Source organism: Esox lucius, chromosome 18 (assembly GCF_011004845.1).
Source record: "Esox lucius isolate fEsoLuc1 chromosome 18, fEsoLuc1.pri, whole genome shotgun sequence".
Taxonomy (NCBI): Eukaryota; Metazoa; Chordata; class Actinopteri; order Esociformes; family Esocidae; genus Esox; species Esox lucius.
The window spans coordinates 5,105,671-5,207,088 of NC_047586.1; the positions used below are offsets into that span (position 1 = coordinate 5,105,671).

General features: G+C 46.8%; 1 protein-coding gene and 2 long non-coding RNA genes across 5 annotated transcripts; 2 read left to right on the top strand and 1 right to left on the bottom strand.

Moving 5' to 3' along the window:
- The first annotated feature begins 1,859 nt into the window (after positions 1–1,859).
- On the top strand, positions 1,860–76,959 carry LOC105023115 (leucine-rich repeat-containing G-protein coupled receptor 5). 3 transcript variants are annotated; one of them, XM_029114483.2, is made up of 18 exons: positions 1,860–2,442; positions 29,974–30,045; positions 37,238–37,309; positions 40,305–40,376; positions 47,262–47,477; positions 50,691–50,762; positions 55,877–55,945; positions 56,821–56,892; positions 58,931–59,002; positions 59,281–59,349; positions 59,913–59,984; positions 61,117–61,182; positions 61,303–61,374; positions 69,096–69,167; positions 70,019–70,144; positions 71,054–71,190; positions 71,463–71,543; positions 72,507–76,959. In XM_029114483.2, the coding sequence occupies exons 1-18, from the start codon at positions 2,243–2,245 to the stop codon at positions 73,598–73,600; spliced, it is 2,706 nt and encodes a 901-aa protein (XP_028970316.1). In that variant the 5' UTR covers positions 1,860–2,242; the 3' UTR covers positions 73,601–76,959. The 3 variants fall into 3 exon arrangements, with proteins under 3 accessions (XP_028970316.1, XP_028970317.1, XP_028970315.1); XM_029114482.2 differs by having other exon boundaries at positions 1,861–2,442; positions 71,460–71,543; XM_029114484.2 differs by lacking the exon at positions 56,821–56,892 and having other exon boundaries at positions 71,460–71,543.
- A 158-nt stretch (positions 76,960–77,117) lies between these two features.
- On the bottom strand, positions 77,118–80,097 carry LOC109616883. The gene is made up of 3 exons (XR_002198171.1): positions 79,557–80,097; positions 77,418–77,575; positions 77,118–77,305 (listed from the first exon to the last, which is right to left on the bottom strand). It is a non-coding gene; the product is annotated as an uncharacterized LOC109616883 (long non-coding RNA).
- On the top strand, positions 80,089–88,075 carry LOC105023116. Its single transcript, XR_828957.2, has 3 exons — positions 80,089–80,214; positions 87,607–87,709; positions 87,828–88,075. It is a non-coding gene; the product is annotated as an uncharacterized LOC105023116 (long non-coding RNA).
- Positions 88,076–101,418: the final 13,343 nt, after the last annotated feature.

A 101,418-nucleotide genomic window follows, 5' to 3' on the forward strand; every position in this document is an offset into this window, starting at 1 on the left:
TCTATCGGTCTCTTGCATTGTAACTGTCTATCGGTCTCTTGCATTGTAACTGTCTATCGGTCTCTTACATTGTAACTGTCTATCGGTCTCTTACGATGCCTGGGACGACGTTTTGCCCACTCGTCATCTGTGTCATGTCGGGTGGGCTTTCTTGCATGCACGGCCCGCTTCAAGAGCCCCTACAGCATTTTGATCATAGGACACACAAAACGCATTGGCTTGTAGGAAGAGTGAGTGTGTGAGAGTGAGTGTGAGAGTGTGTGAGAGAGAGACAGAGAAAGTGCACGCAAGCGTGTGCACGTCCATCTACACACACAAAACGTCAAAGTTCCAATGTACAGTAACGAACAGGGAGGTAGGCCGGAGGGCATTCTGGGTAATTTGTCTTCAAGCACATTGTGTTTGTGTTGGGAGGTAGCAAGGACTTAAGTAGACCCAGGGTTGTGCTGTGTGCATGGGTAGTACAGTACTATAAATTCTATTTTTGTTGCATGCAATATAGAATAGCAATTTTATTATTATTTTTATAGTCAGACTGTATCTTTGGCCTCATCTAGGAAGTGGCTTTATATAGTTGGAGCTGTATAAAATGCAAATTGTGTTTTTCCTCTCTCCCTTCCTCCCTCTCTTCCCCCTTTTCTCTCGCTACCTCTCTACCCAAGAGCCAACGTGTGTGCTGTGTAACAAATGACACCCATTCCTCACAGTCCCGGTTAAAAAAGAAGTGCACTAGATAGGGGGAGGTCTGCCATTTGGGACGCACCGGAGCCTTCCCTAGGTGCGTGACACTAGAGAGTGAACACAAATTAAAACAGGGAGGTATGAAATGCCCAGAGAAGAGTGCGCGTGCGTTTGTGTGTGTGTGTAAATGTGTGTGTGTGTGTTTTACGCGCGTGCGCATGACTGCTCTTTTATGCATGGATGCGTGCGTCTAGTGTGACATTTTCACAGTGAAAATATTTTCTTTTCCGTGATCTCACTTGAATTTTCTATGACAACACGTTTAACCACTCGTGTTTATTTAGATTTCTCAATAAAAAAAGTAGGCAACACAAAACAAATCCCAATGTGTCAAGTAGTTTCTTATTCAGTGACTACTTATTTTCCCTCCAAGGCGAGGTGTTCTCCAATGACACACCGATATATCATGTCAGGTCAGCTGAGTTAATGCTCCCTCCAGAACATTTTGTCATTGACAGGACATACACACGTACATTCCGAACGGCACATACGTAGGGTATAACCTCTGACCGAAGCCCGTTGGGAATGATCGGGTACCATTCGGGAAACGCACTTGTCATCAAAATGTATCATTGCGTCAAAGACGTTACTGAGATGACCAGTGACACACAAAGACATCGGTCCTATCCCCTACAGGATCTCAACACAATCATCTCAACCGAATGTAAGACAAAAGTCTGTCTTCGGGCTATGCCTTGAGGCCGGATGATTGCCACATAACCTGGTCCCAGGTAGAGTTGCGTTATTCTCCGCTGTCCCTGATGAAATACTTCTCATCTCACATTACTCGAAGTGATTTCACTTTACAGTGTAGATACAGCTGCTTCACTAACATGTGGTGTAATCAATTTCAACATTGTTCACAGATATGTGTCAGGCTTCTCCATTAGGTTCAGTGGGCTAGTAATCCGAATACACAAATATTGTGCAGTATTTGCATAATTAATATTTACTCTTTCTTTATCTCAGAACTTTAGATTTTTTGTGGAATGAATAAAGCATTTAATGTGTCTGATATTTTCAATGTGGCAAAGGGGGAAGCAAGTCAATGATTTGCAAGCTATACCACATTTGCTTAAGAGGAGCGATAACCCGGGTGCGTAGTCTGCTACATATTCCATAGCTACGGTGCACCTTCCCCCGTCCAGAGATCGTACACGCTCTCCCTCTCCCCGCGCTCGGCACACTCTCGACAACACTCTCCCAGACTGGTTTTGAATGGCATTGGCTGACGTCACGAAACGGGGTGCACTAGCGAGACTTTTTAAAGCTGTGAGGCTTTTCAGGATGGATCTCAGAAAATAGGAACCGGGGGACACACGGTCCGAATACTCTATGCGCGCGAACCAGAAGTTTTGATACACGCCATAAACAGCGGTAGCAGACTTGGACGAACTTCGTGAAACGTGATCCGCTCGGCCCGCAAACTCTTTTTTTTTCCAGTTTTAAGAAGCTTTTCGGCACTGGTGATTCTGTTTTCACTTCTCCAAAAACGGCGGAGATGTTGCATCCCCGTAAACTTTTTACTACCTTACTGTTGGTGGTCGCGGAATGCGGAGCGATATCGCAGATGGGGGCTTCGGTTGGCGACTGCCCGTCCCGCTGTCACTGCGAAGAGGACGGCATGCTTCAGCGTGTCGACTGCTCGGACCTCGGGCTCACGGAACTTCCTGCCAACCTAAGCGTCTTTACTTCTTATCTGTAAGTTAAATGTTTTCTATTTTTCCCTTAAGTGGTAAGAACCGGGCACCTGTGCCTCTGGGCATGGGTTTATGAAACCTACAAACTACGAAGGAGCACTTGTTTTCATGCGTGCCAGTTGGTTAGCCAGCTTACAGTTATGGGGCAACTTTGACAGATAAGAAGCCAGCCTCATAGATTAGTCTCTTCTAGCACAGTACAATCTGTTTTCCAAATGTTAACCTTCACGTGGTCTTATCAGGAAAATACACTCCCTTTACTTGTCCTACATTAGGTTTATCTGAATGGTTGGCTATACGATTTTAGATTGTCGAATGTTAGGAAAAATGTTGTGCTGTTCTCTTTAGGCTATGTGTTTAATGTGAATGGTTTGCAGATAACGTTTAACAAAACTTGATTTCAATTTCTTTAATCATGGTTTTTACTATTCCAGAATCTGTTCCCAATTTTTTTTTTATGTTATATTACTTTTTATAGTACAGTAAAATGCGTACATACTAGGTCTTATTCATTTTACGTACCTTCAGTCTAAATCCCATGTGGAGTTCCTTTCTCCTCTAACATGCAGAAACAAAACTTCAAAGCATATTAACCTGTTAGTAATGCAATACATATTTAATGTTGTTGTGATTATAGCCCTCTGTGCATTTTACAAAACACAACCCAAAATATTGAATCTATGTTTAGTTTAGTTACCCTGATCTTGAATCGGCTGCTTGAAAAACAGATTTCAAAAGGTGATTCCCGGGCATGCAGGTTCTCTCTGCATTCCTGTCTCGTCTGTGGACAATTCTACAAGACAGATATTTCACAGCTCCCCTGGAATGGCAGGACCCACTGCCTTTCACGGACAGCTATACTTGGCTGTCTAGCTGTACACCGCCCTGGTCCTCCGGGCATACGTACGAAACACAGTGGTTTTTGCCAACAACCTTCTCTAAGTATGGATCAGCCAGGGCTGCTTGACCCAGACTGGTGAAATGTTTCTATGGGCCTGTGAGGGATGCAGGAGGAAAGTGCCAAAGGACCGCTTGCTCACGCTTCCTTTCTCTCTATCTTTCTCTCAGTTTTCTCTAACGCTTTCCTCCACTTCTTCTCCCCAACTGTTCTCTCTCTTTCCAGGGCAGAGTTGATAGATTCCTTCTGAGATGCTGAGAGTTTGCTTGTCAGCTTCCTACTGCATTTTGTTGCACTTGTGGCGTGGCTGGTCATGGCAGGGAGAAGCACACCTTTCTCTGTAGCAGGGTAGTATTGGGCTGTGTACAGAGACCCACTACCAGGCGGAAACACAGTGGACGCCCAGCTTCACGGTCCAGTGTATCTGGAGTTCGTCTGTCTGAGGTGATAAGGTGTTGTGTGTATTCCATGGTCAAATAGCGTGGGGGTGAATTTTTTAATGCATTGGATAGAGATATTGTGTGGATAGGAGAAGAGGAGTTTCATGCAAAAAGAGCAATGGGCCAGATTATTGCCCTCATGCTACAGTGGTATATGTGCACAAAGGCAGAGACTTAGACTGAATGTCTGGTTAGACCACTGAATGTCTGGTTGGACCGTGGCATGTCTGGTTAGACCACTGCGTGTCTGGTTAGACCCCTGAATGTCTGGTTAGACCGTGGTATGTCTGATTAGACCGTGGTATTTCTGGTTGGACCGTGGTATTTCTGGTTTGACCGTGGTATTTCTGGTTGGACCGTGGCATGTCTGGTTAGACCACTGCATGTCTGGTTAGACCACTGCATGTCCGGTTAGACCACTGCATGTCTGGTTAGACCACTGCATGTCTGGTTAGGCCGTGGTATTTCTGGTTAGACCGTGGTATTTCTGGTTAGACCGTGGTATGTCATTCCTAATGCATGGTGCTGAGCCTGGCATATAAGGGTCAAAAGGTTGATGAGACAGACATTTACTGCAGACATTTCCTTCTTTCCTTCCTTACTTCCTTCCCTCCCACCATCCACCCTGCAGCCTGGAACCCTAATAATATTCCACAGCTGGCAAATAGCCCTCCAGTGCCACATGCACACACACACACACACACACACACACACACACACACACAGACGTTAAATGCAGTTAAATATAGTAACTTTAGCGTTGCTCGTAAAGCACCTGAACACTGGCCAAAACTGGGGGGAGATAATTTCAGATCAACACCTCATGGTGGCTACCTTGGCAAAGTGAAAAGTGGAACGGCATGAGAGTTTGTGGTGGTGTTCGAGGGCCGGGAGGGCTGGGGGACGGGGGGGGGGGACGGGGGGGGCATGAAAAGCTTGAAAACGGCACATTTCTACCCAGCTGAGTATCAAGAGCAGGAGAGAAGTCATGCATGTCATAACTTATATGGCACACAGAGCCAAGAGCCTGGGGCAGGTGTAAGATTATAGACATGAAGAGTCTATTATAAGCGTCACGCTGAAGGTGTGATTGCCAGGGGTGGGGTGTCGTGGGCGCCACCGATTCAGCTGTTCAGAGTCACATAGGACTTCAATAAAACCCAGTCCTGTATTCCCTTCAGCCTGTCTGTCCTTGATCATTGTTAGATTGCGCCGCTTCTCACGTGAGAAATGTGTTTTCTTTCTGCTTGCAAGTCGGAGTGTGTTTGTGTTGCAAAGGCCGAGCGGACCCACGGCTTCGTGTTTATGCAGCTGTCGAACAATTGCATCTTACCACTGTTCTTTGAATGCAGTACATGCAACGAGAACAAGTGAGAACTGTGTTTCTGTTCTTCTGTGTCTCTATGTTTTTCTGTCTCTCCCTGCGTCTGTCTCTCAGTTCATCTGTCTCTCACTTTCTTGCCTTCTAGTTGTTTTATATCAGAGACAGATATGTAGAGCTTCTGGCTGGGACATGAATTGATGTAAATTGTTGGAGAGAGAGAAAGAAGGAGAGATAGATGGGGTGTGGTGGAGTTGACTTAGACTTGTCCCAAATGGCACACTTTTCTGTTTTGTAGTGCACTATCATCCAGGGCCCAGGGGGGAAAAAATTGCTCTCATTTGGGACGCCGCCTTTGTGTTGTAATGACGGAGGTGAGCTCACAGGGCTTTGTCTGTCTTCTCTCAACAGTGGTTGAATCCTTCAGTCACTGATGTTGCCCTAACACACACACACGCGCGCGCACACACACACACACACACACTAGATCCCTTCACTCAGTATCTGTCTGGTCTTATCAACCCACTTGTCAGCGGAGTAAAGTCTGTCTGATGTTCAGTCATCATCCTAACACCTCATCTTCCATTAGTTTGATGAATGCATCAGACAACATCATATCCTTTTCATTGTCAGGGCCCACTGGAATTACTGACATCAGTTTTCACGTGAACAGAGTAGGGTTCGGCCGACGGATCTCGCCCGTGCGCCCGCGGAGTTTAAGTTTACCGAACTTTGACTGTTGACTTCAAGGCTACGGATCACTAGAATGTGCAAAAAGCATTTACAGTTTTAAGATTTATTTTACAAATGGTCCTTAAAAAGGCTGTGAAACCTCCTTCAAAGTGATCAAATGTAATGTGTCATTGTTAAAAATCCCATAATGCATCACTAGTGTTGGACGCTTAGCCATTCAATTCAAACGTAGCAGTTCGGTTTTTGGATTGAATAGCCCACTTTGCAGAGTGTCCTTGCAGGATTTCCCTGGTCCCACTATCGCAGGGTGGCCCTGCACGCCTATGTCTTCCTGACACCCCATTCCGTTATCGGCCTCCGGAAAACTCGTGCACAACAGGAAGTAGTGTTCCAATTGCGATTCGTCAGTATTTTTTTCAGGCACTATTAGGCACTAATTTAGATAAACTATCTCGACAGATTAACGTCCAGGGACTTCTGGTAGATTGTGCCAGTACAGGTGAATTAACCAGGCGTAGCTGTTCAGGCATTAACCCCCCCCCCCCCCCCCCCCCCCCCCCCCCGCTGCTGAGCCCATTGATAATATTTGGGTAATGGTCACGGTGGGTTTTGGGCCTGAACGGAGCACAAGGAGGTTTATTTTACACTGTTGGATCGCACACACCAGCACGAGCACACCCACACACACACCCACACATTCCGTCTCTCAGCAGGTTGGCTCAGAAGTTTGTTGGATTAATTAGTACAGAGCAACACTCTACAGAGCCTCTCCTTCCGCCATCTTCTTGGCACTGACTGCAGGACCAGGCATGACGCGGAGCCAACAAGGGGGGCTGGGGGGGGGTGGGGTTGGTGTGAGGGAAAGTAGAGAAAGACAGTAAAGGAGGCAGCAAGAGAAAGAAGAGGAGGTGAGGGGTGAGAGAGAGCGAGAGAGAGAAGGAAAGCAAGATGAGCTGTATAAGATGCATGTTGTTTGTCTCTGCAGCAGCCTGCTCTGGATTTCTATCCGCTGGTGTTTTTGTCACTTCACTGCTGACCCCTCTGACTCCCTCTTCCCTGCCTCCCCCCTCTTCCCCCGCCTCCCTCCCCCCCTCTTCCCCTCCAGTGTGTGGTGGTAGGAGCTGTGACCAGCCAATATTTCAGGATGGGGGGGCGGGGGGGTTAGAAGGAGAGGGAGAATAAATGTTTTGTGAACTTGACAAACCTGCCCTCTCTCTCTCTCTGTCTCTCTGTCTCTCTCATCCTCTTTCCGTCACTCTTTCCATTCTCGTATTGAATAGCACAATAAAGCTGCTTTCAGTTTCAAATCCTCAGACATACCCAACCCCAACTATTTTTGTTTGTTGGTCACACCAGGATTTTCAGAAGGTTGATAATAAACCCAAGGATCTGGGAACATAATGCAAAGACTTTGTTTGATTGTCTTGCCTGTCTGCCGAACTGCCTATGAAGCACGCTCTACGGAAACTGCTTTCAATAACTGCTATTTCTCTCTCTGACTCTCTGTCACTCTCTCTCTGTTTTTGTTTCTGTATCTCGCTGCCTGCCTCCGCTCCACCTCCTCCATCCCTGGAACTAGATCAAAAGTGTTGGTCCATCCCTCCTTAGTGTGTTCTGTGAAGACACCACCACTTAATCAGCCGTCAATCCAAATGGAATGGAAGAAAATCACTGTCATTTAGGGATCAAGCTTTCTTTCAAATGCCCCAAGAGGCTCTTTCATGATTTATTTCTCTTCCCCTCTCTTTCTCTCTCTCCAGGTCAACTTTTCCCCTTCTGTTTTTAGTCTGAAGGCCTTCCTATGTGTGGTAAATAGAGTTTAGAAATGGAATGCCTTGTGTGTTCAGGTGCCCAACTGACTGTTTGGGTTTGTGTTAGAAGGGGGCATTTTAAGTTGCGACTGTTTGTGAGACTGTTCCACTCTGTTCATGTTCTTATCGCTTGCCTCCTGTCTCCACCTGTCGCCTTGACTACTCCAGAATGTTGTTTCATTGTTTCCTACACCACCTGTTGATTAATGGCTAGCAGAGCAGTACAGTGTGTGTGTGTGTGTGTGTGTGTGTGTGTGTATGATGTACACAACAGTGCAACAACAAGTAGCAAGCCTTGGATTGCGTGACTTGTAAAATGTCCCATAGGGCCGTTCTGTCAGTCACAGGAAGTGCAGGGCTTGGTGTGATTGTGGTCCTGATAAAATCAGAGGGGGTCACTGTAGTGTGTGTGTGTGTGTGTGTGTTTAGTGACAGACAGACAGACCGACTGAGTCCGAGGTCTTCTGTATCAGCTATAGTTAATTTCCTCTGCTGATCGTATCACATAGTTATTTCAATGGCACAACCATAGATACCAAGCAGGGTTTCACTGTATATCTCCTGGCCTAACATTCACTACAGCACAGCATGGTTTCCAGTCTGCCACCCAGAACCCCATTGTTAAACCTTTCTTTTGTGACTGATAGTCTTATAATCTTCATATGAAACATTCCAGATTGTGTCTTTATAGTCTAATCTATTTCCACGTTGCTCTTTTCTATATAATTTAATAACAAATTAATAAACACAGTGTATAGAACATTTTGAAATTATGTGATAATACGATAAATACACGTGATAATACAGTAAATACACGTGATAATATGATAAATACACATGTACGTCATACACATGTTATAATACGACAAATACACATGTACATTATACACATGTGATAATACAATAAATACACATGTACATTATGCATGTGCATCATACATGTGATAATACAATAAATACACGTGATAATATGATAAATACACATGTACACATGTTATAATATGATAAATACACATGTACATTATACACATCTGATATGATAAATACACAGGTATATAATGCACATGTACGTCATACACGTGATAATACGATAAATACACAGGTACATAACACACGTGATAATACGATAAATACACAGGTACATTATACACACGTGATAATACGATAAATACACAGGTACATTATACACACGTGATAATACGATAAATACACAGGTACATAACACACGTGATAATACGATAAATACACAGGTACATTATACACGTGATAATACGATAAATACACAGGTACATTATACACACGTGATAATACAATAAATACACAGGTACATAACACACGTGATAATACGATAAATACACAGGTACATTATACACACGTGATAATACGATAAATACACAGGTACATTATACACGTGATAATACGATAAATACACAGGTACATTATACACACGTGATAATACGATAAATACACAGGTACATTATACACACGTGATAATACGATAAATACACAGGTACATTATACAGCTCCTGGGTATAAATATAGTAAATGAGGTATTAGATTTTGTCAACAAAACTGCCGAAGAGAATAAATGGCAACAATAAAACAATAGGACACATGATTGAAACAATAAATATAATAACATAAATCATTTAAATTACTGGAGCGATTTGGACACCTATACGGACATGGTCACAATCAGTGGGGGAAAAAATTTGCCGTTTTAAAGCGATTGGCCGGAACCGATTTCTGGCCAATGAATCGGCTCATCCATAGTGGTGCGCAGTATTTGGTCTCAAATGCCATTTGGGACGCGGACCTTTGTCTGTCGGCAGTGTAGCGGCTGAAACCTCTGCCTCGGCCGTGGGAAATACCTTGTCGTTTTGACACGGGCTCTGTTCCCCCCGCGGTAAGAAAGAAAAGACAGCGCTGTGCAGAAAGTATGGCGGTGCTGAGACCATTTCAGATTGGGCCTTGAATAGGCTCATCCACTGCCTAATTCACTTTGATCTCGGACAAATTTGACTACGGCCAAGGCTACAGTAATTAGCATCCACAGTCTTTTATGTCGTTGGAAAGGGAGGGAGGCGCAGAGGGGGTGGGGTGGGGTGGGGGGTGGGGGGGGCAGGGGTAGAGGGAAGGGGCGAAAAAGAGACAATGAGACCGAGAGAGAGAACTTGTTTTGATGGCCTACTGTCCGAGCGCCCAAACCAAGTGTTTCTCCTGGATTCAGGGGAAGCCTTGATTCAATCTGTGCTCTTCTTAAAGTGGTGCCACAAAGCCGCGGTTCACACCAGGTGGTGGAGTGTTCCCAGTGCGTACATTAGCTGCACAATGCCCAGTGTTTGCTTAAGCATAAATTAGCCGTCCGCTGCACAGCGTTGAGACGCCAGATCGTCAATCTCTCGTGTGTGTGTGTGTTTGTGTGTGTGTGTGTGTGTGTGTGTGTGGTTGCCACAAGGATTCACAGGCCTGAATCACTAATGTCTCTGACATCTCGGTAGCACCGTGATTCCCATTCAATGTGTTTACGGTGTTCACTCACACGGTTGCTTTTTTGTTCCATTTCGCTTTTGTTCTGCAGTCTGAATAAGGATTTGTTCAAGATTGAGAGGTAGCATACTGATTTTCAAAAATGCCAAACAGAGACAGTGGATGGCTTTGGGTTTTTCAAAGGGTCACTTTGTTTTCTCCAGCTCTGTATTTATGGTGTCCAGGTTGACGCGAACGATCCTTGTCACGTTTTCGGTTGTGCACAGTTAAGCCATTTGGAATAAAAAGCCTTGTGTCTGGGTACATGAAATAAAGGGAACCTTTTATATGTCTACAGCAATACATCCTTACCGAAATGGTCCAGCGTGGACCGATTTCCCAGCATTCCTATTTTAGCTTCTTCAGGTCACATGGGCGTCTGCGGTGATGCCGACAGAACTTCACCCCCTTTGAGGTACACCGGGTGTGTTCGCACCAAAACCACAGCCGACCAATAAGAACACTTTTTTTTTTTATTGACTAAGCATATTTTTATTTATTTATCATCCCCCCACCCCCTGTTTTCTCTCTTTTCCCCTCCCTTTCTCGCTCGCTCTCAAAAACAGCGCGTGCAGCTGGCGGTTTGTCAGCGGTTTGTGCTAAGACCACACATGGTTTATTTAAACCCAGGCTGAATTAGTCCGGGCCCTGCGGTAACCGTAAGTCGGGGATTTTACTGCTAAAAACACAAACCAACACACCTACAAAGAGCCTTGGAAAAGGGTAGTGGGAATGCACCCACTGCCGTTCCCATGTCGCATTGCTTCATAGAGATGGATAGAGGGGAGACTTCCTATGGGACATGGATGGATCACATCATTCCCATGTCGCATTGCTTCATAGAGATGGATAGAGGGGAGACTTCCTATGGGACATGGATGGATCACATCATTCCCATGTCGCATTGCTTCATAGAGATGGATAGAAGGGAGACTTCCTATGGGACATGGATGGATCACATCATTCCCATGTCGCATTGCTTTATAGAGATGGATAGAGGGGAGACTTCCTATGGGCTATGGATGGATCACATCCTTCCCATCTTCCATTGCCACATCCATATCTGGATTCCATCCAGATTATCGGGGAGACTCAGCCAGGGATTTATGAGAAAATATTCACTGGTGGCATTCAATTGCCCACCTTTGGCTTGATACCTGTTCAAACAACACACTCTGGGTCAGGTGGGCAGTAGTAACCCTGTCTGTTTCTTTAACAAGTCACAGAAGTAGTAGAAGAAGAAAATTAAATGCCAGTACTTCAAAATGACGATTATCACAATGGCATACAGACAACCTATTGGGGCACAAAAATTCTCTCTCTACCTCCCTCTCTCTTTCCCTCTCCCTCATTCTCTCTCTCTCACACACACACACACACACACACACCCACCATTGACTGTCATTGCTATCCGTTATTAGCCCTGTACGCCGTAAACCGGCTAAACGTTTTGTTGGTCCACGTTGGTTGGTGCCCCTTTCTCAAACGCTTTTCCTGAATCAGACAGCGGCTGAAAGGCTTCGTTCGGGGAAGAGGGTTGCCTATTTGTTGTTTGAACGCGTACCGTAATTCTACTGACGCGTTGCGCTGTTCAGATAATGAATAATCAGCCGTCTGGCGAAAGCTAATTTGCGGAATTAGCTTGTGGGTTTTTGCCTGCGAGACCCTTTTCTCCTCCCCTCCTGCCCTCCTCCCCTCCTGCCGTCCTCCCCTCCTGCCCTCCTCCTTTCAAAGCATTCCTTATTTCCATCTTACTGAATGGGAACCAGTTCCTGGAGGCAGGATCAACTGAATGGAGACCAAATGAGCCGTTGTTTTTCTCTGCTTTTTACATGATCAAATCAGTGCGGAGACATTTCTTCTAATTTTTTGATTGAGTTTCCTAGCCAAGCTACATTGAGCTCTTTATCTCATCCAGAAGCAGAAAGTATGTCTTTGCTTCCCTGCTCTTCCCTGATATTCTCTCTCTCTCTTCCTCCCTCAATCGTTCTCTTGAAATGTTCCTTTCTTTGTAAATGCATCCTTGGTCTGGAACGATGCTGAGAAGGAGAGTGCTCGGTTTCACCTGAGAGGTTAGAGGAGCTAACAGAGAATGTGAAGGATGTGAGTGTAAGGAGAGCACACATGTTGGATGATAGAAGGATGAAGAGAAAACACATGGAGGAGAGAGAGTGAGAGAGATCAATGACAGGTGCTCTTTATATTTTTGATCTACTATACAGGTGGGGATCGATCACCAAATGTCCTCAAGATATTTTTTAGAACATGGTGCTTTGCCTTCACAAACTAACATGGCATTATTCTACAAGCATACTATACGTGTGTGTGTGTGTGTGTGCTTGCCTCATTTAATCAGTCGTGCCTTATTTTCTGTGGGTGAAGTTGTGGCTTCTATCTGAATATTTCCCCCTAGTAAAATTGATTAGAAAAAGATTCCTGTGGCTGTATTGAAGTTGATCATTGCTCTGAAACAGACTGTGAAAGCAGATCATTGTTGCTCTGGATTCCAAAATCTTGTTGTTGGAAGAGTCACTCGCTTCACGCTCATTCTGGCTCCCTGCTCAAACCGCTCTGATGACGTCAACATCATGCCTGGCCGAATACCACAGCAAAACCAATTATGTATAGTAGCTATTTTTATAACTAAGTTGATTGTGCAGAAAAGTAAACTAACAAACTCTGTAATTTAAAAGCATAATCAATCAATAAAAATTTGAAATTAAGAGATTTCTTTATTTATTTTTTTTACCTCCCAATTTCACTTGAAATGTATCCTGACTGTGCTGGCTCTATTATACATCAGATAAAAGATCAGGAGTTTGTCATCTGAACAAGTACTAGTTAACATACTGTATATTTTAACCATCAAACTGATTTCTTTCCAGATCACAGCTGAGGTATGAATCATCTGTTTAGCAGGAATCTGGTTCACTTCTTAAATGGCCACATTTTCCCTCTAAAGTGCACCACTTTTCACCAGAGCCCCATGGGGACTCAACACTGAACGCAGCTTCCACACTGAGACCGTGTGACGGAGGGTTGATTAGATGCGTTTGTGCCACAACACAGTGATCTGAACTGGTACATAATGCGCTCACCATGAGTAGGGACATGTTCTGGCCAACAAGACCTCTCCAATCTATATATATCAGCCTCAGGGTGACAGCAGGGGAAACTGCTCCCCTCAGGCCAATTTGAAGAGTTCTCACGCGGCCTGTGCTGTAGTCTAATGGAAGGCAATTATGTAAGCCGTCAATTCTGATCAAGACGATTATTACCGTTTCCCTGTGTTTCGCTCCAAATGACAAAACAACACATTGGGTTTTTAATCAACTCATTCTCACTGTGCCAAAACTCAGAGTTATGAGAATCATTTTATGAGGACTTGTTGTCTTTACAACCCTCCAGCCCCTATACTCTCATTAGTACTGTAAAGGGTTTACAATTAGTTATGGAGGGTGGGGGGGAGGGGTCAACCAAGGGCTAAACCGGTTATCCCTTGCTGCAGTGAAACCCCTACGACTCAAGTAGGAGAACCTGCCGGGCCTTAACTTTCACTTTGGTGTGCTCGCTGTTAGCGGTCGTTGCCGTGGGTGTTGTTGTTCGTTACCGCGGCAACAGAACTTGGGAAGACTTCGGCCTGAGGCTCTGACAGAGGTTCCGCTACGGGTGTAGGGTTTGTTAAATGTTAACCTTGGGACGTCCCCACGGCTAATGTGTGGCCAGGGTTAACCGGGAGAGGTTGTTAAAACCTTCCCCCGCAAGCTGCAGGAAATGGGGGTCGTCTTTGTGGCTGTTGTGCTGGTTGTTTTTGTCCCGCCTCCTGAATTTCTCAGGCGATTTTTGTTGCGCTCGGGCTGTGGTTTGCCTTCGTGTCATTTGAGGGCACCGCATCGTGAGCAAAGTCACCTGTGTCTTTTTACTTCACCTGTGAGAATTTGCAGGTTAACCGGAAGGTAGAAATAGCAGAAATGTTGCAATCCTGTCCCTGACTGAGCCAACGCGGTCCTGGTGCAACGGAGACAACTGACGCTAAATGCTCTTTGAAGTCGTTCTGGGCAAAAGCGTCTGCTTAATGATGTACATGTTGCAATGTACTCCACGTAAATCATTGTAATAAATGAACTATGCAATCTATATAAATAGTTCAAACAAACCCTTTTATTTACATAGTTTGTTTTATTGTAAAGTTTGTCACACATAATAAATCATTTTTTATTAGATATAAGAAGACATGGAGGTCATATGCACTACCTGAATGAATACGTTTCAAGGTGTGGCATGGTTCAAAATCACCACTGGTGTAACATAAGTGTAACAGCAGTACTGAAAACAGGAGAGCAGACACAGCTTTTATAGACTGACGAAACAAAAACACACAGTCAAAACAGACTTTCACAAAGTCAGGCAGTCAAAGAGTCAGCCAATCAGACAGACAGACAGTCAAACAGACAGACAGTGAGAGGTGTTCCAGCAGACTATAAGTGAACATGTAATTTCCATCTGCTGCCCTCAGACAGGTGGACAAATACATCATCATAACAATATACACAGACAAAACTCATTCGTCATGGAAAAAAAATTGGTTGTAAATTCTTGCTCTCATGGCTGACGGGCCTGATAATATTAGGGTTGTTGTAATCACCACTCCCGGATTTGAGGCAGACAGCCAGACTGAAGCGAGACAGGCAGGCAGGCAGACAGACAGGCTGACTGAAGCGGGCAGACAGACAGGCGTCTTGTGTTTAAATAGAAGCCTTCAATCTGGTCTGCACGGCATAGGGTGCAGAGGGATACATATGTCATTGTTTGTCAGTTTCGGTATCTCGGGCAGCCGTTCCCCACCCTCAGATCGGCTGCCAGGGACCCTTAATTGGCACCGAAGTGGGGGGCGGGGCGGGGGCGACCCTTTGTGTTCTCACCCCTTCCCTCGCTACCACAACCCCCCACCCGTGGTTGGGGACGGTCAGAGTTCAGCTTCAGCGGCCTCCTCCTGAACAGTGCCGTGTTCACCTATGTGGTTCACTACAATTGACCAGAGGCTGTGGTCAGAAGTAGAGCGCCGCGGAATACGGCACCAATTAGATGGCCGCCGGGAGTCGCGCCAGAGTCGCGCCGGAGAATGTCTGTGTTTAGGGCTTTTGTTGCAACTTGTCTCGGTGCACTTATTGGTGCTGGCGAGGTGGCTGTGTACACAAGGTGCATGCTCAAGGCGCTCCTCCCTTCTGAAGGAGAGCGGGTGGGCGAGGAGGAGGTGTCCATCTGTGGTCATTTCTACTGGTAATGAACCATGCGGAGGACCTCAAGCTAAAAGTGCCCCCAAAGCGCACATTCTCGAATCCTTTTTTTTTTTGGTAGCCCCCCCCCCCCCACACACACACACGTTTGACGAATGTCATTTAATTATTCAAATGCTTGGCGTTTCCTTGAAAGGGAGTTCTGTGTCCAGAATCCTCTACAGTGGCCCCTAATTTTATTTTTCATCTCTTTTTCTTCCCTCTCTCTTCTCTCCGGCTTTGGTTGTTTTGGGCACCCCCCCTGGGGAGTGTACTGTGAAGCGTGTGTCTATAGAAAGGTCCTGGGCTGGGCCCCCTTTATTGACGGCGACTGAATGCAACAGACTCTCCCCATCGGCTTTTGTTCCACAACTGTTTCAAGAATTACTTCAGCATGCCCTAGAATAACTCATCTGCGAACACTCACAAACTCGGTCTTAGCCTAATGTGCATGCCACTTGGATTCTGGCATCTTTTCAGTATCAGCCATAACTTCAATACAGCGAATTGACGTTCAGGACTGTTTCTTGTCACCATCAAACTGTTTCAACCGAAGCGCCTCAGTGAGAAATATAAGGATTTGCATGGCAAAGCAAAGCAATCCAGAGTTTAATTACGAAATACCAAAAGGAAGTGATAATTAAAATGTGTTTTTACAGCTGCTGCAAAATTGTCAGCAGCTTTTTTTCTGGTTGGAGAGAAAGCAAAGGCATTGGAGGAATGAAGGATGAAGGAGACGAACGGAGGGGGAGGTGGAGGGGGGGCTGTGATCTGAGTCAGTAGCCTGACCCCTCCTGTTGCTCTCTCAAGCGAGGGGAGAGGGAGGGGGAGAGAGAGAGAGAAAGAGACGGGAGCTACTCCAAACAATCAGTGGGCCTCATTCATTAAGGGCCCTTCAGGTAGCAACCACTTAGGTGATGGACGCTTGACAGCCCTTGAATGGGGCCCCTGGGCCATGGCATCTGCTGGAGCCTCTGACGACATGTTCTCGGTGAACCCTGCCAGAGCCAAGTGTCCACACCCTCTCCAAACATCCTGAGAGGGGAGCAGGTAGACGGCACAGCTCAGGGGACACATCGGTGAAATCTGTGTCCCAAATGGTACACAATGGGCTTGTCTACATTACGCTACTTTTTCCAAGATGTATCGAAGAAGACTTAAGATACTACATTATTTTAAACTTCCAGATGTCGATAGCTTGAGATGCCGCCTTTTTCAATAGAGCCCCCTCAGAGTTTGGCAAGTGAAGACAATTGTGTCGCAACTGTCTCAAATTTCTGGATTTTCTTGCGATTGATGGCCACAATCCTGTGTAGTACGTCTCAAACATGCCGTGGTAAATTTCAACACTATGACAATTCGTTTTCACATTGTATGTATCATGGTGTATGTACCACATTGTATGTAACATGGTGTATGTACCACATTGTATGTAGCATGGTGTATGTACCACATTGTTTGTAGCATGGTGTATGTACCACATTGTATGTAGCATGGTGTATGTACCACATTGTATGTAGCATGGTGTATGTACAACATTGTATGTAGCATGGTGTATGTACAACGTTGTGATTACAACATAATTATTTCTACAACAGCTCAAGAGAAACAGTGAAACTGTATGTTCTTTTTTTTGAGACACCCCATGAAGACAGGCGTGTTTTTGTGTTGCTGAACTTATTGTGTGGCCCCGTGTTGTCTTGGCTTCCCTAACCCACATCAACCCTTATTTGCCCTCCATTGTACAACGCCATGATAACCAGGACTCTGTTTGCACAGCCACATTTATGTTCATGAATCATGAATTGTTGCTAGATTGTTGCTAGATATTTTATCGCTACCTCTAGTTGAGACTAAGCAGCTCTATTTGCCGTCCATTTGTACTGGGTGCATTGCACTTTGTCCTCACATGATAAAATCACATTCCAAACAAATAATAGCCTGGTATAAAGTTGTTGAAAGCACCACCAGCATATGACTAAACGTTTTGAGACAAGCCCAAAGGAAAGAAAGAAAAGGAAAATGTTTTTTCTACAGGACTGTGGTCATGAATCCCCCCATATTACGTCCACAATCAAATCTTTTACTCTATTCACTGACTTCTATCTTCAGGGAATGTACTGCGTCTGAAGTGGCACCCTACAGCCCAGGTAGTACACTTTACAGGTAATAGCGTGCTATTTCACATGGTGTTTTAAAGACAGTATTCAGCAACCTCCCTGAGAGTCACCCACAATACGAGTCCTCCTTCTCACATAATCATAATACTCTTTTCAAGACCATCTTATCTGTGAAACGCAACGTATCAAAACACAAAGGGGAAAAAAGTGTATCTTTTTTTTTCTGTCTCGTAGGAGGAATGCGGTGCCTCGATTTTAAAAATAGAATTATAGCCACGGCATGTAGGAGCGTCAGAATCAAGGCTACAACAAGAGCAGAGGCTTTATGTTAATGCCTCAGCATTGGCACTGAGTGCATGCTGCCCCTCGGGGTTCAGATGCTGTAGGCTTTGTCAGTGTTCTGCTGAGTGTTCTGTACAGAGAGATGGGCACAGTGCAATTTTGATCCGTCATTCACTTTTGCTTATTTTTTTATCTTTTGACATGTCCAGAATTAAATGACATGAAAGACAGATCGGCAACACCTGAAAAGAAAAGGAAAGAATGCACCGTTGATCAAAGTCTGTCAACTCATACACATCCAGCCTCGCCTTCACTGTCAACTGGTTTTCCTCCATCAATTGATTTTCCTATCCCACACGCCGTAAGACTCTGGTTACAAAAACAGCGGCAGATATTTCATAAATTACGTTTTCGCCAAGAGACTTGGCAGGTTAGGATGGCTATCATTGTACCAAATACATTATAAATCAACAGGCTCTTTAGGTTTCTTCCTCTGAGTTGTCCCTGGGCACTGTGCCCATCTGAATATCTTGCTCTTTGGGGTTTCAGGGTGTCCCTGTAATTACTTTGCGAAAACGGGTGGTTTAAATAGGGCTTTATAAAATACACTTGATTGATTACTCAGCCTTCTCGGGTCCTTTCCAACACAGGCAGACCAAAACATGCACAAGAAAGGTGCGGGACTGATGGCTTTGAGAAGAGAGAAGATCGTAATTATCCACAAGAGATGATCAGTGCAGGATAATTGCCCTGACTGCTGATGAAGAAAATGGGAAATGCTGAGCAGATAATGCTTATTGCTCATTGCTGGGGTAACACAGGCAGGTAAAAAAAATGTAACCTCAACTTCCTGAACATCAGCGAGTTGACTCAAAAAGTGGCATTATATATACAATAAAGCTAAAACATTGCCTGGCTGGGAGACAAGTTTGGCAAACAATCCAAACCACTGCTAAATTCCACCTGCTCCGCTCCTCACCACTCCTGCTCCACTCCACTCACGTACTCTGGTTGATAATACACTTTTGAACAGAAGAATGTCATATCAACCATGAAGCATATAGGCGTTGGCATTATGGGTTGGGGCTGCTTTGCTGTGCGGTCAACTTGCCATCAACTTGCCATCATAGACTCAACCCCTGCATTTAGATTGCATCTAAATCCCATTACGTGGTGCCCTATGTTGTTGATTTTGCACTTAACTAACTTTTAATTGATAACCAAACCTAAACGTAACTAACTTGTAAAAACATTGTCCTTTTAAACAAAGCATGCAAGTAGTTTTGGACCACGGGTAGTAAAGATGGTGGTCTATTACCAAAGTCCTTAAGGTGTAAGGACTTTGGTAACATGAAACTCCTATTAATTTGGTCTATGTTGTATTTGTAGTTAAAATATTTGCTTTCATGATTATTTAACTTCTAAGTGGTCTGCCTGTGAAATGGGGAAGCTGGACATCTCTGCTTCAGTGTTGCTGTCTCCCATACATTCCCGCTTCACTGGGCTTTTGGGTGGATTTTGAGTGGTCATTGTTCAAGAACTTTCAGCGGAACCTGGCAACTCTGCCCTGCTTTCAGACTCAAGTTTCACATTTCCACAGCCACCACATTTGAGTCAGAAAAAATCGGCAACAAGATCAGCAAGCAATTTTTAACTCCTAAATAAATAGTATACTTAGGCAATTTACCAACTATACAACTAATTCACATGCTGACTACGTTATTTCTGAGTATACTGTACATTTGCTAGCTATCTAGCCACTGAGATAAACACTTTACCTGGCAAGCCAGCCTGATCAACATGAGTCTCAACTGATCTCTTCAGGAAATTTCACGTTGTCTGCTAACTTATTATAACTATGGAATGCAGAAAACATTTGAAAACATAATCTGTTGGTTATCCATTTGCGTAATACACCAATGTGTAGAACTGGAATGTGTGGTTTAGGGTGGTTTACCACCTGATAAGCACAAATACAGGAGTCTTTGGCCCCTCACAGGTCGGGGATGACACAATTTGGATACGCTACCCAGTGGGACAGGCTTCAGTGCATCTTTATAACACTGCGTATCTCAGTTAAACAGTCAGGGTGCAGTTACACCCTAAACCAAGTCATGATCTTTAGTTAAACCATTTCTGACTGAAATCTCGCTAATCGTGTCTGTTAAAGAACAGGCTCACTTTAATTACTTTCCAGAAGGAACTTCATCAGATGCGTGTGCTCAGATAGGATAAAGATAAGTTAATTGTAAACATTAACACAAACGCACACACAAAATACACAAATGCTTACAAGGTAATGCGAGTCACAAAAATACATCTGTGTAATATAAGGGAAACCTTACATTTCTCTTGGTTTTCAAAGGTAAAAACTAGAGTCTGCATTCTGATGGAAGTACTTCATATTGGATTAGTTCATGTAAGATATCTAAAAGTATTTATTTTACTCACTTTGCAAATGTTCTCTTTGGAAATGTCTCAGAAAGCCTTCTGCTTTCTACAATAACCTTTCGACTGCCTAGCAGACCTCTGCTAAGCCCCTATAGAGGAGCCCAGACCAGACGGGTTTGACAGACCCAATAAAGTATCTGTAAAGGAGTGCATTTCAGAGGAATTTTAAGTGTACATAAGAAGTACAGTCCGGATGGACAATCTGATAAGTTCAGTGTATTATCAACCAGAGTACGTGTGTGGAGTGAAGCAGGAGTGGTGAGGATTGGAGCAGGTGGAATTTGGCAGTGTTTTGCAGTGGTCTCTTTATTTTAACCCTTCTGTTCCCCACTACATTTTTTCCTGAAATGTATATTATAAACCCAGATACATGACATATATATCCCTTAGAAGTGACCCAAAAGTGATTTATTAACTGACTGATGTTGACTGGTTAATTTTCCCCCAGTTCCAAAATCTTTCCATGTTCTTAAAAAAGTAAACTTAAGTTAGCCAGTATGCACCTGTCAACACTCTTGGAAGAATGTTTTATGGACAGGTGAGTCAGAAGTCGACATTTTGGTACAAGGTGGGTCCAGTTTAGTAGGACACCAAACACATTCTACCAAAGACATCACAATTGGAGGCATCCACCATTTTAACAGAGTCAACATGGTTGCCAACGTCATTGGCTGATCACTGCTGCCCATCAGGAGGGATCAGCCAATTAATTATACAGAAAATGACTTGTGTGTAATGTTACATGGAGATGAAACAGAAGCTGTAATGTAAAGCTATAATCTCCATGCTCTTCCTCTCTTTCTCTCTGTCTCTCTTACAATCTCTTAATCTCTCTCTCTCCACCCCATCTCTCTCTCTCTCTCTTTCTCTCTCTCTCATTTTCAAAAAATATTGTGCCTGGAATTGCAACCACCTTTGATTGATCTGTCCAGAGCACATTGTTTCAGAGGTTTTTGTTTAACTACGTGTTGTCTGGCAAATGTTAGTCATGCCTTGATATATATATATATTTTTTTAGAGTGCAGAGACTTATTCTTTGCTGACATTCCACGAAGGCCTTGTTTGGGCAGTCTCTTTCTCATAATTGGCTCATGCACTTTGACATTATTGTGGTAAGAGTAGTGTGTTGATCCCGTGATGTTAGCCTGAGTGTCTTCTATGTGCATCTTTCGGTCAGCTCTTGGGCTGAATTTGGTGTGGGTCACCTGTCTGATGTAGATTGCCAGTGGTCTGGACTATTCTCCATTTGTTGATGGTCCGTCGGACAGTGGAGGGATGTACTTTGAATTGCATGTAAATGGGTTAGTTACCCCTCCCAGACACATGGGCATCAATAGTCTTTTTTCTGAGGGCTAGGATAGGACCTTTGATCTTAGTGTGATGTGGTACCACATGCCAATATGGTTCACGCCAAACCAGACCAAGTGTCTAATCTATGGAACAAGGCCGGACCCTACCAAGTAGCTATTTAGGTGCACCTGATTTAAATTTTAGCCGTTTTATGTGCTTGCTAAAGTAAGGGTGTGCTAACCCTTTCCGTAGGAAATTGCACCTCTGTTTATTTAAATTGCATAAACAGTTATAAAGTAAAACCTTTTCTTGTGTGAATTATTAAATCATCAATGATTGTGGTCGGAATTTATGTCAGATATCAATGTGTCCAAGTATGTAAACAGCAAACAGTTGTCACTTTCCAGGCCAGGCCACAATTTTGAGAGCGACTGTATATTTGTTACATTACATAGTTGGACAGTTGGTAGCAGAAGGGAGAGTATGGGACTGTGGAAACAGGGTTGGTCTACGGTGGGCAGGTGTGTAAATAACTGAAGCCGCGAGCGTTACCTCTGGCTAGACCTGGGCACAGAGTTACACATTTGCTAGGGGGCATGTGAATCGGGTTCCACGAGAGACACTTCATCTCTCTGGGGCACTTCTCTTCCGGGCCAGCAGAGGATGGGGGTTGGCTTGACGCTGAACGTGGGTGAATCCTCCCCTGGAGAAGCAGCTGTGCTGAGAAGGGAAGGGCCTGCTTCGTGGTGTGGGGTACAAAGCCCTGGGGCTTATCCCAGTGGAGGAGGCTTTCAATCTGCTCCCGGGGGAACCTCTTCCCAGGGGCTTTGATGTCTTTATTCAGCAGGGCTGTAAGTGTTTGCTTTCACTCACTCTCCTAGACACCCACACACAAGATTGTTGAACGTCTAAAGGAGATCTCGTAAACACGCAGGTTGCGGACCAGGGCCAAAAGGGTTCTTTTATGTCCTGCCGAACTTACGTAGTCACACAGTACCCCCCCCGTCTCACACCCCCATGTCACACGGGCCACCTCCAGAAGCCCACCCTAATCCCTATGGGGCAGCACTCCGGGCATTCCCGGGCCCTGGTCAACACGAGGGCACCGCGCAGGGAATAGGGGGCGATTTGGGGCGCATCCACTGCCCAGGTTTTTCTTTTTGGCGACTCCTTGGCAGGCCCCGGGGGGGGGGGGGGGCGGGGTTGCTGGGAATTCAGTAGATTTGCCGAACGGACAGAAATGGCTCCTGATTAAAAATGCACACGTGTGCTGGGACGTGATGGCTTCCTGTCTCGCATCCCAGTTACGTCCACTGTGCTGCGCTGCCATGCACATCGGCAGACGGAAAACACCCGCTGAGTGTGACGTGTCCCAAACAGCGGACACAGTGACAAGCAGAGTACAAACAGAGGATCACAATTTGGACGAGGCGAATGCAGTAGAAGGAGGCCACGTCGGAGCTCACAGTTGGCGGACATATGACGTCTCCGAGGCCTGTGCATTACGCCCGCGTCGGCCCCCGTCACCTCATCAACGGATAACGGAGTGACCGGTGTCCAGCTCCAACCCCACCCCCACCCCCCGCCACGTCTTTCACAGAGGCCTGGAGGCCCTCTCCATAGCAGCTGTGGAGGTTGGGCCCCTGGTTCACGGTGCCCCTGCGGGTCATGGCAGGGAAGAATGTTTGTACCAAAAGGCACCCGTGCTGTCAACGTAGCACACTGCCTTTGCCCACGGGTTCCCCTTCGAAAGCGGGGGAACCTTTGAGTGGGAGCACAGGTGACGTTTGGTACGAACGTTCTTTAAGCCGACGCGGGCGTAATCCACAGGCCTCGGAGACGTCGTATGTACGCATACCGTGAGCTGTGACGTGGCCTCCTTCTACTGCATTCGCCTCGTCCAAATCTGTTTGTACTCTGCTTGTCAGTGTTTCACCTCTGGCTGGGCTCTGATGGAGAACTCACCGTAGGCTCCCCGGGCGAATTAGTCTGCGTGCGTGCGCACGTGTGTGTGTGTATGTGCGGGTGTGGTGATGATGATCTCTCACCATAGGTTCCCCAGGCGTGTGTGTGTGTGTGTGTGTGTCTGTGCGTTGATGATGGATCTCTCACCGTAATTTCCTCAGGCACTGAGGTGTGTGTGTGTGCGTGCGTGTGTGTGTTTGTGCATGGTGATGACGGATCTCACACCATAGGTTCCTCAGGCACTGAGGTGTGTGTATGTGTGCGTGCGTGTGTTTGTGCATGGTGATGATGGATCTCTCACCATAGGTTCCTCAGGCACTGAGGTGTGTGTGTGTGTGTGTGTGTGTGCGCGTGGTGACGATGGATCTCTCACCATAGGGCCCAGTACTGATAGAGAGGTGATTAAAGTGCAAGAGGATACAGAGAACTGGCGGAAAGGATTAACACTGGAGACAACCGTGTCCTAAATGGCCCTCTGTTCCCCATACAGGGCAATGTTTTGGAACAAGGCTAGGGCATGATGTAGGGTACTGTTTGAGATATGACATGTTTTCGTCTCCAGCCTCTACAAAACACCGTTTGTATAAGTCCCTGACACATAATTGGTGGTACGAGACACCATGGAAGCATATTGTGTGTGAAATTAGTTTGAGAAGCTGATTTCACCATCTGATTCATCAACCGCTGCGTCCTGTATTTTGTTATTTATCTAGAAAGAGAACAGTGGTTTTGGGGAGGGGGGGGGGGCATGCGTTGTTTGTTGAGCTCTCCCAGCATGTGTGCGCCGCTCCAGTGGCTCTCTTTACCTTCCATGAAAGAGAACTGGCGCTCAGCAAGTCCAAGCGTCGCGCCGGAGAAAGAATTTAATTAATCTTAGAAGAGGTCTCCAACACGTCTGAACTGCGACCTGTGCAGGTGGATAAATAAACTCCGAAGTCCTAAGGTGCCGGTTGTAATTGGCACTTCAGTAAAAAACAAACCTGTGACAGACAGAGCTTTAGAGAGAGACTAGCTGGGCTCAGAGCCTCGGGACTGGACTGGTACTGAAATATGTTCTAGAGTCTCATGTATCTTCCCTGTAGAGTACACCACAGTTGACCCGGTCCCTACGGCCACCCTATGGGCTCTGGTGGAAAGTAGGGCACTAAACAGGGAGGAGGGTAGCATTTGGGACACGCCTGTCATGACACGTCACCCAGCATGGATTGATACGGTCAGAAGTAGTGAGTGTGGAGACCCATTAAACACACGCGATGTTTATGTGGTGAGAAGCGGTTGGAGATTTGTCTAGACCAATTTTGGGCTCAACTAGAGCCCCATTCACCCACCCGTTGCTGACAAAGTCGGGGGTGATTACGTTTTACTAGCCCAAACAAGAAATTAGTGTGAACGCACACCCACTAACACAGGCCTCGTGTACCTCTAGCAGGCCATCTGTCAAACCCCGACCGGCCGGAGTGACTGCCAGCTTTGTTTGTTTCCATTTTTAGATGTCGTTTATACAGAGCAATACTAAGTATTGATTCATTGCTCTTAACAGGGGAATATGCTTGTCCGTGGTAAAGGGTCTTTGCTCCTTTTGCGAGCGGTCAGAAGACCGTGTTCAGACCACGCGGGGTCTGGTTCTCCTCAATGTGTCCGTTGTAAAGCGGAGCTTTATTGAGGTGGAACATTCTGCTCACCTCGTAAATCTGTTAACCTATGGTGAACGGTAATTGACTGTGCATGTTGCACAAGTCACCGTGTGACTTCAATAAAGCTCCATGCGTCTGGCGACCGCGAGCTGCGCCACATTAGCGCCCGATGGTCTCACCGCTGTCTACCGGGTCGGTCCATTGGGTGTTTCTGTACATTTCAGGATACAGTGTGTGTGTGTGTGTGTCTGTATATGTGTGGTTTGTTTGTTTCACTGTTTTTGTGTGTGTGTGTGTGTGTGTGTGTGTCTGTATATGTGTGGATGTTAGTTTCACTGTGGGCGCTTGTCTGTATGGGTGTGTGCGTGTGTGTGCGCGTGTGTGTGTGTGTGTACGTCTGTGTGTTGTGTGTGTGTGTGTGTGTGTGTGCGAGTCTGTGTGTGTGTGTGTGTACACCCGAGCCTTGTAACTGGACCCTGAGCCGGCGCTGGGTGAAGCCCCTTCTGCCAGAACCGGAGCTGGTCCGATGTACCAGCACACCAGCCGCTGCCCCTCGCAGGGCAAAGTGACCCAGGGGGCTCACATGGGGGCCGTGTCCCAAACGCCACCCTGCTCCCCAAGTAGGGGAACTCCTGTCCACTAGGCAGTCCCCTATAGGCCTGGACTATGAGACGCACTCTAGGTAGGGAATAGTGCACACTAGGTAGGGAATAGTGCACACTAGGTAGGGAATAGTGCACACTAGGTAGGGAATAGTGTGCTACTTGATACACGGCCGGGGCTGCCGTGTCCCTCCCCTGTCACCCTAACCCTGCTCGTTGGGGGGGGGGGGTGAAAGTGCCAGATGTTACACGTTTCTACGGCGACGCGTCTGCTGCCCAGACGGGGCAATCTGCTGTTGTCATCCGTAAGAAACCCGATGAGTCCAAACCCAGCGTTTTTATTGTTCTGCAGCGTGGTGTAACAGAAAACCCAGCAGTTGGTTTTGGCGGCCGATCGGAAACCTCCGTTAAGCTGAGGAGTGCTCGAATACCTACCGCTATGTTATGACTGGGCAGCGTCGGCGAGATTTAGTTTGGGTAATTTTTATAAATAACTGGATAAGGTTTTGTGACGCAGCGAATAGTTTTTGTCTTTTTTAGGCTTTGCCCAAAAGCCTTCAGTCTGCGCTGGGTGGCTCTGTGCTTGTGAGTGGGTCTGTCCTACCGGCTGGTGCACACAACCATCCTGAGTCAAGCAGGGACATAATGCCCTTAATTGCATTGACTACGTCAAACAAATTAAGGCCTATCTGTTTCCCCTCCACTTGTCCATTGTGCACCTTGCAGACACGATGACTCCGTCTATCGGTTTGGCTATTCACTGGAGCCAAAAGAAGCTAGACAATATTGATAAGTATCACCCAACCCAGTCCAGACTGTAAGTAACCTGGATACAAGCCAGTCATTGTTTTGGTGACTTCTCTCTTTCTCTCTCTCCCTCTCTCTCTCTCCCTATCCCTCTCTCTCTCCCTCTCTGTCCTTCTCTGCATTTGTAAAGAGGGAGTAAGACAAAAAGGAGAGTGAGGAAACCACAGAGGAAAGTGTGGGATAGAAAAGGGAGAGCGGGACAGAGGCCACTGGTCCTTTAGAGAGGAGGGCCTTACTGACTTGTGTCAGCTGCATGCAATTCACCACCCCCTCCTCAGAGAGAATCAGCATGGATACTTTAGACCCTTGGGAAAGACACTGAGGAGTCGTGAAATTGGCCGCTCCCTGCCCCCCTTCTGTCCCCTCAACAACACTCCTTGCTACACACACACACACACACACACACACACACTCGAGTGCGAGCGAAGATCACCTCTCAGCCCCCGCTTCTCTCCTCAGCATGTCCTAATCACCTCAGCTCTGGGTTCTGCTGTAGCGTTTGATTGGAGCGAGGCCCGGATGGGATGCTCGTTTCCTGTGTGAGGAAGCCCAGCGACGGACTGAGAGGAGAGGAGGGAGCCCGCGTCCGCCCACTCAGTGTGTGTGTGTGTGTGTGTGTGTGTGTTGCAGGCGTCTTCCTCCTCCGTCTTACCCCATCGTCCCTGAGGCTAGGCTGGGCCGGCTGGTCAGATCTCATTACACACTCCAGTTAAGGCCCATTTGTCATATTTAATGTAATTCAGAGATCCCTGTTGGTGGGACCTGGCAACGGACCCAATGACAACGGGCCCAATGACAGCGGGGCCCAATGAGCAAAGCAAGCAGCAGGACCCTGTTCCTCTTCCTGTCGCCATGGGTCTGATTTAAACACACCCCTGACGTGCCAAATGGCAACCCCCTTCCCCTCATAGTACCCTACTTTTAACAGGAGCCATGCAGAACCGGTGGAAAGTGGCCCAGTATGTAATGAATTCACGACACCCAGGAAGTCCTGCGTATGAAGCACCCTGCTCCCACTCCCACCCCCGCTGCCTCTGCTCCGAGGCTGGCTCGGTCACGGGCAGTCCCTTGGCGGGAGACCAGATGCTGCTGGAAGGGGTGTTGGAGGGACAGTAGGGGGCGCTCTTCCCTCCGGTCGAAGTGTTGAATCCCACTGCTTCAGGCCGGTGATGGGGACGTTCCATCGGGGTCCTGTGAGTTGGCCCGGGACATGAAACTGGTGTCTCCGCGGTCACTAAAGATCCCACATCACTTATCATGGGAGCGGTGATATTGATCCCAGTTTTCTGACTAAAATTACGCAAGTCATGAATTCTCACCATGTGACCACCAGATCTTCCTCTGGCTTCCACATTCAGTCTTCCTCTGGCTTCCTCATTCAGTCTCGCTTTTGGCCATGTAAGAAAGAAAAAAGACAGCTCTGAAATTAAACACTTTTTTTTTTTTTTTTTTAAGGCCTACCTTCTGCCAGTTGAGGTTTTGTCAAAACAACAATATTGCCAGTGTTGAGAAAGCAGACTGGCTGTGTGCAACGACCGTGTAGGTGAAAATTGGATTCGCAATTACATGCCCTTTCCACACCACACACACACACACACACTAACACGCACACACACGAGCACACACACACACACACACACACACACCAATATTTCTTGTTTTAATGTGAGTTCCACGTGCCCATGCATTCGTGTGGCCTACTGTAATACAGCAGACCTTGACTGCCTTCCAACACAAACAAGCGGTGGAGCTCTAAATAAGACTGAGTCCTGCTGGGGGAGGCCGGCCCCACCCCGAGGACGTTCAGACTCACCCACAATGCTGCGTTTCAGCTTCTCGTAAAACAACATCCGGGGGTGGATACACGGAAAAGCGACCGTTGACGACACAAAGATAATTGGCCAGTTTGACTGGGTCACCGTTTGCCTCTTGCTCACGATGGGGACCCCTGACTTGTCGGGGACAGGCAGTTGTGGGTGTTGGCGGTTTGCTGTTGTGGTCGTGTGAATGGCAGGCCCTGTCGTTCTGGCGTGAGGAGGGCCGAAGCAATGCGTGTGTGTGCATTTGCCCTCACCTTGGCGCTACTGAAGCTGGAATTTCTTAACGATTGTTTGATCGATGTCTCATTGTGGGGCTCGTTTTCTAGTATTTTCTTTAGAAAATGTATTTTATATGCCGAGCTGAGACATGCCGTCCACCCGTGGCTCTAACTAATATCTTTGGGAGACATTTTAGTGTCCCGAAATGGCCCCCCGCTCCTGTAGCGCTCACTGGTGCACTCCTGACCATTTGGATTTGGTCAAAACTAGTGGAGTACATGGGGAATAAGGAGCCACTGGGCATACCCACAAGACAACGGTTTACAGTCTGTTTGGATCCCACGGCCATGGCTGTAGTGTAGTTAACACACACACACACACAGCTGGTCTGAGAGCTGCTTTATATATTTGACTGAGCTTTATGTTAAGACCCCTTGTTGGTGTCACGTGGTTAAACTATGCCATTTCGTTGGGTCCGTTGTGAGGGTCAAATGGCTCACTATTCACTATATGGTGGGATACCTAGCAGGCTGTAGAATGTATTAAATATTGTGCAGCACTATCATGCCACTAGTTCTGCAAATATAGGATGGACATGTATTTGGTATTACAATGCAATTTGTACACAGTCCTCCTTTAACGTTTGCTTTCACCTGTTTTTTCCTCCCCTCCTTTTCTCAATGTCCCTTTTCACGATTGTGGCCTCGCCTTTTGCGTCATCAGCCGGCCTGGTGTTGACTCTGCCCGGTCCCCACCGTGTCGCCACAACGGGGGAATGCGGTCGCCTCGGTTTCGGCTCGGTTTCACCTCGGTTTCGCCTCGGGTTCACCTTTTCATGTGCATGTGTCTCATTAAACTGTTGTGTTGACTCCGTCTCTTTGCGTTCCTCTCGCCACTCCCAGACAATCCCTTTGATGTAACCTGTGAAGTCAAAAGGGATGGGGCCGTACAATTGGATTTTGTTCCAGGGGCTTCCGGACAACCAAACCACAGAAGGCACCTGGCTCTGTTGAAATGGCTGATAAGGGGGAGATTTGAGAGATAGCAGACAATGAGAGAGGAAGACATTTGAGATATTGTTTAACCGTGTTGTAACCTACTACTAGGTTACTGTCATATCTGGGGGCTGTTGAAGTGTGTGTCTCTACGAGAAATATAAAACACACACGCATTAAGTTACAACTGACTTCAGGAAATGTGCAGAAATTCGGAGAGGGGGGAGATGAATTATCAAGTGATTGTGTTAAAACTGTTCTACTGAACCTTCTGATCTTAGGCACGTGATGTTTAAACAGAACCGGCGGGAAAGTGTTGTGACGTCTTGTTAATCTCTTCTTTCTCTCTTCTTTTTCTCTCTCTTTCCCCCTTCCACAGCGATCTGAGTATGAACAACCTGACCCTGTTGCCCTCCAGCGCCCTGTCCAACCTACACTTCCTTGAGGAGCTGTGAGTATGACAACCACTTCCTTAACAGATTGGATACACAATGGGGTCCTATTTCGGCCTCATAGCCAATGGGAAACTTGTCTGTCTCTGCCCCTCGTCGTGGCCCGGGTCTCATTCCTGTGGTGTTCGCGTCAAACAATTACGATAAATCTCATAATCTTCGTAACGCAAGCAATTGTTATCCAGACCATGCATGACAGCTCTGCGTTGAGGTCGGAGGGAGCTGTACGTATATTTATTGCACACTGTCTTACGCAACTGTTAGGCATGAATGGCTGGAAGGGGAGGGGAGGGTGTTGGAGAGTCCTGTAGCAGCTGGTCTGGATGTCCTTTGAGACATACTGAGACAACTGACAGGAACTACCCAACTACTATCCTCTACTCCAACAAGCTGAGGAGCAGAGGAGGCGTGCTCCCTCCACCACCATCAACACAGGCAGCCTGACGGCCCACATCCAGAAAAACACACGAGCGCACACACACACACACTCAAAATGGGACATTCAAATCCCCCTTGCTTTTATTTTCTGAAGTGTGTTCAAGCAACTGCTCTGACTTGTTGTGGGAGTTGTTAAATTGAAAAACTCCGGAAATTCCGTTGAGATTTTTCTTGGTTGGGTTCTGCTTCAAAGACAATGAGCGGTTCCCTAATGAGAACCTGACGGAACTCTAGAACCCATTCTAGAGCTACGGCATCAGGCTACGAGCCATTGTCCCAAATGACTCTCTATTGCCTTTCCCTGTACTAATTTGACCATTATGTCTCTGCAGGAATGTTTCTGCAGAGCAATAAATACATAGTTGCAAGTTTATTATAAAAAATGGATGAACTCTTTCAGAACGGGTCCATTAGTTCCATTACATGTAACACCTGCCGTGTTCCTTGACTGCGGGACCCTTCTCCTGTTGTGAGAAACTGGCTCAGGATAACATACGGCATCTGTAGTCTACTTCTCAGTTAAATGTTTCTGCAGATTATCCTGGATTTTTACGTAATTGCCTGGAATTTAGATGACGTCTGGCAGCTCTCCAGGTCTCTGCAGTCCATCTATAATGCAGTGCAGAGGATCCGTTTGGCCCGCGATGATTCACTCAGTCCTCATCTGTTTGACCTGAGGAAAATGTGACTGTCACCACTGGACAGCCATTACTGCTCTCGCTTAATTATTAGCTTTGCATTGGGAATGTGGTCTCGCTGTGATGTGGTGACTATGTGGTCCATATGTACTTGCAGGTTTTTTAGCCAGTTCCCACTAAGGGTAAATACAACTTCCTGCTCAAGGGTTAGGTTTAGGGAAAACCTAAACTATTGACATAGTGTTACAATTGGGGTTAGTTCCAGGTTTAGACAGGTTTAGACAACCAGTTATGGTTACGTATCAAGTCTAGGTTAGGTTTAGGTATAAATGTTAGGTGATTGATTTTTAGGTTAGGGTGATGGGACTAGGGAACATGGATGTCTGGGTAACGTCTTGGGTCCCAACAAGAATGGAAAAACAAACCGGTGTGTGCGACTCTCCTGTTGGCGACTCCTCAGTCCTCTGCCATGACCATTCAGTGAGGAATGCTGGGCATTCAGGGCAGTTGAGCTGTCCTGGCCCGTTAAAAGCGGTAATACCATCTCCCCCTAATGCAATAATGAACGGCAGTGATGACATCGGGCCGTTTCCCCGGCAGATCTTCACAGAACTGGAACCAGGAAGTTGTTGCTAAAACAGACCTGTTTATGGGGGTGCCCCTACAGCAGATTCAGCAGGCATGGAAACAATGTCCATCTCCCAGCAGCTCTGGTACACGGGTCCGCTGGTAGGACATGGTGCCAGTGTGGTATGGGGTCACATGACATGGTCTCAGGGTGTAATGAAACACTGTCTCAGGGTAAAGTGAAACAATGTCTCAGGGTAAAGTGAAACACTGTCTCAGGGTGTAGTGAAACACTGTCTCAGGGTGTAGTGAAACAATGTCTCAGGGTAAAGTGAAACACTGTCTCAGGGTGTAGTGAAACAATGTCTCAGGGTGTAGTGAAACACTGTCTCAGGGTGTAGTGAAACACTGTCTCAGGGTGTAGTGAAACACTGTCTCAGGGTGTAGTGAAACACTGTCTCAGGGTGTAGTGAAACACTGTCTCAGGGTGTAGTGAAACACTGTCTCTGGGTGTAATGAAACATTGTCTCAGGGTAAAGTGAAACTCTATCTCAGGGTGTAGTGAAACACTGTCTCGGGGTGTAGTGAAACACTGTCTCAGGGTGTAGTGAAACACTGTCTCAGGGTGTAGTGAAAGAGTAGTAGTGGTTGTAGGTACAGTGCCAGGAATAGAGTAAGTATTTAGTAATTTGAGCTCAGTCTCTCTAACTATCTCGCACTCTCTCTCTCCATCTCTCCCGCCCTTTCTCTCTATCTCTAACTTTCCCTCTCCCTGCCTCTGCCTCTCCTTTTTCCATTTCTCTCTCCATGCCTCTCTTTGCCCTCTCTCTTTTCAGTTTACTATGAATAGTAAGTTCATCAACATAATTAGGTTAACTGTACAGTACAGAGCCACTCCAACACACCGCTTTATATTGTAAAGAAAATAAGACTTTTAGAAAGTTAATGACTTCCCAATATTTGAAGTTCAATGCCACCTTCCCAAGCATACATGTTGGCTCAGATGTAACTTTGAACATGGTGGCTATTTGACACATGTGGTCATTTATTGTAATCAAGGTTGGAACCCAAATATTTTGCATCTGAATAGAACCAAGGCAGTAATTGTTCACTTCCAAAGTTCTGAACTGGTTAGGGCTGTAACGGTACATGAATTGCTAAGTATACCGCATGGTAGGATTGGCTCTTTACGGTTCGCAAATGAGCCCAAATAAATGCATTTGATTAACAAATATATATAAATAGCTAGCTACACTTTGTTAAATGGCTCTTGAAAAAAACTGAGCTCAGTAGGTAATTCTGCTTAAACGGGAGCCTTGCACACTTTATAATAATAAAAATAATAATAATCTGTACTTGCAGCTTTTCCAACTTCAGTTTTATGAGCCGAACTCCAGAAAGAACAGCTGCAGTGGCGAGTGGGGGTCGGCTATTGTTAAACCAACATTGTAGAATCCTCAAGCTTCATTTAAATCTCCAGTTTAGCAGCGTTTTGACATTCCAGTAACTACAACGTTGATGCATCTTTTGCCAAATAAACTAAAACGTGATTTCACATCCCTAGTTCCAGGGGTTAGGTTTAGGGTTGGACTGACAGACCGGTGTAAGGCGTGAACTGCCATTTTGGTTTGGGAGAGAATGAGGGGCTGAGCGTATGAAGGTGGCTTGGATTCCAGTTCTTACACCAGAACGAAGAGGTTTCTGAGTGGCATAATAAGCTTTGTATAGCTGCTTTGTTAGATTTAGTCTGTGGGAACAATAAATGCATTATTGGACAATAACATAACCGTATATTACCAGTTGCCATGCTTTCACAATATTTATGAAACTTGATGATGTAAGTAATCGTGTGTGTTTGTGTGGGTGTTTGTGTAGGTGTAGTGGCTCAAGCCACGCCCACCTGAATATACACCTCTGGTTTGTGGCGTTTCCGCTATAATAGAGCCTTCGGTAATGAACTGTGTCCGGTAAGAAGGCTTGTTGAGTCAAGCCTCTGGTTAGTGCGTGCGTGTGTGCGTGCCTGCGTGCTTGTGTGTTTGGTGTTAGTGTATAGCGAGGCTCAAGCCATGCACACCTGAAAACAAGTCTCTCTTTGCCTCCATTTCAGTGTTTTTGAGAAGTTTGTCATCTACTTGTCTCTACTGAATTGACACTTTAATGATGGCTTTCAAAACAGAAACATTCGAACGATTATCAACGCACAAGTATTTTCTCTCATACTTTACCATTGAGCAAGTTTAGCTCAAAGTATTTCCACCTTTTTTTTAAATGTATATTCTAGACAACATCAACCATTGACAACGTTGCAGCTCTTCGGAACAAGCCATGTCGAATGCCGACTGGAGCTTGCCAAGCGACAGTTACAAATTGAGGTCTTTGAGGTGATACCTTAGGAGGACGTTGTTGGATGGAGAGGAATTCCATACGTTATTGTTATAAATATGGCTCCGCGACATTTCAAAGGAGCAACATTCAACTGAACACCTGCAGTCAGACCAAAATGTCTGGATTCCATTGGCTTTCTGTCTGTCATTATGGTTTAGCATATGGGCTACGATACAGACAATATTTGATGGATTTTTTAAATTTCCAAACAGTTGAGTATCTTAGTACAATATACAGCCGTTACATTTATCAGAACTGTGGTAGTCTGTTTGTGTGTGTGTGTGTGTGTGTGTGTATGTACCGTGTATGTGTTTATGTTTCGTGTGTGTTGTGTATATGGGTGTGTGTTTCTGTATGGTGTGTGTGTGTGTGTGTGTGTGTGTGTACCCAACCCCACGTCAGGATCCTCATGTGTGTGAAGTGTTTGTTTTGCCAGTCTGCTCTCTGACCGCTCGTTGAAAGGTCGGCTTGTCCTCACGCGACGCTGACCACATGGAATTGACGGTGAAACTTAGTTTGGTCCCCTTTTGTTTTTGCTGTTATCAAATGCTGAGCAGCTCTCGGCACTCGGATGCATGTGCTTTATGCTGTAACCTTCAACAATAAATATCCACATTTGGTGGAATTTGGTGTTTTTCACATGGGCTGGATTTGGAGTGTGGCCAGTGGTCTTCTAGTGGCCTAGTCCACATCTACGACTGCAGCAGGGGTTTGAACTCGGATCAGTTCTCTTTCCTAAAGAAAACTCCCTCTGTCTTTCACCACATTCCTGTCCAACAAAGCATCAGAATGCCTGTAAACACCAATAAACAGAAATTTGCAAGTACAGTTCTGGCACGTTTGACCCGTTAGTTTAGCTGGTTCGATGTCAACAGCCTGTCCACCCTCGGAAAGGTCAACGCACATCTCACATGGTTTGCTCAAAAAGGGTGGTGACCGTTTTGATATGATTCATAACGCGGGTCCAATGAACCAGAGGTGTGCCGTCCTACTGTTTGTTTGACCGTAACGGGTTGATGACATGAACACAGTACCATTTGTTGATGTTTTGTGTGGTCATTTGATGAGTGGCCACACATTTTGGATCCAATGTGATATACTCAATGTTCCTATTTCTTGGTGTTGGAAGACCAAAGATAAATGCATAGTTTGGGGCAGTCAAGCTGCGCTTATAGATGATCCTTGATGGAAGTAACATGAAAAACTGTAAACCAATAAGCAAAACCAATGACCTGCATGACCTTATTGTTTTGTTCATGCCTTTAAGTTCGTCTGACATTTGTCTATATGAATCCAACTGGACGAAATGACTTTCAAATATGACGTAACAAATAACCAGGGTCTGAATCCAGCTGTGGATCAGAACTTATGTGTGAAACCATCATGAACAACTGAAGTTATATTTTCACCACTGCGTCATTTCTAATTGAAGGATAATAAAAGGAGCTTCTGTCAAGTAATTGCAATGAAATCATGAGGTTGTGAAAGAGTTGAGATCCATTTTCACCTGAGAGAGGTCTGAATCTGAATTCAAACCAACAGTAAAAGTCTCAAACCACTACACCACAAAGTCACACACACCAGGACAGGGTCATATTCAACAGGGACAGAGTCAGACACACCAGGACAGAGTCAGACAGACCAGGACAGAGTCAGACACACCAGGACAGAGTCAGACTCACCAGGACAGAGTCAGATTCACCAGGACAGAGTCAGACTCACCAGGACAGAGTCAGACTCACCATGACAGAGTCAGACACACCATGACAGAGTCAGACACACCATGACAGAGTCAGACTCACCATGACAGAGTCAGACTCACCATGACAGAGTCAGACTCAACAGGACAGAGTCAGACTAACCGGGCCTCCAGACTCCCTGCCCTCCGGTTGACCAGTGCTCATAGGCGTCCCACGAGGGTGCTGCCTGGGACTGGGCCAGTAGAGCAGGAGCCAGGGGGAGCAGCTGTGTCAGGTGAGAGGTGGATGTTGGATGAGGCGTTGGAAGAGGAGGAGGAGGCAGGGAGGTGAGGAGGAGGAGGAGGAGGCAGCAGGAACATTTGGGGTGGCGGGGGGTATGAACTGCTTTCCAGCCTCAAGAACTGGACTGAGTCTGACCCCGGGTCTGAAGCCCAGAACATGATGCTAGAAAACGCATTCACACACACACACACACACACACACACGCGCGCGCACACACACACACACACAGAGTAGACTAAAGATCGGAGTGGTCAAATTTCCAGAGCTGTGGTCAGGGCAGTGTTTCCCAGCGAAGGCGATATTCCGCACCACCTTGTCAGAAACAGCACCACTGTGGCAGAACACAGAAAAGTGCACCCTGGGTATTTACGGATCCCTGACCTCCCGCTCGACCTGACTCCATCAGGCTTGAGGAATGTTGGGGCAGATGGCGCTGGTACCGGCCCGCACTCTAAGACAGAACATCGCCGTGTACCCGAGACCTCATTGCACTGAAGAAGGCGCCGGACGGAGCGAAACGGACTGAAACCAGCAGAGACTTCCGGAACTCTCCTCCGCTGTTTTCCACTGGAGAAGTCTGCGGTGTAAAGTACTGAACGGGGCCGATGGTGAAAGCAGAGTTCTAATTCCAGGAACCAGATTGCTAAAAGCTGTTTGGTGGATACTTGTACCATACCAGTCAAAAGCTTTAAAGGGCAAGTGTGTCAATCAATCGATCAATCAAATGTATTTATAAAGCCCTTTTTACATCAGCAGTTGTCACAAAGTGCTTTTACAAAACACCCAGCCTGAAACCCCAAGGAGCAAGCAACAACAGTGTTGAATTTCAGTGGCTAGGAAAAACTCCCTAAGAAGGCCGAAATTTAGGAAGAAACCTAGAGAGTAAACATTGATTAAATACGGTAATATGGGGGCATACTTTGATGGCAAGACATGTCAAATTATGTGCTAGTCCAAAGTAATGCACTAAAAAGCCATTTGGGAAGCAAACTGCTGTTATCTGATTAACGATGTTGATGTGAAGAAGAAGAGTAAGAAAAACAGAGGATCAATCTCATTGGCACCAAGTAGTATCTATCTAGTATCCATCTTCTCTTCATTTCAGTGAAATTAGCTCCACATGGCAAAACATAGGCCTGCTTATTATTCAATCATCTTTTTTGTGTCTCTTCTTCTCACAGACGTCTTGCAGGCAACGATCTGACGCACATTCCCAAAGGAGCGTTCTCCGGCCTCTTCAATCTGAAAGTGCTGTAAGTAACCCTCTCCCTCTCCATCTCATACCATGCTCTTGCCTCTGCCTCTCCTTTTCCCTTCCTCTCTCCTCCAGCTCTCTTTCACTACTGTGCCTCGGTCTCTCTCTCCGTCTCCCTCCCTCTGTCTCCCCCCCTCTGTCTCCCCCTCTCCCCCACTCCTACGTGTCGGTCTCTCTCGCCCCCCAAAAATCGGAGACGATTAGCTCTGTTTTCTCAGCAGAAGGGATTTTACAGTGCAGTGACCCAGAGGTCATTCCTCCTCCCTCTACCTCTCTGTCTCTACAGAAAGAACCTTGGGCAAGGATCAGATGATTTGCAGGGAGATTTAATTGGGAAAATGTGTGGGTAATTCATAGTAATTGGTGTTAAAAGAGGTTATTGAAAAGCAATTTTGCCACTTGACTGAAATTGCCTGAGAAGTGCTTTGTGGATTGATCGACCCATATTTCCCAGGTCGCGTCCCAAAATTGTACTGTCTGCGAAGGGCACTTCTTTTTGCCACAACCGCAATATAGGTCTGGGCAAAATCTGGGCCCTAACTAGTGATATAGTTCCATTTGGGAGCCTAGTTTTACCTACAGCAGATAAAGTCGTTTCAGTGTCTTGTGGTGTGTTGAGAGCTCAAGGCGTCCTAAGGAAGACATTTGTGAGAGAGACTTTGGAAAGAGTAAGGAAAGGAATGATATTTGGGAAGAAGGGAGGAACCAGGACGATCAACATCTATCGGTATGTTTCTGCAAACCAGTTGCCCCTTTCTAGTTTGCTGTTTCTCTCGCTCCCAAATCCTTGATGTATCAACCCAACTTCTGTTAACACATTTTATATTTGAAACTACATTTCAAACTACAAGTCCCTAACAATTTCTGTACAATCATTTTTCACTTACTGACTGGATTTCAACATATTTTTTTTACTGGTGGTGAGATGGAGTTGTCATTTAACCCGTCTAACAGAGCAAAGACGTTAAAGCTGAACTCTTTGGTGGTGCCGCACGTTCTTTGTAAAATAAGACATCTTTGATGTGAGTACTTGACATAATCAGTTGCAGTCCCTAAAATTGTAGAGTAGTATATCTAAATACACATGTTAAGTCTCAGGCATTGTTTTAATTTATTACCCTGGATCCAGAAACATCTAACCCCCCAGTGTGGCCCTCGTAAAAGTAAATACAATTATTTTTGAGATATGTTGAGCAAATATTGCAAGCAAATGTGCTTTGTAGAAGTAAATTTCCTGCAAAACTGTCATTTTTTAAATTGAACCACATTTCTGAACCATGTAATTTGTCACGTTGAGAGAAGCTGGCCTGTATTCTCTATGTTGCTCCCGCTATACAACCTCCTCGCCTTTTCCCTTTTCACATTTTCAAGGAGATGTGTTACAAGAGTGGGCCCAAAACAGAATTCTTATTTTTCCACCTCGTGAGTTAGATGTACATTAACCTACACATTGTTTCCCAATTTGATAAAAAAAAGCTTTTTGGAAAGATGTTGTGTCATCGTCTCTCCTGAGGTTCAGGGTTGGGGTTGGAGCACATATGTGAGAATGCTGTTCGTCGACTACAGCTCGGCTTTAGATGCCACAGAGCTCCTTCAAAGCTTGTCATGAAGCAGGGGCTGGAAAACTCCTGCGTGATCATCGAGCATGCTGCGAACATGACAGCGGTCGGGCCCAAACTCGATAAACACGCTGTCGCCCTGATGTTGCCGCGGCATATTGGCGATAGGGGTGTGTAGCCTGGGTGTTTCTGCGCCGCATTACAGAGTTAAACAGAGTGCCTCTGGCCACCGGCCTACACAGCAGCACCACATACAAACGCTCACGCGCAACGTGTCAATGGTTTTATCACGTCTATGCTTGTGCCAATCAACGTCATTTTGAAAATGCCGGCTCTCAAAAGCAAGAGACATCGTTCACCCATCAAGTTTTGTCACAATGTGCTACTTTATTGAATCACATTTAATCGCTTAGTGGCACAGCATAATTTTTTGAAACGTAATTGCCTTCGATCGTAAATGAGAATTCTCCATTGAAGCCTATTAATCATTTAGTCTCAATCAGATTAATGGGCAAATGCATTAAGGTCTTCTTGAGTTATACAGAGTTGTTTTTTTCATAAAAATGAGTTGCCAACAGCAGGGCCACGACCAGTCTGCAAACTCACAACCTTTGGATGAAGAGGCATCACCACGCATTCAGTCTACACTCTGAACACCAGTGCTGAACACTAGTCCCTACCAACGTTGAAGGTTTGTGGACAGCTGTCGGAATGTGACACATTTCCGCAGCCAATCAGATGAGCTCATTAAATTATTTCTTTGTTTACATTCATCTCCTGCTCATTCAAACCCGAACAGACGGGCAGAGAGAGCTGGAGACGGGCGTGTGAGCGAACGAGAGAGCGAGTGAAAGAAGGAGAAGTACACATCTGCCTCTAAGCCTAAATTCCGACATGTTTGGGCAGCATCCACATCCGATGTTCCTTCTCTCTGTGATCCTGTACGTGGTGCTTCAGCTGTGGCTGGACACATTACGCAACTCGTGACTATTTGACTATTGGATTGTTTTATGGACAGGGACAGTTGGAAGGAATGGGGGAGGGGAGGGGAGGTCGCATAAAAAATGGAGACCGTTTACAGGCTGAGGTGTGACCTTGTCGCCAGCGGCAGCAGCTGGTCCAGGGCAGGACCGGGTAGGTCCAGGACAGGACCGGGCAGGTCCAGGACAGTATAATCCGTGTGATCTTTCTTGCATTCAGACGTTCGGTTTTGGTGTGTTTTCTTTTTTGAACAACGTGCATGACCTATGTCCACACATGCATACACGTATGCTTTTACGCTAGCGCAGACCATGAATTCTGTACGGAGGATTAAACAAATCTAAAAAGAGCCTGTTTTGTCTGTGAGTGTCTTGAGTCTTAGAGACCCTTTCAGCTGTGCCACCATAACACCCACCCACCCTAACACCCTCTCATGTCCTGTCTCCTACCCAGGATGCTTCAGAACAACCAGCTACGGCAGGTTCCGGGTGACGCCCTTCAAAACCTGAGGAACCTCCAGTCTCTGTGAGTCTAGATCCACTTCCTCCTCGCCCTGTCAAAACAATGCGCCCTTTTCAGCTTGCCTCACAATAGGATGGAGCCGGCTGGAAGACAGCCACTCTCCCCTACTGCTCTATTTCCCCCCCTCCATTCTACAGTATGTGTCCTTTCTGTCTCATTCACTGTCTCATTGTCTTCTCCCAAACCCCTGTCTATGGTCCGCTTCTGTTTAAGTCATCTCCAAGCAACTAGATACCATCTCAAGGTTTCAGTTCCAGCAAGAATTACAGCGTGGTCTATCAAGCCAGGGTCAGCCTCTCTGAATAAGTCACCCTGGCTGTCAATTACCATGCGATACGGGAATGGGGGGTAGTTCTTGGTCTGACAGGCTAGGAAGGATTTAGTGTGTGTGCGTTTTGTATGTACAGTATGTGTGTGTGTGTGTGTGTATAGGGGAGGCTGCTGTAATGGAGATTCCAAATCAGTTTAGGCCCAATAGACTGGTCCCTGCCTTTGATCAGCAGAGAAAGAAGAGGAGGTGAGATAAGGAAGGAGAGTTGAAAGCATATTGTCTTTCACAGCAAGAATCTGTAGGCCTTTTCTTTACCTATATCTCCTCTTTCTACCCCTTTGTCTTTTCCCCCCGAACGCAATGCGGAATATCCGTCTTGGATCACGTTAATTCGTAAGTATTGTCCCACAACGCCTTCTGTCTCTCTCTCTCTCTTTGAGCAGTTTGGCAGGGAAAACACAGTGCCTATTGTAGCCGGGGCAGGTTTGAATTTGTGTTGTGTAGACAGCGCCTCCTCAGTGACAGTGGTCTTTAGTAGGAGGTAATGGACAGCTTCTTTTGGGCTCCATTGTTTCCTAAATGTTACCTCCGGTGGGGAGGGGAGGGGTGTGTGTGTATGGGGGGGGGGGGGGGGGGTGAAAGGATGGGAACGGGGATGGGTGCCACTGTATGGGTGTTTCAGTGTTTTTGGAATGAGACAGCCACCAGATACCCGGTCTCACTCGGAGTGGCATTTGTTGTTTTTGAGAGGAAGACGGTTGGTTGATAGTGCCATTTGAACTACTTGTGTGTAAATGGCTGGACAGACAAAAAGAGGAACTGTTACCTGTTCTCCTGAGGCAGGGCTCGGGGGTTAATGTGAAGACAGCGGGAAACCTTGGAAAATATAGACTTCTGCAAACAGTACTACACAGTTTGTGGTATTGAAAATAAAAAAATAAAAACATTTCTTATGTACATCGGTATTCAGACCCTTTCAGTAATTGGTAGATGCAGATTACGTGTCCCTTCTGTCTCATTCACCGTCTCATTGTCTTCTCCCAAACCCCTGTCTATGGCTCGCTTCTGTTTAAGTCATCTCCAAGCAACTAGATACCATCTCAAGGTTTCATAGATTTGAGTCTTCTTGGGTACTCCTCTGCCAGATTTGCACACCTGGATTTGGGCAGTTCCTCCCATTCTTCCTTATATACTCTCTCAATCTCTGTCTGATTGGATGGGGAGCAATGGTGACAAGTGATCTTCAGGTCAGGGTTCTGGCTGGTCCAATCAAGGACATTCACAGAATTGTCCCAAACCCTCAGTGCTTTCTTGGCTGTGACATTTGGATCAGGTTTTCTTCAAGGTTCTCCCTGTATTTTGCTCTGTTCATCTTTCCCTCAATCCTGACCAGTCTACCGGTCCTGGTCGCTGAGGAGCACCCCCACAACATAATGCTGCCACCACCATGTTTCAGGTAGGAATGATATTAGCAAGGTGATGAGAGGTAACTTGTTTTCACCAAATTTAGCACTTGGCATTCAGGCCCAATATTTTGCTTTTGGTCTCCTCTGCCCAGAAAATATTATTCCTCATGCTCTCAGAGTCCTTCAGACATCATGTCATATGCCTTTTACTCAGAAGTGGCTTCAGTCCAGCCACCTTGTCAACGCTCAGAGACAAAGGTCCAAATGCAGAGCCAGGAGGCAGGAGTTTTGAAGTGCAGGCAAAGTTTATTTAAACAATCAAAAGACAGAGGCATGTTGAGGGCAGGTCAGAGGTTTGGTACACTGGAGGTGGATAGGCTATGTACAGGCAGCAGGTGGGACACAGTCAGAGCGGGCAGTTGTTTGGTAAACAGGAAATCTAGAAGACAAACCGAGAACAGGAAAACAAGAGACGACGGGAAGAACTCAATATAAACTGACATCAGAACAGAAGCAAACAAGTAACTTGGGTTAAATGCACAAGGGATGATGGGACGATGGGAGACACCAGGTGTGGGTGGGATACTTTGTAGCTTGGTTTTTGCTCTGACATGAAGTGTGGGACCATGTATAAACAGGTGTGTGCCTTTCTAAATCATGTCCAGTCAATTGAACTAGTCACAGGTGGTCTCCAATCAAGTTTAAGAAACATCTCAATGATCAAAGGACACTGGATGCATCTTAGCCCAGTTTGTAGTGCCTTGGCAAATGGTCTGAAAGCTTATTTACACAAGATCTTTCAAAAATAAAATCTATAAATCAAAGATTTTTTTTAACTTGTTCTCAGGAAGTTATTACTGGGTACTTTGTGTAGACTGATGGCAAAAATATATGCAATAAAAAGTTTACACCACCAGAAGAAATGCGGTCAGTGCTGTTAAACACCGATTTGAAAAGAGGGACTCAATGGTGTGTAGGTGGCCAAGTACCTCTATCAAAGATCGCTGAAAGAACCGTGTTCCGGGGTGTCCAGCAGCCACTGGGGGAGGAAGACTGGCTAACACCTTTTCAGCCACGCAGGACTGACGCAAAGCCAGTGAATAGAAGCACTAGAATGGCTGCCTCAATCAGTCTTTTCACCGGGACTGTGGGAGAGATGGGAGGTACAGAGGAGAGGATTACCGAATTCCCTTTCAAACCCGCCACAAAAACAAAAGTGGGACATCTCAGGTCACCGTTCTAGTCGGACAGGGGCTGGGTGGGGCGGGCGAGACAGGGGCTGGGTGGGGCGGGCGGGACAGGGGCTGGGTGGGGCGGGCGGGACAGGGGCTGGGTGGGGCGGGCGGGACAGGGGCTGGGTGGGGCGGGCGGGACAGGGGCTGGGTGGGGCGGGCGGGACAGGGGCTGGGTGGGGCGGGCGGGCGGAGGAAAGCACCCAGCTCTTCACCATAGTGTCTTTCCTATTGTCACGGACCGGACAGAGAAACCGCCATAGAGATGGAAATAAGTCTGATGTATGAGAATGGGTTATTTCCCGGACGTGATTTCTTTCTATCCCTATGGAAACGGCTCAGGGTGGGTGGGGGCAAACCTTTGTCTCCTCAGAACGTGCCGTTGTCCACTTCAGTCATACGTAGGTAAAATAGACCGACATGCAGAGGCAGAGAGAGAAAGTTACGCGGAGAGACATTGACAGGAAGACAGACAGTCTTCTGCTCTCTGGTTTGCAGCCAGCAGACCAGAGCAGACTGTATAGTGGCAGGCTGTGTATTCCTGTCTGTTTGTCTGTCTGTCTCTCTCTCTCTCTCTGTCTGTCTGTGTGTCTGTCTGCATGTCTCTCTGCCAGGTTTAGATGATAGACCCGGGCCCCTGAAGGAAACGTCAACACAAAAAATTACTCCCATGCGTCAGAGACAAGCATGGACATCCTGGCCCTTCCCCCTCCCCAATCTCCCTCCCCCATCCTCCCCCTCTCCAAAAATATACATATTCTGCTTAGGGCCCTACATAGCTGTCCGTTATGGCCGAAACACGATCCGTACCGTATTTACTAAACACACTTCTGTCAACAGTTGAATGGGAAAATACTCAAATAAAATAAATGGAGATTGGAGAGGAGGGAAAAGGGGATAAATACTTTGGCCGTGTACATCACAGTGGAATGACAGTTCTTCTCCCCTCACGCAGTGTGTGTGTGTGTGTGTTTGTGTGTGGTCAGGAAAGATCCCCTAGCCACGCAGATGCTCACACACACACACACACACTGTGGTTAGATTCCACCACCCAAGGATGTATGAGTGCTGGAAGGTCCAAGGCCAGGCGTTATTTTCTCGGCTCAGCTGCCACATATCCACTGTGTTAATGAGAGCTGGTCCACTCCTACCCTCCTAACAGCTCCCCCACCCCCGGTCAACCTCTACTCTCCCGCCCGTCCCAACAGCTCCGGCAGATGTGCCCCACCCTGGGGAATTTTGATTGGATGAAGCGGAGTCTGAAGTTTCCATTCGGACCACCTTGTGAGCCAGAGTTAAGAGGAGGCGGAGTTAAGTGGAGCCGGAGTTAAGAGGAGGCTGCTCCTTCCCTCCAATCCGCTCCTGTTTTTCTGCGCCTCTCCTTTCTCCTGTCCTTCAATCTCTTGTCTCCTTATATCGCTCCTCTTCATAACTTCTCTTTCATCATCTTTCCTCTCCTGACATTTGTCCTCCCCTCCTAACCTCCCCTCCTAACCTCTCCTCTTAATCTCTCCTGCTAATCTCTCCTCTTAACCTCCCCTCCTAACCTCCCCTCATATTCTCTCCTCCTGACCTCTCCTCCTAAGATATCTTCCTTATATATCTTGTTTTACCTCTCCTAAACCTTTCCCATTCCAACCTATCCCCTTCAATAATCTTGCTCCCCTTTCCCTGGATCCGATCTCCTCCGTCCATCAGCCCCAGATGGAAACCAGTCCTCTATAAAAGGCCACACGTATTCAGCATCCTCCAGTATATCAAATGGTACTCAACAGGGGTAACATAATGCCGACTTGTGGGATATTGTATGAATGTGCCCTTTAAAGACCAATTCATGATTTGCTATTTAATCAGTTATATTCAAAATAATGAACACAAATGATCCAATTTGTCTCCTTAGAGAGCGTGTAATAAGTCAGGGAAGGTCTTGATGGCTGATGTCTGGTACTTCGGGAGGTCCTGATGGACTCTCCCGAACCCTGGTGAAGATCTGTGGTGGGGAGGCGTGACCACAGCCATGAATGGGTCATTACCAACCTGGGAGGGGATGGAAAATAAGGGGGTAAAATTACAAACAAACAAGATGATAATAACAGTGGGTTCTCTCTCCTCCGGAGTGAATTAATGAATTGTATCTAATTGGAGAAAGCCTCACTGAGATCCCCAGGCACTGTTGACCTTCACAGTAATTTGTTAAAAATTTAACTGTTTGGAGCCAGAGTCCATGAGAGCCTGTGAAAGGGAGAATGATGTCAGCCATGCAAACAGTTCCCCATGGGCCTCGCACGCCCACGCACGCGCACACACACACACACACACATAACACAAACACACAACTGTGCATGCGTCAGGAGAGACTCCTCTCATCCTGGCTCTGCTGGTGGTTACTGTTATTGTTTATGAAGACTGACAGAGAGCGTAGCAAGTAGAGAACACACTTAGAGAGAGGCCTGAGAAAAGAGATTAGAGGAAGAAGAGAAAGAAAGATAGCAAAGAGGGAAAAAGAGGGGTCGAGAAAATTGTGAAATAGAGAAAGAAGGTACAGTAGATCGGAGATACGGATGAAAAAGTGAGAGAGAAACGGGTGGTCCATTTGACCGTGGCGACAATGCATTTCTACTGGTGAAGGAGAGAAAGAGAGTGGCTGAGGACATTATTCTGTTGGATAGGTCCTCTTTAGTTGCATCTCTGCGCTGAGTGAACAGAATGTAAGCAATCGTTGGCTGGTTGGCTGGTTAACGCCGGCTTTTGATTGGTAGCCGACGGTTAGGGACCATGACTGGGTTCATTTCCATTCGAATTCCAGAGTTCCACTCATTCAGAAATGCTGAGAGCTGGGATTGGAATCTTACTGTATTCCCGGTCTTACTAATTAAAATGAGATTCACACCAGCCGTGATGGACACCGACTCCTTTATTGTATTTGATTGTTATTGGTGTGTTGGAACTTCAGGGGAGTCTTGGAGGGTATGTGCCCCGTCAGGGCTGTGTCCTTCCTGGGGCCTGTTGTTGATTGAGCCTTGTCTTGTTTTGAAAGCCTCTTGACTAGTCCCATTGCCACTGAGCTACAGGCTTAATTTTACACACACACACACACACACACAACTGCTTTGGTGAGCAGACTTGACAGGCAACTTCAGAAGGAACAAAAGTTCTGTTAAGTCTTGTGGATATGGGCGTTTTTTCCTTAGTTTTTTTCTAGGCTGTCTCGTAAATTCTCCTCAGTTAAAACCCGGCGCTTTCCAGAATAAAGCGGGGAAATGGCTGTGTATCGTTTTACGTTTTAAAGGGATTTGTGTCACGTTCGTATATGTCAGTCAAAATGGTGGATAAATAAACGAACATGTCTCTGGAGATGGGAGAGGGAAGGATCCCCACATATACACAATTAGATGTTTTTGGTTATCATCATACCTTTGGCATTAACACAGTCCAGGCCAAACCAAACCGTCTCCCTCAACAACACACATGTGAAACCTTGAATGAATAAAGTCATTTATCTACAGTTGGTTGGCGTGTTCTGATCCAGTGTGAGCCCTGGTCCTGCTGGACAGAGTTAATGGACGGAGCCCTGTGAGGCCTCACTTCAACGTGGTCTCATACCAACATGGTCTTATTAAGCAATAAGGCTCAACAAAGTATGGTATACAGCCGTTGTGCGAACGTCAGGATCTGTTACTAGGCAAAATGCATTGTGGAGTGCCTGGAAACAGCTCTTAGCCGTGGCATATCGGTATTATACCACAGACCCCCCGAGATGTGTTTTATAAACGGGTTGTCAGCACAGTTGGAGCACTGAAACGTGGTGTGATGTCATACCCGTAGTATACATTCTCACATGCCATGGCTGTCAGCCAATCAGCATTCAAAATTCAAAGCAACCGGTTAGTAACCACTTATGTAACCCTTATCACATCCTGTCCTCTGTCTCTACCCCCGCCCCCGCCCCGCCCTGCCCCGCCCCCATTCCCGCCCCCAGGCGCCTGGACGCCAACCACATCTCCAGTGTCCCCCGGGGCTGCTTCGATGGACTCCTGTCGCTGCGCCACCTGTGGCTGGATGACAACGCCCTGACCGAGGTGCCGGATGACGCCCTGCGAGTGCTGTCATCCCTGCAGGCGATGACCCTGGCCCTCAACAGGATCGCGCACGTCCCGGACCGGGCCTTCGCCAACCTCTCCAGCTTGGTGGTCTTGTGAGTCCCCACCTTCCTCCCCGGTCCCATCCTCTTTGGGTTAACACACAGAGTCCATTCACAATAGTGTCCTAAAAGACAGAGGATGTTTATTGACAGAATTCAAGACAGGATGAAAGGGAAAAAGAGTGAAAAAACTGAATGAAAGGGAAAAGTCTTCCTCTCCCTTCCCTTCCCGACAGGTGATGACGGCCACACACACACACACACACACAAATGTACACACTCTTTGCATTCGACCGTTCAGGTGATGACAGCGTCTCCCAGCTTCTACGACATCCCCTCCTTAGGGCCTCCAGGGAGTAAGGGTTAGTTAGCTTGTTCCCAGCTGTCAAACAAATCTGTCCGCACCACAGGAGAGAGATATTTCAACTTTAACACATGTGTGGCATGTGTTAAAGTTGCTAACACTGAAAATCAGTGCACATTCATAGGTTTTAGGGTTTTTAATTTGGAATCTGCCTCAGAAGAGTCTCAATCTGTCTAATATGTGATGAGAGAAGATGAGGTAAGGTATAGAAGACTTCTCCTACTTATCTCTATGTCTTTGTCTCAGACAAATCTCCATGACTTTGGCTCCATACAGTTTTTCCATATCTCTGTCACATATCTCCATGTCTCTGTCTCATATCTCCATGTCTCTGTCTCATACCTACGTCTCTGGCTCATATCTCCATATCTCTGTCTCATACATATCTCCATGTCTCTGTCTCATACCTACGTCTCCGTCTCATACATATCTCCATGTCTCTGTCTCATACCTACGTCTCTGTCTCATACATATCTCCATGTCTCTGTCTCATACCTACGTCTCTGTCTCATACATATCTCCATGTCTCTGTCTCATACCTACGACTCTATCTCATACATATCTCCATGTCTCTGTCTCATACCTACGTCTCTATCTCATATATATCTCCATGTCTCTGTCTCATACCTACGTCTCTGTCTCATACATATCTCCATGTCTCTGTCTCATACCTACGTCTCTGTCTCATACATATCTCCATGTCTCTGTCTCATACATATCTCCATGTCTCTGTCTCATACCTACATCTCTGTCTCATACATATTTCCATGTCTCTGTCTCATTCCTACGTCTCTGTCTCATATCTCCATGTCTCTGTCTCATACATATCTCCATGTCTCTGTCTCATACCTACGTCTCTGTCTCATATCTCCATGTCTCTGTCTCATACCTACGTCTCTGTCTCATATCTCCATGTCTCTGTCTCATACATATCTCCATGTCTCTGTCTCATACCTACATCTCTGTCTCATACATATCTCCACGTCTCTGTCTCATACCTACGTCTCTGTCTCATACATATCTCCACGTCTCTGTCTCATACCTACGTCTCTGTCTCATACATATCTCCATGTCTCTGTCTCATACCTACATCTCTGTCTCATTCCTACGTCTCTGTCTCATACATATCTCCATGTCTCTGTCTCATACATATCTCCATGTCTCTGTCTCATACCTACGTCTCTGTCTCATATCTCCATGTCTCTGTCTCGCCAGTTCATAAGGCTCAAGCAATCCTCGACAAGTATACCACCATTAACAATGTGCAGTGTAACAAGGGCCTTGCTCCATACGATGTATAAGTGGAGGGAGGAGTGGAGTGAAAGGGGAAGGAGGGGTGGAGTGAGAAGAGAGGGAGGATGAAGCGAGAGGAGGGGAGGGGAGGTGGCGACGATTGTTTTCCTGGCAATCTCCTGTCCGCCACAAAGTCCTCAGTGCCCAGGGGTATCCGTTCCCCACAGCAGCTTCAGCCTGGAACTCTGCCCTGTCCAGGGCCCCAGAGTAACCGTTAACCTACCAGCCCACTTACACATAGCCTCCTGCTCTGTGTGCACACACGCATGCAAACACACACACACAAACAAACAATCACACACACGCACACAGTCTCTCTCATCTAAATACACACATATGCTCATCAGTTTCTCCCCCATTCTCTCTCTCTCGCACACACACACACAAACTTGCGCGCACACACACACACACACACACACTGTCTCACTTCTCCTTCTAACCCTGTTAAGAACCATCAGACCATCCCAAATCCCCTCCCAGCATCGCTCAGTAACAGCACAGTCCTCACTCTCTTTTGCCCTCTGTCTCACTGCTCTCTCTCCCTATCTCTCTTTCTATCTCCATAACCCCCCCCCCCCCAACCCACCCCACATTGGCACATGCTCTCTGAAAAGCCCTGGGGCCTAAGAGAGTGAGAGAGAACTGATAGAGAGAAGGGTCAAGAAGAAGCAGGGAAAGCAGACGTGAAGTCATTCCCCTGACGTGGCAGTGTTGTACTGGGCTGCGGAGCAGGAGATTGCTTGGGAAGACAGGTGGAGATATAGGAGAGACAGAGGGGAGATCAAGGGGAGTCAGTGGCGATAGAGGGGAGATATAGGGGAGACTGAGGGGAGACATTGGAGTAATTGGGGAGACATTGGAGGTAGAGGGGAGGCAGTGGAGATGGAGGGGAGGCAGTGGCGGTAGAGGGGAGACATTGGAGGTAGAGGGGAGGCAGTGGAGGTAGAGGGGAGGCAGTGGAGGTAGAGGGGAGGCAGTGGAGGTAGAGGGGAGGCAGTGGAGGTAGAGGGGAGACATTGGAGGTAGAGGGGAGGCAGTGGAGGTAGAGGGGAGGCAGTGGAGTGGGATGGGAGATTTAGGGGAAACGAGGGAGACAGAGGGGAGAACGGGAGGAAATGTATGGGAGATAGAGGGGAGACGGGGGAAGAAAGTGGTTTCACTAAACCCCAAGTCACTGACAGCCTTGTGGTTTTATGGTTTTGAGGCTTTCATTTCATGTAATTGAACTGGTCAAAAAGAGTTATTCTGTTGGGTCCTGAGCCAGTCTCCGTTAGCGTTCCGTTTTGTTCTGTCACGTGTGACGTAGCATTTTACAGCTTTGTTTTCCTCCTCTGTGGCATCTCGGCCCCGGCGTTTGAAGTTCCCTCCCGTTCTGTATAGAACGGCTTAGTTGAATGTAAAGCCTTAGGGAAGGAAGAAGGCGGCCTCCCCCACGTCCACCCTTCTCCCCCCCCCTCACCCGCCTTCTCCCCCTCTCCACCCCCCCCCCCCCCACACACACACACACACACACACTATTCTCTTTGTTTTCCCACCTCAGCCAATCATCTGTGCCGTCCCGAGCTGCGTGGGTGTGTCGTTCTGACTGTTCTCTTTACGTTCCTCTGCAGGCATCTGAATAACAACAGGATTCACTCCCTGGGAACGCAGTGCTTTGAGGGCCTGCAGAACCTGGAGACTCTGTAAGTTGACCTCTCTCTAACATGCACACAACTTCTGCCATTTTAAGACCCCCCCCCCCCCCCCATTCCTCCTCTCTCGTTCCCTCCCTCTCCCTTCTTCTTTAGCCATCTGACAGCCACACAACGCCGAGACCCTGCAACCACGGATCTCTCTCTTTCTCTCTGCCTTTCTCTCTGAGTTACGGTTCCTTGGGGAATGGGGCACGAGGGGTTGAGGAATACCCGAAATGAGGGGGGATATTTTGTTTGTCCTTCAGATGCACAGGAGGGGTGTTTCTGGGTCCGTGTGCTATGAAGCGTAGCCTTTAGCGGGCTGGCTGCTCCATGCAATGTGTGTTGCCGATTCATTGAGGAATTCCCAAGCTTTGTCCTGTAGTTAAAGAGGTTTGCTGTTAGGAGAATTCGACCAAAAGTCACGCACTCCAGAGGCTTTTACATGTAAATTCAGTTTGCAAGTATTTTTTTTGTGTAGGGGGGCCCTTCCGATTTCCCGGAGAGGAAGTCAGTCACCTGTCTTTCTGCGTGTGTGGGAGAATGCTCTTTCCTCCCCAAAGAATTGTGGGTAACTGACATTTGCGGGTACACGTGTTTGTGTGTGTGTGTGTGTCCTCCAGATTCTCGGTGTCTGTGTTCTGTTCATCTCTGTTTGCAGCATGGGTAGAAAAAAAAACGACCAGTGTATCGGCAATGGCAGCAGCTGCCCGGACACAGCCGGCATATTCTCCTCAGGCAGGGGTCTCTGTCCCCACAGTCTCCGCCCAGCAGGGGGCGAGGAGCACGCACGCACACACACACACACACACACACTAACTCTCCGCGTGTCACAAGAGGTCTGTTCAGCTTCACAGACTGGGAGCTATTCATTAACCCCCCGCCTGCCTGCCTTAGAAATCGCTTTTCCTTCATTTGTCATTTGGATGATGGCTATGCATTAACATGTCCACGCAGCAAACACTGCCTTTTACCATGGGAGCGTCCAACCACAGGTTTCCCCTCATAGAATTACATGAAGAACATCTACAGTTGCTTCTAGCATGGTTGCTTCTCCAAAATAGCATAGGAACACAAACTGCCTGAGTAGAAATGTATACTTTTTGCCATATATTTTTTACAAGATTGTGGCAGTTTTACTGAAGAGCAGATTAATATACTAAAATGCATTGAACATATTCAGTATTGGGTGATCCATTTCATGCTCACATTTCAATACATAATAGCACTTTTAGGAAATTTGAGGCGTATACTGTTGCATAAGAACAGTGTTATCCAAACTTCTATAGGTTTCTGGACTGCCAACTGATTTTTGCTCTGACTGGAATACTGAAGTATTCGGAAGCATTTCTAAACATTAGTGAGCAGCACGTTTATTTGTTTTGGTTGCTAATGCGATTCAGAATAAATTAAAATACTGCTGCTTTTAGCCAATGGCCTAATGGTCTCAAGTACACTCACGGATAGAGTATCTGGGGGTCCTAGTACCCCTGGCAGAAAACAACTGCTCTTAAACAACCTTGTAAAGACCTATGCTAAAAGAAATGAGAAGCATAGACTGAACTATACGTTAAAAAGCTCTCCCTGGCTTCATATTCAGCTATATTATACCAAGGTCACGATGTAGCAGGTTTCTGTTAAATTAACCCAGACGCATATATGATAGTGTTTACATGACAGATGTCTGTGTATGGAGAATTAAACAAAAACAAAAGTCCACATTATGTTCTCCAAATGACCCCTGAGTTCAAAGACACAAGTTGTCCTCGTTTGGAAAGGGTCCTTAGTCCTGTCGACCTGGCGCAGGGAGCCTATGCCTTTCCACGTGCTCTCGAAACGCCACACTATTCACTACATAGTGCACAGCTTTTAACCCAGAGCCCTATGTGTCCTAGTCTGGAATAGTGCACACTAAAGGCAATATGATGCCTCTGGGTCTGTGTGTGGCCGTGATGAGCAGGGCTGTCTAATAATTGCTTGTCCGTACACACGTGTTGATCGGGATACATGTGTTCCCCTAATGTTTTCACTGTACTGCTGGGACAACATTCTGTCAGGCTGACAGGAGCATGGCTTTTTGATAATGAACCCTGACCCTGCCTGTTGGAGAGGTTTGACTGGGCCGACAACTAACTGGGCTGCGAGTCCATATGGTGGGCTGATGTATAAATAGTGGGCTGGTATATAAACGGTGGGCTGGTATATAAACGGTGGGCTGGTATATAAACGGTGGGCTGGTATATAAACGGTGGGCTGGTGTATAAACGGTGGGTTGGTGTTTAAACGGAGGCCTGGTGTATAAACGGTGGGCTGGTATATAAACGGTGGGCTGGTGTATAAACGGTGGGCTGGTGTATAAACGGTGGGCTGGTGTATAAATGGTGGGTTGGTGTTTAAACGGAGGCCTGGTGTATAAACGGTGGGCTGGTATATAAACGGTGGGCTGGTATATAAATGGTGGGCTGGTGTATAAACGGTGGGCTGGTGTATAAACGGTGGGCTGGTGTATAAACGGTGGGCTGGTATATAAACGGTGGGCTGGTGTATAAATGGTGGGTTGGTGTTTAAACGGAGGGCTGGTATATAAACGGTGGGCTGGTATATAAACGGTGGGCTGGTATATAAACGGTGGGCTGGTGTATAAACGGTGGGTTGGTGTTTAAACGGAGGCCTGGTGTATAAATGGTGGGTTGGTGTATAAACGGTGGGCTGGTGTATAAACGGTGGGCTGGTATATAAACGGTGGGCTGGTGTATAAACGGTGGGCTGGTATATAAACGGTGGGCTGGTATATAAACGGTGGGCTGGTGTATAAACGGTGGGTTGGTGTTTAAACGGAGGCCTGGTGTATAAACGGAGGCCTGGTGTACAAACGGTGGGCTGGTGTACAAACGGTGGGCTGGTGTACAAACGGTGGGCTGGTATATAAACGGTGGGCTGGTATATAAACGGTGGGCTGGTATATAAACGGAGGCCTGGTGTATAAATGGTGGGCTGGTGTATAAACGGTGGGCTGGTGTTTAAATGGTGGGATGGTATATAAACGGCGGCCTGGTATATAAATGGTTGGGTGGTATATAAATGATCATGCAGTTTATACTGTCATCTGTCCTATGAAAGGAGCTGGACCCAGACAGTTAGCTGAGGGAGAGATGATGAGGAGTGATAAGCTGAAGTAGGGATGGTCTTCAAATATGTCTCTGCCACTGTCACAACACTGAAAACACAACTTTCTTCACCCTATCTGTTTGTTTTATTCTCTTTGTCTCTTTCCACCTTTGTTTTTTATACATATATACACATATACCCATATATACACACATATATACACACATATATTTGTCTCTCATACACTCGGCTCACATTGAAGCAATTTCAATTTAATGGTATTTTCACAATCGCTGGGTTTGTTCCATTGTGTTGACGTTGAGGAAGTTTGGAGTGCATCTGGTTAAACAGTGAGGCAGGCAGGCTGTGCTAATGCTCCCACCACGCTGAGCCACCTGCAGCCCTGAGAGGGATCGCTGACATTAATAGAATCCAGGTGAAAGACTGAACACAAACCACAGGCCACTTTGCTGATGGGGGTGGGGTTGAGAGAGAGCAAGAGAGACCGGGAGAAAGAGAGAAAAAGATAGAGTGGACAGATGGAGGGAACCTTTTTTTGTTTTAAAGAAGATTAATAATTGATGCATCCAGTTAACAGGACGTTTCGTCAGACTGTATAATGGGGAGTCATAGAAACTGAAGAAAGTTGTGTATTTGTTTGTTCAGTTGTCTCTCTGTGTGTGTGTGTGTCTGTCTGTGTGTGTCTCACTGTGTTTGTCTGTGTGTTCCAACGAGGAAGGGGAAGGAGCTTTATAGCCTAACACACACTCTGCTGTTACCATTTATGTCGGTCACCAATATGCCATTTGTGTGTTTTTGTAGGATTTTGTTTGTTCATTGGTTTGATTTTGTGACCTGTGATGTGGGGGTAACACGGGTCGCCGGTCAAAACATTCTCACATTGTTTGAAGACAGGAAATGCTGCCATTACCTTCCTCTCCCTCCTCTTCGCCGTTCTGTGAATGAAACAGTGGGCATATCACCACAGACAGGATGACCGGAGCCTAACAGGCTGAGGTCCATCCAGAGGGCAGACCTGGGTTCAATCGCTTTCGAAATATTTCCAAAACCTGGGCATGACACATGAGTGTGTCAACAGGCCCACCGGGCGTGCCGAGGCAGCCCAAAGCAAACGCTCCCAGAGAGGTTTGAAAGGTTTTCGAGGACTACTTGAACCCGGTACTGCTGGAGGACCTCGCGCCGGTCCGTCCTCCAGCTGCTCAGCAGTCATCACTGGGACTCTATTAACAGGAAGCCTCCCTTGTGAGAAAGACTGTCGTTTTCCCCCGGCCTAGTCAGCAGTGGCTGACGAGTCCGGCTCCCCGTCGGTTGGTTCCGTCGATGAAGCGTGCCTCAGGAACTTGATTGCCACTGTTACCCCCCTCGGTGGCGTTCCCCCGGGCACAGATAATGCCAGTAGCTGTGGCGTTTAAGTGGCAACACTGCCCAGTCCCTAGCCCAGTTTAAGCCTGAGCCTCCATTTTAGTCCAGGAGTAGGCGAGAAATCTGACGGGGCAATGAGTAAAAATTTGCTTTGATGGACATTACCTGGAAATGGTAATGTTTCTTATAGCTGATCATAGAAGTTACTCTAATGACATCTATATCTCTCCCCCCAATCTATATCCTCCTCTGTTTCCCCTACCTCTCTTCTTCCCACTTTCTTCCCCTCCCCCTCTTCCTCGCTCTGCCGCCCCCCTCCTCCCCTAACCACCTCTTCCTCCCTCTCTACCTCCTTCCACTCCTCTCTTCCTCCCTCTCTACCTCCTTCCACTCCTCTCTTCCTCCCTCTCTACCTCCTTCCACTCCTCTCTTCCTCCCTCTCTACCTCCTTCCACTCCTCTCTTCCTCCCTCTCTAACCTCCTTCCACTCCTCTCTTCCTCCCTCTTCCCCATCCTCTCTCCTTCTTCTTACCCCTACTATTCATCCTCCCACTCTCCCTTATCCTCCCACTCTCCACTCATTCCCCCCCACTCTCTTTCCTCCCTCCCTCCCTCCCTCTGTGCCCTGTCAGGGATCTGAACTACAACAACCTTGAGGAGTTCCCCATTGCGATCAGATCCCTGAGCACCCTAAAGGAGCTGTGAGTATGCATGTCTACCTCCTTGTATGTCCAGCAGTGCTAATGCTGCCCTGACCCCTGATCTCTGACCTTGTCCTGTCCTCAGTCTCAGTCCTCTAAAAAGTCTAAACAGGATCCTTGGCATGTCCAAATATGATGTTTTCTCATTGAAGTTAAAATGTAAATCTTGGTTTAAGTTAGGGTTTTGTGTAATGTATTAAAAGGAAAGACAAACGTTATGGTTTGGAACAATGATACAGATTAAGTTTGGGGTAATGTGGTGACTAAGGTAAGGATTTAGGGTAATGTAGGGATTAAGCAAAGTGTTAGGGTTTTGGTTATTGTGAGCATTGAGGTAAGGGTTAGGGTAATGTGGGGATTAAGGAAAATGTTAGGGTTTGGGGTAATGTAGAGATTAAGGAAAGTGTTAGGGTTTGGGGTAATGTAGGGATTAAGGAAAATGTTAGGGTTTGGGGTAATGTAGGGATTAAGGAAAATGTTAGGGTTTGGGGTGGTATAGGGATTAAGAAAAGTGCTAGGATTTGGGGTAATGTAGAAATTTAGGAAAGTGTTAGGGTTTGGGGTAATGTAGGGATTAAGGAAAATGTTAGGGTTTGGGGTGATATAGGGATTAAGAAAAGTGTTAGGGTTTGGGGTAATGTAGAAATTTAGGAAAGTGTTAGGGTTTGGGGTAATGTAGGGATTATGAAAAATGTTAGGGTTTGGGGTAATGTAGAGATTAAGGAAAGTGGTAGGGTTTTGGTTAATATGGGGATTGAGGTAAGGATTAAGGTTTAGGGTAGGGATATCCCAAGGATCCATTTTAGCATCTACCCTCAGTCCTTCCCCCAGTCTGCTGCCTCCTTCAACCATATGTTCTAATATTCACTTTCCAGGGGCTTTCACAGCAACAACATCCAGTCCATCCCTGAGCATGCCTTCACTGGAAACCCCTCTCTCCTGACAATGTAGGTCATCATAACTAGCTACGCTAATCAAACTGCTACCGCCACGCTGCACGCTGCCAAGTGATCCCTCCCGGCTTCACTACAGCACATTGTCTTGTTTTTGTGTGTGTGTGTGTGTGTGTGTGTGTATATGTCTCAGGCCTGGCTTACGATCTTGAAATCTTTGAAATACTTCTACTATTTACTCTTCACATGGGTGGAGTTTGCTATTTTTTCTGACCATTCTACTGGCTCCAACATGCCTGGTTAGTTCTTTCAGGCCCTGCGTAGAGCACCTGGTAAGAGCTTGGCACTCTATATCCAGGGTTGTGGGTTCGACTCCCACAGGGAACCGGTATGAAAATGTTATGCACTTACTGCTGTTAGTCACCATGGACGAAGAACAGCTGCTAGTTTGCTTAAACTTAAAATTCAAGCCGACTTCAAGCATTTGTAAAAGGATTTAAAGTCGTATTTTAACCCGGGTCCAGTATGCCCTGTGTCTAGCTGTCTGCAAACTCAGCATGCGCCAAGTTGTAGATGTTACTTCTGCTCTGCCGTTGCTTTTCTCAGAGAAGTAAAGCAGATGTCTTTACTCATTCGTAACTCACGGTTGACTACTTTGACAAATTTTCCCAATAAACTTGTGGAGGCCTTTCAGACATATATATGCAGAACTTCCTCGGAAGAGCATGGACACATGTTAACCACCATTAGTTTATCATGTCTTATCAATCGACTTTTACAGATTCCATAATAACCTCAGCTCCCTTTATTGTTGATTGTGATATATTGACTTCTACTGCTAATAGTTTTAGTGTCTACATTTCTATTCACATTATAGGGACCGCAGGGTTTTTTTCTTTCATAAAACAAAATCACCATGCTGTGAGATGGCTTTATATCCAGATTTTTTCAATCCATGTTCTGTTTTTGCATATTCTCTGTTGGCCTGGAAACGTCTTGACCTCCAAAGCACACCGGTTAGAACTGAACAGAACTGAACCCAGGGGGTGGCCAGGCCAGATTTACCCCGATTCTTCATCTCTGTTTTCTCTTTGGCTGTCATCGTTATCCATGTATTCTTCTCTCCGTCTCTACCCCTCTAGCCATCGTCTTCTTCAACAAACTACCGCTGCCGTCCAGCAGTGACACGCTCATTTGAAGGCTAGCCTAATTTGCCACTAGGACAACCTTCCAACATCTTAAAGGCTCACTCCTCAATTAGTAACCCAACAGAACGACTGCCTTTACACTTGGGTTTGCTTTGAAGAGATGTGAGGGATATCACATATCTGGCATTTAAGGCTTGCTGTGTCTCTCTATACGCCCACCTGTGTCAGTCAGAGTTTGTCTGTCTTCTTTTCCACTATAAATCCAACCTCTGTGTTCTTCATCTTGGCCCCTGAGCCAAATACCTGCGGAGCACATAGAGACCTAGCTCTCCTGCTCTCACAAACGACCTACCATCCTTCCCTCCATCCCTCCGTCGTCCTTCCCTCCATCCCTCCTTCGTCCTACCCGTCAAGCCTAGTTAAGGACGTGGCTACAGCCTGGACAGAACAGAGAAATCAGTATTACAGCACCACATTGGATTGATATGGAACAGATAAACATTTGGCTATTTAAATATTTGTATAAATATACACTACTCTCTCTAGCCCTGTCTCTCTCTCTCTTGCCTGTCTTTCTCTAGTCCTGTCTCTCTCAAGCCTGTCTTTCTCTTTCTTAATAAAAAAGAGCCCTGTCTTTCTCTCTCCCTCTTTAGCCTGTCTTTCTCTCTCTAGCCCTGATTAGCTCTCGTTAACCCATCTCTCTCTCTCTCTCTCTCTCTTTCTCTCTCTAGCCTGCCTCTCTCAAACCTGTCACTCTATCTAAGTCAGTCTCTCTCAGTGTCTCCTGCCAGTGTACTCCTCCTTTGGTCTTGCTGTCTGATGGGGAGGGCAGATTGAACAGACAGTCAGATAACAGACAGACAGACAGACAAGTGTTGTATAGTTAACCTCTGTGCCTGTCTGTCTGGCTGCCCAGGTTCACACCTTTCTCTGTGTTGAAACAGATTCTTCTACGACAACCCCATCCAGTTTGTTGGCCGTTCTGCCTTTCAGCATCTACCTGAGCTGCGGACACTGTGAGTCAAAAAGTGAAAGATATTTTTTTTTGGGGGGGGGGGGGGGGTGTTTCTTTGGGTGTTTCTTGATTTTTTGTCAGTGGATCTGTTGTTTGTCATATATAACAATGTCGTGCACTTCAGTATCATGGAAATCTTTACTCCCTCTCCTTTTCCAATGCATCTCTCTGCCCACATCTACCTCCCACTCACCCTCCCTCGACTCCCTCACTTGCCCCCCCCCCCTCACCATCCTCCCCCCCTCCTCCTCCATACCTATTTCCCCTGTTTGTATCCAGATCTCTAAATGGTGCAGCAGAAATCACGGAGTTCCCAGACCTCACCGGCACCAAGAGTTTGGAGAGCCTGTAAGTCCATCGAGCAGCTGCTGATACCTAACCTTTCAGAACCGCTCCTTTATGTTCTGGTTGGGTTACAACCCAAAGTCAGCCAAATATTTTCAAACAGAGAATGAGTTTTAGAGCCTGTATATACAACCCCCGGTTTCGCAGGCCCAATCATTCTGTGGAATCCTTTCATTTTTTTGATATGCGTTGTTTGCTGTTTTGATCTAATGAAATCCCTGCTCATTTATTGCCGTAACCTGCCTGTAACCTTGAGCAAGAACAGCGCTGGCCTACCGGGCTTTTCAAGCTTAAGGCCCAGAAACACGAGTCATGGGGATTGTTGCTGTATCTCCGCAGAGTTGTCACTGACATTTGAGATGTGTTGGTTTTGGTATTGTTGATGTTGGGGTTTGTTAAGACGTGTTTCATAGCTCCACTGACGATTTGATACGCCAGTGGGCTGTAAGTGGTGTTTTTACATTAAACAAACAAATGCACCATATCGATGCACGTACCACAAATGAATGTTTTTGCAAGGTTTTTACACAGATGTAATGACAATATTATCCGGCCTGTGTGTGCAGGACCATCACTGGAGCACAAATCACATCTCTGCCCTCCACTGTGTGTGACCAGCTACCCAACCTGCAAGTGCTGTGAGTCCTCTAGTTCCGTAAATCCATCATCAATCAGGCTACATTTTGCCACATCATTTATTGCAGTGCTTTACGGTGGCCTGGCCTAGATTCACAGTGTGCGCCCCTCTGCAATGCCCTGCGTTAAATTGTGTGTACATTTTAAAGGTTTGATAGGGAGAGTTTTAATGGCATATGACGTTAAACTTGATTTAAAAGCCCTGAGGTTAATTTGCTTGGACGACAACCAGCGTTCATTAGCGAAAAACTCATTTTGAGTCAGGCAATGGTTTTCTTAATGCACACAGTTTTTCTGGAGTAAAATATGTAATAGATATACCAATATACTAGTGTATGCTACTGTATGTACACTCACCAGACATGTTAATAGGTAGCCCTGCTGGTTAACAGGACAGGCCAAACAGAGAATCGTGGGGCTGCAAGTACATTTTTAAAGCATTCAGACTTGGTCAACAGGTTTAGTTGTTGTTCGACTGAACATTAGAATGGGGAAGGTGCGCGGTCTAATCCACTTTGAACATGGCATTATTGTTGGTGTCAGATGTTGTGGTTCCAGCATCTCAAAAACAGCTAATCTCTTGGTGTTTTCACACAACACCGTCTCTAGAGTTCATAGAGAACGATGCGACGGACAAAAAAACCTCCACTGTGTGGCAGTTCTGTGGGCGAAAACACCTTAATGGGAGAGTCCAGAGGAGAATGGCCAGACTAGTTCAAGCTAACACAATGACCAGAAATACTGAAATAACCACTCTACATAGCAGTGTGCAGTCAGGCATCTCTGAACACAACGTGTTGCAACTCAAAGTGGGTGGAGACAAAAACGGGTTCTACCCAATACCAGATAGGTGTACCAAATAGGGAATCTTTCCCAACCTTGTCAGCCAACACCGCTGGCGTATCCATGGCAGTGGTGTTGCTCTTCTTTATCACCTTTTGTGGAAACTAAATAAAATAATGAATTGTTTCTAAGCAAAAAGAGTCATAAACAGTTGTAAATAGTTCACTTTTTACAAACTTTAATTTGCTGATCACCGAAATGCCTTTCTGTTAAAAGAGACTGGCATCTTTGGTGGTGTGAACTTTGAAAGTGTTTGACATTACAGTGGTTTTCCTTTCCACCGTTAAACAGAGATCTATCCTACAACCTGATCCAGTCTCTTCCAAGCCTGAGCGGATGCCAGAAGATTCAGAAAATGTGAGTCTCTAAGAAACTAGAGGAGTAGCCGTACAAAACGACACGAGCACCGGCTTTTTTAATATAAATGAAACCAATTCTGATTTCTCCTAAATAATTTGGAGTTATTTTTGACCGTAGTGACCTGCACCACAACGAGATTGAAGAGGTGCAATCTGGGACTTTCCAGGGACTGGCATCACTGCGAACCCTGTGAGTAGGATACTGGTTTGAGTGTGTGACTGGATGTGTCCGAGTGTGTGTGTGTGTGTGTCACGGCTTCGGGGTGTGGGAACAAGGAGGAGCAGGAGAAGGCGTGGTAGAAGGATATTTAATGGTATCCAGGAGAGATATACAATATATATGGTACGAAGCGTCGCACAGCTCTTTGACACTGTCGGAGACAATCACACACAAAGACAGGGGGAGCAGAGGGAACATATATACCGGGGGGAAACAGCGATGATGAGGAACAGGTGCACTAAACGGGACACAGGTGAAATGTATGATGAGACGGTGGTGTCAGAAAGCCGGTGACGTCGACCGCTGGGGCCCGCCCACTGCAGGGGGAGGTGAACCAGCAGAGGTCGCAGTTGTCACAGTACCCCCCCCCTGACGCGCGGCCCCAGCCGCGCGACGACGCCGGCCTCGGGGCCGACCCGGGGGGCGCGGAGCAGGGCGGTCCGGCCGACGCCGATGGAAGTCGCGGACAAGGACGGGAGCCAGGACGTCCTTCACCGGAACCCAGCTCCGCTCCTCCGGGCCGTACCCCTCCCACTCCACGAGGTACTGGAGGCCCCCCGTCCGGCGCCTCGAGTCAATGATGGAGCGGACAGAGTACGCCGGGGCCCCCTCGATGTCCAGAGGGGGAGGGGGCACCTCCCGCACCTCACACCCCTGGAGGGGACCATCCACCACCGGCCTGAGGAGAGACACATGAAACGAGGGGTTAATACGGTAGTCGGGGGGAAGGCGTAACCGATATGTTACCTCGTTGACTCTCCTCAGGACTTTAAAAGGCCCCACAAACCGCGGGGCCAGCTTCCGGCAGGGCAGGCGGAGGGGCAGGTCCCTGGACGAGAGCCAGACCCGGTCGCCCGGCCGATACACCGGGGCCTCCCCGCGGTGGCGGTCTGCATTGGTCTTTTGACGGCGGACAGCGAGCCGGAGGCGGGATTGTACTGCCTCCCATGTGCCCGCTGCCCGCCGGAACCAGTCGTCCACCGCAGGGGTACCGGTCTGGCTCGGCGTCCACGGCGCCAGGACCGGCTGGTAGCCCAGGACACACTGGAAAGGCGTCACGCCCGTGGAGGAGTGGTGCAGAGAATTCAGTGCGTATTCTGCCCACGGCAGAAACTCTGCCCACTCCCCCGGCCGGTCCTGGCAGTAGGACCGGAGGAACCTACCCACTTCTTGATTGACCCGTTCCACCTGCCCGTTGGACTGGGGATGGTAGCCCGAGGTCAGGCTGACCGAGATCCCCAGGTGCTGCATAAATGCCTTCCACACCCTAGACGTGAATTGGGGACCCCGGTCAGACACGATGTCCTCGGGCACCCCATAGTGCCGGAAGACGTGTGTGAACAGGGCCTCCGCGGTCTGTAGGGCAGTAGGAAGGCCGGGCAGAGGCAAGAGGCGGCAGGACTTCGAAAACCGATCCACAACGACCAGGATGGTGGTATGGCCCTGGGAAGGGGGGAGATCTGTCAAGAAATCAACAGAAATGTGGGACCATGGCCGTTGTGGAATGGGCAAGGGGTGCAACTTGCCCACAGGTAGGTGCCGGGGTGCCTTACTCTGGGCACACACCGAGCAGGAAGAGACGTATACCCTGACGTCCTTAGCTAAAGTGGGCCACCAGTACTTACCGGCCAGGGCGCGCACTGTTGGCCCGATGCCAGGATGACCGGAGGAGGGAGATGTATGCGCCCAGTAGATGAGGCGGTCGCGGACAGACGCCGGCACATACGTACGGCCCTCAGGGCATGTGGGCGGAGAGGGCTCGTCGCGCTGCGCTCCGGCGATGTCCGCGTCCAGTTCCCATACCACCGGTGCCACAATGCATGACTCCGGGAGCACGGGAGCATCATCCACTGGCCTCTCCTCCGTGTCATGCTGGCGGGACAGCGCGTCAGCCCCGACGTTCTTACTCCCCGGCCTGTAGGTGAGAGTAAACACAAACCGGGTGAAGAACATAGCCCACCTTGCCTGGCGAGGGGTCAGCCTCCTCGCTGCCCGCATGTACTCCAGGTTCCGGTGGTCAGTCCAGACGAGGAAAGGGTGTTTAGCCCCCTCTAACCAGTGCCTCCACGCCGACAGAGCTCGAACCACGGCCAGCAGCTCACGATCACCAATGTCGTAGTTCCGCTCCGCCGCACTGAGCTTCTGGGAGAAGAAGGCACAGGGACGGAGCGTGTTACGACACCCCGTCCGTTGGGAGAGGATGGCACCGAGCCCACAATCGGACGCGTCCACCTCCACGATGAACTGGAGCGACGGGTCGGGATGGGCCAGGACCGGAGCGGTGGTGAAACGATGTTTCAGTTCCACAAACGCCCGCTCCGCGTCCACGGTCCACCGCAACCGGGTCGCCCCCCCCTTCAGAAGGGAGGTGATCGGAGCCGCTACCTGGCTAAAGCCCCGGATAAACCTCCTATAGTAATTGGAGAAGCCTAAGAAACGTTGCACGTCCTTAACCGTGGTTGGGGTCGGCCAATTACGCACGGCGTCAATGTGAGGCTCCTCCATAGCCACACCTGTGCTGGAAAAGCGATAACCCAGGAAGGACACAGACGACTGGAAAAACAGACACTTCTCGGCTTTCACGTACAGGTCATGCTCCAGCAGTCGAGCCAGCACTCTGCGCACTAACGAGACATGTTTGGCGCGGGTGGCAGTGAATATCAAGATGTCATCAATATACACTACCACTCCTTCGCACAACAAGTCTCGGAATACGTCGTTGACGAAGGACTGGAAGACTGAAGGAGCATTCATCAACCCGTACGGCATCACTAAATACTCGTAATGGCCAGACGTGGTACTAAAAGCGGTTTTCCATTCGTCTCCTTCCCGGATACGCACCAGGTTATAGGCACTCCTGAGGTCTAATTTAGTGAAAAAGCGGGCCCCGTGCATCCTCTCCACCTCCGCAGAGATCAAAGGGAGAGGGTAGCGGAACGGAATGGTGATCTTGTTCAGCGCCCGGTAATCGATGCACGGGCGCAAACCACCGTCCTTCTTTTTCACAAAAAAGAAACTCGAGGAGACCTGTGACTTGGAGGGCCTGATGTAGCCCTGTTCCAACGCTTCCGCAACGTAGGCGTTCATAGTCTCCGTTTCGGTGCGGGACAGTGGATACACGTGACCCTTCGGGAGTGCGGCTCCGTCAACGAGGTCTATCGCACAATCCCCCAGCCGGTGTGGTGGCAACACAGCAGCCTTGGCTTTGGAGAAAACCGTAGCCAAGTCCCTGTATTCGGGGGGAATGGGCACGGCGGGCGCACTGTCTGGACTTTCCACCGAGGTCGAGCCAACGGAAACACCCAAACACCTACCCTGGCACTTCCGCGACCACCCCGACAGACGTCGACTAGACCAGGAGATGAAGGGGTCGTGTAGGGACAACCAGGGGAAACCTAAAACGACTGGGAACGTGGGAGAGTCGATGATGTGGAATGTAATGGTTTCGCTGTGTCGGCTGTCGGTAATCAGGAGGAGGGGAACAGTGCAACTCGTGACCAGACCGGACCCTAGTGGCCGGCTGTCTAAAGCTCTCACGGGCAGGGGGGTGTCGAGGTCCTGGAGGGGTATGTGCGACCGTAGGGCAAAAGACCTATCCATGAAATTCCCGGCTGCGCCTGAGTCTACCAGCGCCTTACACCGGGCAAGCAGCGGAAATCCGGGGAACCTAACAGGGACAGTGCACATAGAGAGGGAAGAGGTTAGTGGTGAATGTGCATGTGCTACCTGGGGTGATGCGGAAGTGCCCTGCCTGTCGCCTCTTGACTCAGGGAGGGAGGTGCGGCGTGGTGCAGTATTACGGCCTCGTTGCCCCCTGGAGGCATTCCGCACCTGCCCTCCCCGACGTCTGCCCGGCAGTGCAGCCGCCCCCAATTCCACGGGGACGGCGGTGACGGGTTGGCAGGGTGGAACGGGCGGGCCTCTACCGGGACGTCCTCGGGCAGCTAGCAGGTTGTCGAGACGGATGGAGATGTCCGCCAGTTGGTCAAAGGAGAGGGACACGTCTCGACAAGCCAGCTCCCTCCGGACGTCCTCGCGTAGGCTACACCGGTAGTGGTCGATCAGAGCCCGCTCGTTCCACCCCGATCCCGCTGCCAGGGTCCGGAACTCCAGAGCGAACTCCTGCGCCGATCTCGTCTCCTGCCGTAGGTGGAACAGTCGTTCACCCGCCTCTCTCCCTTCGTGCGGATGGTCAAACACGACTCGGAAGCGGCGGGTGAACTCAGCGTAGCTGCCCTGGGTGGGCTGCTCGAAGTTCCAAACGGCGGTGGCCCACTCCAGGGCTCTCCCGGACAGGCAGGAGACGAGTGAAGAGATCTTCTGGGCTTCGGTCGGCGCAGGATACAATGCCTGGAGCGCGATGTCCAGTTGCAGCAGGAAACCCTGGCAGCGGTCCGCCGCCCCGTCGTAGGCCCTGGGTAGCGGAATGGCCATCGCTCCCGTGTTGGGCGGCGTGGCTTGGGGAGGCGTAGAGACGGCCGGTGCTGCGGGGTTCCGCTGGCTCAGCTCTAAGCGCTGCACCGCTTTCAGTACGCTGTCCATTGCAGCGCCTAGGCTGGCCAGCATTGTTGAGTGTACTTGAACTGCCTCCGCAACACCGACCTCGCCTGTGGCTCCTTCAGGCTCCATATCCTTGTTGTAGTATTGGTGTGTGATTCTGTCACGGCTTCGGGGTGTGGGAACAAGGAGGAGCAGGAGAAGGCGTGGTAGAAGGATATTTAATGGTATCCAGGAGAGATATACAATATATATGGTACGAAGCGTCGCACAGCTCTTTGACACTGTCGGAGACAATCACACACAAAGACAGGGGGAGCAGAGGGAACATATATACCGGGGGGAAACAGCGATGATGAGGAACAGGTGCACTAAACGGGACACAGGTGAAATGTATGATGAGACGGTGGTGTCAGAAAGCCGGTGACGTCGACCGCTGGGGCCCGCCCACTGCAGGGGGAGGTGAACCAGCAGAGGTCGCAGTTGTCACAGTGTGTGTGTGTGTGTGTGCGTGCGTAGATGCAGGCGCGTGTGATGCAACCTCATGCGTTCCCGTTTTTATTCATTACTTCGTGTTCATGTCTTGCGTCGGTTTCTCAACCCCCGATACGCCTCAAATGTTTGTTTTTTCTTGAATTCCGGCGAGGGCGCTTTTCCAAACTGCTCCAATGAGAGTATGTAGCTAGTAATGTAGTTTGACACGTTGTGACCGGCCTGTCAGGCACTTCGAGGCCCAAATGGAACCCTTTTCCACACAGTGCACTTCTTTTGACCGGAAAGTACCAGGCTTAGGTGGAGGGTATCATTTCAGGACGTCGGGAACCGCGAGGAGCAATCTCAGTATTTAATGTGAGTGGCTTTTCCCCTCAACAGAAGGTCCTGTTTACTCTGTGTGGAAAGCAAAGCCTGTGACAAGTCTGGCAGTGGCCTGTCGAGTTGCAGCGTGCGCGTGTGTGTGCGTGTGTGTGTGTGTGTGTTTGAATGTGCGTGTGCGCACTGTGTTTAAAGCCAATCTGTCAGACAAACACTCTTCCTCCCTTGTTTACGTTGCCTGCATCTTGTTTCCATTCTCTCGTCACCTTTCATAACCTCGTTGTGCCGTGGGTGGCCTTGTCCTTGACACCCCCCCCATACACCTCCTCCCCCACGACCCCCAGGCCTCTCCTAACGCCTGGTCCGTCTGTGTAGGAGAGTGGAATCGTGAGAATGAAATGTCCGTTCTCTGCCCAGAACGTTCAGCTTCCCCGTTCTGACAGCCACCATGTGGGGGATTGAATTAGCGTGGGCTGGCAACGCAACCGTCATGTTTCTCTTCCCAAACTTGGATTGGTTTTGAAGCCAAATCGAACGTGTGTACAGTTGTACTAGCAAACTGTTCTGAGTTTTCTCTTAAGAGGTTTCTTGGTGTTCTTGTCCATTGAATGAGCACCCTTATACCTTAAAGTGCCCTACTTAACCTTAGAGCTCAGGGCAGAAGTAGGGCTCTACTTAACCTTAGAGCTCAGGGCAGAAGTAGGGCTCTACTTAACCTTAAAACTCAGGGCAGAAGTAGGGCTCTACTTAACCTTAGAGCTCAGGGCAGAAGTAGGGCTCTACTTAACCTTAGAGCTCAGGGCAGAAGTAGGGCTCTACTTAACCTTAGAGCTCAGGGCAGCTGCTGCAAGACTGATGCACCAAAGGCTGTCTGGTCCCAACTACGTGTAGTGGTTATTTGCTGATTGCTCAGCTGGCCTTTGCCTGGGACCCTTGGTCAGAGAGGTCCAGTGGACTCATACAGGGGTCCCTGGCAGTTATCCTGGCGAGCGGACACCACAGTAAATGGATTATAAGAATAAAAGGCACTCTTTATGTTGTCGCCAGGGTCCCCACATTCATCTCCCTCTTACTCGTCGAAGTCACAAGCCCTTCAGAAAGCCCCCCCGTCCCCTGCCCCCGGGCTGAGGAGGTGGGACCAGCCACCTCCTTAATCCTCCATCCCTTTTATTTTCCACCTGGGGTCTTTACACTTCTCCAAGTCCAGCTAAAGAACTAAAGCTGCTTGCGGTGAATTCAGTGTGTGTTTATAGTGTGTGTATGTATGGCTCCATGACTGAAAGGCTGAAGTCCAACACATTTTACAGGCCTGTTTAAAACCCCCGACTCCCTTCGAGTGACAAAAGGGGTCAGAAACAGCCAATTAAGCAAATAATGTGCTCCAATAGGCTTACACACATCCAATCAGCCGGGGAGGAAGTGGGCCGAGAGAGAAGGAGAGAGTGAGAAGGAGACTCTGAACTCTGTAGACTCATTCCATTTGACTGTTCTTTCACTGGCCACCTCTCCAGTCAGTCTAGGTAGAGATCAGCAGCACCACTGGCTTCCTGTTCTATAGGAACACTTTTAGAGTTCACCAAAAGAACCCGATGGGTTCCTGTTTTTCTCATGCATCACACACAGTTGTCCTCGTTACGTCACTAATTAATTCCGTTATGGTGCCCATTAATTCCGCTACAATCCACATAATAATGTATATTTTCGGTTGTTGCATTGATCATTACTTTGCTGTTGGAGACCTGCTAGAATTAACATCCTCCATCTGCATTGTGCATATTGGACAAACACTGAAAAGTATTTTCTTTTTTGGGCAGAGAGACAGTCCCTGGATAGATAGAAATGGGCAGGGGCCAAGCTCACAAGGCAATAAATCAAAACAATTGTCCAAACAATAAATCACATAGTTTCCATGAAAGATAATAATCTCTTTTTCCCTTTTTTCTCTTTCAATACGATGCCACATTAAAATGTTGAAATTGCGAACAGCAGTTTTGATATACACTGCTCTCATCTGGCTGCATTACATCAATACCTTCTTCTGACCTTTTCACACTGCTAGTGCGAGTTATACATCACATCTTTGTTTTTCTGGAAAGTTATCTCATCTTGTTAAACAATATCAGGACGATTTCAATCCCTGTTCTGTATGTCTTCCTCAAACGGGCAAATGAACTTCGGCCACATAGGATTGATTTGTATTGTCTGTTAAAATAGGCAAGGAGAACCGGGGAGAGGAAAGGGTTCTTGGTTCCACAGCGCAGGGTACTAAAGTCGATCTCTCAGCTTGTAAATCCACCAGTAGTATCAGTAGAGCCGAAGGGAGCCTCTAAACTGAACTAAACCTTTTTTTTTTTTTTTTTTTTTTGGCTTCTTCTGAGCAGTGACCTGGCTTGGAACAAGCTGTTCTCCCTGGACCCACTGTCTTTCTCCGGTCTGCCAGGCCTCATCAAACTGTGAGTCCCCCATAGTCGTGTTCATTCATACCGGACACTGGTACAGTCATTTCAGGATGACTGGCACTCGATTGCTGTAGTATGGTACTGTTTTATAATTATATTATTATATACAGCACTTGTGTTATTGCACACTATACTCATAGTGTTATTACATTAGATTAGATTCAGCTTAGTTGTCATTGAACAGTACAACGAAATGGAAATGCAGTCAGCGTCTAACCAGAAGTGCAAATAGAAGAGGGCAGAAAATGCATTATACTTAAGTATGATGTATATTACCATTGGGATGTATATAAGTGTACAAGTGGGATGTATAGATGTGCAATGAAGGCAAGCTGAATATGCGTGTGCAGTTGAAACACAGTATTTCCTGCAGGTGATACACAGTAATTCTGCAGGTGATACACAGTAATTCTGCAGCTGATACACAGTATTCATGCAGCTGATACACAGTAATTCATGCAGCTGATACACAGTATTTCCTGCAGCTGATACACAGTATTTCCTGCAGCTGATACACAGTATTTCCTGCAGGTGATACACAGTATTTCCTGCAGGTGATACACAGTATTTCCTGCAGGTGATACACAGTATTTCCTGCAGGTGATACACAGTATTTCCTGCAGGTGATACACAGTATTTCCTGCAGGTGATGCACCGTATTTCCTGCAGGTGATGCACAGTATTTATGCAGCTGATGCACAGTATATCCCTCAAATTGAGTTATATTGCAATAGCTGATATGTTTCGCTCCATTTCTGATTGGTTAAGATTGCTGCCTATACGAATGAGCTAGATGCCGTCTCCGTACCTCCTCTCCATTCCCAACTCCCTTCCCTGTCCTCCAGTGACCTGACCTCCAACCGGTTGTCTTCCATGCCCGTGTCTGGCCTTCACGGACTCACACACCTCAAACTAGCCGGCAACGAGAACCTGCGGGACCTCCTGCCTGCCGAGAGCTTCCCCAAACTCAGGTACCGGCGGTGGGGTTGAGTCGATCCGGCTGGTGCCCGTGTGGTACCGATACATCCACAGGCGTTTTCTCGTAGCGGCCCCCAGTGGGACATGAACCCATGACCCCCGGCGTCGGAAAACACTGCGCTCTGCCGGCTGAGATACACAGAATGGTGGTAGTGGTGGCGGTGATGAGGGCGATGATTACAATAGTCTTCCTCCATTTTGTCCTGGATTTAGTAAACAAACGCAGACGTACACAAAGCTTCGTAGACAAAGGGTTACGCCACTAATAAATTAGACCGCTGAGAAATACGACGTACTCCTGTCATATTAACGAAAGCCGGGGTGTGGGTTTACGCTCGTTCACCGGGCTACTCTAACTCAGTTTTAGGGTAAAGAATCTAACAGATTTTCAAACACATTAGATTAGTAGGCTGCAGTATGGACAAGCACAGGAATCCAGTGAAGATCAAAGTTGGCAAATCTGTTTAGAGAAACCGTCTTGAGGAATAGACGTTATTCAGGTACATGACCATGTAAAGAAATGCGCGCTGAGGAAGACTTCTTGGGACCGACCCAAACCTCTTAGCGTATTGCAACAGCAGAAAGGCGCCACCATAAAAACATGATTTATCCAGACAATATTTGCAGTTGCGCTTATTGTATCACTGTTAACCTCCTGGGTTAGTCAATGCTCAGTCTGTCCTATGAACTGCTTAACATAAATATTTGTATTATTGCATACATTATTTGTTAAGTGTGTCAACTGGTACTTAATTAACAGATAATGGCAGTGTGGTGGCGTTCTATTAAGTCTCCTGTCCATTTCCCTCTCTGTTATCTTCTCCTCCCTCTCTCCTTTCTCCTCCCTCTCTCTCCTCCCTCTCTCCTTCTTTTGCTCCTCTCCCCCCTCCCTGTATATCTAGAGTGATGGAGCTGCCCTATGCCTTCCAGTGCTGTGCCTTCGTCTCCTGTGAGAAACACTCCTCTCCCTGGGACAGAGACGATAACAACAACGGGAAGAACGACTTCGGGAGGAGGGAGGCCATCTTATCTAACCAAGGTGTGTGTTCCAACCACACCCTGTGTCAGGCAGAAACGGCACCATATGACCTATGAGGTCACTAGTGTTCACTACTAAAAGTGTGTCATTTCCGTCCTTGTTGCTGGGATATCTGCTGTATGTGACGTCAAACTTCCACCTGTCAGAAGCGGTTGAACTCATTTTAAACGTATGTGTTTGACTGCTGTGAAGATGAGTGTGTTTCCTAGCACACTTGCCTGGTAAAGTAAGGCTCCAAAAAATAACGGTTGATTTTGTTTTGGTTGAAGAAGACCACGAGTTGGAGGATTTCCTGCTGGACTCTGACGACGAGCCCAAATCCCACCACACGGTCCAGTGCTCCCCCGCACCCGGTAACCCCCCCACACACACACACACACACACACACACACACACACTGTTAAATCACACACATGCAGTTAAATCATTAAATCACAACCAAGGTGAGTGACCACATGGCCAAGTAATTAAAGAGCAAGCTCTCTGTACTTAGTCTATAACTACAGATATAACTAATATCCTCTGACCTACAGAGATGATATAACAGAGTTATCCTCTGACCTACAGAGATTATATAACAGAGTTATCCTCTGACCTACAGAGATTATATAACAGAGTTATCCTCTGACCTACAGAGATTATATAACAGAGTTATCCTCTGACCTACAGAGATTATATAACAGAGTCATCCTCTGACCTACAGAGATTATATAACAGAGTTATCCTCTGACCTACAGAGATTATATAACAGAGTTATCCTCTGACCTACAGAGATTATATAACAGAGTTATCCTCTGACCTACAGAGATTATATAACAGAGTTATCCTCTGACCTACAGAGATTATATAACAGAGTCATCCTCTGACCTACAGAGATTATATAACAGAATTATCCTCTGACCTACAGAGATGATATAACAGAGTTATCCTCTGACCTACAGAGATGATATAACAGAGTTATCCTCTGACCTACAGAGATTATATAACAGAGTCATCCTCTGACCTACAGAGATGATATAACAGAGTTATCCTCTGACCTACAGAGATTATATAACAGAGTTATCCTCTGACCTACAGAGATTATATAACAGAGTTATCCTCTGACCTACAGAGATGATATAACAGAGTTATCCTCTGACCTACAGAGATTATATAACAGAGTTATCCTCTGACCTACAGAGATTATATAACAGAGTTATCCTCTGACCTACAGAGATTATATAACAGAGTTATCCTCTGACCTACAGAGATTATATAACAGAGTTATCCTCTGACCTAGTATTTCTGTCCTCCACTCTCTAACCCCGCCCCCCCAGGTCCGTTCCGTCCGTGTCACCACCTGTTCGGCAGCTGGCTGATCCGAGGTGGCGTCTGGGTCATCGCAACGCTCTCCCTGATCTGTAACACGCTGGTGATGGTCTCCATCTTCCTCTCCCCGTCATTCCTGTCCCCCGCCAAGCTTCTGATTGGCCTGCTGGCCCTGGTGAACAGCCTCATGGGTCTGTGGTCCGCCACACTGGCCACGGTGGACGCCCTGACCTTCGGGAGCTTCGCTCGCTACGGGGCGCGCTGGGAGAGCAGCGCCGGCTGCAAGCTGACTGGCTTCGTGTCCGTCTTCGCCTCCGAGACCAGCATCTTCCTGCTGACGGTGGCCGCCCTGGAGAGGGGGCTGTCGGTGCGGAGGGGCAAGGCAGCCGAGGGCAAGACCTCCGCGGGCACGGCGAGGCTGGCGGCCGCCCTGTGCTTCCTCCTCGGCCTGGCCGTCACCCTGCTCCCACTGCTGGGGGATTACGGGGTCTCATCCATCTGCCTCCCGGTGCCCTATGGGGAGCCCTCCTCCCTGGGCTTCATGGTGGCCTTGGTACTGGTCAACTCCCTCTGCTACCTCATCATGACCGTCAGCTACACGCGCCTGTACTGCAGCCTGGAGAAGGGAGAGCCCGACAACCTGTGGGACTGCTCCATGATCCGCCACGTGGCCTGGCTGCTGTTCGCCAACTGTCTCCTCTATTTCCCCGTGGCCTTCCTGTCCTTCTCCTCGCTGCTGAGGCTCCCCTCTGTGGGGCCCGAGGTGGTGAAGTCGGTGCTCCTGGTGGTGGTCCCTCTGCCGGCCTGCCTCAACCCCCTGCTGTACGTCCTCTTCAACCCCCACTTCAAGGAGGACCTGGGCCTGCTCCGCAAACGCACCCTGGGGTCCCTGCACCGTCCCCGCCGCCTCAGCCTGGCCTCGCTCGACTCGGAGGACGCGGAGAAGCAGTCGTGCGACTCGACGCAGGCCCTGGTCACCTTCGGGACATCGGAGGAGGAGGAGGAGTCCGGAGGAAAGGGGGCGGAGCAACCGAGGGGGGCGGGGCAGCAGCCCAGCACAGAGGCCCACCACCCTCCGGTTCCTTTCATCCCCTGTCGCTAGGCAAAATTGCCGACAGGCCTCACTGTTTTCATCCTCAGGGCTGCAGGGCTATGACAGCCCTACGTCGACCCTACGTCAACCCTATGTCAACCCCCCCCCTCCCCCTCCCCCCCACCCAACACACACAGACAAAGACTGTGTCAGAGCAGCACATGTAGCCAGAGAGGAGGAAGAAGCCGGGCCACTGCCACACAGACAGGGATATGGCTCTCTTCTGACCACCACAACTCCAGTATAGATAGACTCCATTTTCTGGGGTGTTTCCCCTCCCTCTACCTGTATAGTTCCAGCTACACATATGCATACCTCTCAGAAACGGATCTACAAAACATAGCGGCGTGACTGATTGTGTTGTGAACGCTGTATGAGCGATGACAAACATCGCGTGGACAGCTAGATCGCCGTATTAACGCAGAATGTGGCCGTGGCCTTTAATGAAGGTACTGAAGTCTGTGATGTGTAGGCCAGGGAGGAGGAGGTGGTTCTGCAGAAACGCTACATCGCTTCGTTTTGTTTCCCTTAGATGACTATGCTAATGTATCTAATTTGAGACCTTAAACAATCTCTTGTAGAGTTATACAATCACGAGCTGATTCATTTGAAAACAATTTGTTAGGAACAGTGCTTCATGTTCTGAGAAGTATGTGTGTGTGTGTGTGTGTGTGTGTGTGTGTGCGTGCGCGCGAGTGCAAGTGTATGTGCTGTTGGTTATTGTGCCGTCATTCATAGACAGGTTGCTCTTGCACAAGTGTTGTGACCTTGTGAGTTCCCTAAATTAGCTGAGACTGCCGTATCCCAAAATGCTCCAACGATGGAACAAATCGTATTTGTTTATATACATATGCCATGCTGTGTAATGTCTGTGTGTGTGCACGTGTGAGTGTGTGTTCGTGAGTGTGTGTGCGGTTGATGTCATGTGCTTGTTCATTTGTGTACATACTGTGATAATCTGTTTTCCATGGTAGAATATGCCAGTTTGTTGAAAAGTAATATTTGTTATGAATTTGTAATTTACCAGAATGTTCAGTTCTTTGTCCCGCCCCTCCTATTTACCTACTTCAATTTTTTTATTTTTTCTTCTCATTTTGTCTTAAAGCCCTCGGTGATCTCAAGCTTCGATTATACCGTAGCTCGCTCGAATCAAAACAACCATTAATTTCTTATCGCTCTCTATGGAAAGCAACAACATTGTGTGGGTTTGTGCTTTTAGCCCGTTTTATCCATGCACCATTACAACTGAAATACTGTTTGGAACGTCGACAAAGTACGCCATCACATACTCAGTTTTGTGTGTGTGTGTGTGTGTGTGTGTGTGTTAGCTACGTTAACGCCACCATAGACACAGGCTTCCTTCCAGTACCCAGCATCAACATTACAGTGCAGGTCAACACAACCATGACAGAAAGGGAGAGGAGAGGGTGAGACAAGGAGAAAGGGGTGAGACAAGGAGAAAAGGGTGAGAGGAGAAAAAGGGGAATTGTTATTGTAGTGTTTAAGAGGTCTTTAGAGGCCTGGATGACAACCTCTCCGCTGGTGTGTGTTCCCCCTGTGTGTGCAGTGGCAGCATAGAGACGTCTTGTGTTCTGGGCCTTTGTTCCTTGGCCAGGCAAAGCGGCCGCGTAGCGGTGGGGTGTTAACCTGGACAGAGGGATCGAGTGGCCCAGTTGCCGCCTTTCCGGACTGAACCCCTTCCAAAGAACCAGATCGCTTGTGAAATGAAATATCCCCCAGGACGAGGGTTCAGCTCGGCCGGCCTGCATTCTGGTTCTCTCCTCTACTTCGTCCCTCCTCTGTTTCTTTCTCCTTCATCTTCCACCTTCTTCCTCCCTTTCTTCGGTATAGGCAGCTGAGTGTTAATGTGAAACATCAGAGGCCAGTCCAGATAAATACTTGGACACGAGGTTAGCAGGCTGATGTTTAGGACTCCTCTGAGGCGAGGTATCTTCAGAGCTCAGCTCCGGGCTTTTGACCTCCCTATCTGTTTTTCTCAGCCCTTCTTTCATATTTTGTCCAAGTGTATGACATCATGTCTCATCCACTGTCCCGCAGCTCTCCTCTCCTCCCCTCCGCTCCTTCTCCCTGTTGCTCCTCCTCTCCTGTCTTGCTGTTCATAGGTCGCCGCAACCTCCGAGGCTCTACAGCACGTGAAACCGAGGTGATTAGGGTCCTGCATGTTGATGGAGAGCAACGTGAAACCGCTGTAGTTGTAGAGATTGATGTGACCCATACTTCCTCCCCCAGCCATCTCATGTTTAGTTTCAGCCCTGGCCTTGCTCACCTGAATGAAGTAGTCAAGGGCTTAGTAGTTAGTCGACTAGTTAATTCAGCTGTGCTTGTTCTGGAATACATGGGACGACTGGGGGTCCCCAGGAGAGGTTTGAGAACCACTGCTTTATCCTTGTGCGGATTTAGTAGGTAGATAATGTATTTACTTGGTAGATAATGTATTTACTTGGAATATGTTGTTCTTGCAAACCTAGAATGTGAATAAACCATATTTTTGTTCTGTCGCTATTTCTGAAAATCCTTGCTGCTCATGGACTGTAAAAGAGCCCACACACCTCGACAAACACACCTTCAATCTCTAATTTTTACTCTTATTTCAGTATAATGTTGTCTCATTTAAGTAGGACAAACGTCTGTTTTTTTTTTCTTTCTCTACCGTTGTTTTTTTTCTTAGAAAGCATTCTCAGGAAACGGGGCAGAAAAACTGAATTTGCTGCAGTTAACCGTAACCCTTTGGCCATTCTGTCATTTAAAATGCAGGTCCTTGAGGACCTTCTGAGATAGGGGTCATTATTGAAGCCAGGGGTGGATGGCTGGTTGAATCTGGGTTCTGTTTATTAGGGCACAGCATAGCAAATATCTTCCTGTTACAATATCCTGAGGTTCGTGTCACATTTTCTGGTCTGAATTTGTCAGCACTGCCGGTAGTAATCTGTCCAGTTGTAATGTTTTTCAATATTTTTTGTTATCCCTTTTCTATTCTTTTTTTCTGGTTCTCTATCATCGTCCAGCTTTAGAATCTGAAAGAAAATGTTTTGTATTGTCTTGAGCTCTTAAAATACAAGAATTGTATAAAATATAGATTTGTATTTATAACAAAAAGTATATTGTGTAAAGAAAAGCAAAGGGTCCCAGAGGAGAGAGCCTAACAGAGGCCTAGCGCATACTATGCCGATTGTATGTAGTAGCCAAGCTAGGGCGGTGCCTGGGTTTAGCTAGTCTAGCATCTCATTGGCTAGGGGCTGTATGTAAATTACATTCATAAGGCCAGTGAATAGAATGCATATTTGTTTTTATATCAGAGTGCTGAATCCATGTAATATGTAATAAACAACTTTACCAAATGAACGTAACCTGTGAGTGGTCTTAATAACTTAGAAAAAGGAGATACATGGCAGGACAATTCTGGGCGGGAAAGACGTCGCACGGAGTAGGAAAAGATTTGAAGAACCATTTTCCGTGAGCATGTCAAGAGTCAGAACTGCGGAAATATGATTTATGACTTATTTATTAAAATAACAGATCGGAACACAATGATTTTCCATCAACACGGCGGTGGGTGGGAAGCCAGCCACGCTGAGATGAGACGGTTATTTCAGGCTCCGCATCAAACATGACTCACGTGTCGGTTTGCACAGAACGTCCTTCTAAAATTGCGTACACGTCACTATGCCATTGGATTACCTCAGCGTTCCACTTCTGTGAAATAAAGCATGTCCGACAATGTAATTTGTAATGCAATCGCACAATCGGAATCAACTTTAGAAAATCAGGCCGTCTGCCCATCCGTGAGGTTATTTTGTCATTTCACCTATCCTCGCGGGTCGCTTGTTGGCCTGTGGAAATGCTCTATGTGTGATTGCAGCCGCATTTGCGCCTGGCGAGTTACGATAATCCGGTCGGGAGCCGGGAGAGAGAGCTGTGAACGCAGGCCTGGCCCCAGAGCATCACTGCGGTGAAGTTTCTGTGCTGCGTCGACAAGAACCAAACAAGTTAATGATCAAACCGAGGCTCAAGGACACATCAAGACCATATAAACATTACACAACATTCTCGCCCTGTCTCCGTCTCTCCCTCTCTCTCTTTTCCAGACATTGTAAATACACACATATAGGCATTAATCCACTCATATTAATAAGTCAAAACAGCCGTATTATTTTTACTTCATTTCTTTGAAACACATGAGTTAGTGGAAAAGCTACAGTCAGCTACAGTTGCCCTCGGTATAGCCCAGCACACACCGACCTTCAGTTTAACACGTTTAGCTCATATTTCAGTCGGACCAAACAGCACCATTTATTTGCTCACGTCCCGCAATGCATATACATATTATATTGTTTATTTTCCCACTTGTGAAAATTGTGTAATGGATCCATGTCAGCCAGACCCGATGAACCTTTTTTTGGTTTCCAGACCCAGTCAGAACGCCTATGTTCTAAATCACAACCTACTCCCTAAGCCCCAATTCCCCATGGGCCTCACTAAAGAAATGTAGTGTGCGATATAGGGGCCGAAATAGGGGCCAAGGCTGGCGCGTGGGAGGCGGACAGTTCTCTCCCGGTGTGCTCCTGGGTGTCCCTGCAGCATCGGAGTTGTTTATCCAGTTTGCTGTGAATGCTATGATGCCTTTATTTTCTTTGCTAATTAAAATGTAAGCCCTGAGAGGCCAGGCTCCCTCTGGGACTGGACATGCCCTCTTAAAAATTCTGATCCTGAGACCGGCTGTGAGAGAGAGTGAGAGAGAGACAAAGATGGAGTGTTGGGCCTAGGAGAGAGAGTGAGATGGATCTGAGAGATAGCTGGAGTGACGGGTCTGAAAGAGAGAGAGACAGAGATGGGCTGATGGTATTTTTTCTTTATAAATCCATGTTGTTTATTGTTTATGTTTCAATATTGATATAATCACCCTAGCCAGTTGGCCTTACAGTTTAGGGGTTCATTTTTCAAGGTTTTCCAAAATATCTAAATGGTGGAAAATCCATCACAGCCGATTAAATCAATCAATATCTTTATTGTCCAGTAAAAAAGTGTTCAGTAAAATAATAATTTTTAAACAGAGACACAGCTACAGATCTCAAAGGTGGACACCCTGGTGGTTATAAAGTCTAAAACGGAATGGGTGGTCAGGACAATCTAGGACACTATTGGCTCGACTAACTACCTGCCTTCTGAATGTCTCTGAGAGCTGTGTCTGATCCACCCCTAAAACCTGGCTGGCCACATTCACTGCCCCCTCTTACCTTTTCAGGTTGGCAACATTCACATTGCCAAACCAGGCCAACATCGATAACATCAACACAGGCTAATGTATGTTTTCAATTGCAAGTGTTTGTCATGACCAGAGAGACCAGCTCATAAAACAGGTCAGCCCGGTCTCCTAAAATGACTTATTACAGCGCCACCTATGGACCAATCAGTACCATTCTTTCAGGAAACCTAAGAATTCCAAAGAAAACAATAGGTTTCCTACTCAACAGGAAACCTAATAACACACGTTTGGACTGTTACTAAAAGGCAGTCCAAATGTCTACTCGGTGCTGTCCAAAAATGCTTTCTGATAGAGATGGCGTGACAGAAGTGTTTCTAACGGATCTGTTTTCCTTGGTGTTACTTTTAAAGTTATATCCAACTTTAAATTATACCTCCAGCAGATGTAAAAAATATTAGTCATCCAGATCAGCATCAGTGATTTCAGATCCCTTTGTGAAGTTCAGTGGAATTGCTTTGACGCTTTCTAGACCCTTTGAAATGGAAGATTTGTTTACCCTGCAAGCTTTAAATGGGTAATCCAACACCAGAAAAACACAAGTCACGAACATCTATTTGGTACAACCCTACGTTTTATCAGTGGTCAAATGTAGATACCTGGAATGTGTATGTGGAGGGGGGTGTGACTCATACCAACAACACTGTAGCCAAGCATTTCTTTTGTGGTGGCACAGGAACTCACCTCTGTATAGCAACGACGGGTGAGGTCATGTCCTGTTGTTTGAATATCTGATTGGAAGCTCGTTTGATTGATCAGACAGCTAAAGGTGAGGTTCTAACTTCTCCCAGATGCTCTTGAAAGGCGTTTCGGGTGACAGTCTTTCCCTTTTGTTTCCAGTGCAGGATGTGGTAACTCCTTACTCTCTCCCGCTCCTCACTCCTTTCTCTCTCTTTTGCTCTGTTTCTCTCCCTTTCATTGATTGGGGTTAAGGACATTAGGTAATACATTTGTTCTCCTCCTACCTCGTTAATTCATGCTTGGATAAATGCTTTGTTCATTTCTCTCTCACAACGTAACCTTTAATATTGCCTTATTTTATGTTTCCCTTGCCAATGCTAAGTAAATCTATTTGAATTATGAGACCAATCTCATTGTCCTTCTTGCCATGACTAATTTTGTGTGCTTGCTGTGCCTTTAATCAAATGTTGTCCTTAACGAGGGTGAGACACCAGGAGTGGGCGTTTTTTTAACAGACAAAATTGTGTGAGCAACTGGTATACACAACTTGTTACAGTACTTTGGTTGTTGTTCTAAAAGTGACTTTGAGGAGATGTTTTCTGAGGTACCCTGACATGGGGACCTACATCTTGACCTACATCTGTTGCAATAGTGGCAGTGGGTGAGTAAATAAAGACTTCAAAAACCGTATTTGCACTTTGTTAAAAAAAAATGCCCCACACAATGTATAAGGATTTGATAATGACGAGGCAGCAGGCTGGCCTGGTGGTCAGAGTAAAGTACCAGTAAGCGAAAGGTTGTTAGTTTGAATCCCTCAGCCCGCAAGATACATATTTGCTTTGTCTTTGAGCAAAGCAGTTAAACCTAATCGCTCTCGGGTGGTTGTTGAATATGAAAATGTGTTGTCAGTCATACCTACCTGGAAAAATGAGGGCAATAAATGAATAAATCGACGTTTGATAGTAATAAATTGCTGTGATTTTTCATTTCTTGCAGTAGAAATGACCACAGTCAGTATTCCATCTAAAATATGTCGGTAGTATGAGGATCTTCCATCTGTCTACTGGTAACATGGCATTCAGGCAAGACATCCATATAGCTCCGCCGATTCACTCGGACATGGAAAAACTTTCTTTTCCTCCAACTCTTTGGAAGACAATAATTAATTGAAAGCATTTGAATCTCCAACTGGGCCTGACACAATTGCATGGTCTGGAAAAATAACCAATGAATCACAAAAAAGATAATGTTCGGGAAGTGTAACGCGATCCGGACTAAAGGAGTCAGGACCAAATGGCTTCCGGGCCGATCGGGTTCATGAAGAATAATTGCGGTTTGAAATCATCTTCCCCCACATTAATCACGGGACACACGCAGGCTAATGAGTCAATCTCCCGTGGTACAGAGTAAACACATATCAATCAGCCCCGGCATGACTGATATGTTTAGTAAACACAAGGAGTGGGCGTTTATTATCCTCCTGTGAATGGACAGGCGTCAGTACCCTAATTGGGAGCTCAGGTTTGGGTAAACGTCTCGGTTGGCCTGAAACACAAATCAATTGCAATTTTCCATTTGATTGGGAGTTGTCCCGGGTGGCAGGGGGTGGAGATGGGGGGGGGTGTGAAGCTCCTAATTATTTGTAGACTGCTCGAGCGGTGAGTTGGCCAGATCTCCCTTTCTCTGTGCGTTGCTGGCACCGTGATCCGCCGTGGGTGGAAAGAGTTATGCAGTGATGCGATTCAGCTCATTTGCGTTCATTTGTCTCCTTATTGATGTCTGCCGTCACACGCCTGCTTTGCCCAGGACGCAGAAGTTTATGAATCACGTCAAAAAAAAAAGATCCTCTGTTTCCATTTCCTATCTAGTTAGTTTTGGCTCATTAAGGCTGTTTGCGGCATGTCTGTCGGAAGGTAACCTGATTACGTTAAGAAGTGCCTGGGACAAGGTCCCCCACATACTGGTCACAAAGGGGGATGCGTGGCTTTTGTCTGTGTAACTATACCTTCAATAGCCACGGATCAGGTAAACACTGAAATACATCAGAAGGTGTATTCATAATTATTTGCTTTGTAGCAATTGCAATTTAGAAGACATATACAGCACCAGTCACAAGTTTGGATACACCAATTCACATGAATGGTTCAGTGTCCAAATATTTGACTGGTTTTGTAAGTCTGTTTGCTCTCATATTGGTTGGTTATGATTGGCTGAGTGAATGGAGGAAATGCCAGGCCAAAAATGTGGTTTTCCTGTTTATTACCAGGGGTCTTTTCCACAGCCACAACAAAGATCTACGCTGAGGAAGCTCAGGCCAGAAGGCCAAACCACCTGCACCTTTTACTTGTCCATGGGGCCACAGTTTAGTCTGAGTTGTCTGGACACACCTGAAAGGGCTGCCTGCACTCGGCATGTAGCCCTCTTTTGAATAGGGTATTTGGGGCTTTAAAAACTAGTGCACTGGGGCCAAAAGTGCCATTGGGGACACTCATTCTGTGTCTTTGATGCCAAACCTCCGATAGCACATAGAACACTACAAAGGACCATTGTAGGAGATACATCTTGAAGGTCGGTGGCTGACTCTTTTGTTGTGCCCATATCAGTCTGACCTGTATTATGGTAACTATTTCACTGATATCACTGATATGTAATAGTCAATTATACATTCTGGAGCAGAGTTCTGACCGTATAATGTGATTTTTCAATTCATGAGTTGTTCTTTATCTGATGTTAAGGTAATTTGTGGCTGAGATAGGGTAGGGCTAAGTGAGATTATGACTGTTTCTTTGTGGGAAATACGCTTTAACAACCCAACCAAGGTTAAAATAAAGCCTTTGTTGCAGATTGGTGTATTGCTTCAGCGGAAGCCGTTCTGTAGGTGCAAGTTTACTAACACTTTACAGCTTTTCTGTGAATCCTGGGGCAAACTTTCCCAGAATAAGAGAACAATAGGCTGGACAATTTGGGAATCTGAATGTTACTGGGGAAACCAGGGAATTTAGTGAACTTAAAACCATCATAGAGAGAAAAAAAACTAACATTCCAACAGAGCCTTGTCCCCTGCCATGTGCATTACAGGGAACACAGAGTTTTAAAAGTTCCTGCTGACGCCCGTTCACAGAGTTGGAGTGCTTTTACATAAAAGATCGTACCTCAAATTTAACCACAGGTTTGAATTGACTGCAGCACAGCGGAATGATGAAACAATTTTTTTTGTAATTGGAGGAGATGGATTGACAGTGGAATGGTTTCATTTAGAAGGTCAGTCGTAGCATGCTATGTAGGCTACACAGATGACCAGAACACGTGTTCCTAATCATAAACATAGGACTACATAATACAGTCCACATAATGACGAATCTCAATTTCTGACTGCATAATGTGACTCATGGCTAAAGGACAGTGTACTAATTTCACAGAATAGCTGGTACCTAAGTCACTGGCGATTCGTTCGGCCTGATTTATACCTTGATATGCAGACTCTGCAAAAGGGCAAAAATGCAGAACGTTAACTGCATTGTGGGTCAGTATCGGCAATAACAGTGTGGAGCCCAGACGCCTTGTATCAGTCCATTTGGCTACTGCAGTTCTGTTTGTGACCACGTCACCTTGCTCACTCCACCTTCAAATCAAACTTCTAATTTATGCGTCTGAGTTGGCCGCCGGTTCCTCTTGAAGGAAACGGTGCAGTGTTGAATGTCTCGGTAGCATCTGTCGGTACTGAGACCGTGCAGACTGTCTTAAAGGGAGTACCACACAATGCTTCTAATTTGTCCTTTTTGCCCAGATGTGCTGCTTGAATCCCCTCAGCATACAGGTCTGTGTAATATTCTCCATGTGCACTGTGGGATCTGTATGTCATCCCAAAACATCTTACAGAAGGAACAGCTTCCAGTTAAAAAGTTCCTTTTGTACTCCTTGTTATACAACATCATTTCTGATGCAACAGCAGGTCACCCAGGGGGTTACAGGTCATTACGCAGCGTTAGGGTTTATGACGGGCTGATAAAAGACATACAACGCCCCGGAATTTCGCTCTGTGTTCAGGAGCCATTGTTGCTCCTCACTTCTCGAGGTCACAGATAAGACCATGAAAGACACAGGGACTCTCCAGCTCAGTGTGTGCGCGCTGTTAAGGTGGACAGAATGCTGCCTTGTAGTGGGTTTTTTACCTCATCAAAGGACCCTGCTCACCCCAAACAACCCCTGTGCCCCCAACCCAACACTCCCCCCCACGCCTGTGGAAATGAAAGGGCTTTATTGACTTTACCATAACGTATCTGTTCCTGTTCACTGATTGGCCCCTATAAAAAATATCTGTGAATATCTGGAAGCAGTTATTTCTCTCTAAGAAGAACATTCTTTCTTTTGATTGTGTTCCTGCCCTGTTTATCCTCTCCTCAACTTCTCCTCCTCTCCACCTCCTCTCTTTAACTTCTCTCATCTGCTCCTCTCTTCTCTTCAATTTGGTCCCCCTCTTCTCTCTCTCCCATCCTCTACTCCTCACCTTCTCTTCCTCTTCTCCTCATCTCCTATTTTCTTCTCCGCTTCTTCTGTCTCCTCCTCTGCTCCACCCTCTCTCCATAAAAAGAGCAGACTGTCCAATCCATCCTGTTCAATAAAAGGGATTGAACGTAGTCAGTGAGGGAGAGATGGTGGGATGTACTATTAGAAAGTGAACTCAGAGTATCAGGGCTCACGATGAAAAGATTCAGAACGAGGAACCGTAGTTCTTTGGGACAGGCCACTGGAGTCCTCACTAAGTCATAATCAGCCGCTAATCAAAATCATACCACTTCGGACAGATGTTGGTCCCCTTCACCAAAGTAAGTCACGTTTAATAAAACACTCCCCGGCCGCGTCACAAATGACATCCCCAGCGCAGTGTGCCCCGGTCGGCCCTATTCCCTACAAGCCCTTGTCGAAACGAGTGCGCCCATAGACCATTTGGGACACAGAGTGCGGATTCCTAAGAGTCGTTACCTCTTAACTCTGTCCTGTGCTGTTGCCATGGGGACAGCACTCTTCACAGCAGAGTAACCTCTGTGGTGACAGCTGGAAGGTTTGGCTGGACAGAGGATATTACAGGGACAACTTTGATTCTCCATGAAGGGTACAGGGACTTTAGGGAAATTGAGAAATAATTGCTGATACCTAGAGGGCATCCCCCCGCCCACCGATGTTCCACTTCCCGAGAGCCTGTGAGAAGAAACACAAGTTCACTTCCACAACAATGATGGGATCGACATCTGCAGGACCGATAATTCGAGCATGAGTTCATTAAATTACACACAAAACAAATTGCTGATGTCTTGTAAAAACAATAACAATTATGTTGCCATGAAATTCCTCTTGGATCCAGGCCGATTGACCGTTTTTCCAGGATAATAATGTTTGTCCATATTGTTTTATTTGTCTTCATACATGTGTTTGCAACATGTGTCTAGGGTTGCAAAAAGTTTTTTTTTTCCTGCGTATTCCATCCTGATTTTAAAACCCGGAGTTCTGGGAAAACCTGGGAATTTTAGGAAAGTTACGGGATCTTTGCCACCGAATAGTCCCTTTGTCCTTCTTTTTGCAACGCCTTAGTGTGAAGAACTTTCATGCAGTTCTTCACTTTTTGCGTTTTTTTCCCACATAACATCACCCACTTTCAATCAAATCACATGAGCTGTTTTGCTGTCAGAAATATTAACTACATTCACGCTAGTGCCACTGAATGCAGAGACATCTCTTCTGCTACAGAGGGATGATGAAAACGGAGGTAATTTGCAGTAGACTATGAAAATAGTGTAAAGATTTCCTTTGCAGTCTGTTGGCTACCAAGGAAAAGCACAGCATTGTATAATTACCGGTTTGACTTGATGAAGCCATCAATTAACAATTTCTCTTGATTGCCGCAATTTGGTCTGACTGAGTTGTATACCGTGTTGGTTTAGGCCCGAGTCCACGGCCCATATGAAATAGGCACATTCTGGATGAATGGGAAGTAAACCAAAACCAATCATAGCCAAGCTGTGTCACGGTGCTTTGTTCGTCCTCGCTTGACAGACACATCTTTGACTCAAAGGGCCTTTCTCCCACTCCTCCCACCATCCCAAGGAGGTGTCAATCACAAACAACGCATGGTCCGAAACAGCTGTTATGTCTACATGCAGATGAATGGACCAGGCGCTCCCCCACTTTTGAAATAGGGTCTGCAAAGGAATGTTTTTGAACCCCCACTTTTCCTTCACCAGAAAATGATCTATTTGGTAGTTTGTCATTTCCAGTGATTATTAATATTTGGAGCTTGTCCACTCACACGTATTCTCAATTTTCAATTTTATATATAATAAATAACAGATTACATTCCATTACATAACCCCCCCCCCTCAAGATCAATGTTTTTGACCATTCTAGAGTTTTGCTTTGTTTGTGTAAGCAGCAGGAAACCACTAGTTACACCTACTGTCTGGTCTACTATGAATATGCACCAGAAAAGGAACATTAAAGAAAGATCTGTTTTGCTGTGTTGTTGTTACAACAGTCTTTGTGTTAGTTGAGTCACGGGTGTTGACATAATCACTTAAGCAGTGAAAAATGTTAAAGGTGATCTCATCTTCACTGAAAGCGACCTCACTTTGCCCCTGACCTGTCCCCACCAATCACAATGGACGGTTCAGGTGTGCAAGCAGTTTGTTCCAGGAGTGGGATTCTCTGTTTGTTCTAATAGGTTAGAATCAGATTTCACATTTTGTCTACTAAACCAATGATTGGTTTGCAAGGCAAGACTTGATTTCACTGAAGATTGATTTCAGACGGCCAATCATGTGACTGCAGTGTTTGTTAAATTTGGATTTTAACAATGTTTTTGTGTTCTAAACCAGCACGATGCAATCACTGAAAAAAAAGGTCTTCGAAAATGGAAATATTTTCTGGCAAAGGACTCCCAGACCATCCACTAGGCTCTGCAAAGTCAAGAGCACAAAAAAAAACAAAAAACAGGTTGCATGTGTGAAGCCTGAATTTCTAGGGATAATGGAGAAATATTCAGGGAAACATATGCACTATAATTGTCATTGAGGTTGATTGATTGATTGGTCTTTTGCACGTTCCATAAAAACAGGCCTCGGCACACCCTTCTGTATTGGTCAGGAAATATGTACAAAACTAGTCAAAAGTTAGGACACAATTACCCATTTTGGAAAGTTTGGTAAGTGTTTCCAAACTTTTGACTGGCGCTGTAAGAATAATGATCCTTCCTCTGATCTACTGTCCCAGCTTGTGTATTTTCCTATTAATCCTAACTATTCTGTTGTCATATAATTTAAATTACATTTGAGAATTTGAAACACTTCACTTTCCTGACCACAAAGTCAATCTCTCGGTTTTTGTGGCAAACATATAAAAATAAATACTAAATGTTAGGCTATGATGTTTTAATGTTTTTTTTATTTTTTACAATTTAAAAAACTGGAACTCAATACTGTATCAAGTGACTGCAGTTGCACTTTTATGATCATTCAGTGAGTTCCCCTTAAACTGTGTGTGTTTGAACATCTGCTTGTGCCTCTTTCCTCAATGTGTACATGTGTAGTAGTAAACCCCCCCCCCCCAACACCTGCTCCACATTATGTTTGGCCCTCATGTGGGCCTGGAGGGTGGAGACCACCACCTAAACACACATTCTTCTGGTGACTCAGTCGTCAGGACGGTGGTCACCTGGTCAGCCAGTGGAGGGTGGAGACCACCACCTAAACACACATTCTTCTGGTGACTCAGTCATCAGGACGGTGGTCACCTGGTCAGCCAGTGGAGGGTGGAGACCACCACCTAAACACACATTCTTCTGGTGACTCAGTCGTCAGGACGGTGGTCACCTGGTCAGCCAGACACCCGCTATCAGTTGGGTAACACTTCTAGGCTGTCTAGAGTAGGACCTGATCGTACCCTAATCCCTGTAGATTATCTACAAGCTCCGGCCTAAAGTAGCACACTACATATGTAATAGGATGCCATTTGGGACTGTAGAAATACTAGATTGCATACTCACAGCGTCCTGTCTCCTCAGTCCCTCCCCTATCCAAAGGGTTTTGAAGAGTAGGAGGAGAGACGAGGTGTATCCAAATGAGAATCTCCCCCCACTGACCTCTGTTGACTCCCATCTGTTTTGAGTAGGTGCTGAACATTCGGGGACGCAGTGCTGTTGCGCTTCAAAGTCCCTCATAAATAGCCACTCGAATCGCCTGGTGTCCTCACAGCAAACGAGGCTCTTTTTCTTTCTCCAAACAGGATCAAGGAGCTGACGACTCCTCGCGTGACCCGTTCACACGCACGCAGACACACATGGTCCGCACGGATGAGGCCGATGTTTCGACAGAGTTGAGATGCTGCCAATGTGTCCGACAACACTTGTTTGAATCTGATCGTTACACGCGCCAGCTCTGGCAATATCCGGCTGACAGCGTGAGGGAATTTCAAGAGCGCCCCTAATTGTTTTTTTTCCTCAAAGTTCTGAGTTTAACAGCAGAGCAGAATCCGGACACGAGGAGGGGAAGAATACGCAGAACAGCTGTCCAAGGCCTATAAAAAAAAACATCACTGATAGCATCACACCTCTGTCACATTAGATTGGCCCATGTAACCGCTTAAAATAACTTGCTGGAATACCCCTGGAGACTGGGTTAGCTAGCCACTCATGACTTAATGGGCTTAGTGAGATCTGTGCGCCACAGCCTCATAGGAATCTGGCTTAACACCACCAATCACAAGGCCTGTATTTGTTGGTACCACTCACACATTAAGGAAGTGCTCGGGAAGGTTTGCTAAGAGGGACGGGTTTCCTAGACGCAGTGATACGACCCCCCCCGTGGAATGCAAGCAGTTATAAATGCTTATCTACTCCTGTCTCTTTCGCCAACTGATTAGACATGACAACAGACCAACAGTGTCACAGGCTTAAGTCAACACATTCACATATAACCCGGCCTTATGTACAGCATACTTACATATTCACACTTATCAGTCAGAAACAGAAGTCCATAAATGGTAACACAGTAATTCCAATAACAGCAACTGAGATGGTAAACTCCTAATTGAGATAATAGATTGAGCACATTGAGATATCACACAGAAACTCAGGGGGATATGAAAGAGACTTGAGTGAGGGAGAGAGATGGGGCAAGAGGGTGGGATAGAGATGAAGAGTAAGAGATGGGGGTGAGAGACAGAGGGCGGGAGAGGAGGTAGAGGGAGAGCGAATGAAAGAGAGAGGGTGGAAGAGAGAGAGAGAGAGAGACTAAGAGAGAATTAGGCAGACCGAGAGAGAGGGATTGAGGGAGAGAGAAAGACATAGGGAGAGAGAGACTGAGGGAATGAGACTGAGAGAGAGAGGGAGAGACTGAGGGAGACTGAGGGAGACTGAGGGAATGAGACTGAGAGAGAGAGAGGGAGAGACTGAGGGAGACTGACGGAATGAGACTGAGAGAGAGAGGGAGAGACTGAGGGAGACTGAGAGAATGAGACTGAGGGAGACTGAGGGAATGAGACTGAGAGAGAGAGGGAGAGACTGAGGGAGACTGAGGGAATGAGACAGAGAGGGAGAGACTGAGGGAATGAGACTGAGAGAGAGAGGGAGAGACTGAGGGAGACTGAGGGAATGAGACTGAGAGAGAGAGGGAGAGACTGAGGGAGACTGACGGAATGAGACTGAGAGAGAGAGGGAGAGACTGAGGGAGACTGAGAGAATGAGACTGAGGGAGACTGAGGGAATGAGACTGAGAGAGAGAGGGAGAGACTGAGGGAGACTGAGAGAGAGAGGGAGAGACTGAGGGAGACTGAGGGAATGAGACTGAGAGAGAGAGGGAGAGACTGAGGGAGACTGACGGAATGAGACTGAGAGAGAGAGGGAGAGACTGAGGGAGACTGAGAGAATGAGACTGAGGGAGACTGAGGGAATGAGACTGAGAGAGAGAGGGAGAGACTGAGGGAGACTGAGAGAATGAGACTGAGGGAGACTGAGGGAATGAGACTGAGAGAGAGAGGGAGAGACTGAGGGAGACTGACGGAATGAGACTGAGAGGGAGAGACTGAGGGAATGAGACTGAGAGAGAGAGGGAGAGACTGAGGGAGACTGAGGGAATGAGACTGAGAGAGGGAGAGACTGAGGGAGACTGAGGGAATGAGACAGAGAGGGAGAGACTGAGGGAGACTGAGGGAATGAGACTGAGAGAGAGGGAGAGACTGAGGGAGACTTAGGGAATGAGACTGAGAGAGAGGGAATGAATGAGGGAGTCAGACAGAGAGAGAGAGGGAGAGCGACTGAGAGAGAGAGGCAGAGAGAGGGAGAGAGATGGCCACCTGATTTTGAAGTGCTTCCGTCTGTTGCTCATGCAGCCGTGTTGTGCTTTTGGGAGGTCTGACAGTGTGCCAAGCCTGCCTCTCATAAGCCAATTTAGGCTGATAATTATTTGTGTATATTTTCAGAGAGATTACATCTCATTTCTCTCAACCGGAGGGCTTCGGGGGGGAGGGAGGGGGCAGGGGGAGAGGAGAAGTGGTCGACTGAACCAACGGTGCATAGTTCCGGACCTTTCCTCCCTCGTCTCTACTAGGGTCATAATCAGCACAACTATCTTGCCAGCTCCACATGCTCTCCTAGGAGTTCCCGTTATAGAGGCAGAGGATCATGTAAATGCCCCCCTAGGAGTTTAGCCAACAATGAAAAGCATCACTCTTTAACTGTGTGTGCAGGTTTTCGTTCCAGGCCAGCACTGTAGTAGAGCAGGGACAACATATTCGCACAACCTCTTCCACATCCTCTCGTACCTACACAGCACCAGAGTACATTAATGTAGAAGTAGTACCAGAGGAACACCACAGTATAGTAACATGTTAGTAGAACTAGAGGAACACCACAGTATAGTAACATGTTAGTAGAACTGGACAGGCTGTATAGAACTGGACAGGCTGTATAGAACTGGACAGGCTGTATATCTCTCAACACATTTTGCAATATTGGATTCTATGAATGGAGTGTCAGAACGGTGATACAGAGTCCAGATTTCATTTTTCCCATTCATGGGGAGGATCCCAAAGCAACACTCTCCACAATATTTGACAGCACATACGCTCACATGTGTACACACACACACACACACACAATAAAAATGGTGTAAAAGGCTTATAGAAAAGAGCATAGGCTCCTTTTCATTATAATTCAGGTTTGAGTGCAGAGGGACAGAAAGGTTTCATGATTCCTGGAGGCGGGTCAAGAGGAAAATGGTTGAAAGGAAAACAAATCCATCCAAACTACAGTCCATCGGTTCTGACACGTCACTTGCATCCATATTCTGTCTCTCAGACAACCTCTCTGGAAAATACAGGTCAGAACCTTTATCGCCAAAGGCACTTGGATAAAAGGTGAAGGAACGCCTGTTTTCTAATAACAGGGACCCAAGTTAATCTACTGTACCGTCCAACCCCTCTGTCGCACGCACATCCACACACACACACACACGCCCTCTCTCCTCCACTCTATCTCTGCACAGTGGAAAATCAACACAATGCAAACAGGATGTTACTGGTCAGCGTAGCAGTGGTTAAATTGGCCATAACGAATGGATGGATAAAACATCATCCTTCAAGACAAGATCTAAACGGTCTGGATTAGCATTTCAGTGTCTTAAGGTCTCAATGTTCACTTACAAGCTTCCACTGATATCTTCATCTGTATTTAATGGATTAGGCTGGCTTGTCAACCGTATAATCCATCCTAACGGTTTTACTGAGAATTCTTCCTTGGTTTAGAGTTGCAACTGCACATGAACATTTAAAACAAACTAACTTTATAAAAGTAGCATTATACTTCACTGCTTCCCCAATGACCCTGCATGTGTACATGTTCTGGTTGAGATGTCCCAAAATATCCCTCAAACAGACATTTTCTGCATTAAACATTTTAGTCACTGCTGACAATGGACAATAAACAGACACAGAGACCTTCAACTCAACCCCAACATCTGTGCCATTAACAACACATTTTCCCATTTGGGTTTCCCCGATTTAGGATTTGTTCTTTTGCTGAAGGACAGACTCTTGATCCTCAGACAGAAAGCCTTCATCGTTTTAATAGTCGTCAATATAACACGGACGGACCCAGATAGGATGACAGTGAAAAGAAACATGAACTGGGGCCGTGGGCGCAGGCTGAGGAGCTCCAGTTTGATGAGGGTCATATTTAACAATCAATGCCCTGAATGGCGTTCTCAGTCTGAGATGAAACAGTGGGTCCCAGTGACATTGGTGTGAAACAGTGGGTCCCAGTGACATTCGGTTCCCACAAGAATCACACACAGATGTACCAAAAGAAAAACCATACTCACTCACACGCTGTAAGTCATATCGGTTCCGTATCGGTTCCGTATCGGGTACGCGCGTGTACCTATGTGCGTAGGTCCACGACACGCTCTCTCGCTCCTAAACGCATAGTGCGCCTGCGGCCCTGCGGTTCTGGTTCCTGTTCGTCACCTGGCGTCCCTGGAAGCGGCTTGTCAGCGTCAGAAATGGAATGGAGCCGGGGCCTGCTCCCTGTGTAACGCAAAGAGCTTTATCGTGTCCTCCATCTGGAGAGCAGATGGGGAGGGGGGAGGGGGGGGTAGAGTTGGAGACAAAGAAAGAAAGAGAGACAGACCGAAAAAAAAGAGAGATACAGTAGATGACAGTAGAAAAAGCGAGGGGGGGGGGTTAATTTGGTCCAGTCTGTGAAGCCGAGGAGGGCACATCAAACTTGGTCGTCTGTCAACATTACAAAGTAGCCTGACCGCCCAAGGAGACAGGGCTATCAATATTGTTTGAGAAATGAAATTACTAACACTTGGGCAAATCTGTGCGGTGAGCCTGTGGGTAATCTGTGTGTGTGTGGAATCAGCCTTCTCTCAACAATGAATCCTCTCCAAGAGCCTTGTCATATGGTACATTAGCATTTCTTCTTTTTCATACAGAGGCATAGCTGAGGAGTCATGAAAAAACAAAACAAGAGACGGTTTGATTGCATCCAACAATTATATTAGAACATTTGATTACACGATTTCGAAAAATTTAAAAAAAGCTTCTGAACAGATGGGTTTTCTAATTTATTCTCTACTAGGATGGAAATGTTAAAGTCTCTAGACTTGAAATGTACTTACAGGTTAAAACCACTAAAAGACAAGAACAGTTTAAATGACATTTAGAGATATCAGGGTGTGTGGGAACAGAAGAGATGAACTATAGAGATGTCGAGGTGTATGGGAACATAAGAGATGAACTATAGAGATGTCAAGGTGTATGGGAACAGAAGAGATGAACTATAGAGATGTCGAGGTGTATGGGAACATAAGAGATGAACTATAGAGATGTCAAGGTGTATGGGAACAGAACAGATGAACTATAGAGATGTCAAGGTGTATGGGAACAGAAGAGATGAACTATAAAGATGTCAAGGTGTATGGGAACAGAAGAGATGAACTATAGAGATTTCGAGGTGTATGGGAACATAAGAGATGAACTATAGAGATGTCAAGGTGTATGGGAACAGAACAGATGAACTATAGAGATGTCAAGGTTTATGGGAACATAAGAGATGAACTATAGAGATGTCAAAGTGTATGGGAACAGAACAGATGAACTATAGAAATGTCAAAGTGTATGGGAACATAAGAGATGAACTATAGAGATGTCAAGGTGTATGGGAAAATAAGAGATGAACTATAGAGATGTCGAGGTGTATGGGAACATAAGAGATGAACTATAGAGATGTCGAGGTGTATGGGAACAGAAGTGATGGACTTTAGAGATACCAGGAATATGGGAATAGAAGAGATTAACTATAGCGATACCAGGTATATGGGAACAGTAGAACTGAAATGTATATAGTTACCAAAGTGCATGACAGGAGAACCCCCTCTTCAGTTTATAGAGTAATCTCAAACTGTGACTCCTCTTCTTGTGTCTGTAGAGGTGTCTCAGTCTGTAGAGGTCTCTCAGTCTGTAGAGGTCCCTCAGTCTGTGGAGGTGTCTCAGTCTGTAGAGGTCTCTCAGTCTGTGGAGGTGTCTCAGTCTGTAGAGGTCTCAGTCTGTAGAGGTCCCTCGGTCTGTGGAAGTGTCTCAGTCTGTAGAGGTCTCTCAGTCTGTAGAGGTATCTCCTCTAATTTCACCTCTCCTCAGGGCTCCATGTATCAGCCATCCACCCCACTATTCAGCTGTTGTTCATCAAAGGGTGCTTTACTGTGTTTGTGTGTGTGTGTGTGTGTGTGTGTGTGTGTGTGTGTGTGTGTGTGTGTGTGCGTGTTCATGTTTGTGGTGTTATGGCAACAACACACTGCTCAGGCCCTCAGATAAACACTTACAATTAGAGGACAGGACATAACCAGCAATTATATTAATGTGGAAGTAGAAGACCATGGACTTGTTCATGTTCTCCTGGTGCAGCCAGAGTCTGGCTCCACTCTAGGTTTCTTCCAAGGTTCCGACCCTACTAAGGTGTTGTTCCAAGTGACTGTGCATACTTGCTGTTGCTTGCTTTGGGGATTTAGGCTGGATTTCTTTGTGAGCACTTGGTGAGAACAAGTAAAAAGGGCTTTATGATTCATTTAGTTTGATTGGTTGAGGCACCCAACTCCCCACTTAGAAAAACTCCCTGTAGACCCTAAAAAACGACCACATTATCAGATTACCATTAGGGATTTTTGACTGGTGATGCTGCCTTCAAGTGACGTGTCTAATTTATCATTACAAACGTCACAACATCTGATAAATGTTCTTTGTTTTGCAAACCTACACCCACCTTATATCTACATATCTGTGTTTTTACGTTTGTCTAAGACTTGATTCCAAGGATTCCGTCCTGGCATAAAAAATTAGAACTGGAATAGTTTTTCATGCTTCAGTCTGTGTGTCATCAAATTGGGTGGAATGGTTCCTGTTTTTTTTTCTTACCAACCGTGCTCTCCAGAATGCATTCCTCTGTGCTTTCCCTTCAACTGACTGAGCCTGAATTTACCTGACGAGTCACCGCTATGACTAATGCTGTAACAAGCCACTCAAAGAGCGATGACTAATGGTTTTCTTTCTTCTTGTATTCCTCTAATCTAGGTGATGTGCTATTGCCAGAAAGAGGGCCCGTCTCCTTGGGAACCATCTCAGATGGAACTCTCAATGATCTCTGGGGGGGCTTCTAGAATACAACAATGCTATTCTTCTTTATTGTTGCTCAACTGCGTTTTACATAACACTCTAAACACCAGGCCTTTCTGCAGCAGCCCCTGACTTACAAACATCCGGGGTCTGCCTGTAGCACTAGTGAAGATGTGTTCTGCTCTATCTGTCCTGTATGTGTGTGTGTGTATGTGTGTGTGGAGTCATAGAGAAAATACACGTTTCACGTGGTCACCCAGCTTGAGCTGGTCACTGCCCTGACGTCATGGCAACAGTTGTTTGCCGACACAACACCCACACAACACACACACACCACACACAACACACACACTTACATCCCTCCAATGAAATCAACAGTCAATGTCCAGGGTTTGGTTTATACATTCAATACCTTCTTTGTTCTAATCCAAAAGTCAAATTCATAAAAATCGAATTGCCTAATGTAAGCAGATAACATGTCTTTATATGTCGAAATGTTATGATACCTCTGGAAGGTCATAAAAGGGCTGAGCTCAGCTTGGTTCAGGGTAAACCAGGGGTTCATCTTTCTGGTTTCTCGAGCCTCGTTGTGCAACAGTTACTGAGGACTGAAGGCTTTGCGTAGGAAAACGCAGAGCTGTGAACAAAAACCACAGGCTGACATGAGATGACCCCTGATCAAGTATCACAGAATAGTTAAGATCCAGACTTATCGCTCCAGCGCTTGGTACGGACCTGCTGTCCACTCCACCATAGTGGAACCATGCGGGTTTGATGCCCTGAAGCTGTTGCACCAGAGTATAGCAAAGACAAGAGCCGGGGAACATACTGACACCCTGTTAGATCATTAACAAGTCCACCCTGGGATCAGACTTAGCGGAGGCCATTACCTCGACAAGAGACGCCGTCCAGCGCCGGCTCAGCCAGGCGCCCTTGCTATCATATCTCCAGTCCTATTGGTCAGTCGGTCACTCGCTCAGACGCCTGTTGTTTCCACTCCGAGGGCGCGGCCCCCCCGGCATCTCCAAAGTCCCTGCGGCCAACTTCCATCGCGCGGAGGAAAAACAAACGTCGGTAACCACATCCTTGAGAGGACGTGTTTACACAGTGACCTCATCCGGTGACATCATGACTTACTCAGAGTCCTTGCGTCCCCCCGGGGACACGTCCTAAATGGCACAACGCCCCCTGCATACTACACTACTTTTGACCTGGTTTCCCACACCGTGTAGGGACCAGGGTTCATTCTGAGACTGGATCTCCTTTCCTTTTCCGATAGTAATGCGGCCCGCTCTTCTTTGGTTTGATAAATCACCTCGAGATCAGAGGGCATCTAATTGGAGGCTTTCAGGCCCCGAGGGGGTGACTGCATGAGGCAGGATTCTAGAGGAGCACTCCCTTCGTCGTCCATATTGTTCCGTCGCTCCCTCTTTGTGTGTACTCTCCCAGAGAGAGATACATACCATCATGCACCTGTCGCCCTTTGACCCTCCGCCCAGGGTTGGGCCCAGCTTCCGAGCCGCGGGGTAAAGCCGATGCAAAGAGGGAAAGACTTGGCTAACAAGGCCCAGCAATGTTTGTATTTGCGCGGCCTATTCATCCATTGTAGTTTTTTTCTTCTTCCCCCGAACGGAGGAGACAACCGAGCCCTAAGTGGTGTGGTTGGGTATATCTCTTTGACATGGAGGGGTAGAGTTACCGCGCTGAAATAGCAGGCCATTCAGAGTGTGAGACAGGCAATGACAGTGATATGCTTGTGTCATTCCTGCACTGACAAAACCTGTTCAAAAGCCTGGGTGACCCTTTCGTGTCGGTGGAGCAGAGAGCCGGGAACTGTGAGGCAACAGCTGCAGAATGCATGGCCTTTAGTCCCCCTACAGGGCACAAGAGGTATTTCACAGATTAACCCCCCCTTTCCTGTTCTTTTGCTAACACACACACACACACACTAAATCCCTAAGATATCTGCTGTCTCAGCACCATGACTACACTATTTAAACTATCTGGCACCCTTTTTTTTTTTTTTTTTTTACATAATGCCTTGGCAAAAAGTCAAAAGAGCTAGTTGAAAATCAATAAAGTAATCAAAGAAAGGGAGAGAGACCCAAGTTAATCCATTGATCCGGAATATATAGAGTTGTCACTCTGTTTTGAAGAAGAAACAGTGACAGGCAAGAACATGCTTCAGGTAACATCTGATATTTTTTCCGTGGAAGAGTGTGAGTCACTCAGATCCAAATGGCCTCCATATCTCTGAGGTAGTATCAGCAATTGACCCGAATTAAGAAAACACATTAACAACCACACAAAAATGACAAATATGTCTGAGGGAAGCTTAGGTTTGCAAATGGAGGTTGTGTTACCGAAAACCTTCAGTATTTGTTAGTAAACTACAGGTATTTTCTTCACACGAATGTTACACAATTCTTCTGAAGACATCTAGTGGCCATTCTGGGTACTTCAGTTGGTCATGTGTCTTATTTCCTATGGCCCTGTGTGTGGTGTTGAATATTGCAATAAAAATAAAGTCATTTGACTTTAAATAAAATGAATGACCCAGCTGTAAAATATTATTCTAAACATGAACTATCGACTTGAGTGAGTAGCTTTGGTATTTAATGTCTAATATGTTTTTGTTGTAAATGTTTTGATGCCTAGGCTGTCAGTAAACAGAAGACATGCAGCAATAATGCAATTGTAGATTAGTTGCATTATTATTCATATGGCTATTTTCTCCTGAACTATTACGTTCCATCCACTACAAATTAATTGACAATATGGACAAAGATACATAAAAATAAAACTGATGCTGATTCTGAATCTTTTTAACATCAAAATGACCCTAGGTTGCAAATACATTTTCTGTTAACCACCAGTGTTACAGAAGGTGCATGTCATTTTGGTAAACTGCCGTGACCTTTCAGACCCACCGCCCTCAACTCATGATCGAGACACATTCAAAAGCCTGCACCCCTTCCCCTCCAAATGCCCATGAGCACAGTGTGAAGCAAGGACCAAGACCACGTCGTGGTTCAGGTTGTAGAGGGGCCTTGTAGGGCGTGGGGCCAGTTACCCGAAGGCCACGGCTTCACAACTCCCCCGTATCTGTCATTGTGGCCCTGACTGAACCCTTATCGCGCCCGTATGTCACCCTGGCTGAGATGAATGACTGACAGGTCAATGTGACACTAGGTAGGCGGTAGACTGACCTCTGTAAATAATACTCACTGTGTTGTGTGTAACACAGTGTTCACCAGCAGTGCAGTTCCATGGAGCCTGTTTGTGGGTCTGGCAGTGTCAACGGCAGACTGGCAGAAAACCCTAGGGAAACGATGTGGGATGTTCACGACAAGCGCTCCTGACACATTCGGTTTCGCATTCGGAAAATTATAGTGTTGGAAATGACAGCCTTACTGGTGAGAAGCTGACAGACAGTTGAGCATGATGCCAGACCACTGGAGACGGTCTCTCTGCACTCATCCTCATTTGCTCTCTCTCTCTCTCTCTCAGTCATTCTTTCTTCCACACCTCTGTCTTTTCCCTCTTCTACCTTCTCCTCACATCTCCTCCTTTTTCTCCCCTCTCTAGCCCCCCCCCACATCTACTCTGTCTCCACCTATGTTCATCCTCTCTCTCTCCTTCTCTCCCTCTCTCACCCTCTCCAACTCTCCTCTACCCTACATCTTTCAGTCTACCTCTTCCTTGATCGCTCCTTTTTTATATCTCTCCCTCCTCTCTTTCTCTCACCCCCCTGCGCTCTCTCCATTCCCTCTCTCTTTCCTGCCCCTATCCCTACAGTGTCGCTCTGTCTCTCTCTATTCTCCCTCTCTTGGGTCTTTCAGTCTTTTCTCTCTCTCTATTCCCCTCTCTCGTTCTTTCAGTCTTTTCTCTCTCTCTATTTTCCCTCTCTTCTCCTTCTCTGTCCCTATCTCCGAGACACAGACACATGACACAGCATGCAGGCCCTCATCCCATTTGCCCATTACAGCCATTGATGTCCTATCATTCTAATCTTATCATACCAGAGGACCGTATCAGCATCGTGTGTCACATCACTGATGTACTGTCTCTCTTCAGCCTCTGACAGCTGGGGCATCGGGGCAGAAAAAAGGAAAAACAAACAACAGGTCGAGGAGAGAGGGAGTTTCCATGTTTTCAGTCTCCGTGCCCCCTTCCCAAATGGCAGTCTGTTCCCTGTGAGGTGGACTAGTTTCCACCAGATCTCCATGGCCCCGGCCAAAAGTACCTGAATGTAGGGACTAGGGTGCCGTCTGGAATGCTGACAATGTTTTCACAGAACACACGAGGAGCAGTTAAAACTGGCACGTCTTACGCAATTCCTTTCAAGGGCACAGCGCCTCCCTCTACCCCAGCGGGCCGTGTACACCCCGGGCCTTGCCCCGAACGGCAACCTATTCCCTATGTAGCGTGCTGCCTCCGACCAAGGACCAATAAGACTCTGGCCAAAGCCAGTACACTAGATAGGGATTGGGCCCATTGGGGACACGCTCGGGTCTTTCGTTTCAGTTGTGCTCCATTACTCGAAGTCACAATGGTGCACTCCAACTGAATGTGATTAATGGGAGGGAGCAGTGCGCCGTTGCTTTCAGACGGAGCGTGTCTCCAAGAAGTGTTTGGAAATAACTCTTAACTTTCCGTTCACACTAAGTGCTGAGTGCGTCTTCATAGGTTTATATAGTACGGCCGTTGCTAAAATAACTCTCCGGGCTCTTGTTTTACCGTGTATCTCGTCTGTCCTTCTCTCTACGCTGCACTTAGACATGTAGGTACGCGCATATGCAAACACACACATGCATGTACACAGACACACGTACACACACATATACATGAATACACATGCACATACACACACACACACACACCTACTCTGAGACTGAAACCCCTCATCCCTAATGGACTGCATTATCAGATGGGAGTGTGATCGGCGCAGGCACAAAAGGGAATACAGACCATTCTTCTACCCAGCAGACTTCAAGGAGCCATGACATCATCCGCTTCTGGGAACAGGGATGCTGTGTCCACCCAGAGATAAACAAATTGGTGCTACATTCAAAAAGTGTTGCATTCAAATACGCACATACAACTGTTTTCTGTGTTCTCACAAGTGTCCTACATGCCCAGTGATACAACTGCCTCATATGTTCAAACAACAGAGGGGCTCTTTGTGTTCCAACCACTGACAGTCAGCTCCAAGTTTTGTTGCCCTTAATCAAGATGAGCAAAAAAGGCTACATTAAACAAGGATCACCAGGTGCAATCCAAGCACCGACTTCATTTAGCTCCAGTTTAATTACTGGCACTTGCGTTTGTTGGTTGCTCTCAAAAGCATTTTTTCTGGCCACCCTTTCAGACAGGTATCTGGCGTGGAGGTGGGGTCAAATTGGAGACTTTTGAGTCTTACATGCATCCAATTACTGTCCGAAGGATCCCTGGTCATAATCCCCTCGCCAAAAGTTGAAAGCTGTGTTGTTCTGTTCCTGAGCAAGACAGTTAACACAGTTTGCTCCTCCTGCCCTGTAGAATTCTCCCCAGGTCGTAGCTTTAAATAGGAATTGGTTCTTAATCAACCTGCCTGTTCCGCTGATTCTGAACAGCATATTCAAACTTTTTTGTTCATCTCCATCAAGGTTGCGAATCCTTTTGGATGTTACTGTTTTGACTAGAGTTCTATATATTCCAACTAGAGTTCCAAGTCTGTCCAACCATAGAGATGCAACTGTGATCCATGTTAGTTTCACTGCGTCCACAGGTATACATTAATAAGAATCCTCTTTTTTGATTCACTACTTACATACCATATTGTACTGTACATACAGTGTTTATGTGACCTGAATATGATAACATAACAGAGTAGTAGAAGTTGTATACCTTTCTTCCTGAGTGATTAAGCAGGATCCACAATCTGGCTTGAGCAACCTCTTTCCACCTTTTGGTGATTTACAAACAAAGTGGTGTCATGTCTACCTCTGGTGGCCAGATATTGTAACTCCAGGTGCCCTGTTCTGGTCATGAAATCTTGAGGTAATTAAGTCACAGTCCAGCCTGGGGCTTTGTTGGGTGCAGCTGTTCATCTTAACACGTTATGTTAGATGCAGATCATGTGGATTTGATGGTCAGTAACCTCATGGAAAATGCAAATCCTGAACTCTGATAGAACTATTCCTACATCCAAGCTGTGAAACATGGCAGGAATCTGTGGCTATTGTGGCTATTGCTCTGACGTTGGCATAGTCTGAATAAATTTTTTTAAATCAACGCATGTTATGTCTTTTAGTTAATTTTCCTGGAAGGAACTACGAATAATTGGAATTCCATTGAACACTCACTGATAGCGTTTGTTATAGAGGATGTCTGTGTGGATGGAATCACCAAACTATTTTGTTCGATTGGAAATCAGCTGTGAAGCTGCTGAATCAAAGGTTTCTCAGTGAGATGTATCGTAGTCTGGAAAATCGTGATTTACTGCCAATTATTTTACATGGGTGGATACATATCTGCTTTTAAAAGTCAAAATGACATGATTTCAGAAGGCAGTAATATCAGAGGATTTTCCACCTTCGGATGACTTCATTACATTTGGGTAGGTAACACCATTATGTATACTTTTGTACTTTGAGAAACAAATATTGATGATGAGTCAGTTTGTGAAAAGAGCTTTTATAACTTCCTGAAACTGAAAGCTGATATT

What these genes read in the sequence shown, in the direction of transcription:
- LOC105023115 (XM_029114482.2), top strand. Translation starts at nt 2,243, where the DNA reads ATGTTGCATCCCCGTAAACTTTTTACTACCTTACTGTTGGTGGTCGCG. An exon ending in AGCGTCTTTACTTCTTATCT is followed by an intron (nt 2,443 to 29,973) that starts GTAAGTTAAATG and finishes CCCCTTCCACAG; the next exon opens with CGATCTGAGTATGAACAACC. An exon ending in GGCCATCTTATCTAACCAAG is followed by an intron (nt 71,191 to 71,459) that starts GTGTGTGTTCCA and finishes TTTTGGTTGAAG; the next exon opens with AAGACCACGAGTTGGAGGAT.